The 143665-nt window shown below is 44.1% G+C and overlaps 2 protein-coding genes, 8 non-coding genes and 2 pseudogenes across 10 annotated transcripts; 5 read left to right on the top strand and 7 right to left on the bottom strand.

Moving 5' to 3' along the window:
- The first annotated feature begins 1747 nt into the window (after positions 1-1747).
- LOC124516858 (U1 spliceosomal RNA) lies at positions 1748-1911 on the top strand. The gene has a single exon (XR_006963245.1). It is a non-coding gene; the product is annotated as a U1 spliceosomal RNA (small nuclear RNA).
- Positions 1912-9792: 7881 nt separating this feature from the next.
- On the bottom strand, positions 9793-9865 carry TRNAV-CAC (transfer RNA valine (anticodon CAC)). The gene has a single exon. It is a non-coding gene; the product is annotated as a tRNA-Val (tRNA).
- A 17555-nt stretch (positions 9866-27420) lies between these two features.
- Positions 27421-38250, bottom strand: LOC124514255 (neuroblastoma breakpoint family member 6-like protein). Its single transcript, XM_047082287.1, has 7 exons — positions 38073-38250; positions 36051-36150; positions 34176-34411; positions 30510-30561; positions 29396-29559; positions 27740-27847; positions 27421-27431 (listed from the first exon to the last, which is right to left on the bottom strand). The coding sequence occupies exons 1-7, from the start codon at positions 38248-38250 to the stop codon at positions 27421-27423; spliced, it is 849 nt and encodes a 282-aa protein (XP_046938243.1).
- A 22376-nt stretch (positions 38251-60626) lies between these two features.
- Positions 60627-60699, top strand: TRNAV-CAC (transfer RNA valine (anticodon CAC)). Its single transcript has one exon. It is a non-coding gene; the product is annotated as a tRNA-Val (tRNA).
- Positions 60700-71256: 10557 nt separating this feature from the next.
- Positions 71257-71330, bottom strand: TRNAN-GUU (transfer RNA asparagine (anticodon GUU)). The gene has a single exon. It is a non-coding gene; the product is annotated as a tRNA-Asn (tRNA).
- A 5544-nt stretch (positions 71331-76874) lies between these two features.
- On the bottom strand, positions 76875-76946 carry TRNAH-GUG (transfer RNA histidin (anticodon GUG)). Its single transcript has one exon. It is a non-coding gene; the product is annotated as a tRNA-His (tRNA).
- A 698-nt stretch (positions 76947-77644) lies between these two features.
- TRNAN-GUU (transfer RNA asparagine (anticodon GUU)) lies at positions 77645-77718 on the top strand. Its single transcript has one exon. It is a non-coding gene; the product is annotated as a tRNA-Asn (tRNA).
- Positions 77719-79476: 1758 nt separating this feature from the next.
- LOC124514825 (MARCKS-related protein-like) lies at positions 79477-80074 on the bottom strand (annotated as a pseudogene).
- A 2242-nt stretch (positions 80075-82316) lies between these two features.
- On the bottom strand, positions 82317-82389 carry TRNAV-CAC (transfer RNA valine (anticodon CAC)). The gene has a single exon. It is a non-coding gene; the product is annotated as a tRNA-Val (tRNA).
- Positions 82390-84363: 1974 nt separating this feature from the next.
- LOC124514254 (thymidylate synthase-like) lies at positions 84364-116601 on the top strand (annotated as a pseudogene).
- On the top strand, positions 84591-84662 carry TRNAE-UUC (transfer RNA glutamic acid (anticodon UUC)). Its single transcript has one exon. It is a non-coding gene; the product is annotated as a tRNA-Glu (tRNA).
- A 441-nt stretch (positions 116602-117042) lies between the features above and the next one.
- LOC124516435 (myomegalin-like) lies at positions 117043-137812 on the bottom strand. The gene is made up of 7 exons (XM_047085756.1): positions 137606-137812; positions 126992-127227; positions 125842-125893; positions 124634-124821; positions 119948-120181; positions 118522-118653; positions 117043-117235 (listed from the first exon to the last, which is right to left on the bottom strand). The coding sequence occupies exons 1-7, from the start codon at positions 137722-137724 to the stop codon at positions 117144-117146; spliced, it is 1053 nt and encodes a 350-aa protein (XP_046941712.1). The 5' UTR covers positions 137725-137812; the 3' UTR covers positions 117043-117143.
- Positions 137813-143665: the final 5853 nt, after the last annotated feature.

Genomic DNA, 143665 nt, shown 5'->3' with positions numbered 1-143665 from the left:
AGTTCTCCTTGCCGTCTTTGGGAGTTGCCCTCGGTTTTATATTGAAGTTTGTTTCCCCGACTGCAGTATCTAAAGCCAAATCTCTCCAGGCAATCCCTTACAGGCTGATGCCACGTCTTTCCTCTCAGGCTGTTAGCGAGTCCAAGCTCCTCCTGCTCCCTGTGTGACAGGCAAATGGAGAGGCAAGATGTGGGGACAAAGAAAGCGACTTTATTCAGAAATCCAGCAAACCGAGGAAATGGTGGACTATTCTCCCAAAGAACCATCTCCTCTTGGCATGAAATCCAAGTTTCTTTTATGTTGGCAAAAGGGGGAAGTGGGAGGGGGCTGGAGTCAAAAGGTGGCTGACATCTGCAGACATCTGAGGGAGGCCGTGTAGGTTTTTTGTCCTTGGTCAGTTGATCTCTGTGTACAGGAATCTGGTCATGTCGATCCTGTACATCTTAAACAGAGCATAGTCCTTTCTGTACCTACTTCCTCGTCTCCTCAGGTGAGGTAGATTTCAGGTGCAAAGCAGATTTTGCAAATCTTAGCTGTCACATGCCCAGTGTAGAGCTAAGCAAGCAGATAATTCTAAGCTGTAAGATGCAGCAGCAAGGGAAATAGAAGCAATATGGAGTCGGACATGGTGTTTCTGTTACAAGGCTGGTCAGGTTCTCCGGAAAGTATTTCTTCACTCGCACCTGGACAGCGCGTCTGGCTGCCAGGATTCAGGGAATGGGGTCTGGATCAAACTTGATTCACATTCAGTTGCGACACTGTCACCTAATCCCTGTTGCCATGTCCTTCAGTGGCCTCAGTGGCCACAGAGCCCTTGCTTTACCGTTTCCAGAGGAGAACTTTTCAGTAAATGTTTTGTGATTTGAGCAACAGAATAGAATCTACTTTTAACGTTCACATAGCCTTGAAGCTGGGTTTCCAGCCTGGAACACCAATAGGGGTAAAAACAGAAGGGTTGGTTTGCAGTCACCTGGCTGTTGTGTCTAGTTTCATAAATTCAGTTTCTTTCGATACCGGATAGCTTCAAAAATTTTTTGAAATGCATCGCAGAGGTAACTCACCGAACTTGAAAGGAACCCTTTCCTTTGTAGTCCTAAATGTTGCGCTCTACACATTGAAAGGTAATTTTTTTTTAATGTTTATTTACTTTGAGAGAGAGAGAGCGAGAGAGCGCAAGCGCGCACACATGTGCGCTTGTGAGTAGGGGAGGGGCAGAGAGAGACGAAGCGAGAGAACCCAAACCAAGAATCAGACCCTAAGGGGACTGAGCCACTCAGGCGCTGCAAAAGGCCTTATTTATTTAAGGAAAGGTACACAGGCGCCAGCAGCCTCCCAGACAGGTTCCCCGCCGGCCGGAGGTTCAGAACTCACACCCTCTGCCCCAGCAGGCGGGCACTTGGAGGAAAAGAGGGACAAGCCAATTTCCCCCTCCTGAGGGTTGGCTGGCTATATTGAGGAGGGGGCAAGGGCGAGGCATGGGCTGGAGGGAAGGCGCGTTCCCGTGACGTCACGGATAGGGCGTGTGCTATGTAAATAGGGGAGCGCAGGGGCTGTTGTTTCGGTAACTACCGCTTAAATAGCGTATGATCTCGCGTGCTGTGGGAGCCATTCCAGGACTGTTGGTTGCAAGTGCGTGTGCTGCGTGTGGCAAAGTCTTAGGGAGGCTCGGGGGTGTGCGGACGGAAGTGACCGTGTGTAGAGAGTGTCAGGCGTGAGAGGGTGTAATGGGGCGGAGGAGGCGGAAGTCATACTTACCTGGCAGGGGAGATACCATGATCAAGAAGGTGGTTTTCCCAGGGCGAGGCCTATCCATTGCACTCGGGGTGTGCTGACCCCTGCGATTTCCCCAAATGTGGGAAACTCGACTGCATAATTTGTGGTAGTGGGGGACTGCGTTCGCGCTCTCCCCTGAGTCTTCGTCGTGGTAAAGACAGAAGAGAATGGGCTATTCTGCGTGGTGGTGTCTTGCTTTTTAACCAAGCTGGTTTTGTTCTATCCGGTTCTATGCGTTGCCACGGTGCTTTGAGAACCTCTTAACTTTTTGAGTTTTGCCTTTGTTTCAGTTTGTGGGTTTGCGTATTGGTGTTTCCGGGCATGGAAGTTCTGTAGTCCTGCGTGTATATTCAGGGCAAACGTGGGTTTGTTATGAATATAACACGCGTGAGGGCACCGTAGTGCACGCAGTTCGCATGAACGGGTGTGTTTTTTCGTAGGTGCTTTCTTTAGTGTACAGGCTTAAAGGAACTCTTTGTGGGTGGTTCGTGCTGGGTAGGCCAAGGCCATGGTGCACACACTTCCAAAAGCGAGGGAGAAACTGCCTGTACCGTGGTCCAGATTCGTTTCCGTTCGTAACACGTTTAGGCTACGCGAGCAAGCAGCTCTGAATTTTACACATGTTATATTCCCTGCAAATCAGAACCGCAGTCAGACCTGAATCTTGGCCGGAAGCCTTGTGATCCAACCAGAAACCTACACTAGAGAGTCTTGGGAGTCAAAGGTGACCAGTTTCCCCTCTTGTGAGAGGCTGCAACTAGGCTGCCTTGCCGCGTCCTACTCTTTAAATACCTAACCTTGCCTAAGACTTCATTTTTTAAGCGTTAGTTTCCCTGTTTGGTGTCTGTCTTGCTTTTTACGCCTTAAAGCCGTTACTAGCCAATTCCAAAGACACCACCCACTCATCCTTCCCACCCCAAAGCAGCTTTTTCTATTTCTGGCTTTGGTTTTCCCTTCCTTCCATCTCTTCTCTCAGGCTCTTTCTTGATACCTTTTATAGACACGAAAACACTAGCTCTCTCTCAGCCTCCAGTTTGCACCTGACACTCTTCAGTAGTGTGGCAAATTAGGAAGCTTCCTTAATAAGAGGGCAGCAACAATTGCAAGTAACTTTTTTTTTTTTTTTTTTTTTTTTAGCTCTCAAGTAATTTTAGATGTTCCCTGTCTGAAAATGCAGTTGCGGTGGTATATCCAACTCCGGTTTATAAGAAAACCAACCAGGTCCAGTGTTGACAGTCGTGCACATTTTGCCAATTCCCAGGATGTCTTCTTAACTTGCTCACTTCTGATCCACAGTTGTCCTGGCAAATAGAAACTACTTGACCAAAAGCAAACGGCAGGGCCATGGCGGGAAGAACCATCAAGCCTCCCTGGTGGCTACCTCAGGAACAGCATTCAGAAGCTGCTGAGACCACTGGAGAGACTAGGAGCAGGAGTTGAGTTGGAGGTAGGGAGTAGAGTTGGGGAAGGGGTTGTATACAAACAAGGGCAGGTCCAAAGAAGACTAAAAAAGTACACTGGAATGCGTCTGGAGTATTGAGGACACTGAAAGTAGAAGTCGTAGGTCCTGCAGACTGACCTAGTTTGATGAAGAGCCCTGAATTTCTCTCCACAGTGGGATAAACAAATACAAAATATCTGAACCAAGACTGAAGTCAACTTGCAGTGCCTTACTGATGAGAAAACTTGGGTTTCTAGAGTCTTTAACAGGTTTCCCCCGTCTCCGTTGTCAGCACTGTTATGCTCCCTGACGGAGGAGTTTCTGAGCAGACAGCAATGACCGATACCAGTGCTTGGATACTGGTTGCCAAGCCTATCAAACACCGAGGTTATTACGAAGTTAGGTTCAGTCTGTGGTGAGGAGCACCACCTCTGGGAGGCCTCCCTTCCAGTCCTGGCTCCACCGCTTGCCTTTTGTTTGACATTCAACCAACCCCTTCTATTGCTAGGCCAATTTTGCAAGAATAATATGAAAATAATAATATTAAGCAACTCATAGAGGAATTATTGCATAGATTACGTGAGATAACCTAATAGCACACCTAGCGTAGTGTACGGTTTATAGTAAATACGTCCTAATAGGAAACTACCCAAGATAAGCTTTTTAACCCTTAATTACGAAGCGTAAAGTGTATAGACTTCTGCTTCACACTTTTTGTAACATTTGAGTGAATCTTGTATTTGTGAGTGTAACATCCATTCACGAAATAAATTAGTATTAAAAAATTAAAAATTTTAAATGGAATTTATAGAACACGTGCCCACCAAGGGACTTGTTTATAGCAACTTTGTTTATAGCAGTCCCCCAAACTGGAAACATATCAAATGCCCATCAAGAGCTGAATGGATGGGGGGGGGGTGCCTGGGTGGCTCAGTCAGTTAAGTGTCTGACTTTGGCTCAGGTCATGATCTCGCAGTTCCTAAGTTCAAGCCCCCCACATCCGGCTCTGAGCAGAGCAGATGAGCAGAATGGATGTTCTTCCGAATCGGAACATTCGGCGTCTCCCTCTGTCTCGGCCCCTTCCCTGCTTGCACTCAGTCTCTCTCTAAAAGAAATAAATGTTAAAAGAATTTTTGGAAAAGAAGATGAGTGGCTATAACTGTGGTCTATTCATTCAAAAATATACTACTCTTCAATGGAATGGAACAGATTCCTGATATGTGGCAACAATAAAGATGAACCTCAAAAACAGCATGCTGAGTGATAAAAAGAATACATACTTGTTGCGACCGGCGCAACAAACACCGAGATCAGGGGCCTGAGGGTAGGGGAATGTAAGAAAAAAAGAGAGAAGAGAAGACAGTTTGGGAACAGGAGGGTCCCATGGGCTGATGGCCCAAGTGACGGCTTTATTGTTGCTGTACACAATCTTTTATAATATAAGACTCTTATGGATCAGGTCATTCTAAGAATAAACAGGTTTCACATGACCACTGCCAGCCAAAACATTTAGTTCTGTGTACCTTGTGAACTTTCTGAACGGGTCACAAGACCTTGTTGATAGATTGCTAGCAAAACACAGTTCCCATGTTTGTTTCTATTTGACTCGGGGTAGAAAAAGGGGAGGTAACGTTACTGCCAACACCCGCAGACCACAGGCTTCAGGAATTAACTTTCTCAGCCTTGACAAGGCTTTCGTATGCCCTTGAAAGTGGGGGAATGGGAGGGGGAACCACCGGGTTGGCTGAGTCAACAGGGAACCGTTGCTCGACCCGGTCTCAGCCTGGCACCGGGGCCCGGCCTCCCACACATACTCTGTGGTTCCATCCGTGTCAGTGTCTAGAACAGGCAAAACTAAGCCATAGTGACAAAACTAGATCATTGATTGCCTGGGACAGGAGGTGGTGTGGGGGATTGGCTGCAAACGGGCACAAGAAGACATTTTGGAGTAATAGAAATGTTCTTTGCTCTTGAACAGGGTAGTGGTTGCCTGGGTGCATCCAACTCGTCAAAACTCATCAAACTTGAAATGGATCCATTGTATTATTTACAAATTACACCTTAAGACTTTTGGTTTTAAAAACAAATCATTCCAATTTTAGTGTCTGAAGTGCAATTAATTAGTATTAGCCTTGGAAAGTTCTTTTAGAAAACTATCACTCATGTAGTGAACAATCCCTCCATATTTGTTTTGTATCTTTTTCTTCCGTGAAATTCATGCCCTATTAAACTCAATACTTTCAAATAAAAATAGGCTCTATAAGAGCTCAGTTTTTTATAAAAGAATATTTGTAAATACATCCTCCCTATAGATTTATCAAATATGGCTCCATTAGTAATTACCTAATGCATACAAAATTATTTTTTATTTTAAGCTGTTTCAAAATTTTACATATACGTATTTTGTACATCATTTGCATTTTACCATTTGTGTAATTTTACCATGTATAGCTTTTGCAAAAAATCTAGAACAACTTAAAAATAGATTTGAAGAAAAATATGTAAAGATGTTAGAAGTAGTTAATTCCAGGTGGTGGGATAAGGATGAATGCTTATCTTCTTCTGTTTGTTTGTTTGTTTGTTTGTTTGTTTCATGCCCGAGGTGGGGCTTGATCTCAAGACCCTGAGACCAAGAGTCGCATGCTCTATGGACTAAGCCAGCCAGGCGCCCCTAGTTTTCATAGTTTTAAACTTAAAAAATGAATGTCCTGGAAGTGAAAGAACAGAATAGCTATGAAAGAGGTGTGGGGTAGGTGAGAGGAAAACATAAAGGGGAGGGAAAACCTGGTTCTGGCAGGAAGTGTGTTTAAGTTGGAGAGTTTGAGGGAGCACTTGTGGGCATAAGAAGGGTTTGCGGGAGGCAGTGGGGTCATAAGGATGTTCGGATAGTTTGATGCCTGTTGCATGGTTCCTCCTAGGTGTTTTTTCAAAAGAATTTATATAGACTTAAATTTCCTGTCCAGCATTTTTAGCGGTTTTTAAAAGTAGGAGGAGTTATAAACATTGTGGTTCTCAGCCTATCTTCTGGAGCCAGGATGTCTTCAGTCCAAATTCCTGCTTTCCAATCCCACTCACTGGCTGAGTGACTGGACAGGTTGCTTAATCTTTCCGGATCTCAGTTTTCTTACATGGAAAATGAGGACAGTGATATGAAGTGGGCCTGTTGAAAGGATTCAATGGTTGACTATGCCTGGGACAGGGTATCACCAATATCCCCTCAAGATCCCCACACCTCCTCCTAACCTCTTGCCCATGGCTACGCTATATGATGTCTAAATATGTGCAGCTGTGCAGCAGCATTATATTAAAAGTGTTTTGTTCTTGGGGTGCCTGGGTGGCTCAGTCGGTTAAGTGTCTGTTTTTATTCGGGTCATGATCTTGCAGTTCTGAGTGAGCCCAGCGTCGGGCTCTGTGATGACAGCTCAGAGCCAGGATCCTGCTCCAGATCTGTGTCTCCCTTTCTCTCTGCCCCTCACCTGCAAGCACTGTGTCTGTCTCTCAAAAATGAATAAATATTAAAGGAATTTTATTTTAAAAAAGTGTTTTTTTCTTTTGCTCTTAATTAGAAATGCTCTAGGCTAAAATGATACATTAACTCAATTTAATATCATTGGAAGAACGTAAAGATAACAGTAGGTCTTAAAATTGCAAATTGACTCGACGCATAATGGAGAAATGCACGTGGAATATAAAAATATAAGATACCTAAAAACCTTTACCCCAAAATATTGTAAGAATAATTAAGTCACTATGAGTTCCAGACTTCTAAGACTTACTCTCCATTTACAAATCTTATAGGATCTCTTTAATGTACTGAAACACATAATTTCATATTGTATAAACTCCTTAAATACTATTGGAATTGAAGTGCGCTTATTGGGCCAGTAAAACCAATATAGGAAATTTAGGTGGCTAAGTGTCACCAGGAATTTGAAGAGAAAATAAATCCAAGACCTGTATAAACTAGAATATATCTACCAATATTTTCTATATTATTAGAAAACCTGGAAGACAACATAAAACAGTTTTTAGGCCACAACTATTAAACCAGTCGGATGCACACAAAAAGTCCTCTTTAGAAATATGATATGATATAAACATGTTCTATGCCATTATATGTAAATTATTAAAATCCTTTAAAGTGTTTAAACGTATTCGAGATTCATCCTTACTATCCACTTGATGTTTTCCCCTTGTACCTGAGTGCACGGAGAGCAATTTATCTACATCTAAACAGGGTTTTTTGTTTGTCTGTTTTCCCGGGTTACAGATTCAGCAAGAAAGGAAGTAGGAGGGGTGCCTGGCTGGCTCAATCCGTAGAGCATGGGACGCTTGATCTTTAAAAAAAGAAAGAAAGAAAAGAAAGAGAAGGAAGGAAGGGCGGAGGCAGAGAAAGAAAAGGGTGAGGGGGACAAAACCCCATCAATAGCGTCCTTGCACGCCCCCCTTGGGTCCTGGAAATAGAAGCTCAGTCACTACCCCACTTGGGGAAGGGGCTCAACTGAATACACACCACAAATCAGGTTGCCTGTGTCTGCTTGGACTCAGAGTGGAGCCAGGACAAGCTCAAGGACAGGACGAGATAAGACCAAGCACCATTATCGCAGGGCAGCCACCTACCTGACAGTGCCGAGGCAGACAATCCTGGAAAGCTCTTGAAAACTTCCCCTTCCCCTTGAAGATTTTCCCACCCGCTCCCCCTCATCCTCCCACCACGGGGAAAGGATTCTTCACCTTCTGTTGGGCCAGGACCCTTGAAGATCCCTGCAGGGCAGGAGAGCCTGGAGGGCAGGAGGATCCAGGGGGCAGCAGCTGCACTTCCCTGAAGGGTCTCTCCCCGGGTGGCGGGTTCTAGAGCTCAGGCTCACCCTAGATCCACTGCCCACCAAAGCCACCAGGAGGAGTCCGGAGGGCAGCCGGTGCTGGGGGCACGACAACCTGGACGTGTTCCTACAAGCACAGGGCACGCCTGGCCTGCCCTCTCCAGGAGAGCCGAAGAACCGCCTGCCTGCCTGAAGCTTCTCTACAGCCTGAAGGGAACAGGTGTCTGCTTCCTGAAGGAACAGGAGGGCTCTCCTCCAGGGGACAAAGCCCTCCCCTGGCCCTGGAGGAAAGGTCCTGCAGAAGCTGGTTCTGCGGGACACTGCCCAAGGCAAAGGAGCAACCGCGGACCAAACAATCATCTGGAGATGACTGCACAAGTCCTGTCTGTACATGTGGAGCGAGAATGAGAAAGCAAATGTGGGGAAATGTTAACTGGTGCACCTGGGTGAGGGATATAGGATGTGACCATTCTGGCAACTGTTTTGGTATGTTTCAAAGTTTGTTTGTTTGTTTGTTTGTTTGAAAGGAGTGACAAAGTCAAGTCCCAGGTTCTCTTTAGAGGAAAACGCTTGAAGTGAGACCTTGGGTTTCTGAGGTGAATGGAAGGGAGCCGCTGGCCTGGCTTCTCATCCCAGCTCTCCTCTCCCAGCCTGGCCATTACAAGGACCCGGACTCCTGACCTCCCGTATTTTAGGGGCTCAGTGCACAGCCACTTCTGCAAGCGTCCCTGGGTGCACACCAGACTTTGGGGGATGAAAAGGCAAATCCTAAGTATGGAGACAGCGCCACAAAGTCTCCTGGATTGGAATCGAACCTGAGCAGTAGCGGTGAAAAATCCAAATCCCATCCCACCGATCCGATCCCGGGGGAATCCACCCACACAGGATCCCTGCTTCGGCCCCTGCAGATGAAAACCCTGAAAGTCAAGGTGACACTTCCCAGGCGGACAGAGCACAAGCGGAGGCGATTCCCAGCGGCGCAGGGCTGAATGCAGCCGCACAAGGCTCCCAGCCCTTGCCCTGCTGCTCACCACCTCTTCCAGCCTCAGCGACCCCTTGGGCCCTGACCACAAGGTGACTGGCCTGTGCCACACTCTAGTCCAGCTGGAGCCGTGTGTGTTGCAGAGCCAAGGCCGTGCTCTCTTTCTGAGCCTCGTTTGCTGATGGGTAAGGTGCGGACTCGGCTCTCAGCGGGGGGGGGGGGGGGGGGGGGGGGCGGAGTCCCTCTACTTGGCGACTTCCGAAGTAGCTCCAGAGCTGTCCTGATGACGGCACGGGGACGGGCTCCTTTGGTGTCCCCATGGGCTCATTAGGTGGAGCCTGAAACGCCTCACCTTCGCGTCTTTGGCTCGGGTCCCAGGTGCAGCTGGTTTGTGTTCTTTGCGTTCTGTCAGGCAAATAAATACACCTGTTGCGCAAGTGTGCCGCCCAGGGAAGAACGTGCTGCTTTTCAGAGCCACGGTCGCTGTGAGCCCGTGGGGCAGACGGAGGCGCCAGATGAGCAGGCCAGCGGATGCGTGGAAGTAGAGGTAACCTGAAGTGGGCCTCGTCCTGCGTGCCCTTGTTGGAGTGACTAAGTGGGTGTGGCCCGCTCTCCAAGGTGACTGGGAGCAGACACACAGCGGCCAGGCCTGGTGGTCGAGTGCTGAGAAGGCTTTCAGGTGGCGGTGGGACTCCGGCCCCCGTTCTTTCTGCGGTTTAAAGGACAATAGATGGGGGGGTTGGGGGGGGGAGTAGTGGTAAAAAGAAGCAAGCTGTTTCCGCCCGGTTTCGAACCGGGGACCTTTCGCGTGTGAGGCGAACGTGATAACCACTACACTACGGAAACGAGCCAGGCGGCCTGGTCTCCGGCTCTAACCCCCAAAAGCGGCATTTTGGCCCCAACTATCGCGCTCGCCGACTTCGCTTGAACCGCCCAAGGCCCTGGAAACAACCGCGCCCCTGCGAGCGAGGAGCCCGCGCCCCCGAAGCGGCCCTGGCAAAGGACCCCCGTGCCTCCCCACTCCCTCCTCCCCCCCAGGACGGGACCCTGGCGCCCTCAGCAGCCTGGCCTTGGGAACCGCAACGAACGCAGTGTCCGCCTGCAGTAAGAGGGGCCCCAGGGCAGACGTCGGGTGTGCGCTCTTCCTCAGCCAACACTTTGGCTCTGCGACGCGCCGCGACCCTCCTGGCAGTGGGGTCCTTCCGATTCCTGCCGCTGTCGCTTATTCTACCCGGCTCATTTAGTTCAATATTTTAATCACACTTTCGTCTTTTAGCAGGTTCGGTAACATAGGTTGACATCTTAGGGCATTTGTCTGTTTGAAAATGTCAAATATCCAATATAGACCAAATCATGTTTTCTGGCCTGTAGTAAATACACTTAGGCGACCAGGCCAAATATAAACCACAAGAGTTTCAGGATTTGCCAGAAGGTGGAGGACCCAGGGACGCTCCGTGCATATTTTGTGATCACAGGATTTCTCCTCATAGGTCTTAGATTCTTTTTTAGGGGCAGTTTTATTTCAACTTTTGCAACACCCCAACCTTTTTTTTTTTTTTCGTCTTTAGTTTCCGTACTGACCAGGTCTTACAGTGTGAATTTCAGCAGAGGCAGGGATAGTTTTCAGAGAAAAGTAATGTCTGAAACGTTTTCAGGTTTGCCTCTGTTAAAGAACAAAAATTCGACTGAGTAATTTGATCTAATGGCTTTATTAGACACCCCACCGAGGTGGTTGGCCTTTTTCAATTTTGGCCCAAACTGGAGACCAGAACAGGAATGGACCATATCATTCTCATCAGTGACTGGATGGCCAGCTCCTAGAGGAGGCAGACTTTATGGTAGCTTTAGATCAGGAAATTTAATGCCATTATTCCCTTTCCCTCCTTGATCTATCTTCCTCTTTCTCCGCCCAGTTAGAGAAGATTCATCATTTTTCTGTTTTGTGGGATTTGGAGGCCCCATCAAGACAGAAGAGAGGGAGCGGGTGCCATTTCTTCTACAGGAGTGTGAATGGCTGCAGTCAGTGAGGAAACCACAAGCTCACTCCATGCACACTCGCACCTCTCCGGGTCCTTCCAAACTCCGCCAAGGAACCTGTCGCTTCCCTGCAGGTTGAACAGGAACGTGTGGGGCTCCTGACTCTGCTACAGGAGAGGAGGTGCACACAGGACACAGGCCAGTAAGAGGGTGAAGTTGGGGGCAGAGCCAAAGACAAGCCACCCCTGATGAGGGAGCAAAAGGCAAACTGACAGGCTGAAAACATCTCCCCCCCTCCCCCCCATGTAGGACATGTGTGATACTCCTGGGCACTCCTGGCTGCCCAAGAACAAAGGAAAGGGGGAAATCCAATGGTTAACTGATAGAGATCATAGTCCTGCAGGACCTAAGTCTCCATCACCCCTGCATAGAGATGGGGGGAAACAAAGGCAGAAGGAAATGGCAGATAGAACTGTTTCCTTAAACCCTGCACCCCATTGACAAATACTTGAGGCCAACAGAGTAAGTTTCTCTAGGAACCCCCTGCTGTCTTAATGCTAATGCTTTGCTAGAGGGAAAACAACCCTAGCTTGACAATAGCCAGGCCTCCACTATCCTGTGAGTCTTTAGCATATGAAAATCTCACTGGAAACTTCCCTTGGACTTTACCTCCCCCAACCCCATAGTATATAACCAGTCTCTCCTCATGGCCTCATGGTCCCTGGGCAGCTCTTTCTGCCCATGGCTGTTGTCCCCGTGCTTCAATAAATTCACCTTGTTGCATCAAAGACGGCTTCAAGAATTCTTTCTTGGCCATCGGCTCCGGACCCCACGAACCCCACTATCACCCAAAACCTCATCACCTCCACCGATGAGATAACAAAAGGCAAGCTGAGGGGAAAGGCAAAGTGACACCCTACATACCCCACCCCCATTCCTCAAGCACTAATATCTGCCCAGGAACAAAGAAAAGACAATGGTCAACCCCTAAAGATCAAAAGATCACAGTCATGCAGGATATGAAACTCCATCAGTGTGTCACTGTCTTTGTTACAGAGCCAGGAGATCTTGGAGGATTGGAGATTTATTTACATCAGTGGGCTCAGGGGAGACGGTCTCTCCAAAGATCTGAGCCCCGAGCATAAGCATGGGGGCAATCTATAGCCTGCTACTTCCGCGTTGGTGGCAATTTGGCATGCGGCAAGTGGGGCAGGAAGAAGATCCCGGAAGGAGAGTCTTCGGGGCAGGGGCTGGAATTCCCTATCAGTCCTGTCGGTGTTGTAGGTCGCGATCGCTTATGAACTCTGGACAGCAAAAACAGGATCAAAACAAGTTTATTGCGGCCGGGCCAGACAGGGAAATACAACAGGTCCCAAAAGTCTGGCCCCGAACAAGCTTTGGGAATGTCTTATAAAGGCTGTATTGACCAGTCGGGTTGCAAAGGGTGGCAGTTTGAAAGGGCGGGCACCAATCACACAATGTTGTAGGTCTTTAAAATATAAGGCGGGCACCAATCACACAGTCCTGAAGAATTTTAAAATATTATTGCATCCACACGACTCCTGAAACAGAATGCTACGGGCACCAGTGACAGTCACAACAAAGTTTATTACAATGAGAGGCAAGGCCGACCGATCGGGACCAATACTCTTGATAAGAGTGCGGCCCCGAACAGCCGGGGTACAGAGTTTTTATAACCGATCACATCGTTTTATCATCACCTGGGAACAGAACAAAGAAACAGGTTCCAGATGAGTTAGAAACAGTTGCCTAATGAGGTGTTTACTTTAGACTTTCTGCCTCTAAGTTGCAACCAGTGGATCTCCTTGACCCTGCCTCTGATGCTCTTTTCTTTGAACTTTTGTTTCCTTAACTGGTGAAGCCTAATTTACAAGGGTATGAGGCGTAGTTTACCAGAGCAAAGCAAGGCTGTTATCTCTTAACCTTCAGTGTCAACACAAAGCTGTTATTTTTCAAGCTAAGCATTAGCCCTACACTACAATTTAACCCTTACAATATAACTTGTTGACTCTAGCTAGTTGAATGCTGAATCATATTGTTTATAATATTAGTTTTCTATCTAGTTCGAACAGAATGCGGTGCCCGAGAATGGGGAAGGGTGGTTACGCCAAGCAGGTTTACAGAAGCTCAAACAAGCAGTTAAGAGGGAGTTTTATCTCCCAGTAACTTAGCAAATGTGGTTTTAAGCAGAACTAATATTTAGGGAACAGGAGCAGCACTTCTATGAAAGCCCAAAACAAACACTGGTTCAGCATCTCATACGCTGGGGTCCTTCTAAGCTTACATAGGTCAGAGTTTACTCTTGGGGTACAGGAGGCTAGCTATGTTTGCCCTTTACAGTTGGCCGTCTTATAACATAATTTTTCCCTGTCAAGGTCAGGGTTTTTTTTTTCCCCATCATCTTAATGGTTTACAAGAAAAGCACAACGTTAATAATCGCCAGACCTCCAGGAACCTTATACACTCAATTTCCTGGAGCTCTAATGTCACCTTCATCTCCATAGGATAGAAAACTCTATATAATCAGTCACTCCTCACAATCTCAATGCAGCTCTTTCTGCCCATAGGTCCTGTCCCCATGTTTTAATAAAACCACCTTTTTGCACTGAAAATGTCTGAAGAATTCTTTCTTGACTGTTCGCTCTCGACCCAAGCATCAGATCACATCACCCAACCATCCTCAGACTGTCTGGAACCTAAGACCTTGAGTGAGCCAAGGATCGCTTGTTTAAATCGATCTCCCCACTTTTATCAAGAGCATTGTTTGACCTATTCAGAAATCAAGAAAGAGGAGGAACGTGTAGATCAACATCCATACTTGATGAATTAATTCCTGACTAATTAATTAGATGTGGAAAACACAAATTCCTGACTAACTAGATGTGGGGGTTGAGCACTACATTGGAGTCAAAAAGAACTCTCTTAAGGTTTTTTGCTCTGAGCATTGGAAGCCTGGAAACAAAGGATTCCAACTGAGATGGAAACAATGTAAGTCTCAAAATGTTTTGGGGGGAGGGGGGCGACAATCCGAGTTCTGATCAGGGCCTTGCTTAAAAGAGATCTCTGACAAGGGAGCCTCAGGCAGGCTGAGGGCAAAATACAAGCTAGCACGCTAGCACATCCCATGGGATGTGTGTGACATTCCTCAGGCACTCCTGGCTGCCCCAGGACAAAGGAAAGGAAAGAAAACAAATGGCCAGCTGATAGAGATCACAGTCATACAGGACTTGGGTCTCCATCCGTTTACAAATATCTCAGTAAATTACAAGAAAAAGGCGGTCTTATCAATAGCCTAATGTCTAGAAACCTGGAGACTCGGTTTCCTGGATCCCCAACATCGCCTCTCCACAGTGATATGGAGAACAAAGGCAGAAGGAAATGGCAGGAAACTAAGTCTCCTTATAACCTGCAGCCCATTGACTGATACTTGAGGCCAGCAGAGTAAAATGTTTCCCAGGAACTCCCCACTGTCTTAATGCTAATGCTTTGCTAGAGGGAAAAACCACCTTAGCTGGACAATAGCAAGGCCTCAGGTATCAGGTATCTCCGGAGTCCTCTTTATCACAGCAAAGTCCCCCTGGAGGCCTCCCTTTTGTCTTTACCTCCCCAACTTCGTAGTTGTATATATACCAGCCTTTGTCCACAACCCAGACTTTTCCAGACTGCCCCGTGAGGACAGAAGGTCTCCGCGATGAGGCAGGAGGGGAGGCGCCCCAGCGTGAGCCCCAGCGGTCCCCAACATCGCCCAAAGGACTTGCAGCGACAGAGGCGAGCCCCAGCGGTCCCCAACATCGCCCAAAGGACTTGCAGCGACAGAGGCGATGACGGCTTTCAAGGAAGCCTCGGCTGCCCTGAACTGGATTCTGTGTCCTTCCCCTACAGCCTGCCGCCCCTGCCAGCTCTCCCAACTTAATTGATGCCAACATCTTCCCGTGTGCCCCGGCCAAACTCTGAGTTCGTTCTGACACCAGCTTTCCTCAGACTCCATGTCCATTAAGTTGGTAATTAGTGTTATCTTGTAGATAAAGTGGGGACATTGATCTACACCAGGGGTTCTCAACATTGCACCACTGATACGGTAATTCTTCCTTGTGGAGGGGTTTCCCATGAATTCTATGCCATTTTGGTGCACTGCAGGCTGGGGCTTCCCTGTGTACTCAATGCCAGTAGAAGCCAAACACATCCTCAAGTCGTGATAATCCAAAGTTTCTAGACATTGCCAAATGTCCTAGTGGGAAAAGGGGCGGGGCTGGGCAAGATGACCCTCTATTAAGAACCACTGATAAACTCCTGCCCCTTGTCTGAATTGGGGTTAATAACCTTCTTCATAAATGCGGGAAACTGATTCAAGTCTTGGCCCTGAGCTCATTCAGAGATTAAGATTTGAGACTTTAGTCTCAGCATCTTCCGGCTATGCTACCTTTGCTCCTTTTCTTTGCTTTTATCCTAAAATCAGCCTCATTCAAGCCTGGCCTTCCAGGCCAGGCTGGAGTTTGAGTCAACTCAGCAAGGTTCTTAATGACCCTTTTGGAACCTCACACTTCTTTCAGTTTAGCCTGCAGAGAAGATACAGAGATAGCACTTTGTTCTTTACCTGAAACCCAGGGAGCAAGTGAATGATCAGCAACCTCGCTGATTGTAGTCTCTGTGGCTTGCGCTGCTCTCCAGAGCCTTTCGGTCCCACAGGCAGGGAGTTATGTCGTGGGTCACTTCTGGTCATTCAAAACAACCAGATTGGGAGACACACATAGGAGAAGCCAGCTGCTACCTCGGACATGTCCACAAGGGGCCCCAAAAGAGTCCTGGCCAGAAAGAAAGGCAGCCATTCCCTCCTGTTAGGAAGGGAAGAAAGCCTGTGAGATTTCAGGACCTAAAGTTACCATAAATCAACCTCATCTGGATCCCTGTCTTCCCATGTCTGGTGAAAGTGAGTTGAGTCTCCTTGCCAAAGTAAACAGACAGACAACCTTGGTCAGGCTACCAGTGAGTAGGCAATCCCCAATCTTGCCTTGAACTTCCTTAGCCAGGATTTCTATGGATTCCAAGGGTGCAACTGAATACTTTTTTCATTTGCCCTTACTTAAAGAAGAAAGGAGGCCCCTGGATGGCTCAGTTGAAGGAACATGTGATTCTTGATCTCCAGGTCAAGTTCGAGCCCCGGGGTGAGTGTAGCAATTACTTAAACTTTTGAAGGGAGGAAGAGAGGGAGGAAGGAAGGGAAGATCAGGTGTGAAGGAAGTAGGAAAACTGCTACATTAAGGAAAGCTATCATTCTTGATACCCTCACAACCCCCTCCTTAATTTTAATTGCACTTTCCCAGGTACATCCCCAGGTGGGACCCATTTTACTCTCAATGTACAGTAGATAGGGCCATGTATGAGGTTAGGAGGTTCACAGATGAATATTTGAAGTATAATAGTCATTTTTTAAAAATATACATTCCAGGGGCACCTGACTAACAGTCAGTAGGGCCTGGCACTCTCGATCTCAAGGTCATGAGTTCAAGTCCCATGTTGGGTGTACAGCTTACTTAAAAAATAATAAACAGGGGCGCCTGGGTGGCGCAGTCGGTTGAGCGTCCGACTTCAGCCAGGTCACGATCTTGCGGTCCGTGGGTTCGTGCCCCGCGTCGGGCTCTGGGCTGATGGCTCAGAGCCTGGAGCCTGTTTCCCATTCTGTGTCTCCCTCTCTCTCTCTGCCCCTCCCCTGTTCATGCTGTGTCTCTCTGTCCCAAAAATAAATAAACGTTGAAAAAAAAATAAAAAAAAAATGGAAAAAAAAATAAACATATACATTCCAGAAAAACATATAACACACTAAGCTCAACAGTATCACATTTACAAAGATGGAAAAGAAGAATTATATATTAGCAAATGAACGCTGTCATAAAAGGGACCCTAATTATCTGTTGTTTCCACTAAGGAAAAGATCTCTTTTTCCTAGATCTTTTTTTCTTTCCTAGTCTATTCTCTCACTTTCTCAAAATCTGACATTCAGTGCCAAATCCTAACGTTAGTGTTTTGATTCCAGACTATTCTTTCCACTCAGCATGTTTGCCTCTCTTTCATCCTCTTATATTTAGAAAAAAGTTCTCTTTTTTTTTTTAATTTTTTAATGCATCTTTATATTTGAGAGAGAGAGAGAGCACAAGAGGTGGAGGGGCAGAGAGAAAGGGAGACACAGAATCTGAAGCAGGCTCCAGGCTCTGAGCTGTCAGCACCTACGAACCATGAGATCATGACCTGAGCCGAAGTTGGACGCTTAGTCAACTGAGACACCCAGGCGCCCCAAAAGTCAAGTCTTTTCTTAAATCTCCAATTTGCAACATCAGATCTCACACTCAGGTTAGCCAATTAGAGATCTTCCGTAGGCCCCTATGTTCCTAGAAAGAAAAAGTGTAAATAACACAAGGCTTTATTTCATAGTAAACGGTTCCTAAAATCAAAGGCCAGAAAAGTGATCTAAATTTTTTTTGTTCAGGAAAAATCCAGACTCTGCTGAGTGTTGTAGACAGCCTCTTCCTCAGACTGCAGACAACAGATTTATTCTTCCCAGAGGGTCCGAGAATCTTTGACCACGAGAGTCAACCAGTGCATAGGAGGGCATGTGTCCTACACTGAAATGAGAGGAATGAAATGCCAGCACATCTTAACCTGTGTGACTGTTACATAGAGTTTTACATTTTTTCAGAGTTGAGCTGTTGAAAAAGAAGAGCAGAACTAGAGGACTTGTGCTACCTGATTTAGGACTTACGAGAAGTTATGGTAGGCGAGGCAATGTGCTAGTGGCAGCAGGGTACACAAATAGGCTGAACTGAGAGCCCTGAAATTGACATCTACTTGGTCTACTGGTTTTCATAAAAAATAGTTAATGAGGGAAGGAAATAGTTTCAATAAATGGTGTTAGAACTAGTACCTATATAGGGTGCCTGGGTAGCTCAGTCAGTTAAGCGTCCGACTTCAGCTCAGGTCATGATCTCACAGTTCGTGAGTTTGAGCCCCACGATGAGCTCTGTGCTGACAGCTTGGAGCTTGCCTCAGATTCTGTGTCTCCCTTTCTCTCTGCCCCTTGCCTGCCTGTGCTCTCTCTCTCTCAAAAATAGATATCAAAAAAAAACCCAAAACAAAACAGTGTCCATATTGATGGGGAATGGAGACATAGAGACCTATGGCAAGGAGTTTGGATTTTAATTAAAACACGCGAAGCTCATCCTCATTTCTCCTAAAAAGCCCCCATAATTTTAAATATCTCAACCAGAAAAACAGCTACAACAGCACCATTTCATCAACGGAAATGACAGACAAGACTCCCTGAGAGGAAGCATTTTGTAGTAGCTTCTGCACATGCGCAGACGTGGAGCACAGCCAGGTTTCCCATACACCTGGCTCTAGGAGTGTTTACTGTGGGTGGGTTTTCCTTCCCTTCTGACCACGAGTCAGTGGTAAATCCCTGGTGGCAAAACAGGGTCACAGCCAGTGCTGGGGATTGAAAGCGAACTGAAAGATGAGTCAGTTGCTGTTCAGACAGACACCAGACGCTACGTTTTGGATCGGAGCCGAGGTTACTGCTGCCACAACACAGAGTGCTCACCCTGCTGGCAGATGCATTTCCTTTCATATTTCCTCTGTAAGAGTATTCACATTTTGTTGCTTTGTTCTTAGTTTACTTCTGGACAGGATGCTATAGAAAACACAAATATTTAATGTGTTGTTCTTTTCAGAAATGTTGTTTGATCAGAAGGTAGGATATTGAACAAGATAACTAGGCTGTCCTCTTCAAAAATGGAATGCCATCAGAAACAACAAAAACATGGGAATGCAAGCTGGTGCAGCCATTCTGGAAAACAGTATGGAGGTTCTTCAAAAAACTAAAAATAGAACTACCCTACGACCCAGCAATTGCACTACTAGGTATTTATCCATGGGATATGGGTGTGCTGTTTCAAAGGGACACATGTACCCCCATGTTTATAGCAGCCAAAATATGTAAAGAGCCCAAATGTCCATTGATGGATGAATGGATAAAGAAGAAGTGGTATATATATACAATGGAGTATTACTTGGCAATCAAAAAGAATGAAATCTTGCCATTTGCTACTATGTGGATGGAACTGGAGGGTATTATGCTAAGTGAAATTAGAGAAAGACAAAAATCATATGACTTTACTCATATGAGGACTTTAAGAGACAAAACAGATGAACACATAAGGGAAGGGAAACAAAAATACAAAAACAGGGAGGGGGACAAAACAGAAGACTCATAAATATGGAGAAGATACTGAGGGTTACTGGAGGGGTTGTAGGAGGGGGGATGGGCTAAATGGGGAAGGGGCACTAAGGAATCTACTCCTGAAATCATTGTTGCACTATATGCTAACTAATTTGGATGTAAATTTAAAAAAATAAAAAATAAAATTAAAAAAAAAAACAAAAAAACAAAAACAAAGACATCGGGGGACAGTTCCAGGTAGTAGGGATGGAAGTGCAATTTAGGAACTTTAATTAGATCCTGGGGAAATATCAGTACCACAATACACACTCTTAATCCTTAATCTCTCTCTCATATTTACATGATATAGACACAGATGTTAAATGCATCTGTATGTATACACAAACATGTTTATATAGATAGAACATTTTTTAAACAAAGGGAAAATTATATCTGCAGCATATATTAGGTAACATTACTGGATTAATATTGTACTTAGATTTGATAATTGAATTGTATTATTGTTGTGTAGGATAATGCCCTTAATATCAGGAAATACATGCTGAAGTATTTAGGCGCGAAGTGGGCTTACATTTACTAAAGCAATAGGAATGCAAGTATGGGTGCATGTACACAGAAAAAGCAAATGAATGTTAATTGTTGAATTCAGATGAACAGAATACAGGTGTTAGTTGTATTCTTCCAACTTTTCTGTAGGTTTGAAATGTTTCAATGTGAATAATTTTGAAGGAAATGGACTGTAAAACATGGGAGACTGAACGGCTGAGTCCTGGACTCCCCCTTACAGAAGGGTGTGACAGTCCTCAATACTACCTACTGGTACAAGAAAATGTAAGTCACTAGTCTGCTGTACACACCTATCTAAAGGATCCTTTCCTGCCACATGGGAAGGAAGTTCAAGAATTCCTTACACCTAGATAAATGGGTTAAAAAGGCTTAGGGTGGAAAGCCGCCTCCACAGGCCAAAGCACCCAAGGTTAGCTAGCGAGATATTATAATGGGATCACGAGTAACTTGCTATCCTTAAAGCTGCATGCTCCATCAATCTTAAAGAAGACGGCTAATTAGTTATATCCCCTACAGGAAACTACTTTCCATCTGGCACTAGTATCTTATTGTGCTTTGATCACAACTTCAAACGCCACTTGCCCCCCAGACCCTTTGCTTCTTACATGTAACACAGGTTAATGGTTACTATGTGATGGTTTCCTTCTGCACATTCACCACATGTAAAATCTTGAGAGCTCAATACAGAGAGGAAATCCCCGTTTGGGGCTCTTGTCTCCTCCCAGACATTTGCCTCTCTCGTTTTCATTTCTGCATTTGTTCCCTTGCCGGATAAGAGAGAACGTAGAATTCCTGATCTGTGACACTGCCACCCAGGGTTTGTCCTTCTTACACAAATCAGCCTTCTAGCCTGGAAATCTAGTAAGTTTAAGGCTACTTTATGTGTTTCAGAGCTTCAGAATAAGATGTCCTGCTTTTATAGCTGCTTGCAAAAGACAAGTCAATGGGTACTTATTTTCAAATATAAGGAATTTTTCAGGAAAAACAAACAAAAGCCCAAATGAGAGCGGAGTTACCTGAAACCTACCAGTTCCATGTAGATACTCTGTTTCTCCCTGTGTATTCTAAACAGAGACCTCTAGGATGGAACTTCTGCTAGACCTGTACGGGAAATATAAGGGTGAACAGCAAACTCTCAGGATCCTTCTCTGGAGAGATTATACCATCGTTTCTTTGGGTCCCCAACAATTAGGCATGTGAGACTGCTGCTCTACTTACAGACTTTACAGATGCCTGTGAAGGCAGAATTTTTGCCTGAGTTATCTCAGTTCCCAGAGTGTGAAACACGATGTAGTTTTTTTACCTAACACCAGGTACTCAATAACCTTTAAATTGTTAATATTTTAAGTAACCTCTACACACCCAACAGGGTGCTCGAACTCAGGACCCCAAAATCAAGAATCGTACACTCTTTGGACTGAGCCAGCCAGGCGCCCCTCAATAACATTTAATTTTGGAATGAAGTGACGCACCTGGACTTTGTTGATATCACCCTGGGATGTAAATATAGTGGACATACTGAGTTTCCTTTTAGCTGGAGACAGTTTTGTGATTTTGATTTGTTAAAAAAAAAAATGACAGGCAACAGAATGTATATAAAATAACTTCTATTCTCTGAGATTTCTGAATCTTCATCTTTCAAGGAAAATGGCCATGTGCAGAAGAGCTGATGAATAGTCTGCAACGTCATTCTGACTTACTCTTGACCCAAATCCTTGACATTTTCTTCCAGCTGCTGCTGACTCCAGTTGTCCACAGAATGGGGGTGGGGAGAGGAGAGGGTTAGGGCATCTCGAGATTATCTGTGAATCTAGGTATTGGTGTCTCTTACGTAGTTATCAAATTTGCAGGCTGAAGGGCTGTGATTTCTGGAAACTATCCGTTGGGAGTAAAAACCCAAAGTGGCTGAGAAATCTGATTCTTAGAGGTGGAGCCCTCTCGCTTTCAGATTTGGGGCTTTCACTGTTTTGTTGTTTTAGTTTTTCTCATCAATGGGGGAATGATGTTCATGACTGAGCTTTGTTGAAATAAGAACTTTTCATATTTCCACTCCTAGTTCTTACCTGAAACAGAAGGGGGGAAAAAAGCTAAGTTAAAATGAGAATCTTCTATTGGTTCTGCTGACACCAGAGGCTGAAGTGACAGCTAAGGAAGAAAAGAGGCCATGTGCAACCTGAATGCAGTTGGTGGAGAAGCCATGGTCGGAAACTACAGTCTGGAAAGAGTTGTACTAGCAGACTAGTGTTCTAGGACAAACTAGGACAAGTATTCCGATATAAACCACTGCCCTGTGACGTGGAACACAAGGCCCCACCGCCTCATAGTGCTGAGAGCCCCACTCAATGCTGCTGCCAGTGGGTTAGCCAGATCCATACCACCTCCCCCCTCAGGATCAGTTTACTCTCCATTCTACTCTTCTGGAGAAAAATGAAGACCTTTCACACCTTCCAAAAGATGTGCCTTGCTTCAAATATGTACCATCAGAAGCAGTCAGTTCTACAAATGAGAGGTTATTTTGCATGGAAATCTTGCTCCTAAATACATGTCTTTTTTTTTTTTTTTTTTAAATAGGAGGGCGGTGCCAAAGGAAGAGTCCCAGAATGTGCAGGGTCCTCAGACACCATCTGTAATACTGTGGTTTATAATAAGAAATGTAAATTTGGTCTTTGTCTCAGTTTCTGGCAGAACTCCTAAACCGCTTGGAATTAGTCTTTTGATATATTAATACGGCGACATTTAGAAAGTGCCAGAAGGATGGAGGTTGATTACCAAGGGAACTGACCATGTGACAGGAGGGTTGTCTCATCCCCCCTGACCTCTGGGGATGAGAGAGGGGCTAAAGATGGAGTTCAACCATCAACAGCCAAGGATTTAATCAATCATGCCTATGTTACGAAGCTTCCATTAAAAACCCAAAAGGATGGGGATTTAGAGAGCTTGTAGGCTGGTGAACACATAGGGGTGCTAGGAGAGTGAAGCTCCCAGAGATAGCATGGAAGGTCTGCACCCTTTCCCCAAGCCCTGCCACGTGCTTCCTGAGTTATATCTGATGTGGGAAACAAAGGTAGAAAGAAGTATAAATAAAATTAAATCTCCTTATAACCTGCAGCCCACTGATAAATACTTGAGGCTGGCAGAGTGTGACACTCCTCCAGGAACTCCCTACTGTCTTAATGTTAATGCTTTGCTAGAGGGAAAATAACCTTAGCTTGACAACAGCTAGGGCTCCAAGTTCCTGTGAGTCTTCTTTAGCACATGAAAATCCTTTCTGGGGTGCCTGGGTGGCTCAGTCAGTTCAGCGTCAGACTTCAGCTCTGGTCATGATCTCACAGTTCATGAGTTCAAGTCCTACATCAGGCTCTGCTCAGAGCCTGGAGCCTGCTTTGGATTCTGTGTCTCCCCCTGTCTGCCCCTGCCCCACTCGTGTTCTGTCTCTCTCTCAAAAATAAATAAACATTAAAAAATAAAAAAAATTAAAAAAAAATATGAAAGTCCTTTTGGAAACTTTCCTTGTTTTTACCTTCCCCAACTCCCAAGTAATAACCAGTTGCTCTTCACAGTCCCAGTGCAGCTCCTCTGGTCCTGTCCTCGTGCTTTAATAAAATCACCTTTTTGCACTGGAGAGGTCTCAAGAATTCTTTGTTGGCCATTGGCTCTGAATCCCAATACTCCAAACCCCAATACTCAAAAAGTATTGAACCCCAGTACTTTTAAACCAGTAATCAGAGCGCCTGGTTGGCTCAGTCCGTAGAGCACGTAACTCTTGATCTCGGGGTCATGAGTTTGAGCCCCACACTGAGCACAGAGATTACTTAAATAATTTGAAAAACATAAAATAAACCAGTAATCTAGTAGGTAAAATATTTCTCTAAGTCCTGTGAGCCACTGTAGCAAATTAAACCCTAGGAGGGGGTTCTCAGTCAACTCTGATTTCTAGTCAGTCAGATGTACAGGTGACAACCTGGATTTGCTACTGGCATCTGGAGTGGGGGTCAGAGGAGTGCAGTCGCACAGGACTAAACCCCTAACCTGTGGAATCTGGTGCTATCTCCTAGTAGGTAACTTCTACCTCTGGCCATTGAGGAAATAGCTAACTACTTTAGCTATTAGTATTAGCTAAAGCCACAGGACCTATACATGAAAGACCTAAGGCTAAAATCCATGCCTCAAGCCTTTTCACTAAATCTCTAAATTTAAGAAAAGGGCGAAGAAAGGCTCCAATCTGGAAAAAGGTAACAGGCTCTACAGTCTATTGAGTACCATGTTTAGGACAGGAATAAGGCTTTATAGAAAGTTTCATGTAAGTATTCTTGTAAAGAGATTAGAGAGAAAGAAAGAAATCAGAAAGAGAAAAGGGAAAATTAGCAAATAAAGAGCAAAGTTAAACCTTGGACTGATCCATTTATACTCCGTATTTTCTTTTTTTCTAATTTTTTAAAAATGGTTATTTATTTTTGAGAGAGACAGACAGAATCCAAAGCAGGCTCCAGGCTTCAAGCTGTCAGCACAGAGCCAGACGTGGGGCTCAAACTCACGAATTGTGAGATCATGACCTGAGCTAAAGTTGGACGCCCAACTGACTGAGCCACCCAGGTACGCCCCTACACTCTGTATTCTGTATTCAGAGCTCCACATCAGGCTCTCTGCTGTCATTGCAAAGCCCACTTCAGGTCCTTTGTCTCCCTCTTTCTCTGCCCCTCCCCTGCTTGCGCACACGTGCATGCGCCCTCTCTCTCTCAAAAAAAAAGAAAACAAACAAACAAAAAACCACTAAAAAAACCCCTCAAATCTTATCTGAATTTCCTTTATCTGACTAGAGCAGAACATACCAAAAATACAGGTGCCACATGAAACCCTACTTCCAAGGGAGTTTCCTGGGAATTCAGCGGCCATGGAGACTGTCCATTACCAAGAGAATCAAAAAGTTCAAAAGAGTTTTCCATACCTTTCCAGTGAAGCCCTTTGTTAAATTGGTACATAAATTTTTACCTCTGGGTGTTCTGGGAATTATTAATTACTAAGCAATTACCACATGCATGTTTAACTGAACCTTGTCTTTTCTCATGTTTATCTATTGTTAGTTAATTCAAGGTCCCTGGACCATTCAAACCTAAGTAGGTAGAGGAAAAATTCCCCCCCAGTACTCTCTTTTAGGATTTTGCTTAATGAAAAGACTAATCAAAAGCAAAATTTTTCAAATTGCAACTGGTAACCATTAGTAGGTTGTCAAGTCAACACTGTAGACTTTACTACAGACTTTACTTAAAGAATCAGGAAGGAAAATACTAGATAAGACCCATTACATACAGTAAGGGCTTTTTTTTAACATGACACTGGATCACAAAGAATTGTTTTTTATTGTGTCTTGTGATCAGAAAAATCCGAGAAACTGCTCTAGATAGACTGGTTACAGGTCTAATCTATATATCTACCTCTTCTTTTCTCTTTTTTCCATGCTATACAAACAAGCCTGTTGAGAGAGGAATGCAAATCCCATCAATGACTAGTGTTCGGCTTTCCTAAGAAACTGTACATCTGGGATACTTCTGTATTGGGTGACCGTGGTAGACTGACGGTCCTTCCCTTTGGTAGCCACATATTTGAATCACCTAGGAGCTTTTGAAAACTAATATCCCAAACACACATGAAACCATTTTAATCAGAATCTCTAGTATGGTAGCTAGGCATTTGTGTTAGGCAAAACCAGGTTCTTATAACAACAACGTGATTTAAAGCTACTTAGGAGACCTGCCCTATTTCCCATGGTTCTCTTTGTTTCTCTCTAGCTGTCCTACCATGGCTTCTTTCCCATTGGACCTAAAGATTTTAATCTTCCTTCTTATGGTCTCAGGTGAATCTCTCTCTTTCTCAATTGGATTTCCAAGGGAAAAGTTTCCTTCTGTTTATCTACCTGGGCCTTTACAAACCTCGCCTCTGCATTTCCTTTTTCCAAAGCTAATTCACCACAAAGGCCCCCTCATGTCAAGTAGCTAGGCTTTCCTATGCCTGGACCTGTCAATCATGGGTAAATGATTTACAGGCAGGGTCAATGGGTGCTGTGGAATTGACAGAAACTCCCAGGTCCTTCCAGTTCTCTGAGTCATCAGCCAAGTGGTTCTAGTAATCCGAGGACAATCCTATTCAGAAGAGTCCTTGGAAAAAAGCAGCACAGGCATGAAAAGGTAAAAGGAATCTTAGGTGACCTAAACTGGCCCCTAATAGATTTGGCAGGGATATCTACTGAGGTGGGCATTGCACACAGCAAAAACTCAAAAAATACTGAGCCTGGTGTATAGGGGATAGGCTGAAGGTATTTTGCAGGTTTGTAAATATTTTTGTCAATCTGAAGGTAATTTGGTTTGGTTTTGCTTTTCTCCTCAACGGTAAGAGTTGGAAACCATAAGGTGACTGGAATATTATTGTTTGAGTGCAATAGATAGTTTGTATTTTGTACCAATATTTTATTTTCTTTATACAAAATACAAGTTTGTCTTTTATTACCAATATAAGCTATACTTATTTCGATTTTTTAGTACTTTTATTTTCATCAGTTTGAAAATTGGGGTTTTGCTCTTTTAGGCTTATGGCACCTTTCTGGTCCTCATACTTCCTCAAAGACTACTGACTTAGAATCTAAATTCTGGTTCCTTGCTCTTTCAGCATTCTAAGACAGAGTTTATCTAATTTTGGCAAATTTTACTCAATCAAAATAAGTATTCTCTTATGTCTTCTCACCTCTGAGGACTGTTCTTTTCTTCTAAGCCTTGCATTAGTGAGGTGTGGTTTGTACCTGAAAGGTGAATTTCCCAGAGCTATTCATTCCTGGAGCCTAGAGTCTGGGGACCTGTAGAGGGAGCACCTAGGAGGTAGCCCTCACTATATTGAGAAAAACTATGAGAATTATGAGTCAAGAGGCTTTGGGTAGCTGTGGCCTCCCCATCATCTTTTGTTTCTATAGCTGGGTAAGGCACGAGAAAAGAAAGCTCTGAGAGTGACCTCCTCTTGTGGTTTTTGACCACTTACCTCTGGAAATACGATTCAGGTGAGCCAGAAGGCTCAGACTTTCTTTCCTGATATCTCTGTTTTCATTGTACAGCTGGGCAAGGGAGTCCAAGCTCTCCCTGTAGAAGTCAGAAGTATATCCTATTGCAGGAAATAATTAGCAGTTTAGGCAAGTTCCACACATTTGCTTAAGATAATGCTTTCTGCAATTCCTTTTCCCCTTCTGTCTCAGCCCAGGAGAAACCTCTGGGGACTCAAAGGTTGGAACTTCAGCATTATGGGGCAGATGCTTAATTTTCACCAGGCCCTGAACAAATGCCAGCTCATTCATTTGTATTATCACACCCAACGGCTGAAATTATGAAGGAGACTTTTCTCATTAAATAGTTGCTCCTTTGATATGGAAAGAGGCCCAGTCACTGTTCTGGCCCAGCCTGAGACTGGGAAATGATGGCCTCTGCGTGAGTGCAATGTAAGAGGAAGATGTGTGGAGAAGAACAACCTTGAGAACAATGAAGAGTAACCAAGACATTAGGGAGGGGGGTAAGGATGACAGCAGCAGAGACCCTCACTCTGCTGAATGAGGTGCTCAGCAACCTGGGTTCTACTGAATGACTGCATAAGAGGAGAAGAGCAGCAGAAAGTGTACAGCTTAGGAGTCACAAGAAGGCTTTTGGAGGTCAGATAACTCTTAAGATGGAGGGACAGCTCAGTCTTGGGGCAAACCTCTATCTGAGCCTATTTACTCATCTAAAAAGTAGGAATGTTAATACCTGCCCTATTCTCCCTAGTTGGGCCATTTGTAAGAATAAGTGAAGTATAAAGCATGTCAAGTTCTTGAAACCTGTGAAGCCCTACAACACATTACAAGTCCTTAGAAAGATACATATTGCCAGAAGCAGACAGACTTGGGCCTCCCCTACCGTTTCCTTGGTCAGAAATGCTGAGATGATGTTCCAGCTTTTCTTGAAGGCAGGCATTGATGAAAAGAATTTCCCTCAGGTGCTGGTACAGGTTCTGGATCTCATCTTCTGCAGCCATTCCACCAGGACAGGGAATGAGGTAGAAGATGGAGAATCCTTATCACTAATGGGGTGGCCAAGGGCCTCTCAGCAAGATCCCTGCCTTGCACCATTCTTCTGCCAACTTCCGCTTTCATCAGGAAATACCTGGGAACCTCCTGTAGGAGCCTGCAGGCCTTCAAACAAAGTATGACCCAGTGCTAAGCAAACTTCACAGGGCCACCTCCCATACAAGGATATGGGAAGTATAAAGGAGGTTGATATAAGGTGGTAAAATATGGAATCAACCTTCAGAGTAGGGCTTATCTAGTACTGGGAAAGGTGTGGCCCCTCTTATATAAGACTTTTGGGTACTAAGGAATGTCTCTACTAAATATCTCTCCCACATGATTTGTGTCTGAACGTCATTTATAGAGGACAACCTCCCACTACATCTCAAAGTGAAATGGGAATGAGGAAGCCTTTGTAAGGGGATTGCCTGAGTAAGAAAAGACACCCACCACTGGCAAAAAGACAAAGCCTGACATGGCTTATATCACTATTAAAAAACTCAGTTAACAGTGAGTGAATTAATATAGTCTCTTTCTCATGCCTACAAGAAGACATAAGACATATAGTTCTCTAATAATCCAAACTTTTATCCCCAAAGGAAAGTCAAATAGTCAAAAAAAAAAGGGGGGGGGGAGGAAATGAAGGTTGAGGCTTTAATCTACACACACCCATGAGGCCGCTATCCCGAGGGGCTCTTACATGCCTGGAGGAGCTACACTGGCTAGGTGGGGCTTTTTTAGGAAAGGGGCATGCTTGTGGCATGGCTGCTAGACCCAGCCTTTTCTTCAGTAGATAGGCTGGCTGTTGGTTTTAGATTAGATTACAGTACTGAGACTAAACCCACAGACATTATTTAAAAATGGTGCTACACATAGGACGGGAACCCTGGTCACTTACCCAAGGGTTGCCAAGAGCTGAGCCTTGTCTTTAGGGAAACCACTTGACGCTCTGGTACTAAGATGGAACCTTATGAGGAAGCAAGCCATCTGAGGGGAGATGGGGACTGCAATCATGATAACCGCACCTCCAAAAATATGGGCAGCACTGCCAGTATTTCTCAGCTAGAAAAGCTTAAGGGACACTCTTCAGGAACTATAATCAGCAAGAACATTCCCAGAAAGGTAAGTTGCTTCGTCTTAGAGGAGGTCTGTTAGATTCTGTGCACATGCTGAAATAGTGGCACACAGTCCACCATCATCTCTCCATTCTCCAATCTGGCTTGCCTAGACTCCATTAGCTTGCAGATGCCAGTGGGGGACAGAGTGACTGAGATGAGGTGTGGACCACGAACAATGCAACAAATTACCTGACCCACCAAGGACCTGTATTTGAAACTTGGTCCGAGCTGCACGTCCAGCCTGATAGCTTTTTCAAGGTTAATCTTTAGGGCCTGCCTACTAGATGGTCTCACTCAGCCTAAACCAAGGTGGTAAGCATGTAGAAACTATTGGAGCTTTATTCTCCAGTCTTGTGTTCCTTTATTCTCTTTATAATGGAAGTACTCACTGGTGACTTCCACAGCAGAGCTGGCTTCCTGCATGTCAAGCAGGAAGGAACTGCTGCGGGGAAGCTGGTGAGAGTCATGGCGACTGGAATGAGTCAAATACTGTTCATCTAGTGAGGCTTCCAGGGCTTCATTCACTTCTTCCTCCTGGAGCCCCCTGCTGAGCCTGGGGAGGATGGCAGGGAGGTAAGACAGGAGATTAAACTGCGGCAACCTGGAACCACAGCTTCGCAGCTGGTCCCGTCTGAAGCTCCTGGAAGCCACACCAGAAAGCAAAGAGGCCATCTGGATGAGAGAGAAAGCATAGCAATCCACTTTGATGGGTTCATGAACCTAGAACTGGGATAGAAGGGGGCAGCAGGTGCTCAGTGTACTGACCTCATAACATGTGGATGAGGAAGTAGACTCAACTATTCTAAAAGGCACTTGTGACACACAGAGACCTAGAATATTGGTTTTAAAATCCTGCGGACAAATTTTGTTTACTATCTATCGTAGGAAGTTGTCCACTGAATGCTGGCTCCTGAGACAATGTCTCACTTTGATTTTTTTTTTTTTTTTTTTTTTTTTACCATACACATTTTTAGAACACAGACACCAGGGATCTCTGGCTAGTTTATCTTTATGTCAGACTGACTTTAGCTAACTAAACTTGATGAATTACTAAGAAATGGTAACCAATACAAGAACTTACCATGAACAGACAACATTGTTTAAAAGGGCACATCATTGGGGCACCTGAGTGGCTCAGTTGGTTAAGCGTCTGATTTCAGCTCAGGTCATGATCTCACGGTGTGTCAGCCCGAGCCTCATGTCTGGCTCTGTGCTGACAGCTCAGAGTCTGGAGCCTGCTTTGGATTCTGTGTCTCCCTCTCTCTCTGCCCCTCCCCTGCTTGCACTCTCTCTCTCTCTCTCTCTCAAAAATAAATAAACATTAAAAATAAATTAAAAAAAATAAAAGGACACATCACTATATGATTAATGAATGAAATAGGTACAATTAGTGGGTTCGGTTTTTTTCCCCCAGATCTGGGACTTTGGCCTCTTGGTCACTTGCTTCTGGAATCTTCCCTATACTTCACCATTCCATTATCAGCCCTTTTGTCCTTCAGTTACCTGGGTGCCAGTGGCTCCTGTCTATCTTCATCCTTCTTATCATTGTGATTTTCTGAGAACCAAAAAACAGAAACAGCTAGTCAGAAATTGAGCAGATCCCATTTCACACATTACAAATATTAGGGCCTATATGATCAGGGATGTAATACTTTACATGTTTGTTTAGAATGCTCTGGCAGAGAAGGCTTAGGACTGTATCTTCAGAGAAGTAGCCTGGCAGGCTTTCTTGAGCAAACTGGACAGTAAGCCTTTGTAAGGGGATTTTGTAGAATGCTCTGGCAGAGAAGGCTGAGGACTGTATCCTGGTGTGGTGAATAATCACCATGGCATCTGCTACCAAGTCAAGGCAAAAAGTTTAAAATGTCTGCTGTTCACCAGTGCTTGGAATACTTGTTCAGTTGCCTTCTGGACTTCTCCAGTTGTAACCTTCATTTTTGCCCCATAGCAGATGGCTAAACTGCGGTTGTGTGTCCTATTAGGCTTTCATAAAGAACTCACTGCAGTCTCTAAGGAGCAAAAACTTCTGGAGAAACCACCTAACCCTTCCAACCCAATGACTGGACAAAGGCACCTGTGCATGTCAGTGAGTGGAGAACATGAAGAGAAACTTCTCTTTTTTTCTTTTTCTTCTTTCCTGACCCGGCTTGGAGACCAGCCCAGTTGCAGAACTGCCTAAACCTTAAATCACAAAAGAGAATCTAGCTCTCTGATCAAAAGAACTAGGAAAACGGGATCTCTTGCCTGAAAAGTGTGAAAAGTGCCCCCTTTTATTTTCTATTTCTCAATTTTCTTGCCTCCTTGCTCTTAAAGTAGCCCCAGTCATTCAGAACTGCAATACAGTGAGGGGGCACCTGGGTGGCTCAGTTAAAGCATCTCTCTGACTCTTGACTTTGGCTCAGGGCATGATCTCATGGTTTGTGGGTTCCAGACCACCCTCCCACCCTCCCTACCCCTGTCCCCCAGAGTCAGGCTCCATGCTGACAGTGCAGAGCCTGCTTGGGATTCTCTCTCTCTCTTTCTCTCTCTCTCTGCCCCTCCCCGGCCCTTGTGCACTCTCTCTCAGAATAAATAAACTTAAAAAAAAAAAAAAGAAAGAAAAGAAAGAAAGAAAAGCAAAACAGTGTGAGAAGAGAAATCTCTGAGAGAACTCACTCTTTCTGAACAGAGGAACTGGGAAAAGGGACCCTGGGAAACTGGAAAGTATGGAAGAAATACCAGAGAGAAGAGAGTCTGGAAAACTGTCTATGAGCTGATAAAAGTCCCAGGGCTCATCCCCAGAATATGTGTGGAATAGACCCAAGGAATCATGGCAAAGGATGAGAAAACTGAATTACCACACAAACCAGCAACTAGTCCAGAAGAAACCTAAGGAATGTATTTGCTAGACTGACCGAAACAGCATATCAAAGGCAATGAACACTGATTTGACATTGGATACTACCTGTAGAAGGTGAGGCAGAATTTGGTCTGAACCTAATGGGGTTGATTGCCTGCTAAAAAAACAATTCCAGAAGATTTTAACAGGACCCAGGGTCTTACAATACAATATTCAAAACATCCAGAGGACCCTATAAAAGTACTCAACATAATAAAAACATTATCATTTCACTAATGAATAAAAATCATTTGACAGAATTAAACATCTACTCAGAAAATAAGGAATAAAAAGGAACTTCCTCAAATAAGTTGGAAACATTTCTTGGCTGGACCATGCCTACTCATGTTTGCATTAAGAGACATAATTTTTTTCCTCTGTTGTCAGCAGTTACTATCATAAAATAAAAAACAAAAGATTCGTTTGTTCATTCAAATATGAATAAAAGAAACAAAAACAGAAATGGAACTTCCTCAACCTGATAAGGTACTATGATCATTAGAAAACTCAATATTAATAAGAATATCAATTCTTCTCAAACTTTTCATAGATTGAAAGCAATGTGACTCAAAATCCCAGAAGGAGTTTGTTGTTGTTTACAGATAATGGCAAGCTGATTGTAAAATTTATATGGAAAAGCAAAGAACCTTATTTTTAGGTAGAGTGTTCTTAGATATAACTTCAAAAGCATGATCCATAAGTTGTACTTCATAAAATTAAGAAATTCTGCTTTCTGAAAGATACGTTAGGAGAATGAAAAGATAAGCCACAAACTGGGAGAAAATATTTGCAAGTTAAACATCTCATAAAGTACTTGTATCCAGAAATGCAAAGAACCCTCAAGACTTGATAATAATAAAACAAACAAATCAATTTTAAATGACAAAATATGAACACTTGGTTCACCAAAGATACAAGGAGAGTCAACAGGCATATGAAAAGAACCTCAAAATTATTAGTCATCAGGGAAATGCATATTAAAACCACAATGCATGGGTGCCTGGGTGGCTCGGTCCGTTAAGTATCTGACTTTGGCTCAGATCATGATCTCACGGTTCATGAGTTCGAGCCCCGCATCAGGCTCTGTGCTGACAACTCAGAGCCTAGAGCCTGCTTCAGATTCTGTGTCTCCCTCTCTCTCTGCCCCACTCCCACTTGTGCTATCTCTTAAGAAAAATGAATAAACATTAAAAGAAAAATCTGTTTTAAATCACAATGCTATGCCCTCCCCACACTTATTACAATTGCTAAAAAGACAAAAAGCAAAAGAACAACAACCTGAAAATATCAAAAGTTAATACTGGGGAACAGCTGTAACTTTTACACATTGCCAATGGGATCTGAAATGGTATAGCCACATTGGAAACCAGTGTAGCAGTTTCTTCTAGGTTAAACGTGCATTTACCACATGACCCAGCAATCCTACTCCTATTTACCCAAGTGAAGTGAGTGAAAACATATTTTCAGGGGCTCCTGGGTGGCTCAGTTGGTTAAGCGTCCAACTCTTGGTTTCTGCTCAGGTTATGATCTCACAGTCGTGGAATCGAGCCCCAAGTGAGGCTCCACACTCAGTGCTTGGGATTCTCTCTCTCTCTCTCTGTCCCTACCTCTCCCTCTGCCCCTCTCCCCCACTCATTCTCTCTCAAAATAAAGAAACAAACATTTAAAAAACCCCACATATTTTCACACCAAAACCTGCAGGTGAATCTTTAGAGCTATTATTCATAATAGCCCCAGACTGGAAATAATCCAAATGTTCTTCAGTGGATGAATGGATAAATAAAAGTGGTACGTCTGTATAACGGCACAGTACTTAACAGTAAAAAAGGAAACCAACTACTGATACATTCTGGAGATGGAAAATCTGTAGGGACAGAAAACAGATCCAGTGATTGCCAGTAACTGGGGTTGGGCACAATGGCTGACTACACAGAGGCACAAAGGAACTGTGAGTGGTGATGGGACTGCTCTACATCTTGATCGTGGCAGTGCTTACAGCACTGTATGGATTTCTCAAAGCTCACAGAACTGACACTACAGTGGGCCAATTCAGTGTAAATCAATTATCCTTAAAAGAAAGAAATGTCTGTGGGGGCTCACCTTGGGCCCAGGTGAGTGCCCCTAGGTAGTTCTACCTAATAGCATCACTATCAATAGGCTGAGAAGGGCACAAAACAGCTGGACAACTGGCTAAAATGTCACTCTTAGAGTCATGTGGAAGCATGGAGACTTATGTGAGGCTAGGACCTTGGGAGGAGCTAAGGGTCTCCAGAACCCGTAAGCCAACTTACCAGTGATGAGTTTGCTGGCAAGGCTCTCTGCCAGCTGGCTTCCTTGGGCCAGCTGCTCACAGAATCTCTGTCCCTGGTAGTAGGGAATGTCAGCACTCCTGAGGAGGCCCTCAAAAGACTTCACTATGCTCTTCGTATGCTGAATGAAAAGATAACAGACACCTTTCCCTTCTCGTATCTTCTGTCGTAAGTGGGTCAGTTCTCGGGCATGAGCCTGAATTAGGGTATCATGTTTCCTAAGGTAGGAAAGAAAAGTAAAATATAACAGTGCATGTAGTGAACGATAGGTTGTGGGAGTTTCAACAGAGACATCTCTTAGAATGCCCCTAAGGAATTCCCCAACTTGAATTCTTATACAAGTCATGTGACTTGGCCTGCCTGTGGCAGAGGGAATGAGGAAACAGCATTGGGTTTGTTTGTTGTTTTATTAGCTTTGCTTTGAAAAGATGCCCCTTTAGTTCCTCAATTCAGCCCACATCCATTTCCATGGAATATATACTACCTAGCATTATACAGAAAGTTGCACGCACACACGCACAAACCAGATACGGAAGTGTTGGATGGGTACGTGTGGTGTTAATTCAAAGGATGAAAAGGAAAATCAATGTAAAGGTCAAGAAGGATAACATTCTTTTGAGTGACGTGAAAAGGAGTAATAATCAGTAAGGAGGCACTTAAGAGTAAATAAAGTTCTGAGTAACAATTACATCACTCTAAGTGGGTTTTCACCATTTTCTAATATACAAATATTATGCACAGATTCCAATCTAAAAGTGTGAGCTCTGCGAGGCTAGAGACAGTGCCATGTAGTACCCAACTTACAGTACCCAACAGAGTGTACACACACAAGTAGGCATTCGGTTAATACTTAGAACCACATAATCCTAAAGCTGGACGAGATATTTAGGTCTACCTCATCTGATGCCTGAATCTCCTCCCTGCTGTCTACTAAATTATATTCTACAGATTGTCTTTCAAATTCTATTCCATAGAGCTCTTAAAAAGTGTCAGAGTTGGTGAAGGCATAGACTAGGGAGCAACAGAGGCTCCAGACCTATGCCTTCTTCAATCAAGTATCTCTGCTTTAGGAAGTTTTATACATTTGAGCTTCTCAGATTCCCTTTCAACAAAGGGTTAAAAGACATCTGGAATCCCACAATCTCCCCTATATTTGAAACAATCTGAGGATGGACAAGGCTAGTCCTCAGCACATTAATAATCCATTTTCCCAGACTGCTTGATTATCTATCTGCCCAACAGCCCTACCAGTTAGTACTCCACATAGTATGGTACTTAGAAAAAAAATCAAAGTTGAGAAGGAGAAACATTTTTATCATGAAAAAGGCACTTTGGAAAACTTGGGAAAATCTCTCTCATGGTAGAAAATGTTAGTCCATTAATGACAACTACCACTCCTGTAAAAAATAAAAGCAACTATAATGATTACAGAAAATATTTGTTGAGAGCTTCATACGCATAGGAGATGGTTTTAACCTGTAATCATGTGTCTCATCTTCATAACCCTCTGAGGTAGATACCGTTGGTATTTTTATTTTGCAGGTGAGGTAGCTGAGGTAACTGAAATGCAAGAAAGCTGAGTGAATTTGCACAAGGCCACCCAGCTGGAAGCCACATTGCTAGTATTCCATCCCAGGCATCTGTCTCCATTTTATTCTTATGCTATTTAAGAGAGAACCCCAGAGACCAGACTGTTCGCCCACCCATTCTCACAACCCCGCTGGTTGTCTTTGTCTGGTTCTGTGCCTGCCAGGTACTCTCCTGCCCTTCTCCTTGCACATGCGCTCTCTATACTAGCAGCCCGCAAGGTCCACTTAAGACCGTAATTCACACCCTCCCTCACAGGCACCTCCTTACCCCAGCCTTGCAGCTGGGCTCCTCTTCTCTGCCAGCTCTCCCTCAAACCGCGCTCCCTCCTCTAGCACAGATTCAATGAGGGCTTTGTGCTCTTCACTCTCTGAAAAAAACAGACACACCTGCCTCAGTGGAAAGCTGGACACGCTGCTCTGGTCACTGCCTTCACACGAGGAGGCAGGGTCCACCCCAAGGACAAATGTAACCCCATTACCAGGCTCTCTGCTGGGATTTCCACATTTCATTCCTCAATCTCCCAGGCTACATGGCATATGATTGCTCCCCATCTTAGATATGGGGAAAGAGAAGCTCATGGGCAGGTAACTTGCTCAACTGGATTCAACTGGAATGAGACAATCCCTGAGGAATTCACATCCCCTGAGGTCTGACTCCAAATCTTGGGCCATTTTACCAAGCTTGGTAGCCTCGGAAATAAACCATTAACCTGAAATAAACCATAAAGCATGAAGTAGTGATTTCCTGTGTTTAGGATGTCTCCGAAGATTGTCGGACTGATGGTTCTCCCACGTTGAGAGTTTCAATAATTCCCTCAATAGTTCAAAAATTTAAAAGTTTATCTGGATACAAGGGTGTAAAATGTATATGGAGGGGAAAAAATCTGAAAGACGTATGTTCAAATGCAAACAGGTGTTGTGTTAGGTTAGAGGGAGAGAATACCCGGTGCTTGCCATTGCACTGTCCTAGGTTTTTGAGAATTATCATGTAATCATCACAACTAACTGCAAAGGCAAATATTCTTATTACCATCACAGGTGAGAAAACTGAGGCACAAAAAGGATAACTTGGATTTGGACCCAGAAGTCTGGCCCCAGGGTACATGCTCATAATCACTGTACTGTATTATCTTTACACTAAGATCTAGGGCAAGATCTCTTTACTAGCTCCAAAATATTTGTCCTACAATTGTGATTTTATAATAAGTGATGTAGAAAAAAAGCCCTTTATTCTTCCACACCCCAAAGCTCATCTTTTTCTTCTTTAATAAGTAGGCATTTTTTAAATTTTTTTCTCCATGTAAGTTGGATAAGCAAATTTCATCCTCTACTGATTTACTGAAAAATTGTAGGAATTTGAAAGCAAACTCAACTTCAATGTCAGCAAGCATCCTCCTCTACTGTTCCTGTCTCTCATGTGTCCTCACTTCCATCATGTTTCCTTCAGTCACTACAGCTTCCCACTGCTACCCCCCCAACCCCATGACAAACACGTGTGAGACTGTCCAAGGATTTCCAAATGTGAAAGCTGAGCATGGAGAGGGAAGGGCCAGCTCCTATACAGACCTGGTCTGCTGGACTGGAGGCCTCACCCACTTAGCCTCATTCTCATTTTGGCCCTGCATCTCAAAGCCCAGATCCTGGACCAGCTTGTTGTCTTCAAAGTTCATATTCAAGGGAGAGATCAAAAAGGTGTTAAAGAGTCTCTGATTTTCCTGGAAATACGTTCAATCTCACAGAGTGTAAGGGGCGGCTTCCTGGAACTTATGTGGGAAAAGAATCTGGCTCCAGGCATCAGGACTTCCCTCGGTGTTTGCTATTGATGCTCTCATCTCCAGGTATCTGGTTGAGTGGGAAACAGCTTTAAGCTCCCATAAGACAGGGAGGGTATGCTATTACACTATTACGCTAGTATGGCTAGCACAGTGCTTTGCAAACGGGTACTTAGAAAAAGTTGGAACTGAATCCTGAGATATTTAAGCCAACAGTGTTACTATATGTTTATAGAGTCTGATACATGTTCCTGAGAGAGAAAAGACAGTTTAATGCCTGAACCCACAGTTTAGCCTCTATGCCTTCCTACCCTCTCACTATAAACTTCATTCCTTTGTGCCTCAGTATTTCCATCTTCTGCAAATTGAGAGTAACATATCCACTTCTACTTTTCCAGGAGTATAGTCAGGATGAGATTTATTTTGATGGAGAGAGAAGAATAAAGTTTGGGGAGTGTTTAGTTTCTCAGAGGGAAGATGGGCAGTCACTCTGGTGACTGTGACCACACTGGGCTTACTGTATTTCTGCAGCTGATTGGCCAGGGAGTAAGCAGTAGCCTTGGATGTGAGGAATTTCTCTGTGAGGTCTCGGAAGCTCTGTTTGGTTTTTGCCAGCTGGGAGCGCAAGTACTGGTTGGTTTCCAGGATGCTCATTTCTGTCCTCGGATCAGAGAAAGTGGTGAGAGATTCTGCCATGCTGCAGCTGTGGCAGAAGTAGAGCCAGAACCTAGGAAGCAGAAGCCCAAACAAATAATCATAAACAAGTGAATAGGTTATGGTGACAGTTGCACTGCTGGTAAATTACTACATGCGGACCTGGGTGGCTCAGTTGGTTAAACATCCAACTCTTAGTTTTAGCTCTGGTCATGATCTCACAGTTTGTTGAGTTCAAGCCCTGCAGTGCAGAGCCTGCTTGAGATTCTCTCTCTCCTTCTCTCTCTGCCCCTTCTTCTCAAAATAAATAAACTTTAAAAATTTTCTTAGAAATCATTGTACTGTACAACTCTAATAGGTGAGTTTTATAGTATGTAAATTATACCTCAAAGTTTCATTAAGGGGAAAAAATGGACTTAAACACGCTAAAGTATGCAGATGTAATTCATACTTACTTTGGGGCTAAACTCTGTCAGCATTCCACAACTCTAAGAATTCTCAACCACAAAAATAAGGCATAAGATAGTAGAGCTCAGAGCCAAGGCTACCATGCGCAGCTTAGGCTCTGATAAGAGTGCCAGAGGAAGCATCCAGCCTGCCGGGCAACTGTCTGGAGTCACAATAACAGAACTGGAAAGTAGGGAGTGTCATGGAATCTTAGGAGCCCCAGTCTTCCAATTGCTAAGGCCATACTGATATATAAGATCACCTGGTCTGTTCTGAAGGTCACCACCAGTGGGGACCACCCCATCCCCCAGCAGCCATTTTCAGTATTTGTGTGGCCATGTACTGATACCACAGACTTAGCTCTTTCTAAAATTTAAGGATATTTTTCATTGTTTATTCTTGTAAGTGCACAGAAAATATGAAGGAATCAATATTTTCCCAAAATCTTTCATTATCTTAAGGACTGTCCTGAAGTCACTTCACTTTTCCTTCATGAAAAATTTAAAACTTTTAGATAGTCTTGGTGTTCTTTTTGCTTCTCTAGTTTTATTCCATACCGGTTTAATATTATAGGAAAAATTTCTGAGTATAACTCAATGTGTGAATAATTATAAGGATTTCTATCCTGTATCTCAATTTTCTTCTTGCCACAGGCTTATGTTTGCTTCTTTTCCCTCACTGAGGAAGCTTATTGGCTTTGCATTAAACTTGAAGTCAAGTTTGACATCCTTCTTCCTAGCTCCACCCTCTTCCTGTATGTATGGATTGCTTTGTGTCATAATCTTTATATACCTATTTTGTTGGGTTTTTAAAAATTATTTATTTATTTTTGAAAGAGAGAGAAATAGGGAGCAAGCAGGGGAGGGGCAGAAAAATAGGGAGACAGAATCCCAAGCAGTCACCGTGCTGTCAGCACAGAGCCCCTTGAGGGGTTGAACTCACAAACCATAAGATCATGACCTGAGCCGAAACCAAGAGTCAGACAACTGAGCCACCCAGGAACCACTCTATATACATATTTTGGGATTGTCACTTATGAATTTCATTCTAGCTCCACAGGGTATCTTTCCCACTTGTCAAAGTCACTGAAAGAGTTTTTGTATATGTCTTTGAATGCATGTTGTGGCCACCTTGGGCTGACTTATAAACTGATGTTATTCTTCATGTCCAGAGCCGTTTTTGTAGAACACTGACTGATAGTTTGTGTTGACCCATATCTGTTGACTTGCGGTTGTATTCTCAGAGCATGGTAAAAATCAAGGTGATAGGTCAATGGTGGTTACTGGTGGTCCACATCATTCCTGTACAATGAGATTTAGTGACACAGAGGCTAAGGTTTTATTTATATTTATTTATTAACATTTATTTATTTTTGAGACAGAGAGAGAACATGAACGGGGAAGGGTCAGAGAGAGAGGGAGACACAAAATCCAAAACAGACTCCAGGCTCTGAGCTGTCAGCACAGAGCCCGACACGGGGCTCGAACTCACAGACTGAGAGATCATGACCTGAGCCAAAGTCCTATGCTCAACCTACTGAGCCACCTAGGCGCCCTGAGGCTAAGGTTTTAAAGAGCCACACAGGTAAGAAAGAAAGTGATCCTTTGACACCTCCTTATTTCCTACAGATCATTTTCTTCCTGGTTTTGTGAGCCTGACACTAGAGAAACTTCTCTGGAGTATCTGTCTCTTCCCTTTAGCTACTTTGCTTTTCCAGGCTAGTGGCCCACACATGCGTGACCATGGCCACCTCCATCTGTGTCACTGAACACTCATGACCAAGTGAAAGAAGACCAGACAGACTACCCATCCCACTTGCCCACTTGCAACTAGGCTATGTGATAGTATTGGTTTGTGAGATGTCTCAAATTAAGTGACTTCAGTCCTTTTAAATGTATTGAGGCTTCTCTTATGACTTAGTGCATGTCGATCCTGGAGACTGTTCAAAGTGCAGTTGAGAGAAATTGTATTATTCTGTGCTTATTGGGTAGAGTGTTGTATAGATGGCGGTTAGGTCATGTTATTTAAATCTTCTATTTCCTTGTTGGTCTTCTGCCTGGATCTTCTACCCATTATTGAAAGTGTGGTATTGAGGTCTCCAACTATTACTGTTCAATTGCCTATTTCTCCCTTGATTCTGTCAGTTTTTGCTTCCTGTACTTTGGGACTCTGTTAGATGCAAATGTTTTTATTAGTAGTATAACTTCCTGATGGATTAGGCTCTATATCATTATAAAACGTCACTCTTTATCTCTCCTAGCATTTTTTGTTTTAAAGTCTCCTGTCTTTTTTGTCTGGTACTAGTTTAGTCATTCCAACTTTCTTATGATTGCTATTTGCATAATTATGCTATGTTATATGGCAAAAGAGATTTTGCAGATGTAATTAAGTTGTCCTTAATTGGGGGTTCTTATCCAGGTGGACTGACATAATTACATGAACTCTTTAAATCTGTGTCTAGAGGTCAGAGAGATTCAAAGCTTGTCAGGGATTCAACGAGGGAGAAACTCTTCATTGCTGCCTTTGAAGATGGAAGGGGCCACAGGCACAGAAACCAAATCCTCAGTCCTACAGCTTCATAATTAATGCTACCTACAAACATAAGCTGATGATTTAAAAAAAATTGTTTTTAATGCTTATTTATTTTTGAGAGAGAGAGAGAGAGACAGAATGCAAGCAGAGGAGGGGCAGAGAGAGAGACACACACAGAATCTGAAGCAGGCTCCAGGCTCTGAGCTGTGAGCACAGAGCCCGATGCGGGGCTGGAACCCATGAACTGCCAGATCATGACCCGAGCCAAAGTCGGATGCTCAACCGACTAAGCCACCCAGGTGCCCCACCCCAAGTTGATAATTTTTTAAAATACATTTATAGTATGTGATATACAGAGTCAGACAGACTCTCACTGTCTCCGTGCATCCTTCTTTTCTGCTTTGTACTTGCACATTACTATATCTGTCTAGATTTAGGAATAACTGCCAGTGCTTCATTCAGCCTTTTCTCCTTTTTTGCATGTGCTATGGCTCTCTGGAGCCAAATGGCACCACTGAGGGGGCTGAGCACAGGGCAGCTGGCTTTATTGGAAGCCACAGGCTCCTGATTTAGACTTAATTTCACCTGCCTACAAGGCCCAAGCACACTCCTGACAGCTTCCTGTCAGCAATATATGAATTACTGCCTAAAAGCCTTGCCTTTCCCTGGACCTGTAACGTCTTTAGTATTATTGGGGTATCTGGCCCACCCCAGAGCTACTCTCCTTCCTGGAGGTTCAGTTACTGCATCCCTACTGCATAGTGAGAAGCTACTAGGTGGCCAGCCGGAGGTCCAGCATGCAAATCAAAGTTAAATGATGATACTTTCTCTAGATCACTTGGAGTTGTAGGCAAATGTGGCAAGGATATTATTTCTAAATGTTTTACACTACAGAAACACACTAGAACTTAACCTCCCATCTTGGAAGATACAACCTGGAGGAGTGGTTGTTATACTTCAGGCCAAGCTCTAATCCTTCCAGAATCACAGTTTGGCCCCCAAAGCTGTCAACCTATGGTTTAGACAAACTCTTGAATATCTTTTATTCCAAAATAATTGCCAGGTTCCCTTTTTGTTGTTGTTTGACAGCTTCTAGATGCTAGATCTCTGCATAGACTAGATTTACAAATCTAGTAAACAGTCCTGTTTAGTAAAATAAACAGTCCAGCAGAGGTAGTAAAAAGGATTACTGTTCTAATCTTGCATGCACAAGAGAGTCCCACAGATGCTCTGCAAGGGCAGCAAATGAACTGTGTTAGGGTCAACAGCAAACACACACATTGGCCAGGAATCAAACCTGGGTACATGAAGCCACAACTACTGCCACTGGACTATCAATGGTCTGAATTCAAGGTTGCTTGCATAGTTCATAACATTCCCAATAGTTCAGGTTCAAGATTCAGTGACCCCATAGCTCCCAACCACACTGAGAGCCCTTCTGTTTTTGGAGGTTGGTCTGGAAAGAACCAATTGGAAGAGAACTACACTGAAAGAGGCTAGAAATTCCCAGCTGACGTCTGCAATCCAAAATTGCCCCTGAACAAAGGTCTCCATGCTCCAATGGCACCTTGGAGACATGACTACTAAGAATTCCTCTAAGACCAAGTTCTAGGACATTTCCTCCAGGAACTTCCTCAGAGGAATCTTTAGTGGTCTTTATTCCAGCTGCTACAGAACAGATTTGAATTAATTCAGAAGCCAGAAGGTCAGGCACACCAGAGTTGTTACTTCCTAATTTCTGAGCACAGGCAGAGGCTGCTTGGTTCTTTCATTATGAATCCATGTTTCAAAGCTAACACAAGTATAGTGCCCACTGCCTCAACTGAACCCTGTCCCTGGAGGTTGGGCCCTGCAAATCTTCTCCCATCACCTCTCAGGGTCAGTATGGTCCTAATGGCCAAGGGAGAGAGGACTGCTCTTGATTGATTAACTCCTTTGATCAGTGTGGTCCAGATGCCTTCAGGACCTTGATGATTGGGAACCAACATGTTAGGGTGGTGCAAACTTTCGGGAATTTATCTTCAAGGAGTAAGACTCAGACAAAGCACAAACTTGGTCTTCAGCCACCATATGTGTTGCTGTATATTTTTCTATACTTGGGAAGTAAACTAGTGTCACCATTTGGAACACATGTAAGTGTTCTCCAGCCATCCTACCCTTGTGTGTATACCATAGAGAAAGTGTTGCCTGATTCCATGATGAGACATGGATGGGAAAGATCTTTTTAGCTGGTAGTGTCCAGCAGGTGGGAACAAACTAGATGTCTGTAAATGTGGGAATAGATAATAAACATGGTAGAGACATGCCACAGTATTCTATGCGGCAGATGGATATGATGAACTAAATATTGAAAACAGTGCTAATAGGAAGAATTAGGAAATAGAAAAAATATTTATGGAATAATCTTATTGAATCAGAGCTCAGTTTAGGAAATATGTTATCAGAAAACTATTGATTTCACCTTGGAAGGGCTGGCAAAGTAGAACACAGGTGGAAGCACTGGTACATGAAATTCAATGCCTTTCCTACCTGCTGCCTAGGAGTCAGGAAGTTTTGACTGCTGCCAATACCACTGCCTCACACACACTCTAAATTGGTGACTAGCCATGAGAATAAGGCTGCCAGCCACGAGTATCTCTAAAGAGTCATGGTTCCATAACCTTGCTTGCCATCAGCAACAGCAATAGGAAGATTGCCTCTCCTCACTTTTGCCAAAAACACATGAGTGCATCTAATCGGTAGAACATAATTTCTACCCAGAACCCAACCTGCAAATAAATCTGAGAAGTATGATTCTTAGTTTTCTAAACTCTTCAACTAGAAGGAAGGTGAAATGGATTTTGAATGAGCCAATCCACATTTAAAGTGGTTCTAAGCCAATCCCCCCTAAAGAGAGGACCACATATTTTTTTAAAGACACACACATTTAAATATGCAAAGAGAAGTTAGAATTAAAGGACATATACTAAACTCCTTAGAGTATGTGCTCCCAGGGGTGGGGGGGGGGGTCGGGGGGGGGGATGGGAGTGGGATGAACCAAGAAAATAATGAAAGACAACAAGGAGGAAAGGGCATTCATTGCTCAGGGCACCCACCATCAAGTGTCCTGAATTAAGGAACAAAGTTAGCTTTATCCTCTGTACCTGGGATCTATGAAATCCATGAACTAATCAGTGACATGAAATTTCAAAAAATGCAATAGGAAAACAAAATTCTTTTGAAACAGACCAGTTAAAATAGGCAAGGAGAAATTATTAAGGACAGAAATCACACAGAGGTAGTGGAAGTGAAAACAACTCTCAGCAATCTCCAACCAACACTAAATACAACCAATTATAATGGATCCAAATCCCCTCAAAGTGGATGTAAAAGTAAATTTCAGCTACAGCAGTGTGTTAGACAGAAAAAGACTACATATTAAGAACAGTACAATCTGTACCAGGCTAATTGTAAGCAAAAAAGTGAAAATATGACTCTTAAAGACAGAGGGGAGGGGAAAGTTTTTAAACTGGTTGAAGAAACAATATTTTAGCATCTACAGGAAACATCAAATTGTTTTTCCCTGGCCACCTTCTCTGGCCAAGATGGTGTCATGAAGGAAAGAAATCTTGGAATTTTCACTTTTATTCATCCTGTATAGGTCTCTGCAAAACTTCACAGCTTAAAAGCAGGGCTATTTGATCCTTGGTCTTCTCTGGACACTCAAAAGAAGCTTCAGAGGTGAGGAACTCAGTTACCACCCAGATTTTCCTCAGTAACTCAGCACATACCCAAAGATCCAGCCTCCTGAACCTTCACTGGGTGAAGAACTGGTGAAAAAATGGGAGGAAAGGGTTTGGGAGGCACTCAGCAATGAGAAGGCAAAGAGATAGCTTTAGCCAGGGAGGGAATTAACTTTCCCTAGGTCTACACTAGCTTAAGGACCAGACACAAGAGCTGATTTTTTTTTTTAAGATTTTATTTTTAAGTAATCTCTACACCAACATGGAGCTCAAACTCACAATCCCAAGACCAAGAATCACATGCTCCACCAACTGAGCCAACCAGGTGACCTATTTTCTGATGCTTTTCTAGAAGTCTATTAATCTACTTGGAAAGAGATTTCCTCCCCACCCCCAGAATTAGGCTCTTTCAAATCAGATATTTTGATTTGAGTGCCATTACTTTACAGTGCTGCCTTACAGAAATCCCCCAGGACAGCCTTTGCTACAGGTATTTTCTATATGCTACCTCTGTTTTCCAGAGAGAACTGATGTGTAAAGCTATTTTAGAATTGCTTTTTCAAAGTCCTTCCAGACACTCTTTCTGATTAGACCTACTCCAGCAATTGTGAAACAAGCATCAGTGGTTCACTAGTAGAATTCTGGCCTTCTATGCAGGAGGTCTGGGTTCCATTCCCAGTCAAAGGAGGGTTTTCCTTGCACTTTTATGTGTCCAGTGTTCTCTCTGCTGGATTATCTATTGCACTAGCAGCACAAGTTATTACAGGGTTGAGGGTCTCAGGAGGCAATGCTAAAAAGAAAAAAGGGCAACTATACCCCCTTAGGTTAATTCCAGAGCAAAACACACTGAAGTCTAAACAAGGGATTTTTTAGAGCTCTGTCTTTGAAAGGACAGGTTAGTATGGTGGGTCCTTTTGAATACTTGAAACCAAAGCCATTGTTACTTTTTTTCTGCTGGCAAATATCTGGAATATAGTGTCATCCGGTCACTGATTAGCATGCTGGATCTTGGGCTGGGCTGACCACTGAGCAGTGTCTCCCTATAGAGTGACTATCAAGAAATGGGAAGTCCAGGAAGGAGAGAGGCTGTGGGGCCCAGCAGACACCCTCGTGGCTGGGGAGACATTAGCAGCCCAAGAGGAATTGGCATGGACATGAGGGAAGCTACAGAGAGGGGCCTCAGACTTTTCTGTGCGGGTAGGCCCTAGACTTCGGTGGTCCTGGCAAAATTAAGGACAAGAATGAGCCCCAAGTGGAGAGCAGCCTGTACAAGAAAATCATGTTTATTTTACACTCCCCCAAGCAAGACCTTTTTTTCCGATGTTTATTTACTATTTTAAAGAAAGCGCGCACAAATGCAAGGGACGAACAAAGAGAAAGAGAATCCCAAGCCGGCTCCGCACGGCCAGCACAGAGACCACCAGGGGAACTCGCTCCGGTGAACCCTGAGATTAGGACCCAAGTCACAATCAAGACTCCCACGCTGAACCGGCTGAGCCACCCAGGTGCCCCATCTAAGTAAGACTTTTGGTACGTGGCTCATTTTTAATGCTTACATATTAGCAGCACTTGGGGGAAGGCCATGACTATCACTAGCTCTGGAGCTTTGGAGGAGACTCTGGAAAAGGAAGGCTCTTGGAGTCACCTGGTTTGTTTAAGCCAGTTTTCATCGACTCTTTTCCTCAGCAAAGAGTGGACGAGGTTGCCTAGGGGAGGCGCCTGGCCTTAGACCCTGGGGTTCCTAACATCCCCCAAATGATTCCGAAAGACAAGGGACGCAGCAACGGAAGTGGCGCGGACTGAGACGGCTTTCGAGGCAGGCTCCGTGCCCCTAGACTGGACTCGGGTCCCTCCCAGCCCGCCGCCCCTGCACTTTCCACCTACCTCGGCTGCTGCTCTGCACGCTCAGGGCCCACACAGAGTGCTCTTCGACGCCGGCCTTCCCCTCACGCCACACGCCCGCTTTGTCCGAAAATCCTGCTGCTGCTTTTGTTAATTGCCGTCTCGGAGCCACACAACCGGCTTGCTGATTCGGGCAAACGACTCTCCCGACACAGGCGGGAAGAATGACGCCATTCGCGACCCCCGCTCCACTAGGACTTCGGGGTTTGGGGCCTTTACCCTCGGGACCCGGGGCTGGGCCGCCGTTGAGGCTTTCTGGGCTCTGCCCGTCAAACTAGCCTCTTCCGGGCCTGGCCTCCAGGGTCAGGGGCAAGGCCGGGCCCCCTCGGCGCGCTGCGCCCTCTCTCTCCCTCTGCCGCGCCCCGCACCCTTGTGTGCGGCCTGCGGATGAGCCCCCCGGCGGCGGCGTCGATTCAGTGTGTCCCGCGCGGGCGACGCGCAGCTGCGCGATGCACGCGGATGCACGCGGCGAGCTTGCGACCCCGCCCCCGCTGCCCTCGGGGCCCCGCGGGCGTCACCCGCGGGCCGTAATGTCCCGGCCCGACTAAGCTGCCCCGACGCCCCGGAGGGAGGGACGCGGAGGAGAAGGGCAGCCTCCCCTTTCAGCCCTGTCCAGTGTTAGGCTCCTGAACCGTCGTGGAGGAGACAGAAACGGAGAGGTGGAAACAGAGCCCAGGGGAGGGAGGAACTCCACGCGACTTTCCTCCTCTGCAAACAGGCCGAAGATGAAATCGGCGTCCTGTAGCTGGTGAAGGTGAGTTCCGTCGGGGGGGGGGGGGGGGGGGGGGGAGGGAGCCAAAGCCTTGGCCTGGCTCCCAGTGAGTTCCTTTTGGCCCTTGAACGTCTGTCCCTGGGTTTCTTGTGGATTCCAAGGATGCACCTGGCAGGTTTATTTTTAAAGCACGTACTTTAAGATTACTTTAAAATCTTTTGGCGAACGAAGCAGTGTCTGATCAGTTTTGGATGAGGACTTTCAGGTGTGGGGAAAACTAGCAAAAGCAATTGTTAGAGGCCGCTTTTAGACAACAGGCGTGAGCAGTGGAATGTAGAAAGGGCCCACAGCGACTCTCTGGCTGAATACAGTCGGGCCCACCAGGCAACCCATCTCAAAATACCCATAGGCCCTAACTAACCAATAGGCTACTTAAAACCAGGCACAGTTCCCAAAAAAGGGAAAATGCCATACGTTCGCAAATTCCTCACCTTCCCTCTTTAAACACAGCTCCCACCCACTGCCTCGTTGCAGACAGTCTGCTTTGCTGATCTATCTGTAGCTCCCTTGCGGTGTATTCAATAAACTTCTATTTTCTTTGTTTTGCCTCACGTGAATGCTTTCACTGCCAACAACACTGACCCCCTCCCCCCCCTACATTGGGTCGCCCCACGTTTAAGGGCCTCCATCCCATTAGGAGAGGCCACAGCAACTACAGTTGAGAATGTCACACACCTAGAGGCACTTCAGCCAGGTAGGTTTGACTCCTACTTGGGCCTATCTTACTTTCAATGAATTGAGGAACTTATTTAAATATGCATTCGAAAAATATCTGTGCATCTGGGTGGCTCAGTTGGTTAAGTGTAAGACCTTTGGTTTCCATGCAGGTCATGATCTCATGGTTCTGGGGGTCTGAGCCCTGCATCAGTGCAGACCTGCTTGGGATTCTCTCTCCATCTCTCTCTCAAAATAAACATTCAAAGATCTAGAGATATGTATAGATCTAGTACATTGAGTACACCTTTTGCTATTTTTACACAGATGGCAAAGAAGAATCAATGATAAAGCATCAAAGCCTTTAAATTCTGATGTTTCTCTATTAAAGTTTTTCCTGTCTTATTCATAACCTCTTTTTATCCCAAATCTGATATCCACGGCCAAACCCTAAAATCAGTTTACTGGTTTCAGCCTATTCTTCCCCATATTGTATCTCCCATACAGTGTCTAAGCCTCTCCCCTATCTTCTTTCATATGCCAAAAAGAAAAAAAAAAAAAAGCTATCCTGGAGTTGCCAATTTGCTCATGTTTGACAGTCGGCCTAGCAAATGGGACTCCCCATAAGATTCTTTCTCTTCAAGCGCACCTGGGTGGCTCACTTGGGGGGCGGACTGGGCTGATGAGTGTTAGATGCTTGGTTTGGACTCAGGTCCTAATCCCAGGGGTTGTGGGATCAGCTTCTGCACTAAGGATGGAGCCTGCTTGAGTTTCTCTCTCCCACTGCCCCTGTCCCCAGGTCACAGGAGTGCGCTCTCTCAAATAAGAAAATAAAAACAGACTGTCCCTAGAATGAAGCAGAAAACTTAAACAACACATTATTTTTCATGATCAGAAATGATATAAGTTTTTATTTATTGTGAGAGAGAGTGCGCACGAGAGAGAGCAGGAGCAGGGCAGGGGCAAAGAAAGAGGGAAAGAGAATTCCAAGCAGACTCTGCACGGTCCCCACAGAACCCAACTTGGAGCTCAAACTCACAAACCATGAGATTGTGACCTGAGCCGAAACCAAGAGCCAGACACTCAATGACTTAGCCACCCAGGCCCCCATGATCAGAAGTAATTTAAAGGCCTTGAAAATGAACTAACTTTTATTTCAAGAAACAATCTAGAGGAAATGCTAAATTTTGTAGACATTGGGTCTCTCCATTATCTTTGCAGACGACTGAAGATTTATTCTCTTCAGAGAATACAAAAGAGTATCTTTAGCCATATGATCAACCAGTACATGTAAAGACACAGATACAATATTGAAGTGAGAGGAGCAGAGTAAAGCATTCTTTGATCTGTGTGATGATTTTATATATATACATATATATATATACACACACACACACACACACATATATGTACATATATAAATAAAATTTGAAATATCATATATGTACATATAGATGTGTGTATATATATGCATATTTCAAATTTTATTGAGCTGTGTAAAAAAAAAAAGTACAAAACTGGCAAACTTACACTACCTGACTTTAAGACTTACCATAAACTCTTCATAGCAAACTTTTTTTTCTTCAAATTTTTAACGTTTATTTATTTTTGAGAGACAGAAAAAGAGCAGGGGAGGGGCAGACAGGGAGGGAGACAGAATCAAAGCAGGCTCCAGGCTCTGAACTGTCAGCACAGAGCCCGATGCAAGGCCTGAACTCCCAAACCATGAGATCATCACCTGAGCCAAAGTCAGACACTTAACTGACTGAGCCACCCAGGTGCCCCTAAACTAAGAAAATGGAAATTAAAACCACATTGAGATTTTATTACACTCAGTAGAATAAACAAAATGAAAAATCATACATGACTTGTGTTAAAGAACAGTAAGGCAGGCTTTATTAAGGAGGACTACTAAATGGGGTTTTGTAGTAGGAGAGACCAAGCTCAGCTCTGAATACAACAAGAGAGAGTGGGAACGTATAGCCCAGAGGAGGACCAGAGAGAGGGTTAATGAGTGAACATTTACTAAGAGGAAACCTCAGGGGTAAGGGGGGGGGGAGATTCTGGCTAAACCAGCCCAAGGGGCTCTTGCTGAAGGCCTGCCAAAGTCATCAGGCCTCCCAGGACGGAGGACAAGGAACCTGACTAGATGTCATGGAGGGGGTTCTGGTTAAAATGACTTAGCAGGATTCTTGCTAAAATTGGACAATGCAAAGACAAACTCCGAAGGCTGAAGGTCAGGGCCCGCTTGAGAAGAGAGTTTAGAGGATCCTGACAGTTCTGTCAAGGAATTTTTGTCAACAACCAGAACTCTCATACATTGTTGGCATGACTATAATGGTGCGACCACTTTGGGAAACATTTTGTCAGTTTCTTATGAAATTAAACATACACCTCTCCCTCTTTGGTTCCATCAAATCCTCCCTTAGGTATTTATCCAAAAGAAATGGGGTGGAAAAGTGTCTACAAAAACACTTGGGGGTGCCTGGGTGGCTCAGTTGGTTAAGCGACCGACTTTGGCTCAGGTCATGATCTCACTGTTGGTGAGTTTGAGCCCTGAGTTGGGCTCTGTGCTGACCCCTCAGAGCCTGGAGCCTGCTTCAGATTATGTGTCTCCCTCTCTCTCTGTCCTTCCCCTGCTCATACTGTCTCTCTCTCTCTCTCTCTCTCTCTCAAAAAGTGAATAAATTTAAAAAAAAAGAAAAAAACCCACTTGTAATGAGAATGTTCATAGCAGCTTTATTCGTAACAGCTCAAATTGGAAACAACCCAAATATCCATCATCAGGAGAATGGTAAAGAAATTGTGAAATATTTATGCAATTATGCTGAGAATCCTTCTCAGCAATAAAAAGGAATGAAAAGCTGATCTACTCAATGAAATGGATAAAATTCAAAGACATTACATAGAGAGAAGCAAGTAGACATAAGCATACATACCCTGTGATCCCATTTACAGTAATTTCTAGAAGGAGCAAAACATATTTGTGAAATAAATAAGGATAATGGCTTTCAAAAGATTAGGAGGATAATGACAGTAATATTCATGATTCTGCTTTTTTTTTTAATTTTTTTTTTCAACGTTTATTTATTTTTGGGACAGAGAGAGACAGAGCATGAACAGGGGAGGGGCAGAGAGAGAGGGAGACACAGAATCGGAAGTAGGCTCCAGGCTCTGAGCCATCAGCCCAGAGCCCGACGCGGGGCTCGAACTCACGGACCGCGAGATCGTGACCTGGCTGAAGTCGGACGCTTAACCGACTGTGCCACCCAGGCGCCCCTCATGATTCTGCTTTTAACATGACTGATCCAATAGTAACTAAGTCAAAACACATCTGATAATAGAATGAAGTAAAATGCTCTTAATTAGTCCCATTTTATAGAACAAAGAAGGGAGACACTTGAAGTGTGTTTAGCCAAAGCCACACAAGGGCAGAACCATTGTTTCTTTTTTTTTTTAATTGAAATATATATTAATTAGTCTTATATTAGTTTCACGTGTACAGTATAATGATTCAACATTTCTATACATTACTCAGTGCTCATCATGACAGGAGTGTTCTTAATCCCTTTTATCTATGTCACCCACCCCCCACCCTCCAGGGCAAACCATCTTTACAACATAGAGCTTGCCCTCTTGAGCATACATTAGTTGGGTCTTCTTAAATTTCCCTACATCAGGATTCCTCAGCTGTTGGGATGGGAAGAAAAGGGAGAAGGAGAGGGCAAGTGAGGGAGGGATGTAAGTATAAATTCTTTCATCCCCTCCCCATCTCTTCCTCCCTCTGGGTCTCTCTCCGCCACCCCCTCCTCCCTCCTTTCTCTCCCACCCCAGCTCAGACCCTCCTTCCCTATTCTGTTATATAACAAAAACAATTCCCACCTCTCTGGATCCGGCTTCTGTCCCGACACAAGACCTCCTAGGAGGTCTCACTGCCCTTTTCCAAACACCCCCTTCCCCCCTCCCCACCCCCCCACTGATTTGCCCCACCCTCAGGGGTCCACACCACCTACCACAATGCGGACACAACTCTTCTAAAGGGGGCAGGGGCCTCCTGGGCAGAGGCCTTTCCTGTTGCCTGCTGCTGGGGAGGCTGAGGAGTCAACCTGGATAAAAGCTTTTTACAAAGAACTTTGGGCTTTGAAAAACTTTTCATTTCCATTCTCAGGGTTCTTCATGGGGCTAAAAGCTACAGACAACAATGTATTCAACAAGTCTTAACAGAACTTCCTGGTATCAGACTCTGGTGAGTGTCAGACTCTGTTCTCAGGGAGGGGCAAGAAGACGGACCTTCAGAACGACCCCTGCCCCTGGAGCTCCCGTGCTACACATAGGAACCAAAGCAACACATCTACACAGAGGCCTCTTGGAAGGGTGGGCAAACTCTCTCACTGGGTGAGGGCAGAGTGACAGAAAGAGCCATCATGGGAGCCCACCAGGCCTTGAGCTTCCTAAGGACCCTATGTGGCTCAGGTCCAGGGTATCAGAGCCCGAGATCTCTCTGAAGGCACTGGCAATGAACAGGTAAGGGGCAATTTGTGGCAAAGCCGTTCTGTGCTTTTAGTTTCATAATCACCCGACATACCAGTTTCTTTTTTTTTTTTTTTTAATTTATTTTTGGGACAGAGAGAGACAGAGCATGAACGGGGGAGGGGCAGAGAGAGAGGGAGACACAGAATCGGAAACAGGCTGCAGGCTCTGAGCCGTCAGCCCAGAGCCTGATGCGGGGCTCGAACTCACGGACCGTGAGATCGTGACCTGGCTGAAGTCGGACGCTCAACCGACTGCGCCACCCAGGCGCCCCCCGACATACCAGTTTCAAATGGGATAAACAACACCATTTATCTCTCTAATCTATTTTTTGAAGCTTTGAAATTTGCAGTTTTCCTACAGGACTGGCAACCGTACATCCTGGGTGGAAGTGCCAACACAATGAAATCAAAAAAGCCACCCAGTAAAGTCTCAGTGGTGCAATTGGTTAGTGTGTTCAGCTGTTAACTGAAAGGTTGGTGGTTTGAGCCCACCCAGGGACAGGCTGCTTCACGTTTACCTCAATTCCCCTGTTACCTGCGGTTTTGCACCTGCACATTTCCTCACATAAAGTACACAACATTACTGGATTCTGGGTCCTAGCCACCTCACAGCACCTAACTGTTCAGAGCGACCCCACCTCCCCAACCTCATTCTCTGACGGTATCTGCTGGCCTATGAGCTTTATACCTCTACAGCGCCAACTTCTCAAACAGATAGAAGAACCCGGGTTCTACCTAGTGTGGTAAAACTCTGTAGTCCGCCCTGAAAGATTGGACGAGGAAGTGAAACTTTTTGTGACTTCCATCTTTTTTCTTTTTTTAATTTCTAAACATGATTGCCTTCATTGTTCAAGCTGCTTGCCTTGGGAAAATTGGTCCGGGGGCTGACATTTTTTTTGAAAAAAAAAAAATGCTAATTGTTCATTTTTTAGAGCATTTTAGGTTCACAGCAAAGCTGAGGGGAAGGGACAGAGATTGCCCACACCCTTCCTGCCCTCCCCACCACACACACACACAAATAGCCTGCCTGGTTGTCAACACCCCCCACTGCAGTGCCTTTGTGCCTTTGTGACAACTCACAAATCTATCCAAAGTCCATAGTTTACATTAGGGTTCACTCTTGCAGGGTGGGTTTGGACAAACGTACCCGGAAATGTGTCCACCGTTATAAGTATCACACAAAGTAGTTTCACTAGCCCAAACATCCTCTGCACCCCCTTTCTGGCAACCACGAATCCTTTTCCTGTTTCCATAGTTTTGCCTTTTCCAGAAGGTCGTGTAGTTGGAATCACACAGTATGTAGCCTTTTCAGATCGGCTTGTTTCACTTACTAATATGCACTTAAGATTCCTCGATGTCTTTTGGTGGATTGGCAGCTCATTTCCTTTTAGTGCTGAAATACTACTTCATATTGTGTGTGTGTGTGTGTGTGTGTGTGTCAGTGTGTGTCACAGTTCCTTTATCCCTCCACCTGTAAGGGACATCTTGGTTGCTTCTAAGTTTTGGCAATTGTGAGTACAGCTGCCGTAGGCATCCGTGTGCGGGTTTCTGTGTGGGCATAACTTTTCAACTTGTCTGGCTAACAGGGAGCCCGAACACTGGCTGCTATATTAAGAACATTTTTAGTTTTGTGAGAAATTGCCAGACTGCCTTCCACGGTGGCTGTACCACTTTGCGTTCTCACCAAGCAGTAAGTGAGAGTTCCTGTTGTTCCCCCATCTTCGCCAGCCTTTGGTGTTGATGTGCCTCGGTTCTTTTTCATGGGGAGTAGGAGGCCAACCATGGTGTCCCGTCCCCAGGGAGTGCCTGGATTTGGGCATTGCTCTATCAATAATGTTGTGATCAGTGGATCCTCATCATCATTGTCCTCTGCATTTGTTTGACAGAGGCATTTCTTCCACAGTATGTGTGATACTTATTTAACCTCTTCCATATTGCTTTTGAAATTGAGTTGGTTTTATGGTTTTATGATTACGAATTCCTGTACACATATTTTTGGCCACTTGTGCAGGTATTTCTACAGCGTACAGAACTGGAAGTGCAATGACTGTAGTATAGTGTTCATATGCTGCTAATTTGGGGAAGTCCTGCAAACTTGCCTTCCACGGGAGCAGTACCAAATCACAGTCCAGTTTATTTCCCAACCTATCAATGTGCCGTTCTTCATTACCTTGCCCACACCGCAATCTTCCTGAACCCCTTACACATAAGACTTTTTTCTTTCAAGGCCCTGAAATCTCGCTCAGCATTAGATTCATTTTAGTCCACCTCGTCCGTCCCTAGCACCAGCAGCTCCTGTGTGTGTACTGATGTCTCTGCTTCCCCTGAGCTGTGATCATCGAGAGGAGGACATCGAGAGAGGGTTTTCCCTTGGCTGGTAACGAAGAACCATTCCACGTCCTGGTTGGCCAGGGTTTTCATGCACTGATCACCCAGCCCCAGCGTGGCTCTGGGCTCCTCTGAAGGCTGCCTGTGCCCATGCCTCAAGGGAAGGCTTGTGGAGGGAGGCTCCTGGGCTCCGCTCATTACCTCCCTCATTGACTGTCACAACACTACTATCTCCTTTTACGTTCTAGTTACATCCTGCCTGTGGCTATTCCTAGTGGTGTTTCCGTTATGACGCTGATATACAATTGAGTTTAAAAAGAAATTTACTAAGTAGAAGCTGTAAATCAAAGTATGGAAACTCTTCGGTAATCGGTGATAAAGGTACATGGCTGTGGCCAGCTATGAAAGTGCTGTGTTCCTTAATGAGCTTTGAGAAGCATGATTTTTGTCTCATTTTTATGCGATCTCCTCTGTCCCCCTTGTCACTGCAGGCGCACTCCCTCCTGCCCTGAGGCATTAAGTAGGTGGGAGGGCCTCAGCTGTCTGCTCCACACTTTGAACATAAAAGGCACACTTGACGGGATTTGTTTTCTTTTGTTTTTGTTTTTGTTTGTTTTGGGGAGCCTCTCTAGGGAACTTCCTTGTTCAGACCATTAAAAAGAATCAAGATTTAGTAAACACTTCCGTTGGGAGATGTGACTGCATCATCCCAGGAGCCATGGAGTCTGTTTCTGGGGAGGACTAAATCGTTTTGTTCTTTCTCTTCTTCATTCCGTCCATTAGTTGCCAGTGTTAAAAGTAGGCCTTACTTTTAACCTTCTCTTTCTTTTCAACATCAGGGAGGCTGAGCCAGGAGGGGACGGCAAATCTTGGTGAAGGCTTCTCAGTGCGCGCTGGCAGGCTGGCCAAACACGAGGGCTCTGGAGGCAAACTGCCTGGCCCTGAGTGCTGGCCCTCCCCGTCACAGGGCTGGGCCCCTTGGAAAGTCAGACCAGCCTTTCAGTGCCTGAGTGTCCTCACCTGCAAGCAGGGGTGCTGATAACCTACACCGTCTCGGGGTTGTTATGGGGACTAGATAGGTTATGCTCGGTACAGCACCGAGGAACTGCGTGCTGCTCACACGGTGACGCTTGCTCGCTCGGAGAAAACTGCCAGTATCATTGTAACTAAGACTTCCGTTTTCACTTCTAACTGCACCACTGCTGACTTTCAGCATTCCCCAGAATAAATGAGGAGTGTTAAATGGTTCCCATGGGCTCTCCGCCTCTGTATCAGTGACCAGCACCTGGAAAACTGGTCGCTTGATAATTTCCATGGTGAGTTAACTGACGGGACAGTGCAGCAGGGAACTGGATCCAACTTGATCAAATTCTCGGACCTTGGACAGGCGTGATGAGTGTTCAGCTCCAGGTAGACAGTCTTTTGCCCGTGCTTCTAGCAAGAGCTTTTGATATCCAGTCAGACTTACCCGGGGGGTATTAAAAGAAAACTTCAGCTATGCACCAGTGACCCCCCCCACCTTATTTTAAGAAAAAAAGGAGGAAGAAAATGTGATTTATCTGGAAATTGTAGATTTCACCTTTCAGTGATGATGGAGTATTTGTAGCAGAACAGCAATCGCCCTGAAAAGAAATGAATGAAGTTTGAATGGAAGGAATTCTGCTTGAAGATTTGGAGAACTATCAATGCAGATAGGACCCACCAGTCCTTCAGCTCAAGGGGAGAGATGAGAGAGAAGAGAAACTCAATGGAATGAGACTAATTTTCTGCGTTATCCCCTCAGGGCATTTGCCAGTTCTTGGCAGGAACAGGAGACTGAGAAACTGGAGAGAGGGAAGCTACTAAGAGTCAGAGAAAACAACATGTTAAGTGATCTCATAGGTCTGGACAGAGAAGTTGGGGGGCCGGGGGGTGGGGGGGGGAGAGGAAGGACTTATGGAACTGTCCAAGGATTCAGACTTGAGCAGCCAAGATCCTGGAATGGGTTAAGTGAGCTGGGTGCTTGGTACAGAAGTTCCCCACAATACATTTGCAAATTAAGCTATGTGCATCAAAGGGGCTTGGAAGGCCAGCAGAGTGTGGCTGAAAGAGAGTGGAATTTGCAGCACTACCGTGGTAGCTTAGGGGATAAAAACTGAAGCTCAGGATTCATGGAAGAGGAGGGGCCCAAGGAAACATACCAAGGTCGCAGGTGGGAGCCCCGGACGTCTGCAGCACAGCAGTGTGAGCAAACTAGCTGTAGATTGAGGCTTTCCCTGAGGGCGAACCAGCTGCAAATCAGCTTCGTCAAGGATTAGAGGTGATGCGCCCCTCTGCTGCCTGCTGGGGGAGAAGGTGAAAGATCTTCAGAGAAACAACATCTCCAACCTGGCTGTCCTTCACACCACGGGTTCATCATTCAATCACAATATTCTAGGATTGTAAAGGAAGAGAAGCAAGAGAAAGAAGGCAAACCGTAGAAATTGCCTCTTGAGATCTTGAGTTCTCAGATAAGAACTCAAAGCGGTAGGTTTTAGGGGAGCCTGGCTGGCTCAGTGGGTAGAGCACGTGACTCTTGATCTCTCTGGGTTGTGAGTTTGAGCCCCACGTTGGGTGTACAGGTCACTTGAATAAAATTTCTTTAAATTACTTAAAAATCAGGGGCACTTGCGTAGCTGGATCGGTTAAGCATCTGCCTTGATTTTGGCTCAGGCTCAGGTCATGATCTTAAGGTTGGTGAGATCTATGGGGCAGAACCTGCTTGGGATTCTCTCCCTCTTCCTCTTCCTCTGCCCCGAGCTTGTTCTGTCTCGCTCTCTCTCTCTCAAAATAAATAAATTGAAACTTGAAAAAATATATTACTTAAAAGTTAGAAAAAAAAAAAGATAAAGTGGTATGATTCAGCTGTTCAGAAAATAGATGACAAGATAAAATATTTCATCAGAGAAATAGAATCTAGTTTTAAAATCACATGAAAATTAAATATATGTAATAGTTGGCATTTTAAAAAAGTCAGCAGGTCAGTTTAACTGCAGCTTGGACTCAATGGTAGAGAGAGTATTAACCTCAAAATTTGTAAGTAGAAAGAAACTCTCCAGACTGAAGCATACAGAGCCAAAAGGAAGAAATATTAAGAGCGTAACAAAGATAATGAGCCATGTCATGAAGTCCAAAGTCTCAGGGGTTGGAGGACCAGAAAGTGGGGCAGAAACTATATCATGGAGAATCAAAGAAAAATCATGATGGTCTCTCCAACCACATGTGCAAGAAGTTCGGTGCACTGCAAGCCAGGTAAGGACAAGAAGGTCACACCCCTAAACTGCTGAACAACCAAAGGCAGCTGAAAACAATCACAGCAGCACCCAGATTGGGGTGTGGGGAGGAGGGGACACTCCTATGACATCGTCCAAAGATTGGGAGCTGAAATCTCAGCAAAAACATGAAAAAGAAGAGCTCAATGAAGGGCCAGAGCAGTATGATTTCCAGCCACCACGTGCTGTCCCCGACCCAGTATCTTTCAAGGGTGAGTGAAGTGAAGACCTTTCCACATAAGCTAACGAAAAAGAAATGCAAAGTGCAAAAGGTAACTCTTCAGGCAGAAGTAACTGCACAGGTCACAGGGGAACTGTGCAGAAGGAAGGAAGGAAGGAAGGAAGGAAGGAAGGAAGGAAGGGCAATGAATAGGTAAAATATGTGGCCAAGTCAAATAAATATGACTCTCTGAGCAATGGTAATAATGCCTATGTTTTTAAAATGTATGTTGAGGGGCGCCTGGGTGGCGCAGTCGGTTAAGCCTCCGACTTCAGCCAGGTCACGATCTCGCGGTCCGGGAGTTCGAGCCCCGCGTCAGGCTCTGGGCTGATGGCTCAGAGCCTGGAGCCTGTTTCCGATTCTGTGTCTCCCTCTCTCTCTGCCCCTCCCCCGTTCATGCTCTGTCTCTCTCTGTCCCAAAAATAAAAATAAAACGTTGAAAAAAAAATTTAAAAAAAAAATAAAATGTATGTTGAGGGGCGCCTGGGTGGCTCAGTTGGTCAAGCGTCCCACTTTGGCTCTGGTCATGATGTCATAGTTCACGAGTTTGAGCCCCGCGTTGGGCTCTGTGCTGACACCTCAGAGCCTGGAGCCTGCCTCGGATTCTGTGTTTCCATCTCTCTGCCCCTCCCCTGCTCACGCACTGTCACTGTCTCTGTCAAAAATAAATAAAATAGATAAGATGTATTTTGAAATAAAATTAATGCCAATAACTCAAAAATGAGGGTAAGTGGAGTTAAGATATTCCAAGTATACAGTGCAATAATGTGATAAACGTGTAAATGCTTGTACTAACAGCCAGACTAATATATGCAACATATCCATCAACCCGGGAAGTTTCCTGGCAAATTATTTCAAAGAGGGAACCACTCTTCTCTGCTAATACTTCCTGGAAATGGAATCACCCAGGAGTATCAGATAGGTACATATAACTATGCGAGGGGCTTATCCGTATTACCGCCTAAACCATAGTTTGGATGTTTTTACTACAGAGTACTTAATCCATTCTAAACGTATACAAGGGTTTGTGTATCACCTCTGTTGACGGGCATTTGGGTTGTATCCGGTTTTGCCTAGTATGAATGATGTTGCACGAACGTTGGTGTAGAAGCCTCTTTGGATGTTGGCATTCATTTTTCTGGGGGAGTGAATAGCAATATTCCTAGGTAACGGGGCAGGTCAGGTTTTTCACTGTATGAGAAACTGCCAAATATTAGGAAAGTCGTTGTGCTAAATTACAGTGCAGTCAAGATCACGCAGTAATACCGTACACACTCCGATGCGGGAGGGAGAGAGGAAACCGCTTTAAAAATACCTATTTTTCTAGGCTTTTCGTCTTCACTTTGTTCCCAGTGCTGAAGGCCCCCCTGAAAGTGGCTGTGGTCACACCGAGTCTCACCACCAGCCTATTCGGGAGACTCCAAGGCAGCCCACCCAAGAATCACTCAAAACGCCAGGTAGGAAGAGACCTTCCCTCCCCAGTCGTGGCTCTGCCACTCTTCCGCTCGGTGCCACTCAACTCGGTTTCTGGCTCTTCCTTTTCATCCCTCTGGTCCGTGACCGAGATTTCACTGGAGCGTGTTGGCCGCGGACCTCCTGTCAGTGGCTTTAAAGCAGCGCAGGCAGGAGCCCGAGGGACCCCCTTCGCCCAGAGGACACCAAAGAGACTCCGCTCTGCCGGGAGGGCCGCGGGGCGGCGCAGAGCCAACGGGCTGGCGGAGGAAGAGCGCGCACCCGACGTCTGCCCCGGGGCCCCTCGTCCTAGAGGCGGACACCCTGCGTTCGGTGCGATTCCCGAGGCCAGGCCGCTGAGGGCGCTAGGGTCCCGTCCTCGGGGGGCGGGGGGCGGGGCGGCGCGGGGTCCTTTGCCGGGGCCGCTTGGGGGGCGCGGGCTCCTCGCTCGCAGGGGCGCGGCTGTTTCCAGGGCCTTGGGCGGTTCGAGCGAAGTCGGCGGGCCCGATAGTTGTGGCCGAAATGCCGCTTTTGGGGGTTAGAGCCGGAGACCAGGCCGCCTGGCTCGTTTCCGTAGTGTAGTGGTTATCACGTTCGCCTCACACGCGAAAGGTCCCCGGTTCGAAACCGGGCGGAAACAGCTTGCTTCTTTTTACCACTACTCCCCCCCCCAACCCCCCCCCATCTATTGTCCTTTAAACCGCAAAAAGAACGGGGGCCGGAGTCCCACCGCCACCTGAAAGCCTTCTCAGCACTCGACCACCAGGCCTGGCCGCTGTGTGTCTGCTCCCAGTCACCTTGGAGAGCGGGCCACACCCACTTAGTCACTCCAACAAGGGCACGCAGGACGAGGCCCACTTCAGGTTACCTCTACTTCCACGCATCCGCTGGCCTGCTCATCTGGCGCCTCCGTCTGCCCCACGGGCTCACAGCGACCGTGGCTCTGAAAAGCAGCACGTTCTTCCCTGGGCGGCACACTTGCGCAACAGGTGTATTTATTTGCCTGACAGAACGCAAAGAACACAAACCAGCTGCACCTGGGACCCGAGCCAAAGACGCGTAGGTGAGGCGTTTCAGGCTCCACCTAATGAGCCCATGGGGACACCAAAGGAGCCCGTCCCCGTGCCGTCATCAGGACAGCTCTGGAGCTACTTCGGAAGTCGCCAAGTAGAGGGACTCCGCCCCTCCCCTCCCGCTGAGAGCCGAGTGCGCACCTTACCCATCAGCAAACGAGGCTCAGAAAGAGAGCACGGCCTTGGCTCTGCAACACACACGGCTCCAGCTGGACTAGAGTGTGGCACAGGCCAGTCACCTTGTGGTCAGGGCCCAAGGGGTCGCTGAGGCTGGAAGAGGTGGTGAGCAGCAGGGCAAGGGCTGGGAGCCTTGTGCGGCTGCATTCAGCCCTGCGCCGCTGGGAATCGCCTCCGCTTGTGCTCTGTCCGCCTGGGAAATGTCACCTTGACTTTCAGGGTTTTCATCTGCAGGGGCCGAAGCAGGGATCCTGTGTGGGTGGATTCCCCCGGGATCGGATCGGTGGGATGGGATTTGGATTTTTCACCGCTACTGCTCAGGTTCGATTCCAATCCAGGAGACTTTGTGGCGCTGTCTCCATACTTAGGATTTGCCTTTTCATCCCCCAAAGTCTGGTGTGCACCCAGGGACGCTTGCAGAAGTGGCTGTGCACTGAGCCCCTAAAATCCGGGAGGTCAGGATTCAGTGTCCTTGTAATGGCCAGGCTGGGAGAGGAGAGCTGGGATGAGAAGCCAGGCCAGCGGCTCCCCTCTATTCACCTCAGAAACCCAAGGTCTCACTTCAAGCGTTTTCCTTTAAAGAGAACCTGGGACTTGACTTCGTCCAGCCTTTCAACCAAACAGACTCAAGCTTAACAGCAGTGGCAGGACCGACGGTTTTCAGGGTTAGAGCAGGAAGCCAGGCTGACTGGTTTCCATAGTGAAGTGGTTATCAAGTTCATCTCACACGCGAAAATTTCGTGGTTCGAAACAAGGTGGAAACAGCTTCCTTTTCTTCAATGTTAATCCTCCTAACAGAAGGAAAAAAGGCAAGGGATTGGGAAATTGGGAAGGACTAGCTGTACCTGTGATTCTCAGGAACCATGAGAAAAAGTACAATTACTACTCACCACTATCTATGAGCCAGTACTCATTTGTCTTCTCATAAGCAGGTTGAAGAGGAGGCCAGGGTGTTACCACGTTCCCCCCACCCCCGGAAACACAGCAATACCCAATTCAGGTTGGACTTTATATCAGGAAATGCCTTAAAATTCCCTTTGTTTATCTTCTAACGCCTGAATCTTCTCCATAGGCTCACACTGGATAAAAAGATTGTGTATCTGAAGTATTGCCTAAGGGTACAGCTCAATTTCCCTTGACTCCATAGCAAAATCGCAGAAGTTTATTTCCTTGACAAAGCCAAGGTAAAGATATCTAAATCTGTACCTGGATCTCAAGCCAAGGATTTCCAGAGTCAATATTTCCATATGCATACCAATTAAAAGTATATATTTTTGTATGTTACCGAACTAAAGAACCCAACACTCACTCAAGGATACTATATGTGTTTTTCAACAACACAATCTTATTTACATATGCAAAGAGAAAGTGTGATGAAAAGACTTTCAGTAAATCCCTGAGAGTGTAAGCCACCAGAGGTGGACAAGGGAAAGGGTGTGGGGAAGCAGAAACTAACTGAAAGACAAGTATGAAAGAACCTTGCTTAGAGCGCCCGTGTTAATTTTTTCCTGAACTAAGGCACAGAATGCCTGGTCTTATGTACCCAGGACCCAGAAATATATTGGGAAATATATCAGGAAAATGGAGTTTTCTTAAATGCTATAGGAAAACAGAAAATTGTATCTATGTAAACCAGTCTAGTGAAAAACATAAGGAAAAAAAAATTTTTTAATACATGATATAGAAATGAAACCAACTGGGTCAGGAATCCCCAACACAAGACTACACACTGCTAATATAATGGCTTCAAGTCTTCTCAGGTTGTTATAAAAGTAAATTTCAGTTACAATAGGATATTAGAAAAGGGCTAAATATTAAGAGCAGTACAAACCTGTACCAAGCTGAGCACGAAAGAACTAAATATGATTCTTAGACAAAGGCAGAGGGCAAAAAAGTATTACATTGAGTAGAGTTGTGTTAAAAAACAAAATTTGAAGGTCTAATTGAAGGAATCACAGGGAGAGCTAAACTATGCCTTTGGAGTAGAAATCCAATATAAAATGATGTAACTTCCAACTAGGTCCCTTTGATTATTGGATTTGACAAAGAAGTTCCACTGGCTCTCATGTTCAGTATGTGAACCATGCCTAATGGTTTCAACAGGGGTTGGATGGGGGATAAAGAAGAGGCTGATAACTATGGAATGATACTTTAGGGGAGCAGAGATGAAATTTTATTTCTACTCTTTCCCTCTCTTGTCTGTATATTTCCCACCTATTATCTCTTATTCTTAGCCCTAAAGAGCCATTCAGGACTGTTTTTATCTTATTTCCAAGCAAAATTTTATTTATGCTGATTTTATTCTCTATCCTTCCTAACTGTTCTGCTAGGATCTCTCTACTTTGTAGACTGCTTCTCCTGTCTGTCCTGCTAAATTCCTTTTCCTGTGTGTCTCAGAGAAAGAGACAGAGAATTATTCTCTTATTCATTTATCCATTCTTTAAAGCTAGGTCTTGAGGATATATTAGGTACTTACACACACACTTGGCTTTCTAGGAACTTCCAATATTTTGGAAAATAAGGACAAGTAGACAGTTATTTCATTAGGGAATTCTTAATGTCAAAATGTAAATAAATACATCAGAGCATCTAAGTCAGTTTAGAGGGTCAGAAAAATCTTTCAAAGGAAATGACTTCTGGAATGAGATTTCAAAAATGAGAATGAATCAGAACAATGAAGAGGAGGCGGGGAGAGACGGTTCCCCATAGAGGGAAGCACGTGCCTAGAAGTGTGAGAGTGACCAACACGTGGAGATATGAGAACTGGCAAGAGAGTAAGATGATGAGCATGTCAGGATATAGATCATAAGGTATCAGCCATTTTAGAGAAGGAATACAGGGACACTAAATGGAGTTGGGCTGCAGGTATGTAGATTTAGGGTGTAGAAGGGTCACTCAGAATGCAATGTGGCAAAATATTGGAGTCAACTAGACTGGCTGGAGGTAGGCCAACTTTATACTGGTTGTATCAAGGGAGGTTAAAGTGCAGGATACCAGGTGTTGGCCAAACATACAGGTACTTTCCTAACCACCAGATAGAATGTCTGATATGAGCGAATGAGCTCTCCTCACAAGACATTTGAGCAGAAACTACATGATGTGTCAATAGTCGAAAAGACTCTTGCAGGGGCCCTGGGCGGCTCAGTCGGTTAAGTGTCTAACTTCTGCTCAGGTCATGATCTTGCGGTTTATGAGTTCAAGCCCCGTGTCTAGCTCTGTGCTGACAGCCTGCTTGGGATTCTGTGTCTCCCTCTATTTGCCCCTCCCACACTCACACTGTGTCTCTGTCTCTCTCAAAATAAATAATCATTAAAAAATATATATATGTATATATAAAGATTCTTGCACCAGTTGCCTCTTTCAATCGTTTCAACTCTAAGATCCTTTTTTCCTGTGCTTGACAATTTCTTCACCAAATAGATTTGTTAGTTTAAGAGGATTTTACACTCACCTTAACCTGAATTATCATAAGATCTTATCAAGTGTCCTGAATTACTGAGGAAAAATGATTAGTTAACTGTGCCTTGAGGAAATCTGGAGGGCACACCAGGCCAAGACATGTGCTTGTATAGAGGGTACCTGGTCCAGGATTGGGGTCAGGAAGGGGCCAGCCTGACTCTAGGGAAGGATTTGTATAAGAGAGTTCTGGGAATTAATATTGGATAAGAAAGAGAAGTCACAAGTTAGAAGAACTACAAAGGCAGGGCGAGGAGTTTCGAGTTTGTATAGCAGATGGTGGAGAGTAAGTTTTCATAAACAGAGTGGGGATATGATGAAAATAGAACTTTTGGGTAATAAGATAAGACATTTGATAGTGTGGAGATGCTAGAATCAGAGAAAGTAATTAGGAGAGTGCAGACATGAATGATGAGACTGATATAAGGGACTATCTGGATGACTAAGTGTAAAAGATGCATGAAAGACATTTTATTTTATTTTTTATTTTTTTAATTTACATCCAAGTTAGCTAGCATATAGAGCAACAATGATTTCTTTTTTTCTTAATTTTTTTTAATGTTTTATTTATTTTTTGAGAGAGAGAGAGAGTGTGAGTGGGGGAGGGGCAGAGAGAGAGAGAGAGGGAGACACAGAATCTGAAGCAGGCTCCAGGCTCTGAGCTGTCAGCACAGAGCCTGAGGTGGGGCTCGAACCCACAAGCTGTGAGATCATGACCTGAGCCGAAGTCAGATGCTTAACTGACTGAGCCACCAAGGCGCTTCAACAATGATTTCAAGAGTAGATTCCTTAGTACCTCTTACCCATTTAGCCCATCCCCCCTCCCACAACCCCTCCAGCAACCCTGTTTGTTTTCCATATTTAAGAATCTCTTATGTTCCCCTCCCTGTTTTTATATTATTTTTGTTTCCCTTCCCTTACGTTCATCTGTTTTGTCTCTTAAAGTCGTCATATAAGTGAAGTCATATGATTTTTGCCTTTCTCTGACTAATTTCATTTAACATCATACCCTCTAGTTCCATCCTTGTAGTTGCACATGGCAAGATTTCATTCTTTTTGATTGCCAAGTAATACTCCACTGTATATGTATATACCACATCTTCTTTATCCATTCATCCATCGATGGACATTTGGGCTCTTTCCGTACTTTGGCTGCTATAAACATGGGGGTGCGTGTGTCCCTTTGAAACAGCACACCTGTATCCCTTGGATAAATGCCTAGTAGTGCAATTGCTGGGTTGTAGGGTAGTTCTATTTTTAGTTTTTTGAGGAACCTCCATACTGTTTTCCAGAGTGGGTGCACCAGCTTGCAGTCCCAGGATGAAAGACATTTTGAAGAAAAACTTAAACATTGGTGAGAATGAGGATGCATAGAGGGGAGGAGAGAGAGGAGCCCCATGTTTACCTCCTGAGCTGACGAGGCTATTTGAAGACTTCAGTTGGCCACTGTGTGAGAATATACATTCATTTCACAGTAAGAATATAAATATGTTTGATTATGGGTACTGCCCCAGACCCCACTGGAGGGGTATATGATGTAAGGACTATGTGCTGTATTACTCCTTAAAGAACCACAGAATTCTGATTCTGAACACTTCTGACCCCTACTTTGCTGATAAAGGAATTGGACCTCTACTACATTACTTAGTGCTATTAGTATCCACGATATGGAAATTGATGTATGTTTATGTCGGTGAATGTGTGAAGGGTGGCCAAAAATTACACACAACAAGAAGTTTGAAAGGTTTCAGAACTCTGACAAATTCACACAATTAGGTGTTTGGTCTACAGTTGTCCAACCCCCTAGCTCATGGTATCTAGAGCCTTGAGGCCCTGCTTCCTCCTCCCCTTTCATTTTATTCCTATGGGGAAAGATCAACAACTCTCTCTCCCAACCCCTCCTATCTTTGTAGAACCTTCTCTTTAGGTTAGAGTACTAGAGATAATAGTAGCTGAATAATAGGTGTAATTTTGTCTGTCAATCTAAAGTGCCCTAGATTCAAGTGGGTGATTTTCATCACAGGAAAACTCTGTTTTACCAATTCACCGCTAACGGAGTGCTTTGTAGAGATTTTAAAGAAATCTCATACTTAAACTGAATTTTTTTGTTGGCAATTATATTGTGGACCAATTCTGAAACTCTTTTGAATTTACTATAAGACAACAAATGAGCAAATATGCTGATACTGTGGGAATCAGTGTTCTCACTGTGAGAGAAGCAAAAATATGTCATGGGAAAGGAAGAAAGAACTGTGTGGTAATGGTTTGGAATCAGAGATATCTGTAGGGTCTCTTGTCTTTATTGCTGAGAGGCATTGACACCACAGTATCAGTGAGAACAGCTGCCATTCAGATCTTGGGTTCTAAAAATCATTGGGGCGCCTGGGTGCCTCAATCGGTTGAACGTCTGACTTCGGCCCAGGTCATGATCCTGCGCTTTGTGGGTTCATGCCCCACGTCGGGTTCTGTGCTGACAGCTGGGAGCCTGGAGCCTGCTTCGGAGTCTGTGTCTCCCTCTCTCTCTGTCCCTCCCCTGCTTGCCCTCTGTCTCTCTGTCTCCCAAAAATAAATAAACATTTAAAAAAATTAAAAAATAAATAAATAAAATAAAAAATAAAAATAAAAATCATTACCCCCAGTAATGACCCAGGGATTTTGAGAAATGGCTGATTTTAGGTCTGGCTGCAGAAAGAATGAAATCCTAGAAAATATAGTTGTGTTATAAATCAGTAAAATACCCAAGACTAATGTGGATATGTCAATGGCACATAGATAGGTAACTGCCTTGGGGGAAGTCATATTGGCCACATTTGTCATCTGTCACCTAGCAGAGATGGATCTCTGTCAAGTAACAAACACGTTTATCATAAGAAGTTCATTTCACGATATGAAAACCCAAACCATGGGCACCTGGCTGACTCAGTTTGTAAAGCAAGTGACTCTTAATCTCAGGGTTGTGAGTTCAAGCCCCACACTGGGCATGGAGCCTACTTAAAACAAAAAACAAAAAACAAAAAAACAAAAAAACAAAATAAAAAACCCAAACCATCCACACTGATGTTACTGATGGAAGGGAACATCAACAATGTACAAATAAGATAGTTAGGTAGACAGATAAATAGACATTAAATCCAAGGACCTGACTGAGTGTGTAAAAGCCAAAGCTTTCATTTTTACTGATGAGATTCAACAGAAGGACCAATGGAATATGGGCTGAAAGATCCTTGTCTACACAGATGCATTGTCAGGTACCAAATTCTATTGGCTCTGATGAGTTGTATAAATGGGATAATTTTTGCAGAAACAACCAAACACTGGCAAGGAAAAATGTGAAGTTAGTCGCCCACATGCTAATTCACCCTTCTACAGGAGGGGAAACAGTTATTAGGTTGTTTGCATCCAAATAAAGGCAAAAATACAATTTATAAAGAAAGGGGAGGAGGATCATATGTCTGGGAACAGTCAGTTTTTTGTCCTACTGGATAAACTGCTTGGCAGGAAATTATCAGAGAGATTACTCTAGTCACTCTTCTCTGCATGCAGTTTATTGAAAGACTTTCTAAATATCTTGGAAGTTTAGCTGCATAACATATGCAACAGTGTATCTCTGGATAATGTCCACATGTCTTTCTGTTGTACCTCTCTTAGTTAAGTCAGGAAGGCACCACTCCCCTACTATACAATCAGATGTATAGAAAGTTTGTTGTGCAGGCAAAAGTATGAAGAAAAAGGCCCTCTCACTGAGTTTGAAAAATATATCGGAACATAAATCGGTGCAACTCTTACTAAAGTCAAACTAAGAAAATATAGAGAAGCCTTTGGCTTCTAGCAGAGGGGAAGTAACAGAAACCAGATTTAGCCTCATTTGAAAATAAAACAAACACAAGAACAGATAATATACATGAAATTATGGTTTTCAAGATCCTGGAAATCAGGCAACAAAGGATAGCAACCCCCAAGAGATGGGAAAGAAAGAGGTGAGACCTATGGTTGTCCCAGCTTACACTGTCAGGTGCAAAATCGTTCCAGATGTGGTACAGGAAGGGATCGGAGGCAGTCAAAAAGACTGTATTGAGGAGATGAAGCTGAGGTCTGAGGAGAAACAGCCAGAGTTCATGGGACACAATACCAGTGAGGAGACAGCTGGGCAGAGAGGGAAGTCAGGAATTCCATCTCCAGGACTCTGTGGATCATGAGCTCAGTCCCTGATCAGTGAGCTCATGCTTGTGAAGAAACTATCTGAGGTCACGGGAAGAAACATATGAAAAGATTATGGAACAGGGCCTGGCATTCCCATAGGGCAGGAAAGAGTGCCTGTTCCCACTAGGTAGACTGGAACTATGCATAATTTGTTCTGCTTCAGTAGTAAGAAATAATCAGTCCTAGAATGAACACTGTTCCTGAACCACCTAAAAAATCCTAAAAGCAAGATCCAACAGGATCAGTTTATAAGTCACTTAACTATACCCCAGAATAACAATCAAGAATATGTATAGAAATACCAAAATAGCCAGTACCCAAGAAGCTAAACTTTGACAATGTCTGCAATCCAATCAAACAATGCCAGGCATGTAAAAACGTGACCCATAAAGAGAATAATCAGTCAATTGAAACTGAACCAGAATTTACACGATGTTAAAATGATCAGAGATGACTTTAGGACAGTTATTATCACTTGTATATGTCCAAAGAGTTAAGTAGAAATGTGGAACATATACAAATGGCCAGAATGAAACCTTAGAGATAGAAACTAAATAAATCTACACCTGAAACAATAAATTCACCAAATGGAATTATCAGACTAGACACTGCAGAAAAAAAGATTAGGAACATAAAGATATGAACATTTGAAGATATGCAAAATGAAACTCAGAGTAAAAACAATTTTTTTTTAAATGAACATAGCATCAGTGAATAGTAGGGCAACTTTAAAAGTCCTAAAACATGAATAATGGGAGTTCCTGAAAAGATCCAGGGAGTCAAATGAACCCTGAGCACAAGAAACATGAAGAAAACCACATAAAACCATATCATAATTAAATTGCTCAAATCCACTGAAAAAGATTAAATCTCCAAAGCAGCCAGAGGAAAAAGACATGGTCCATACAGAAACAAAAATAAAGGTCAGAGCTCTTATCAGAACCAGCGTGAGTGAGAATATAGAAAACATCTTTAAGGTTTATATTTTTGAGTCAGAGAACGAGTGGAGAGGGGGCAGAGAAAGGGCGACACAGAATCCAAAGCAGGCTCCAGGCTCCGAGCTGTCAGCACAGAGCTCTTGGGGCTCAAATCCAAGAGCAGTGAGATCATAACCTGAGCCCAAGTCAGATGCTTAATGGACTAAGCCACCCAGGTGCCCCCAGAAAACATCTTTAAAGGACTAGGGTTTCCCCCTAATGGAATGTGGAATTCTATGCCTGCCCGCCATCAAGTTCTTTCAAAAATGAAGGTGAATAATGACATTTACAGACATAAAAATGCTAAAAGACTACATCACCAGGAGGACTCCTCCAGGAAGAAGGACATTGATACCACATGGAAATCCGGAGTACCGAAGGGATGAAGGACAACAGAAATTACATCTGTATGGGAAATTTTATAAGATTTGTTATTATTTAAATCTATTTAAAAACATGACAGTTTAAGGGACCTCTGGGTGGCTCAGTCAGTTAAGGGCTTGACTTCAGCTCAGGACATGATCTCACTGCTTGTGAATTTGAGACCTGCCTCTGACAGCTCAGAGCCTGGTGCCTGCTTCAGATTCTTTGTCTCCCTCTCTCTCTGCCCCTCCCCTGCTCACACTCTCTTTCTCTCTCTCTCAAAAATAAACATTAAAAGAATTAAAAAAAAAACATGACAGTTTCGGCAAAAGTATAACAATGGATTGTGGATTTTATAACATATGTAAAGTAAAAAGCATGGCAACAATAGCATAAAGGTGGGCAGGGGAGAAATGGGAAGAGGCGTGGGATCAACTGGAGGGAGACTGGTAAGTTACACATGTATATGCTATGAAGCCCAAAGCAGTCGCCAAAATAACAAAAAAAGATTTATAACAAGACCACAAAGGAGAGAAAATGGAATCATGTAAAAACTGTGGTAGAGTAATTGCTTTTCCAGGACTCTATGGAAATACCTGTACAAGCGGTCAAAGATATGTCGACAGGAATGAAGACTACAGCATTATTTGTAATGTTAAAAATATAGAACCAAATTAATTTCAAAAGCACACAGAGTGTTAAACACTAGTACAAACGATAGAAGAAACTTCCATGGAAAGTGAGGCCAAGGACAGCTCTGCTTGTTCTTGCTTTTTCATACATATGCTTTAAATAGCTCTTCCCAGGATCTGGGATGACCTTCGCATAAAGGATCCCGAGGTGCACAGGACCCCGAAGTGCTCCAGACGTAGAATGGTAATATAAGTGAGGTCTTCTCCTTCTTAAAGGGAAGGAGATCACAGGACAAAGGCTTTTCAAGCCCAAACATTACGTCCCTGGGTGGGCTCGAACCACCAACCTTTCGGTTAACAGCCGAACGCGCTAACCGATTGCGCCACAGAGACCCGCTCAAGTCTGGCTTTTCATCCCAATAAAGAATGAGCATGCCCTCCACGCGGGGAGAGCCACCCACCTCGGCAGGACCATTGTGCAGGTTCCAAAGCCTCGAAAACCCGGGAGGACGAGTCGACGCGGCTAGTTCCTCGCGTTTGAAATCCTTGCCTTGGGCGATTCCGAAGGCCGAAGGGCAGCCAGCCGGACTGTTCGTTGCTGTGGCGGGAACCAGAAAATTAAAGGGAAGGTTATGGGGGGCGGGACCAGGAGGAGGTGGGAAGGAGATCAGGGGAAAACACGAAACGTGGAAAGGAGAAGTATGGACGAGACGGAGAGACCTGCCCGTACGGGAGATGGGAAAATTGTTTTGTGGAACAGAATGGGGAGGGAGAAACGGAGAAGAGCGTGAAAGAGGACAGCACGAACATCTGTAGGTGTCCAAGAATAAAAGGGCAAAGGAAGTGTGAATATGCTTATGTAAGAACAAACTGTAGGTATCTGGCAGTGGCGGCCCGCAGGCCTGTGGCGCATGGTCACTGTGCAGTGGTTAGGGCGTTTGTGGCTGCAAGTTAAAACCGGTAACGGCAGAGTAGCGTCTGACCCATCTTTTTGGGTTGCTCGTCATCCCAGCGCCAGAGTTAGCAGCAGTTGGAGCACAGCATACTTGGGTGCAGAGTACACGGCTGACCCCACAGAGCCACGCGGCCACAAGAGGAGTAAATGCCACGGTGCACGAACTGGCAGGCCGCCAGCAAAAGCGAAACTTTGGGCGTTTCCTCGTCTCACTACCCAGCAGAAAACATCCCAAAGGTGAAATACCGCCTTCAGGGAGGCTTGCCTGTAGCCTCCACTAACGAAATAGTGCGGTCATAGCCTTTTTTTCTGGTAAAGATATTTAAAATATCTGTGTGTGTGTGGCGGAGGGGGTGGGGAGGGGCTTACACTAAACGAGAACGAGTTTTCTAGTTTAATAAAATGCCAACAAGCGGTCCTAGTCTACCTCAGCTTGTCTTCATCTGCCATTCATTACTAGTTTTTATGGGAATAGTAAATTACTGAACTATAGTTCACATAGAGTAAAAATCACAAATCTTTAGTGTACACTTTGTTGAATGTGGGCAAATGAAATCATCACCCAAATCAAGTTACAAAAAATTGCCATGATCCCAAAAGTGTACACTGATCCCCTTTCCAGGCAATTCAGACCCTATCTCACTTAGTTAATTATCACTTGGAGGTCTATTTCCTATAGGTTACAATTGCTTGTTCTTGAAATCCAAACAAATAAATGCGTATTTTTTTGCATTTGTCTTTTTTTCATGCAACATTATGTTCATTAAATATGTCCATACCGTTATGTACATCACTTCTTGATTTGGGTATTATTGGAGTAACTTTGGTGTTATTTAGTATTAATTAGTGCTATTGATGAATATTCTTAGTGTTTTGATGCATAGTCTGTGCCGGAGTTTCTGTGTACTTATACATTCATAGAAGTACTGCAGTTGCTGGGTCATGGAGTTTAACTTTATTAGAAATCACTGGGGCTCCTGGGCGGCTCAGTCAGTTAAGCCTCTGATTTTGGCTCAGGTCATGATCTCATGGTTTGCAAGTTCCAGCCTTACGTCAGGCTCTGTGCTGAGAGAGCTCAGACTGCCTCAGATTCTGTGTCTCTCTCTGCCCCTGCCCCACTCATACTCTGTATCTCTCTCTCTCTCTCCAAAATAAAAAAATTAAAAAAAAAAAAGAGATTGCCAATAGTCCTCTAGAATGATTTTGAACCAGCAACTACAGTTGCAATTGCTCTACATTCTTATCAGCATTTGGTGTATTAATTATTTTAAATACAGCCATGCTGGAGGGTGTAGAATGTTATATCTCCTTATATTTTAATTGTATTTCCCAAAGGAGTAAAAATATCTGGAATATTTCTGATAACTTTTGGTCATTAAGATATCTTACTTTCTGAGGAAAGACTATTCAAATATTTTACTATTTTTATTTGGTTTAGTTTTTTACCACTGATTTATAAAAATAATTGAGACACTTTATTTATTTATTTATTTATCTATCTATCTATCTATCTATTTATTTATTTATTTATAGGGACAGAAGGGGAGGGGCAGAGAGGGAAAGAATCCCAAGCAGGCTCTGAGCTGAGAGTCCTATGTGGGATTTGATCTCATGAAGCATGAGATCGCCACCCAAGCTGAAATCTAGAATTTGAAAGGCTTAACAGACTGAGCCACCCAGGCACCCCTGAGACATTTTAAAGTAATAATGTGACTAATATATTTTCTCAATTTGTGATTTGACTTTCATATGGTGATTTCTCATGAGTATAAGTGTTTAATTTGGGTGAAAATTTTTTAGCTTTATTTTTTTGTTTATATTTATGCCTTTTTATGTTCTATAAGAAATCTTTGTACCAAATATTGTGAATATATTCTCCCAAATTCTCTATGAGCTCTAGAATTTTAGTCACAATTTAAAAATCTGTGATATGTTCTTCTCAAAATCAAAATAGTCTTAGGAGCTATCAATGACAAGGAATAGAAAATACTTCTAAAATGCTCTTAAGAGAATCTATTAGGGACTTGGGATGATGGTGTTAGCAATATTCCATGTTCACAGGAAGATTCAGAAATTATCCTTCAAACCTGTCAAGTGCTGAGTGAAAATGACTCTTTTGGAAATCTCTACAACGCAGTTTGCCCCTGGTTGCAAGGGCTGTTTACTGGATCTAGTGAAAGTCTGCATAGATAACCTGCACAGGTATTTTCTGAATTACAGTCTTCCCAAGGCTTCACATCTCCAGTGAGTGATTCTCCCATAATATTTGGCTTCCTTTAGATGGCATTCTATTCTATTTTTTTATTAAATAATTTTTTTTTTTGAGAGAGAGACAGGGTGCCAGCAGGGGAGAGGCAGAGAGAGTGGGAATTCCAAGCAGGTTCCAGGCTCTGAGCTGTCAGCGCAGAGCCCTACCCTGGGTTTGAACTCCGGAACTGTGAGATCATTACCTGAGCAGAAGTCAGACGCCCAACCGATTGAGCCACCCAAGCACCCTGATTTTATATTTTTTAGATGGCATTTAAAAAAGCCCTGAGAGCCTATCATGCGCGCGCACGCACACACACACACACACACACACACACTTACACTTGTCATATTTGAACACTTACCTCCTTCACACATTCCCCTTCCTCACTCCTCCTGGGCAGGGACCTGACCCACAATCTATCCAGCACCAATTCCAGAAGGTCCCGGGGTGGATCCAACATCCCCCGGGATTGACAACTCTACCAATTCCGTATCTCTCCTACTCCAGACCTTAACGACAAGCATTTGCAGTTACCGCACGCCCACGTCATAAGGTGCCTTTGCGCGCCAGGTTCACGGCTCTAAGCCCCAGGAGCCCAAGGCCTCTTTGATGCTGGTGTCTGTGCGGGAACACCGAGGCTGGGTGGGTCAGGCGCGATTCTCCCTCCTGGCGTCGCTTTCAGCCCTGCTTGGGAAATCGGGTCTGCACCTTCGTCTTCCTGGATCTCCTCTTTCGCGACGGAAGTGCATGCTTGTAACTGCTTCTTGCACCACACCCCCTGTCTGTCCAAAAGGTGCCAGAGCTACACCTGCTCTTTCCCTGCAGCCCGCCCTGTCTGCGGGAGCTCCGGCGCCAGGATCTGGCCCAGCGAGCTCAGCACCAGGCTGGGAGCTCCTCGCAGGCCAGCAGGACAAAGGCCACACGGCGTCCGCTGGTGGGAAAGCACGCGGGGCGTCACCGGAGGGCCTCCGCTCCAGCGCCACATTCCCTTTGGAACCAAGTCGGAAGGAGGCACCCCTTCCAGGAGCAAGGAGGCCAGAAACCTGTCTTCGCACGGAGGCTCCCGGGGCCAGCGCGCCCTTTGTCTTCCTGCCCCGGCTGGCCATGGTTCCTCGTCTCTCACCCGGCTTCTCCTTCCCGCTGCTTCTCTCCCACTCCCGCTGTGTCCTTGGGGACAGGAAGCCGCCCTCTCCGTCCTCCCCGTCCTCTCCCGCCGCCCCCCCCATCCCCACCCCTACCCGCATCCCCCGCGGAAAGGACCCGTCGCCTCTCCCATGCTTGCGGAGCAACCTTTTGTAACAACGGGAGGAGAGAGGAACTGCGGTCGGAGGCAACCGGTTCCCGCGCTGGTTCTCACGGCCCAGCCCGTCGAGGGGCCCGGCTCGAGCCCGGAATCCTTGCTTCTGCTTGAGCTGCCAGAGCCTGCGGCGCCCGGAAGCTGGCCAAGTCAGCGTCTCTCCCACCGCACCCCAGGGAAGAGCTGGAATATCCTGTGGGGGTCGCTCTTACCCAGAAGAGACACCTGGCAAGCGGTCCAACCGAAGCCCGGACTCTGCGCCCCGGGCCACTTCTCGGCGTCGCTTCCGTCGGCGCGTGCAGCCCTCGCGGGGCCTTGGAGAGCGGAGGAATGATGGAGAAGGACGCACTCTCCAGTGGCAATAAAAAATCCCACTTTCCCCCAACTTGCCTCACCGTCCTCCCCACTCCTCCATTCTAACACCTCCAGGAAAGAAGAATGGTGGTCTTGTTTTTCTTGCAGATTTGTTTTTGTCCATGACTCCCTTTCTTTTAACGGACATGTATTCACATATCCACAAATTACTAGTAGAATGACATTTTTACCAGTCTTTCCCCAAGTACGGTATATTGAAATTACTTAAGTATCTGTCATTGGTCTTTAGTTTTACGCTGGTATACTTATCATTACACCATTATCATTAACACCAGAATGAAAGTGTGACAAATGCAATAACACATACAAAAAACATGATGTGGCTTGATAATGGTTAGTTAGAAAAAGTGTATATTCATTCATGTGAATTTGAAGAAAGGACAAGCCTAATCTATGGGGGTAGACATCCCTAAAATAGCAAGGATGGATGGGCATTGCCTGGAAAGTGTATCAAAGGGCCATGCTTGGATAAGAGAAAATTTGTCTCGATCCTGGTGTGATTAAACATTTCAATATTTAAATAGCTGTCCATTAATGATTTGGGCATTTTGTTCCGTGAATACACATTACTAATTTCCTTTTTAGGATAAAATTGACTATCCAACGTTAGAGACTACAACGTAGACCACGACCAGTTTGGAGTGTATTGCAAACTCTTTAAAATCTGTTCTTTTTGTGTACAGCAGTCTCACTAATGTTTGAAATAGTTCCACCAAAAACAAAACAAACCAAAAAAAAAAAAAAAAAAAAGAAGAAAGAAAAGAAAAGAAAAAACAACTCTCCATAAGACTAGACCATTTCCTTAGTGGAAGCTACATACAGGGATCATTGAGAGCTTCCACTTCATCTTTAGATATTTTCTGTTAAATTGGGAGATGTGGAGCGCGTCCAGGGTTTCTCTGGGACAGCGCTGCATAGAGCTTAGTGCACTATTGTTTGTTTTTTCCTTCCTCCTGACCGTATTGCACTTGGTGGTGGCCTGCGAAAAGTGTGGCTCTTTGCGTGCAGGTAAGGAGAGCGGCCCGTGTGGTTTCAAACACAAAGTAAAATGGAAAGCCTTGCCGTGACTCGGATTCGAACCGAGGTTGCTGCGGCCACAACGCAGAGTACTAACCACTATACGATCACGGCGCGCCACTCTGCCGGCGGTGAACTCAGTTCTTGCTCTGACAAATGGGATGGAATTCATTCCAGTTACTGTGCTGCTTTGTTGTTGGATAACTGCAGGTACTCGTGCTGTTCCCTCGTGTCTTGCCTTCGTTTTCCCCCTCCCCATTTGAATTCATTTATCATCTCCCCTGCATCCAGCCCAGCCTGTGCGTCTGCACAGGCCTCTGCGAGGTATCTTTGCGGTGTCCATGCCTCCCCCGCTTCTTTCCCTCCTCCATACGTTTCTCCTTTTGATGCCCCCACCTCTCACTCCGGCTCCCACCCCACCGACCACGGCTGAGCTGAGCATCATCAGCACAGATGGGCGGTGAAGACGGCACAACCCGAGGAGCCATCACGAGAACCCACCAGGCGTTCAGCTTCTCTTGGGCACCTCTTGCATCAGGCTCGGGGAGTCGCAGCCCTGGGCGTCTCTGGGGGGCTCTGGTATCTGACGCGAGCGTGGAACAAGTTGTGGGGGAGGCTGTTCAGCTGGCTGCCCTTCTGCCTTTGGAATCAACCAACGCACGGGTTTCAAACGAGACAAACACTGCATCGCAACTCTTCTCTGATTTTCCGAGGCTTTGGAGCCTGTAGTGCTGTCCGGAAAAGGCGGTTGGCTCCCCCTAGCGTTGCGTGAGTGCTTGCTCTCTGTTCTATGAAAACGTGTGCTTCCACGGGTCTCTGTGGCGCAATCGGTTAGCGCGTTCGGCTGTTAACCGAAAGGTTGGTGGTTCGAGCCCACCCAGGGACGCACCCATTTTTTTTTTTTTTTTTTTTAGATCGTGAAAGTCGTTTCTTTCTATCTTGTCCATCCCCTCCCCTAAAGGTAGAGAAACTCCTCTGCAGAGAAACTCCTCTATTACCCTCCTGTCCTTACTCGTCTTGTGCACAACAGAAGGACCTAAGTCCAAGATCATCACGGATCCTCAAAGACGTCGGGAGGAAAAGAGGTCACCAGGAATCCTCAAGAGTAAACATCGTTACCCTGAGTTCGTTTCAACAACGAGGCTTCTTTGCTTGTACTAATATTTATTTAAGCCTTTCCATATAGTTACCAAATTTTAATTTCCATACAGTTACCAAAATTAATTTGGTTTTATGCTTTTACTATTATAAATAATACTGCTGTCATATCCAGTCAATACTTGTATACACATCTACATGGTAGAATGCAATTGTTCTATCATAGTCTTTAGTCTTTACATGGTTTCTATAGGATTCCACTTTTTCTCCTTTGATGGTTTATTAGCTATAACTCTCTCTTTTGTTACTTTAGCTACTGCTTTGGGCTTCATAGCATATACATCTGTAACTTACCACAGTTGCCTTTAAGTGATCTCATATCTCTTCACATTTCTCCTCTGCCAGCCTTTATGCTAGTTTTGTCATGCATTTTACTTTGTGTATGTTATAAACCTCACAATCCATTGTCATTACCTTTGTTTAATCTGTCTCTTGGTATTAGGGATTTAAGTAATAAGAAAAAAATCCTATATTTTCCCATGGAAATATCCTTTCTGTTGTTCTTTATCTCCTTGGGTACATACAGATTCCCATCTAGTATCAGTGTCCTTCCCAGAGGACTTTTTAAACATTTCTTGCAATGTGAATCTGTTGGTGATGAAGTCTTTCAGCATTTGTATGTCTGTAAATGTCATTATTCACTTTCATTTTTGAAAGACTTTGAGGGGGGAGGCAAAGAATTCCACCGTTGAATTCTTCCCCCATCCTTTAAAGATGTTGCTCAACTGTCTTTTTTTTTTTTTCTCCTAAAGGGACATTTATTCCTTTTCCAAATGTTACAGTAAAACCAGGTGGAAGAGAATGTTTTTAACAGAAAAAAAAAAAGTACAAATCTAGGGTTTGGCCATTAAAAGTTATTTACAACAATGGGAGGGGGAAAAAAGACAACAAGAAGTTGTTTTACATTACAGACCTCCCCCTCCCCCCAAAGCCTAATACTTGCTTACCAAGTCAAAAAAGAGACACAGTCGATTCACAAGCTGGAGGTTTGAATTTGAGTAAGACATTTATAAAAACCTAGACAGGGGCAGTGTCCTCCCCAGCCCAGGTGCCACTAGGCACAGAACAAGAGACTAAAAACTCAACAGGGGTGGGGGGGGGAGGGGGAGGCTGGACACTCAGGGTTTGAGGGTGTAGGCACCCCACATCTGGCTCAGGGATTTGGGGAATAGGGAAAATGTCTTTTCTACTTGGAAAAGAATTGGGGAAGAAAACCAGTAATTGCCTTCTGCAGGGGTGGGGACAGGACAGGTAAGGCCAGGCTAACTTGGGAAACTGCAACCTTCAACTGGCCTTAAGAGGAAGGCCAAATGGATGATGGGAGAATCCACAGGAGGGAAAAGGAGAGGGAATGTGGCTGGGAGGGAGCAACAGCCCCTTCCTTTCTGGGCACAGGAAGGCAGTCAGGGGACCTGGTCCAGGCAGTGACCTTACAAGGACAGCACAGTTTTTGCAGCTTAGAGATCACCCACCTGCCCCCACCCAGCTACTCATTCTGCTCGCTGGAGGGTGTAGGGCCACTCTCCCGCCCAGAGGGAGTGGATGGCCCTGCAGCCTGGGCCCCTGCCTCTTCTTTGGTGTCTCCTCCCTTGGAGGCAGCACTAGCCTCTGCCCCCTTGGCCTGGGGCTCCTGGCCCTCCGGGGCGGCAACAGCCTTCCCTTCCTGGGCTGTACCTTCCTCGCCGCAGGCACCGATCTCCCCCTGCTCCTGCTCTTCCTCTGTGGGTGAGGAGGCAGAAGAATCACCCCTACCCTCCTTGCGATTTCTCTTGAAGGACAGACCACTCAATTTGAAAGCCTTCTTGAAAGAAAATTTCTTCTTCTTCTCGGGGGTCTCCTTGGCGGGGACATCCGCCTTGACCTCACCGCCCTGGCTAGGGGATGCTGGCTCGATGGCATCGCCAGTGGCCCCGGCTGCCTCCTCTGTTCCGTTCATGGGGGGCGATTCCCCTTCACCCTTGGGGAGAAGTCTCCATTGCTTTTCACGTGGTCATTCTCCATCTGTTGGCCTTAGCAGGGGAAGCGCCTGCTGCCTCCTAGGCGGTCACGTCGCCCAGGGGAGCCTTGGAACTCTGGCTGTCCATGATGGGGGGAGGTCTGCTGGGGGGTTCCCGGAGCCGCCCCGGGCTCGCGCTGCAGGGGATAGATAGTTCTGCCAGGTCGGCCTGGCCGGCGGAGGGGTGGGGCTCGCGCCTGAGGGGGAGGGGAACCGAGCTGCACCCCCTCTCCGCGCCAGACCCGCTAGCTGTGCCCGCCGCCGCCCAACTCCGCGCCAGAATGCCCTCAACTGTCTTATCATTTGTGCTGGTTCTGATGAGAAGTCTGACATCATCTTTATTTTTTTCTGTATGTACCTTAACCTTAAAACAAAATTGCCAGTTGTTTTACCAGCAAAAGATCAGTTTGTTCAAGAATAGCAGAGAATTACAATCCCAGACAAGCAAGATAAAGCAAACCCATAGACAAGTGCACAGAACAAAAGAGAGGTATGCTCTTTTATACAGGAAAGCGGGAAGTTGGGAAGACTATTATAAATAACTACTTTGGCTCAAACTAGGAGTTTTAAGTATAGGGGCTTCCCATTGGCTGAGTTGTGGCTGTTTCATTGGCTGGGCTGTTGCCAATGAATGAGAAAATGAGAAAAGATGAGAAAAGCCTCTCATCATTTCTGCAGGGTAGCAAAAGTAGTGTCCTCCTGCAAGGTCCACCTTTTACAGTTGGATTTGGAACTGAGAGCAAATGGTAAGGCATGAGAGCCCCCCCCCCCCCCCCCCCCGTTGAACCTCCCCACTACATTTCAGTGAGGTTTCCCTTAACGAATTTTCATAGTACCATGTCTTTTTTCCTCTGGCTGCTTTAAAGGTACCCCCACCCCCACCCCCCCATGGATTTGAGCAATTTAGTTATGATGTAACTTGGTGTGAGTTTTTAAATAGTCCTTGTGTTCTTTCATTGTATCCATTTGGCTCTTTGGGTGGGTGAGCTTATAATTTTCATTATGACTGAGGGGCGCCTACATGGCTCAGTTAAGCCTCTGACTTGGGCTCGGGTCATAATCTCGCCCTCCGTGGGTTCCAGCCCCGCATCAGGCTCTGTGCTGACAGCTCAGAGCCTGGAGCCTGCTTCGGATTCTGTGTCTCCCTCTGTCTCTGCCGCTCCCCCACTCACACTCTTTCTCTCTCTCTCTCTCAAAAAGAAATAAAGCATAAAGAATATTAAATTAAAAAAATAATTTTCATTATGATTGGAAATTTTTCTCATTGCTTCTTCAAACATTTTTACTTCAAAAAATTTTCTCCTGCAGTCTTTTCCAATCACTCATATATTAGGGATTCCAATCACTCATATATTAGGCCTTTTATTAGGCCTATATTAGGCCTTTTAAAGTTGCCCTACTATTCACTGATGCTATGTTAAGTTAAAAGCTTTCTGGGAGCGCCTGGGTGGCTCAGTCGGTTGAACGTCCGACTTGGGCTCTAAGTCATGATCTCGCGGTTTGTGAGGTCCAGCCCCGCGTCTGGCTCTGTGCTGACAGCTGAGCCTGGAGCCTGCTTCGGATCCTGTGTCTCCTCCTCTCTCTGCCCCTCCCATGCTCATGCTCTGTCTCTGTCTCTCAATAATAAACAAACGTTAAGGAAAAAAAAAAAAGTTTTTTTTTTCTTTGCGTTTCACTTTGGATATTTCCATTGTTCATGGCTTTATGTTCCCTAATATTTTTTTACACAATGTCTAATCTGCTCTTAATTCCATCTGGTGAATTTATTAACTCAGATGTTATAGTTTCCTCCTTTAACTTTGATCCTGGTCATTTGTGTATGTTCCACATTTCCAACTTAACTCTTTGGGCATATGTAACACATAGTATCTATTTTAAAGTCTTCTCTGCTAGTTTTAACATCTTGTCAGCTCTCGTTCAGTTTCAATTGCTTATTCTCCTCCTTTGGGTTTTGTTTTTCTGCCTCTTGCATGCCTGGCAGACATTGTCACAGTGTACCTTCTTGGATACTGGCTACTTTGGTATTCCTATAAATTTTTTTGAGTTTTGTCCTGGGGCACAGTCAAGGGTGTGGCCTGCTCTCCAAGGTGACTGGGAGCAGACACACAGCGACCAGGCCTGGTAGTCGAGTGCTGAGAAGGCTTTCAGGTGGCGGTGGGACTCCGGCCTTGCTTGTGTTGTTTTTTTGTGTGTTAGTTTTCTAAATGGAAACGCAACAGCGCCCGCCTTGGCTCAAGCCATCGTTCTTTCTGCGTTTTAAAGGACAATAGATGTATGTGTGGGGGGCGGGGCGGGGGGGAGTGTGGAGGAGGGGGGTCGTAAAAGGAAGTTGTTTCCGCCCGGTTTCGAACCGGGGACCTTTCGCGTGTGAGGCGAACGTGATAACCACTACACTACGGAAACGAGGCAGGCGGCTGGGTCTCCGGCTCTAACCCCCAAAAGCGGCGTTTCGGCCACACCCGTTGGGCCCGCCGACTTCGCTTGAACTGCCCAAGGCCCTGAAAGCAGCCACGCCCCTGCGGGCGAGGAGCCCGCGCCCCCGGAGCGGTCCCGGCAAAGGACCCCGCGCCTCCCCTGAGGACGGGACCCTGGCGCCCTCAGCAGCCTGGCCTCGGGAACCGCACCGAACGCAGGGTGTCCGCCTCCAGGACGAGGGGCCCCAGGGCAGACGTCGGGTGCACGCTCTTCCTCTGCCAGCCCTTTGGCTCTGCGCCGCTCCGCGGCCCTCCTGGCAGAGGGGTCCTTCCGATTCCTGCCGCCATCGCTTCTTCTACTCGGCTCCTTTAGTCCAATATTTTAATCACGCCTGTGTGTTTTAGTCAGTACCGTAGCAAAGGCCACATCTTAGGACATTTGGCTGTTTTAAAATATCGAACACGAATACAGGCCAATCCACGATTCCCGGCCTGGAATGAATTCGTTCCAAGACCACATAGAGTAAGTATAAATCTATTCAGGAGCCAGGGACAGTGCACGCAGATTTCATGATTATTCGATTTCCTCCTCATCCCTCTTGAGATTCGTTTTGAAGAACAGTTTTGTTTTACCTTTCACAATACCTGACACTTCTTTTATTTGCCTTTTATAATTTTCCCGTTCAACAGGTCAAGGAATGCGATTTTTAACCTAGGACAGGTCAAGAGGTAAAGGCGGTTTTCACAGAAAGCATGTGCCTGGAGGGGTTTTCAAGCTCACCTCACAGCAAAATGCTAGCCGACCAATGCTGGCAAAGACTAATGTTCTTTCTTTCTTTGCTTTTCTTTCTTGTCCCTCTCCCCTTTTCTCTTTTTCCTTTAGAAGTACAGCTTAAGAAGTTTGGCGAAGAATATGCCATTTTCTCCAGCGGTTGATGTTAGTGCAATGGTTACTGCGTGGCCTTCTCGCTCAAAGTTCAAGTGCTCCAACCCGAAGGAAGTGCGGGCAGCATACTCACTGGACACCAGCCCACAGTGCTCTGCTTTGTTCTGCTTTGGCTCAAAATGCAGTTAGGGATGCACCATCGTCACCAGAAACCGGAGGACCTGCTTCCAAAAGATGTGGCCTTCAAAGTAGCTTTCCATCATTGAATTTCTTTAGGTCACCCTCCCCCCTTTCCTTCCCTCCAAATTCTATTTTTCTCCTACCACCCCCAGCCCGGGGAGAGGATTCACTGTCTTTCTGTCGTGTCCGGACCCTCTGTGGTTGTACGTGGACAGGAGGAAGGAGTATTTGAACCTTCCCCTCCAGGAGCAAGACGTGCAGTCAGGGCTGGAGAACCACAAACTAATACACTTGGATCAGCTGGGTTCCCGCAAACCCAGTCGAGCGGTCCTTGGAGCCTCTCTGTTGGCTGAAACGGAAGGCACGTGGGATTCCACACCCCGCAAGAGGAGCTTCGCTGAGGGGCCCCGGCCCTAACCCCTTGCCCTCGAGGACAGGCCTGAAGAGGGACAGAGCCGCCCCCTCACTCCCCCCCCCCCGCAACACCACTCCCCCCGAAAAAGAACAATGGCGGCTCAAACCCACGATCCCTAGACTTAGGGATGAGGGAGCCAAGGTGCCAGCGTTAAACTGATCTCCCGCCTGTGTCGGGAGAGTCGTTTGCCCGAATCAGCAAGCCGGTTGTGTGGCTCCGAGACGGCAATTAACAAAAGCAGCAGCAGGATTTTCGGACAAAGCAGGCGTGCGGCGTGTGGCTGGGGGGCCGGGGGCGGGGGGGGGGGGGGCGGGACCCGAGTCCAGTCCAGGGCTGCAGAGCCTGCCTCGAAAGCCGTCTCGGTCCGCGCCGCCTCTGTCGCTGCGTCCCAAACTTTGGGGGGATGTTGGGGACTGCGGGGTCTCACTCCGGGCGCCTCCCCTCCCCGCCTCTTCGCGGCGACCTTGTGTCCACTCGCAGCCATGGGTGCGGCCTGGACGGGGCGACTTGTGGACCTGGCGGGGCCCCGGGGTGCAACCGCTGTCCCGCACAGTGTAAGGTCTTTGTTGTGGGGCATTTTTTATAGAGGGAACGGCTTTAGGGGACAATTACTGAGAGGGGTGCGCGTCACCCAGAGCAAACAGACGGGAAATAGCCACCGCTTAACGCGGAGAGTACTCATGCTTCTTAAAAAGGAGCGACTGGCAGCTCCCTGGTGGTCTAGTGGCTAGGATTCGGCGCTTTCACCGCCGCGGCCCGGGTTCGATTCCCGGTCAGGGAAGGCCTTTTTTTAATGGTTCTACATGCACGAATCTGGATCTTCATCCCCACGTGGGGGGCGGGCAGGGGCAGGCCTCCGGGTCCAGGCTGTCTCCAGGCTCTGCTGGCAGTTCAGAGCCTGGAGCCTGCTTCGGACTCTGTGTTTCCCTCTCTCTGTTCCTCCCCCGCTTGCACGCTGCCTCGCTCTATCTCTCTCAAAAATAAACATTGAAAGATTTGGTCAAATAGAATTTTAAAAAATGACAGAAAGCAAAGGGCCCTCTATTTCTGAAAGAAAGGCAAGAGAGGAGCCTTGCAGCTTGAGAGGAATGAAAGGGAAAGACAAGGGGGAGGTGGGGAGTCCCACTGCTCTTGGCTTGCAAGGAGCTCTCTCATGCCTCACAGCTGTGCAAGTCCCCCAGTTTCTGCAGCTTCCAGAAGCTCCAAGGTCCAAGGGATAAAAACTTTCAATTTGTGCTTTGGTCAAAATCAGGAGTCCCGCCTGAGATGTGGGATTCTGAATCCAGGCCCTTACTTCCAGGGGAGAGGCAATAAAGCCCCAAAGCAGGGGCCTCTGGAGAGCTGAGCTCTCATTTGTCTGAAGCTGTCTCAGTTCTTTCTGAAGACTTTGCTCCTGGTATATTATGCATATGAATTTTGCGTATCACATGCCCTAAATTTGACACAGCAGAAAGCTCTGTATTCAGGAAGGGGTGAGGAGCCACTACAGTGGAGAAGTTGCCTTACATGTGAAAAATGAAACTAATAATAACACTGTTAGTTATATTTGAATGGAAAAAAAAATATCCTTTCAGAAACTGAGTAAAAACTATTTTCTTTGAAAAACTTTATTCTTTTCTGAAGGACCTTGCTTGAAAATGCAAGAAATATAAGAGACCTCATTTGCATCCTTGGACTCCAAAGAACCCTGGAAATAGATTCAAGCTGGCTGAAGGGGGCAAGAAGAATTGAAAACCGGGTTTGAGCATACCAAGCCTGCCTTCTAAGAAAGCATACACAGTTACAAAGAGCCAAATTCTGGCAATCCAAGAAAACAACTTTGCAGACAAATTCTATCTTTATTTCTAGAGCTCCACATGAAAATATTTCAGTTAAGTCCACCAATACTCCACTCATTAGAGCTTTTTGTTATCTGATTTAAATGATAAAAGCAACGAGAATGAGATCACTGATCAAATGATAGCAAAACCCAACAGTGTAAGGAATCTACCTGAAAAACTCAAAAGGAAGCCTTTGATTCTAAGTGGGTTTATGCCACCAAGCACTGAGTTTATAGTCCAAGGGACAGGTGACCCTGAAGTCTTTGTGCCATACTCTGGAGCATAGAACTAGCTATGGTTGGTGTTTCTTGCTACAACTAGCTGTTGGTGTTTCATCCTATGCCCGTCCAGGGTCCTCTAACTCTGTAAGTCTGGGGAGGCTTTGGACCTTGGAGACGTGACTAGGGAAGTCATATCATGGAACACATTTGGGGGCCTGTGAGAATCCCTGTTAGTTAAGTGATTTCAGGGCTAGCCTGGCAGGCCAACTGTCCTCCCCTAACTTGTTCCTTACCTCCCTCAGAATGAAAGATTCTGCAAATCCCATCTGCAAACTGAGAAGACACCAGAACCCAGTTAAATTTTACTTCCCCTTGCTTGAAGTGAGGTGTCTTGTGGACGCAGAAGCTTCCTTCCAACCAATTTTTACTGCTGTTTCTCCTTAGCCCCATGGTGAATGCAAGAGCTTCAGTTTTTAGCATACTTCCCACAGCTAACTTCACAGACATCAGCAGTGTCACTTCAAGTTTTTTCTTTGGAGGAAAAGCAAATATTCAAGCATTACTTTTCTAAGCATTTTTTTTTTCTACAAAAAAGCCCTGGGATTGACAATGAATGCTATCCTTTGAGTTGATTTCTAGCCAGGGAATAAATGTAAACAATATCCCACAAGCTTAAGGGCCACAAGCTTGAAGGACCTACTCCAGGGGCAGGAATAACCGAGAATCTGATGAGAGGAAAGTAGAAGGATGGTGAAGCAAGTAAGACAGGACACTGAGGCCTACCAGGTGGTTCAAATCTTGTCTTATTTTGTTGAGTAACTTATCAGTGTAAATGCCTGATCCAACAAATGGTCAGGAGGGAGTAAGTTGTGTGTGTGTATGTGCGTGTGTGTATGTGTGTAGGCGTGAGAAAGTCACATGGTAGCAGAGATGCAGTTTGCTGAAGTTCCCAGTCTTATTTCTTTGTGAGGTGCCATTGTTCTATTGTGTTGAACATTGTTGTAGTGACATCCTCGGTTAGAACTGAGTTACAATAAGTGAAGTGATCCTGGAAGAATATGAGCTTAGGTATGGGTTCTGAGAATGTGTTCTGGATTATCTGCTATGGGGTCTTAGACCTGTTTAGATTTGAAGGTATTAAGGACCCTGATGTCAGGGAATACTGTCAGTTCATGGCATGCAGTAGCAAAGCATTTACACAAGAGGCTTTCACTGTTCACTTGCTTGGTTGACCGAAAACTTGCACCAAAAGTGGCCTATTGTAAATGAAGTTTAAACGCCAGAACTTCTTTGGTATATTACAGAGGAAAGTATCCAAAAGCTTAGGGAGATCAGGATACTAGAGAGGATTTATCATGTAAGACAAGCTCACTCACCCCTATCTATATTCTCTGGAAAGGTCGAGAAGAACACACTACTTTCAACAAGGTTGTGAGAAATATATTCAAGAGGGCTGTCTCTGCATCTTCCAAGGACTCTGTAGTGGCTATTTCTTGAAGGACAGTGGGACCTGCTGCCATTGAACTGTGATTCCTGAAATTAGTGGGGATAATGGAAAGATGGCGTTGAGAGGGTCACATGACAATGATAAATCTCTAAAGAAAAAGTGGTCACAGCTAATACAACGGGTAGCAGACCTGAAGCACTAATCAGAATGGCTTACCACTCTTTATCATGAACTCATCAGTGTCCCCAGATCTGAAATAGATGGGTAACCTATTAGAATTTTACTTGATCTGTATAAACAGAAATATTTTAGGTCTAGTGAACATAGGTCTGACTTGAGTCACAATAACCACAAATCCTTAACAAATTCACAATCATAGAGCCCTTTGAATGAAGGAAAGATAGGTTCCCTCAAGGAAAGATGCTATTTATACAGCCAAAAATTAACACTCTCAGACCTTTAGCCATATACCATGATCATGCCAGAGTCATCTGAGTAGAATGCTCTAATAGTAAAAGATGAGTTTATAAGAGAATATTTGAAAATTGTGCCATAATAAATATTACTTTACAGTAGCTATTATTGGTTATGTTTAATTGCCAAAAAAATTATATAAGGATTATCATTATGGTTGATTATCATTATCATTAAGGATTATCATTATCATTATCATTATGGTTGATCAGTGAAAATCAGAATGAAGCAAGTTTAGAGTTTGAACATCTGACTGTCATGAGATTTACCTTTACTAGGAAGCACAGAGTAGCTAACTACATATTTAAGCAGCATTTAACAATTTTATAGGAGCATATAATGAAATTCTTTATAGCAGTATTTGGTATTTTTAACTTTAGCCATTTCAGATACGTGGAATGATATCTCATTGCAGTTTTAATTTGCATTTGCCTAATGGCTAGTGATGTAATGGCTTGTCACGTGCTTATTTGCAGTCTTTGTATCCTTTCAGGGTAAATATCAGTTTATATCTTTGTTAATTTTCTAATTGGGTTGTTACTTTACTGTTGAGTTTTTTTTTTTTAATGTTTATTTATTTCTGAGACCAAAGAGACAGAGCATGAGTGGGGGAGGGGCAGAGAGAGAGACACAATCAGAAGCAGGCTCCAGGCTCTGAGCTGTCAGCACAGAGCCTGATGTGGGGCTCAAACTCATGATCTGTGAGATCATGACCACCTGAGCTGGAGTTGGATGCTTAACCGACTGAGCCATCCAGGCGCCCCAAAATTCTTTTTATATTCTAGATACTAGTCTTTCGTGGATATATGGTATGCAAATATTTTCTCCTTGTCTTTTCATTCTCTTAACAAAGTCTTGTAGAGCAACGGTTTTTAATTTTGATGTGGTCCAATCTATCAATCTTTCCTTTAATGGATCATGCTTTTGGTGCCAATATTTGGTGCCGTAACTCTTTGCCTAGTCCTAAATCCCGAACAGTTTTAAGTTGAAGCTCATTTTTTTTTTTTTTGCCTATCAATGTCCAGTTGCTCCAGTATCACTTGCTGAAAAAGGCTATCCTTCCTCCATGGGATTGCTTTTGCACCTTTATAAAAAAAATCTGTTGACGATATGCGTGTGGGTCTATTTTGTGGGTTCTCTATTCTGTTCCATTGATATATCTATGCTTTCACCAACACCACACTGTATTGCTTACTATATATAATAACCCTTAATTTCAGGTAGAGTGATTCCTCTCACTTTATTCTTCTTTTTCAAGATTATATTAGCTGTTTGAGAGTCTGTTACTTCCTTATAAGTTTTATAACAAGCTTATCTATGTCTCCAAAAATTTTTGCTGGGATTTTAATAGGAATTGCACTAAACCTATAGGTTAGTTTGGGGAGAGTTGACATCTTTAATATCTTGAGATGTCCAAACATGGACAGAGTATATCTCTCCATTTATTTAGGTCTTTTTTATTTCTTTCATCAGTATCTTGTCATTTTAAGCACACAAATCCTTTATTTGCTTTGTTAGATTTATACCTTAGTAATTCATTTTCTTTGGAGCAATTGTAAATTATATTGTTTTTAAACTTCAATTAAATTCAATCAAATAATTCCCAAGTACTCATTGTTAGTGTATAGAAATTCAGTTGATTTTTGTATGTTGATCTTGTATCCTGCAATCTTGCTGAACTCATTTATTAGTTCTGGGTTTCTTTTTTTTCCTTGGAATAGTCTACATAGACAGTAATGTCATCTGCAAATAGGGTTAGTTTTATTTCTTCCTTACTAATCTGTATGCCTTTTATTTCTTTATTCTTGCCTTACTGCAGTGGCCAGAACTTGCAGTATGATATTGATTAAAGTCATGAGAATAGACATCATTTTCTTGTTCCTAATCTTTGGGGAAAAGCATTCAGTCTTTCACCACCAAGTATAATGTTAGCTGTAGGTTTTTTGTAAATAGTTTTTATTAAATTGAGGAACTGCCTCTCTTGTCCTATTTATCTGAGAGTTTTATTCATGAATGGGTATTGGATTCTGTTGCATACTCTTTCTGCATCAGTTGGTGTAATAGTATGTTGTGTCTTCTTTAGCCCGTTGATATAGTGAAATATGTAGAGGCCGCTTTTAGACAACAGGTGTGCGTGAGCAATGGAATGTAGAAAGAGCCCTCAGTGACTCTCTGGCTGAATACAGACAGGCCCACCATGGGGCAACTCATCTCAACATATCCATAGGCCCTGACTAACCAATGGGCTACTTACAACCAGGCACAGTTCAAAAAAAAAAAAAGAGGAAATGCCTTACTTACTCATACTCCTCACCTTCCACATTTAAACACAGCCCCCACCCACTGCCTCATTGCAGACACTCTGCTCTGCTGACCTGTCTGTAGCCCCCTTATGGTGTATTCAATAAACTTCTCTCCTTCGCTCTGCCTTGGGTGAATCTTTTCACCGCTCAAGCCACCAGCTTCCACTGTAGCAGGATTTTCACACAGAGATGGGACATGGAGGCTCTTCTTTTCAGGAAGCAGTTTTATTCATGCCACCACAGGCTCAGTGGGCTAAGACCCCAAAAAAGCAGAGCCTCAAGTGCAGTGGGGCTTTTATGCAATTTCGACTTCTTTGTCTCCTGTATATGGTGACACATAGAGTCTGATTGGACACAGTCCAAGTTGCAGAGTCTGTTAGAGTTATGCATATGTGTATAGGAGTTCACTGGGCCAAGTTGCATGTTGCCTTCCTTTGTTTTGAGAAGGCCTCCACCACATTCCTTAGGGAGGGGCTCTACCACACCACCTGATGGTCACCCCACACTTGGGGGCCCCCATCCGATTGAAAGACAGACACCATAAACTATATCAATTAATTTTTTAGTGTTAAGCCAACCTTGCACACTTGGAATAAATCCCACTTTGTCATGGTGTATACTTTTTTTTATACATTGCCGGATTCAATCTGCTAATATTTTGCTGATAATTTTTGCATTTAAGTTCATGAGGGCTATTGGTTTATAGTATTCTTTTGTACTATCTTTGCCTGGTTTAGGTATCAGGGTAATGGTAGACTCATAAAATGAGTTGGAAAGTGTTCCTTCCTCTTGTATATTTCAGATTAGATGGTGTAAAATTGATGAAGTTTTGGGGTGATGGGGGGTTCGTGGGATTCAGAGCTGACGGCCAAGAAATAATTCTTTTTTTTTTTAATTTTTTTTTCAACGTTTATTTATTTTTGGGACAGAGAGAGACAGAGCATGAACGGGCGAGGGGCAGAGAGAGAGGGAGACACAGAATCGGAAACAGGCTCCAGGCTCTGAGCCATCAGCCCAGAGCCCGACGCGGGGCTCGAACTCACGGACCGCGAGATCGTGACCTGGCTGAAGTCGGACGCTTAACCGACTGCGCCACCCAGGCGCCCCCCAAGAAATAATTCTTGAAGACACCTTTGGTGCAAAAAGATGATTTATTAAAGCATGGGGACATCACCCTTGGGCAGGCAGAGCTGCGCTATAAGTATGGGGGCGACCCTTTTATGGAGTGTGGGGAGATGAAGTCAAGAGGGGGTTTCAAGAGATACTTTCACATGCTAAAGACTTATTGGAGGCCTTGCTGTTGTCAAGCTAAGGTTGTTTTTCCCTCTAGCAAAGCATTAACATTAAGACTGTAGGGAGTTCCTGGACTTTAGGCTATTGATGGGATTGCCTTTTTCTGGTAAACTGGTGGAGACTCTTACCAGTTTTTTTGTCATTTCCTGTTTTTGGATAGCCAGGAGAGTCCAAGGAATATCATACCTGTCCCACCTAGTGTGTGGCGGGGGACGGGGAGTGTGCGTGGGGGGTGTTAGCTTCTGTTTTGTCCTCGGTTTGCTTCACGCCCCCTCATCAAAATTCATGTTACTTCTTCTTTAAATGTTTCATAGACTTTTCTGGTGAAACCATCTGGGCTGGGAGACTTGCTTATGGGGAGTTATTTAATTACAAATTCAATTCTTCAGGGATGCCTGGGTGGCTCATTTGGTTAAGCATCCAGTTCTTGATTTTGGCTCTGGCCTTGATCTCAGCATCACGTCATGAGTTCAAGCCTCATGTTGGGCTCTGTGCTGGGTGTGGAGCCTACTTAAAAAAAGAAAACAAACAAACAAATTCAATTCTTCAATCTTTATAGGATTTTCAGATTGTCTATTTCATCTTGGTTCAGTTTTGCTAGCTTGTGTTTTTTGAAGAATTAGCTCAATACTTCTAAGTTTTCCAAGGTGTTTTTTTGTTATTCACAACAAGCCTCTTCAACCACACCTGAATTTATGTTAATGGAGGGACTTTTGGAAAGCCCCTAAGGATGAGGACTGGTTGCCAGTGGAACTAACTGTGATTAGAAGGTTGGAACTTTCAGTCCTACCCTCCTACCCTTAGGGAGGGGAGAGGGCCTGGAAATTGCCTCAATCACCAATAACCCATAATTTACTCAATCATGCCTACGTAATGAAGCCTCCATCAAGAATCCCAGAACCATAGGGCTCTAAGAGCTTCCAGGCTGGCGAACACAGGGAGGTGTTAGGAGAGTGGCAACCCCAGAGAGTGTGTGGAAGCTCTGCGCCCCTTTTCATACACCTTGCTCCATGCATCTCTTCCATCTGGTTGTTCCTGAGTTATATTTTGAAATAATAAACAAGTAACCTAGTAAGTAAACTGTTTTCCTAAGTTCTGTTAGACACTCTAGCAAACTAACTTAACCCAAGGAAGGGATTCTGGGAACCTCTGGGTTGTAGCTGGTGGGTCAGAGGCGTGGTTAATAACCTGGACTGGTGATTGGTATCTGAAATGGGAAAGAGACAATCTGAAGGGACTGAACTCTTGTGGGATCGGGCACTAACTCCATTAGTCAGTGTCCGAATTGAGTTAAATTGTAAGACACCCAACTGGTGTTGCAGAATTACTGACGTGTGGAAAACTCACATATCTGGTGTCAGAAATAAATTAGTGTTGTAATACTGAGGCTAGAGGAGACACACCAGGGATGTTTTTCCTTTACAACAAGTTCACTTTGGGTAAGTTACTCTCCTAGTTCTCACTGCTTCACTTAGGATGTTCTTTGAGGAGTCCGATGATGCTACAGGCATTCCTTAGGGTTCCCTGATTTTTTTGAACCCAGCCTGAAGACCATCTTTATTCTTGTCATGTTGGCTACCACATGCTCTGCCATTATCTTGGCTTTCTTCAGATACTTTTCATCCTCCAAATTTGCTGACTTTCTTCCATTTTCTCTCTCAGCTCTGGACTCTCAGGGCACTGGTTCAGCTCAGGCTATTAGAGGAAACACACACCGTAGGGCCCAGGTCAGGTCCCAGCAGCAGTTCCCAGGGCATGTTTAATACACATTACAGTTCCCCACGGACTCAGAGAAAACTGAGCGGGAGAAGACCTCAAAGAGCTAGAACAATAACCTTGTTTTACTGACGAGGAAACAGGCCCAGAGACTAAGAGATCTTCCCAAACTCCCCCACCACTAAATGGCATCAGAATCACCACACAAACCTTGGCCTCAAGCTTCTCTGTCCAAACGATATAACACACCCCCCAGGAACCCACATCTAAATTTCAGGGGACCTTGGAACAAACATAGGTATTTCCACTGTTAAAGAGCCTTTCCTGGGACATATTTTAAAATGTTTATTTTTGAGAGAGACAGAGACACAGTGTGAATGGGGAAGGGGCGGAGAGAAAGGGAGACAGAATCCAGAGCAGGCTCCAGGCTCTGAGCTGTCAGCACAGAGCCTGACACAGGGCTCGAACTCACACACCGCAAGATCACGACCTGAGCCAAAGTTGGACACTTAACCAACTGAGCCACCCAGGGGCCCCTCCTGGGGGCATTTTTAAAATCACACTTCTATAGTCCTATTATTTATACTCAGTCAATTTTCAGTTGTGGCTGACACAATGGGATGAAGGAACACAAGTATTAAGTAAAACTTATCACAGTCATAATTAAAATGTATTGATGTGATTATCTATAAAATACTGGGCTCCTGTGCCAGGAAACCATCTTCCTGAGAGCAGGCACTCTGTCTGCCTTGTTCATCCAATCTCCCCAGTGCCTCCACAAGAAACTGCCAGATAAAACATTGTTGTAAATAGTTGTTGAATGTATAAGTAACAGTTACTAGGAATAACTAACTCTTATGGATATTGTCCACAAATCCCATCCTGGGTCTGTGCTGAAGAAATAAAAGCACAGCCTTGGGAAAAGCAGTCTAAGATGTGAATACCAGCTTCATCACATATCGCATATGCTTTTGTAAGGGTTAAATTGTAAGGCTAACGCTTAGCTTGAAAAATAACAACTTTGTTCTGACACTGAAGGCCAAAAGATAACAGCCTTGCTTTTACTCTTGTAAATCATACTTCATACTCTTGTGAATCAGGCTTTACCAATGAAGGAAACAAAGCTCAAAAAAAGAGCATCAGAGACAAGGTCAAGGAGATCCACTGGTTACAACTTAGCGGCAGAAAGTCTAAAATAATCACCTCATTCAATAACTGTTTCTGACTCATCTGGCAACTGTTTCTAACTCATCTGGGAACTGTTTCTCTGTTCTGTTCCCAGATAATGATAAAACGATGTGATCGGCTTTAAAAACTCTGTACCCCGGCTGTTCGGAGCCACACTCTTATCAAGAGTGTTGGTCCCGATCAGTCGGCCTTGCCTCTTGTTGTAATAAACTTTGTTGTGACTGTCACTGGTGCCCGTAGCATTCTGTTTCAGGAGTCGTGTGGATGCAACACTTTAGTGGATGATTTCACTATCCTCTTTTTTTAAAATGGTTTTATTATTTTTGAGAGAGAAAGAGAGAGAGAAACAGAGTGTGAGCAGGGGAAGGGAAGAGAGAGACACACACAGAATCTGAGGCAGGCTCCAGGCTCTGAGCTATCTGCACAGAGTCCGACGCAGGGCTCAAACTCATGAACCTAAGCTGAGCTGAGACCATGACCTGAGCTGAAGTCGGATATTAAACCGACTGAGCCACCCAGGTGCCCCTTCACTATCCTCTTTGAGCTTATTCTGCTTACATAGAGCAGGAAGGAATAGAGAAAGAATAGAGAAGGAAAAATAAATAAATAAATTTAATTAAATAAAAATAAAATAGAAGGAAGCATTAACCAGGAGAGTTTCTGGATGTTCAAATTAATGTCAGTAGAGAAAGCCTCCAATCCCAGCATCATAGTCATTGGTGTGCTTATTAAAAATATCTGGGGGAATATGTGAAAAACTCACAGCTAATATTATATTCATTGGTGAAAACTGAGAGCTTTTCCTCTAAGATCAGGAACAAGACAAGGATGTCCAGTCTTATCACCTTTTTTTTTTTTTTTTTTTTTAAGAGAGGGAGAGAGAGAGAGAGAGAGAGAGAGAGAATCTTAAGCAGGCCCCACACTCAGCATGCAGCCCAATGTGGGGCTTGATCCTATGACCCTGGGATCACGACCTGAGCTGAAATCAAGAGTCAGATGTTCAATCGAGTGAGCCACCCAGGCGCCCCTATTACCGCTTTTACTCGACACAGTCCTGGAAGTCATAGCCACAGCAATCAGACAAGAAAAAGACATAAAACCCATCCAAATTGGTCAGGAAGGAGTAAAATTTTCACTATTTGCAGATTACATGATACTATATATAGAAATCCCTAAAGATTCCACCAAAAACCCATCAGAATTCATAAATGAATTCAGTAAAGTTATAGGATACAAAATTAATATACAGCAATCTGTTGCATTTCTATACACTAATAGTGAAGCAGCAGAAAGAGAAATTAAGAAAACAATTCCTCTTACACTGTTGGTGGGAATACAACTTGGGCAACGACACTGGAAAATAGTGTGGAAGCTTCCTCAGAAAGTTAAAGATAGAGCTGCCCTATGACCCAGCAACTGCACTACTAGGTATTTATCCAAAGGAAACAAAAATACTGATTCTAAGGGGCACATGTACTCCAGTGTTTATAGCAGCACTATCAACAATAGCCAAATTATGGAAAGAGCCCAAATTTCCATCAACTGATGAATGTATAAGAAGATGTGGTATATATATATATATATATATATATATATATATATACACACACACACACACATACATTCAGTCATCAAAAAGAATGAAATCTTGACATTTGCAATGATGTGGATGAAACTAGAGTGTATGCTAAGCGAAATAAGTCAATCAGCCATAATTCCACATATGACTTCACTCATATGTGGCATTTAAGAAACAAAACAGGATGAACATAGGGGAAGGGAAGGAAAAATAAAATAAGATAAAAACAGAGAGGGAGGCAAACCCAAAGAGACTCTTCACTATAGAGAACAAATGGAGGGTTGCTGGAGGGGCGATGGGTGATGGGATGGGCTAATTCGGTGACAGGCATTAAGGAGGGCACTTGTTGGGATGAGCACTGGATGTGATGTGTAAGTGATGAATCACTAGACGCTACTCCTGAAACCAATACTACGCTATATGTTAACTAACTTGAATTTAAATAAAATCTTGGAAGAAAAAAAATTCCATTTACAGTTGCGCCAAAAAGAATAAAAATACCTAGGAATAAACTTAACCAAGGAGGTAAAAGACCTGTACTCCAAAAACTATAAAATGTTGATGGAAGAAGTTGAAGATGACACAAATAAATGGGAAAAAATTCCATGCTCATGGATTGGAAGAACAAATATTGTTAAAATGTCTCTAGTACTCAGAGAAATCTACAGATTTAATGTAATCCTTATCAAAACACCAACAACATTTTTCACAGAACTAGAACGAATAATCCTAAAATTTTTATGGAACCCAAAAGACCCCAAATACCCAAAGCAATTTTGAAAAAGAATAAAATTGGAGGTATTGCAATCCCAGATTTCAAGATATACTACAAAGCTATAGTAACCAAAATAGTATGGTACTGGAATAAAAATAGACACATAGAGCAATATAACAGGATAGAGAGTCTAGAAATAAACTTATGCTTTACTTATGGTCAAGTAATCTACAACAAAGAAGGCAAGAATATACAAGGGAAAAAAACAGTCTCTTCAATAAATGGTGTTGGGAAAATTGGACAGTTACATGCAAAAGAATGAAACTGGATCACTTTCTTATACCATGTACAAAAATAAACTCAAAATGGATTAAAGGCCTAAGTGTGAGACTTGAAAACATAAAATTCCTAGAAGAAAACACAGGCAGTGACCGCTTTGACATCAGATGTAGAAATATTTTTCTAGATATGTCTCCTTTAGCAAGGGAAACAAAAGCAAAATTAAACTATTGGGACTACACCAAAATAAAAAGCTTTTACACAGTGAAGGAAATCATCAACAAAACAAAATGACAATCTACTGAATGGGAGAAAATATTTTGCAAATTATGTATCCAATAAGGAGCTTAATATTGATAATATATAAAGAACTTATACAACTCAACACCAAAAAGCCAAATAATCAAATTAAAAAAGGCAGAGGATATGAATAGTCATTTTTCCAAAGATGGCCAACAGACACATGAAAAGATACTCAACATCATTCACTATCAGGGAAATGCAAATCAAAATCAAAATGAGATATCACCTCACACTCGTCAGAATGGCTAAAATGAAAAACACAAGAACTAACAAGGGTTGGCGAGGGAGGATGTGGAGAAAAAGGAACCCTAGTGTGTGGTTGATGGAAATGTAAGCTGGTACAGCTACTGTGGAAAACAGCACGGAAATTCCTCAAAATTTAAAAATAGAACTACCAATATGATCTAATAATTCCACTACTGGGTATTTACTCAAAGAAAACAAAAGCACTGATTTGAAAAGATATGCACCCCTATGTTTATTGCAGTACTATTTATAATAGCCAAATTATGGAAGCAGCCCAAGTGTCCATCCACAGAGGAATGGAGAAAGAAGATGTGGTACAGGGGTGCCTGGGTGGTTCATCAGTTGAACATTTGACTCTTGCTTTCGGCTCAGGTCATAATCTCAGGGTCATGGGATTGAGCCCTATGTGTGGCTCTGTGCTGAGCACTGAATGTGGAGCCTGCTTAAGATTCTCTGCCTCTACCCCTCTCCCTGACTCTTGCGCTTTCTCTCTCTCTCTCTCTCTCTCTCTCTCTCTCTCTGTCTCTCAAAAAAAAAAAAAAAAGATATGGTATATATATATACAATGGAATATTACTCAGCCTTAAAAAGAACAAAATCTTGCCATTTGCAAAAACATGGGATGGAGCTACAGGATATAATGCTAAGTGCAATAAATCAGAGGAAGACAAATACCATATGATTTCACTCATCTGTGGAATTTAGGAAACAAAACAAACAGAAAAAGGAAGACTCTTTTTTTAAAAAAATTCTTTAATTTTTTATTTATTTTTTAGAGAGATAGATCACAAGCACGGAGGGGCAGAGAGAGCGGGAGACATAGAATCTGAAGCAAGCTCCAGGCTCTGAGCTGTTAGCACAGAGCCCGACGCAGGGCTTGAACTCACAGACTGTGAGATCATGACCTGAGCTAAAGTCAGATGCTTAACTGACTGAACCACCCAGGCGCCCCCCCAAAACCCAGATTCTTAACTATAGAGAACAAACTGGCAATTGCTAGAGGGATGGTGGGTGGGGGGATGGGTCAAGTAGGTAAAGGGGATTGACAGTACACTTATTGGTGATGAGCACTGAGAAATGTATAGAATTGTTGAATCATTATATCGTACACCTGAAATTAACATAATACTGTACTTTAATTATACTTGAATTAAAAAAAATAGCTGGGTATAGAGCCTGAGAAACCACATTTGAGACAAATTCCCCAGATTTTCATGCAAAGGAAAAACCCCACCATTAAGCAAACAACTTGAGGTGATGACCCCCAAAGCCCTAACTGCAGTAAGAGTGACTCAGCTGAAGCAGGCAAGTCCTTTGTTCATGGTGGTCTTTCAATGGTAGTGTCCCTGTTTTTTTTTTTTTTTTCAATGTTTATTTATTTTTGGGACAGAGAGAGACAGAGCATGAACGGGGGAGGGGCAGGGAGAGAGGGAGACACAGAATCGGAAACAGGCTACAGGCTCTGAGCCATCAGCCCAGAGCCTGATGCGGGGCTCGAACCCATGGACCGCGAGATCGTGACCTGGCTGAAGTCGGACGCTTAACCGACTGCGCCACCCAGGCGCCCCGGTAGTGTCCCTGTTTGTAGGAAAGAGCATTCCACCTGATTTGGGAAACAAAGGAAAACACTGCTTCCCTAGTATGGGTCTTTGGCTCCTTCCGTTCCATTTTTTTTCCTTCTGCTCTGTTAGGTGATCTCAGCTCTCATATGGATCATTTCTTCATGAAGTCTTCTGTTATTGTCTTCTCTTGGTGAAAGAGAGAACAGAGATTAGTCTGGATCTCCATAGTTCTAGGCTTTTTGCTAAGCCACCTCGGTGGGCTGAAAGAAATCATGATTGATAAAAGTCAGGTCAAAAAAGAGGATCCCAGAGGAACATGAGATCGTTAGAGCAACCCCTCATGGGAGATAGAACAATGGCATGGTTAATGTCAGATCTATTCAGATGGGGAGGACTTATCAACTAACTATGCAGAGGATGCTGTGAGAGGAGGATGAGGACCATCCAGAGGAGTGTGAGACCAAAGACAAAATGGATTAAATGAAGATAAAAACAAATGGGTTTTTAATTGGGTGGGGAGGAGGATATTTACTGTTGAGATAGAGCCTCTGGAGAATCCTATCTGTAGTCAGAAGCTTCATTAGCACCCAGGACAATTAAGAGGGCTTGCTTACGGAGCAGGAGCCTCAACAGCCAGAGCTTAGAGCCTGAGGCACTGCTTGCAGTCCAAGCTCCAACAAAATTGCCAGTTAATTGGCGTTACAAGCATAGAAGTAGAATATAAGGAGAGCTTCCTATCCAGGGAGGTTCTTTCCTTTGGCTGTCTAGCCAAGCCAACACCCAATGCAACGGCTCTAAAAGTGTACACTCTGGGCTTTGCTTATTTTAATAGCCATCTGCAGTTTTCTGGTACCTTTCTGCCCAAACTGCCAACCAACCACCTTAAAAAATCTACAATACTACTGCTTGTTCAATCCTCTATATACAAGTACAATATCTTTCACCTCCTCCCCTCCATTTTCGAGGACTGATATAAAGTCATCCCTCATTCTCTCTTAACCAAAACAGATTTTATGGCTTTTTCCTCCGATAAAAAATTAGTTTTAGATATTTCTTCTTCTTTGAGTCCTCTCCAGTTTTTAAATTTTCACACTCTTCAAAAAAATACTAAAACATAAATGTAATATTCTACTTAATGATGACTAATCCAGTAAAAGGTTTTATCCCCCTGACTTTTGATATTCTTCTTGATATACTCCAATACCATTGTCCTTTTCCTCACAGTGGGCTATATTGATGTTTCATTTAAATTGAGGTCAGTTTTGACCTGCTAATGTCTCACTTCCCACTACCACTTCAGCCTGTGGGATGCTTTTGTGTTTGCTTTGTTTTTTTGTTTGCATGGATGTTATTCTTATACTTGTTGGTTTTACATTTCATTTTGGTCACTTTACAATTAATCTCCTTTAAGATAGTGGCGGTCACCCATTTTGATGACGACCTGCACATCTGATGACATTCTTTTATTCTTTTATTCAGGTCACCAATACACTGAACGTGACAGGGCTCAGGAGGAATCTTGACTGATTTGCTGGAGGGAGGTTGCCACAAAGCCCCTGGATGTGGTCCAAGAATGTGACCTTTCTATAGAGCATGGTAAAATCTGGCCCTTGGGTATTTGGGGCGTAACCCATGATCTGCATGTGAGTGGTGTTTAGTGATGTTGCCACTGAGCTTGTCAAGGGATGCTCAAGTGTGGCAGGGGAAGGACTTATCTGACCCACCTTATCTCTCCGTTCTAACTGAGGTTGAAGCCTGAGACTGAGGAGGATGTCCTGGAGTAACCATCTGTCTCTGTGGCTCTGCTGCTAGACTGTTGGTACCACATGTTTGATCCTGAGTGCCTCCACACGTGCAGCAAAATGATTTTTAAAAAGCCAAGGCAGAAAGACGAGGGAAAATCACTTTTGAAAGTTGTGCCTTACTCTACCCTGCTCCACATCTAGCTATGCCATGCTATTGCATTGTGAAATGTCTCAAACACATTTCTGAACTCTCTTCTCCAGTAACAATGGGACCTGCCATTGTGTTGGAAAAAGACATTTTTTTTTAATGTTCATTCATTTTTGAGAGAGAGAGAGTATGAGCAGGGGAGGGGCAGAGAGAGAGAGAGAGGGATAGAGGATCTGAAATATAGAGGATCTGAGCTGATAGTAGCAAGCCTGGTGGGGGGCTTGAACTTGTGAACAATGAGATCATGACCCGAGCCAAAGTCAGATGCTCAACCGACTGAGCCACCCAGGTGCCCCTAAACATTAACTCATTTAAACCTCCTACTAACTTTGAGGAAGTGTTATTATTGCATCTAGTTTATCAGAAAAGAAGCTGAAGATTACGGAGGCCAAATAACGTATTTGCTCAGGTGCTCAGGTTTTGAGGGTGCCACAGGAAATTGCACCCAGACTACTTACCTCTAAATACTAAGGAACATCCCCTGCCCAGAAGATAATGTCTTCCTTTAATGATGACTGCCAATTTTTTAAGTACTCTTTGTATACATGCTATTGAATTCTATCAACTGAAAGTAGATTCGGATTTTTAAAATATTCTTTATATTTAATGTGATAGAATATTAATACCGGAATTACACCAAAACCATCTTCACAAACTCTCCCATTTTAAGATGAAAGAATATAGGTCTGATTTTTTTTTCCCGTGGCAAATAATGGGTTTTTTTTGGATAATATATTAGAAATTCTTGATTATAAAAGTAGCATAGTAGATGATCAGCAATCACATACGGTCGTTTAACATTTGTATTTAATGTTCGATTACAAATAGTATTGCCAGCTCTAAGCTCAGCTGATCCCCCTGATGATGAGGTGACTTTATGAGTCAGTTTGCTTAAGGCTCAGAGCCAGTGGGTGGTGGTCGCATTACGAGGGTATTTAGACAGAGAGACTCAGAGCCCGGCTTCCTGATACTTTGTCTCTTCGTCACTTATGCTGGAGTTACTCCTATTCTAGCAACAACAGCCATTAGTGACCAGGCCACATCCCAAATGGCTGTATTTTAGAATCGGCATCTGTTCATCCTTTGAGTCCCTCTCTCACTCAAGATTGTCACTGAAACCAGAGGAAAAGGAACAGAGAGACCTATTCACAAGGGCAGAAGTAGGCCTAGTTAGGGTAACAAACTTCAGTGAGGAGGACTTAAAACAAAGCTTTTCAAACATAAGAAGTGATGTTCATGCAGGAATGTAGGGGAGGACCAGATGCTAGCTATGGATCTTGAGAAGAGAAAAGACTTCTGGGAAGAAAGGAGAGAGCCTGTGTTGAGGATGTGAGATGTGTTGGTTTTGAAGCTACTGTCTGTTGGGGCGCCTGGGTGGCTGTTGGCTCATCTGACTTCAGCTCAGGTCATGATCTCAGGATTCATAAGTTTGAGCCCCGTGTCAGGCTCTGTGCTGACAACTCGGAGACCGGAGCCTGCTTCAGATTCTGTGTCTCCCTCTCTCTGCCCCTCCCCTGCTCACATACTCTCTTTCTCTCTCTCTCTCTCTCTCAAAAGTAAATAAACATACAATGACTTTGAAGCTACTGTATGTCAGCTTCAAACACTGATTTCCTGAGTACCTACAAACCAGCTCTCTCCCATTTGAGTCTGCTAATGGGAGCACTAGAAGGCAGGAAAATGAGAAGGATTTGCTTCTTCCTGTTTGCTCACTGTTCCTTTTCTACATCACTTCAGCAATAGTGCTTCATCTTGGCAGTTGTTTCCAGTAGTTACAGTTGGCCCCAGATTCTAGTGTTTTCCTCCTATTCCCAGAAGGATTTTCAGTGTGCCCCTTCAGAGATATCCGCGTCAGCAGCCCTGTGCCTCCTGTTCTGAGTCCTGGCGGCAAACGGGTGCCTCTTCAGAGCTCTTGCAGCAGTGTGGCGATGTCCCCTCTGGATCTCAGCGCTGCAAGGGTCTTGTTTAGACTCTGGAGGTTCTACCAAAGGTGGGCTTCCCCTTCTCAGCTGCGAGCTTTGCAGGGTCCCTCCTTCGAATTCCTGAGGAGCCAGCATCAGCCAGGTACTGAGCCTCCTCCCAAAGGTTTGGGTCCTGATTCTGGGGGCTTTGTCCCCTCTGATTGCCTGAGGTAACAGCAATGGCTAGACGGCAGCTTCACCTCACAGCTCCAGGTTCCAGCTTCACGGGGCCTCTCTTCCAAGCGTCCAGACTTTACAATCCCCTTATATATATTCTTTCTGGTTTTCCGGCCCTAGGTATGGGAGCTATTTCCTGCTCTTTCTAGCTATGTTAATTTGGTGTTGGCTTTTTGAATGTTGAGCCTCCAATATCTGTTGAATTCATTCCACGTGGTTTCTGTTTCCCCGAGAGCTGCTCATCTCAGTAGTCAATGCCTGGGCCAAAGCTGTGCGACTCGAAGAATGATCACCTGAGCTCCTCCCATCAGATCGTTTAGCTATCTCCTACTTTCTTATGTAGGAAAAGGAGCATCCTCAGGAAACCTCATCCACCACATGGTTTTCCAAGATAGCTATCACTGGGGGAGAACAAAACCACGCTATTTCTGCAGGAGAACAGACAATGACAATCCACGTTCTATTTTTGACAGTCCAGAGTGCTACATGTGTGGTCAGTCTCGAAGTGACTATTATACAGCACTGGGCGAGTGGGGATGCCTGTGTGCCCTCCCTGGGTCTGGGTGCTTCTGTGAGTGCTCCAGGATCACTGTCCTTGACTTGAGCTCTCAGGGCTGGGCATTGACTCTAAGCTGGAAAGGTAAGCCAGCAGGCCCTCTTTGGTGATGGGTGAGAGCGTGTCCATCTAGGCTGCCAAATTCTGAGATTCGACAAGGGCTTGCTCTTAATGTTACATCTGCTGGCCCATAAATGCTCACACCCCAGCTTTGGGGCAGTGGTTGGTCAGACTCCCACTCCCTCCCAGCCCCCATCCTTTAACATAGGAACTTCTGCGGAGAAATAGCTCTCTTGTGATGGCACTCAGGTCCCCTTGGAGTTCCACTTCCCGACCAACCCATCAAGGATTCTAAGGATTCCATCTTTCTTTTGGCATTTCATTGAAGAGACAAGGAGAAAAAAAGAAAAAAAAAAAAAGGGAGAGAGAGAGAGAGAGAGAGAGAGACAAGGAGAACTAGCCATTTTCATGTCCAGTGTGCAAATGCTCCTAAAACTGTAGCTGCAAAGGGTAAAAAAGGGAAAAGGTGGGCAGAAGAGAGCAAAGAACAGGAGTGTGAGAGCAGAAGATGAGTTAGAGAAGGAAACAGAGGAAAGGAGTTGGAGCAGGGGTTGGGATGCTTTTAAATACAGTGTTGCCTCTTTTCAGATCCAAATGGCATTTTCTGCTGTCAAGGTCCATATGAAACCATCAGAAGAGCAGTATGGCTTCCCCATCCAGAAGGCCCAGGACCTGGGTCTGGTGCTTTCTTGCTTGTGTCTGTTGTGTGCAGCCTCCTGCGAACTACTGTGGTTTGGCTCTGTTCTGCCATCCTCTGTCTTTGCCTGCAGCTGTGTCTAGAAGCTAAGTGCAGAGGAGCAAAGTGCCTCCCTTCAGGATGGTTTCCAGGCAACTTCTAAACATGCATCTCTTTTGCTGTCCAACTCTACTTTCTTCCTTTCCCCACTTGTGCTCCCCCAGGCTACAGGGACAACAGGGAAGACAGAGCCTCCCTGGTTTGCCTACACGGTCTCACTGTCCTGCAGCCCGATTCCAGGACTGGCCTTCTCGCTGTACCCATGGAGCTGCCTGTTGGGGACTGTGAGCTGTCACCCCTCTCAGCTGGGTTCAGAAGGCCTCAATTTATTCTCAGCCCTGCCACCATTTTCTTTGTAGTCTCAACTTCCTCTGCTGTTAAGTGGGTCCATACGTGACTCCTTTATTTCCCACCACCAAGTGCTCAAAGTGTCCCTGACTTCATCTTGGATTTCCAAGAACAAACTAAAGGAACTATTTTATGACCAGCCCTGCCCCCTTTACCATGTCCACTGTTGGGACCCAGGCCTGCCATGGACCAATGATCTCTCTCTAGCACTCCTCCTCTGGGAAGTCCCTGTGCTCCAGGTGTCGTCAGGACTCAGGTAGAGCAGCCCAAGGTTTTCCTTGTTTCCTCCTCTGACCTGTCCTCCTTCATCTTCAAGGTTGGTTGTAGTCATTCAAAGGCATAACCTTCAGCACTCTGCTCCAGATGACAAGCGTGGTTCATCCATTCGTCATTGCTCTATAGGACCCACTGCTGGAATATGCCATGATGTATTTCTCCTTTGTCCTATTGATGGGCCCTCATGTAGCTTCTAATTTTTGACCTTAACCCACTGTGCCACTATGACTATTCTACTAAATGTCATCTGATGAAATAGTATGATTTTCCATTGGAGGCCCCTTCTAGGTCTTCTGTGGTATTTTTTTTTAATGTTTATTTATTTTTGACAGAGAGAGAGAGAGAGAGAGAGAGAGAGAGAGAGCATGAGTGGGGGAGGGGCAGAGAGAGAGGGAGACAGAATCTGAAGCAGGCTCCAGGCTCTGCACTGTCAGCACAGAGCCTGACATGGGGCTCGAACCCACAGACCACGAGATCATGACCTGAGCTGAAGTCGGACGCTCACCCAACTGAGCCACCCAGGCGCCCCTTCTGTGGTATTTTGATATGTCTCTTACATTCTTTGAAGTCTTCCTTGGCTACGATGGTCTAGACAAAGCCCATCTTGACAATGATCTAAATGAGCGGCCCCAGGGTCAGGTGAAGGCTAAAAGCAGTGTTCACTGACCCTGTGCCAGTTTTCCCACCATCTAGCCAGCATTCCAACACCACACAATAGTGTTCTCATACTAGTACTGGAGGGGATCCAGACAGCAATGCAGTGGGCCCATTTAGGGGCTGCCTGATTTGTCATAGGGGCAGGGTTTTCTTTACCTTGAGTTGATTATTTGAGCACAGGAGCTGAAGTAAAAAGCTTGTGCTACAGCCAGTGCAAGTTTACCTAAGCCTCATTAAAAAGCAGGATCACAAATTATGTATGCAGACTAAGTGCATTTTGCTTAGCATTGGCTAATGATAATCCAGAAGTGGAAATGGCTTCCTAACTTTCCACAGACCCCAACAGGACATAACTGACTTTTTCTGGGCTGCCCTGTAGGTTTGCAGAGACAGGGCCCAGATTCTGCTCATGAGACAGGTAGCCCTCAGAGTTGAGAGACTAACCAGGCTGCTACTTCCTGAAGCTTTCGAGGGTAAGATTGTGTTTGTTTGTTGCCTGGCTTCCAGAAGTCTCAGTTCACAGGACTAGAGTATCTGGCAGCATCCACTGAGGTTTGATCTGCAGACAGAAAATGGAAGAAACCTCAGTGAGAGTCTTTTAGTCTTTATCCTACTGATGGCTGGAGTGAGAGCCATGCAGTCCTAAAGACCAAGACCAAGAACACAGTGAGAGGCTGTAGAAGACAGGCTGAGTGGTGAGCAGCAGCCTGGAAGGGGAAAGCATTACCGGTGAATTCGAGGATAAGTTCCCTCCTGTGATGCAGGACTCCATGTTCACTGCCAGGAGTTGGTGATATCCTGCTCACAGCTTCTGCAGACTGGGTAGCCAAATCCCTACCACTCTTTCCTCAGCTGCCAGTTTGCTCTCCAGACCCTTTTTTTATTTATATTTTTTAACTTTAGAGAGTGGGGGAGGAGTAGAGGGGCAGAAGGAGACAGAGAATCCTAAGCAGGCTCCACATTCAGCACCGAACCCAATGTGGGGCTCGATCCCACAACCCTGAGATCATGACCTGAGCCGAAATCAAGAGTCAGACGCTTAACCGACTGAGCCACCCAGGTTCCCCTCCAGATCCTTCTTTTCTAAAGAAAGTGATGGCCTTCTCCCTTTTGCAGGAGGAAGAGAGGTGCTTAATCTTGAATATGCACATTTACAAACAGCCTGTTACATTTTACAGAGAACACACCTCTTCATTAGATTTTCCTTTCTATTTAAAGAGAAGGGAAAGCGTCAAAAAAGAGCCCAAGAATGTAAACGCTTAGTTGGCCTTTAGAGATCAAATAAGTCCAGTTCCATCATCCACAGATTAGGGGACAGTGGTTGGAGGAGGCTGAGGGAGTAGCTAAGGACACACAACCATTTGGTGAGAAACGAGAGTTTGGTAGAAGAGACATGAAAGGCTCCAGTCTGGAACGAGCCAACAGTCATGAGAGGCACTGGGTCACCTTTGTGGGGACAAGGAGTAAGCCTTCACAGAAGTCTTGTGTCCTTTTGGAGAGGTTCAGGAGAGAAAGGAATCATCAGAGAAAGCAAAAAAGAATTGGCAAAAGGATTAGCCTAAACCATGTCTACCAAATTTTTACCCAGAGATCAATATTCTCCAATGGGACTTTATATCTCATTACACTATAGGAACATTCTAAGAATAGCATAAAAAACTTCAGCTGTTGCATTTTAAGCCATCTCTCTCTCCTGTCATCCTCTGGATTATTCATCAGACAGTGGTTTCTTCTTAAGTTTCTTATGGCATGATAAAGGACAGCATAGAGATAAAAATGCTTTCATATGTTTCAATTCCTATTTAGAGAATTGTTGAGGCAAGTAAGTCCTCATAGTTCTCTTTTAAAATATGCCTAAAGAAAACTCTTTCTTTCTTTCTCTTTCTTTCTTTCTTTCTTTCTTTCTTTCTTTCTTTCTTTTCTTTTAAGAAAACATTTTAAATCCATGTTTTTCAAGCTATGTTCTCAATTCATGGGTGGATTAGGAAATCAACTTAGTACAAAATTATGAAAGTTCATTGCACATGGTAAGGGTAAGTATAATTTTGCAAAATTTTAACTATTTACATGTATGAACTGAATCACAGTGTAATATGTGTTTCTTATTGTGAGTTGTGGTCAAGCAAATGTAAGGAGCATGCTTCTAGAAGAAGGATATCTGTACAGGAAACACTATTGACATGGTTCATCTGTTGCTTTTCCACTGATCCTTGTTCCAGGCTCTCTCACCATCACCCCTGAGAGGCGAATGCAAACTGCATAAAGGGCCTGATTTTCAGTCTCTGCTGTGAATGAGATGCACACTGTGGGGTGGTTTGTAGCTGGCTTATCTGCAATGCTAGGCAAGTCTTATTCCTGGCTGTTTGTTAAAAGCATCTGTGGAGAATTTAGAACTCTATGCCAAGCCCCATCCCAGATCAAATAAATCTGAATTTCTAATGATAAGTTTTGATATCCATTTTTAAAACCCCTCAGGTGAATATAAGTTGCAGCCAAGATTGAGAACATAAATTCCTTAACCTCACCCTTTCCTTGGCTTTGCCTTCTGTCTTTCCCGCGATAGCACGAAGATAATGCTCTGCCTCTGACAACAAATTATTCTCTCCCTTAGGGCCATGGCTGTCTTAACAATTCTTGTTTCACCTTCCTGCATCTCTGTGCATGTTTATAAAACTGGCCCATGGACTTCCTTTATCCAAAGCTAAATCGTACCTAAGTCCTCTTTCACGCCTTCAAGATTCAAGTGAGTTGCATTTTGCTGTATTGAAAACTTGACATAACAAAGGCAAAGTACAAGAGAATGACAGTAGGAGGGTACACAGAGCAAGCAGTAAGGAGACAAAGAGGGGGACAGGTGGGGGTAGAGATGGACAGTGGAAGGACACAAACCGGAGTATGAGCAAATTGTGGGATGTTCATATAATGGAACAGTACTCAACCATAAAAAAGGAACTACTAACTGATAGTTCAACAACATGGATGGATTTCAAAAGTGTTATGACGAGCTAAAGAAGCAGGTTGCAAAGCAATAAATACTTTATGGTTCCCTGGATATGTAGCGGGTGGGGAGTAGGCTGATGTGATGATGGTGGACTGGTCTCAATCCTTGACTTCTTCAAAATAGCATGTGACCTGGTCATTGTAATAGTACGACTAAGCAGAATTGCAGTTTGGTCCCAAATTTGATATGGAATGTGTTTTCCAAAGCAATTCTCATTCATTCATTCTTCTGTTGTTTCTTGTTTCCTCCATTGCTCTCCTCTCCCTGAACCCACAATTACCCATCTTAACAGGCGGTTCAGGCACACCTGAGATAGTTTTCTCCCTGTCATTGCCTCCTCTGACCTCAAAAGTTGCTGAACCTATAGGAGCCCAGGTGGAGTGTTGGAAGCCCACCTCTTCCCTTTTCCATTTTCTTGGCACTGGGTGGTTGAGAATGAACCTCTTGAGGCTCTCCTCTTGAATATTGGTCTTCAGTTTCCCATCGTTCTTGGAGGGAACTCTCCTGTGTGTATAATTCTCCCTGAAGCCCCAGAGTTAAAGCCCTCATTGGCTCTCCCTGGGAAAGAGGGACAGACTATCAGAGGTAAGGACACTTAAGACATCTGATGCTCCAGGTCTTGAAACCCTGCCCTCTCCATCTATTTCTGGACTGACTTCCCTCCAGTACACACTCTCAAGTCCTCCAGGTAACAACAGCTTCCAATGAGGCCATCAGATGCAGCTATGGAGCACGTGGAAGACCTACGACAGCACAGGTCTAGAACCTAATGCTAAGGAGAAACCTAACTCCAGGTCAGGATTGCCATGAACTCTGACCAACAGTTCCTCTTTAGGCCTAGATATGGGGGCTCTTACTTTCAGTTAGAGCACTTGTGAATCAGATGAACATGTCAGGAATTGGGGGTGTCTGAGGGCAGGTTTAGTAAAAGCAGACCCTGAGGTGAGGATTTACATGCACGTGATTTATTAAGACAGTCCTCCCTGAGCATCTGGAATAGAGTGAGGGAAGCAGGAAAGCAAAGGGAGGAAACCAAGAAAGATTTCAGGCAGAGTCTCATTGACAGTAGGTTGGTGTGATACTCAGGAGAACTCTGGAGTTTGTTGTGCCTCAGAGTTGTCCCAGTCCCAGGTGACTGTCTCACTTCTTCCCACCCTGCACCTTTAAGCTTTCCATTGCACAGAGTTCTCAAGCGCAAAGTCCTTATAGTTTGCAATGGCTCCCCCTTTTCCCATCAACACATTTCACCTCATGCTTCAACCATGCCGAATAAACTGTGGCGCTAATATGGAACGAGTCAAGAGAACCCTGCAGCTTTCAAACTTAGCCCCTTTCTGAAATATTTCCTATTTTCCTAAGAAATGACCCCATCTGCCTTTGTACCCTCACTGTACCCTAGACAATTTTTGTCACTATGCTTACAGTGCTTCCTTGGTTTTTGAAGTCATGTTACCACTGGTGTGAGGACTTCCTGAAGGCAGAGGCTCTCCTTTACTCATCCATGACACTTCAGTGGCTCTCCCCATCCAGCATTCAGAGCCTGATTTCACTCAATCACTAAGATTGATTAGAGCAGTGGCAACTGCTAGCCTTATCCCCACTCAGTCTGGAAACCAAATGGCTGCCAAACCTGTAAACCTTCCCATTTGTGTGACTCATAAGGATGGAAATACCTTCACTTTGTTCTGATTTGCTGGTTTTGTTCTCTCTCTGAATGTCCTGTGCTCACGGGTGTATGCCTGGTGACTATAAGCTAATAAAGGGTGATCAACACAGCATCTTATGTGTTTATGGGTGTAATAAATGTGCTACTAATAACAGACTCTCCTGTGGCTCTGAGGCAGGGTGAGGAGAGAGAAGTAACAGTACAGTTACATCTGAAACAAAACAGAGCTCAAAGTGCACACAGCACACAGAGATGGAAGAGGCTGACAGGATGCCAGCTCTGCCTATTCTAGATTCTCCAGGAAGCAAATGCTGACTAGGATTAAATGTGCAAGGGCTTTATTAGGGAAAACACCCGTGTGAAAGAAAATAGGAACATACTCAGGGAGGATGGCAAGGCCTTCAGGCCACAAAGCAAATCTGAATACAAGAGAAAAGGAGAGAAGGCTGGGGGGAGGGGCCCAAGACTCAGCCACGATTTATAAATTCATCACGGAGTCAATGAGCCAAAGTCAGCCAACAAAGAGTCCTGTGTTGCCCAAGGAATGGGGCTGTCTTAGCATCCCCACTGCGCCCAGCTATTGGCAGGGAGCAGTGCATGGGAGGTGTGGCCTCAGAGACCATTTTAAAGCCTAGCAACGGGGGCCCTTGGTCAATTAAGCTCCATGTATTAAGAAGGTCTGCAAGGCAAATTCTCATGGCCAAACCCTGAAGTAAGACCTCACAAAAGCATTAGTGATTGACAAATATGTGGGATAGAAAAAAGAATAATGGTAAAACTGTTGTGTCTCCTTCCAACCGGGAGGTTTCATTAATATGAAAGCTACTGTCACTCCAATTTCTTTTGCTCAACCTCCACTTTGAGCTCCATGTGGCAATAAGGAAGAAGTGGACCCAAGAGCCACAGATGTGATCACCTCTGTGCCCTGGGCTGACCTCGTGAGAAAAGCCATCTTGTCAACAGCATCTTGATTAAAATGATCCTTTTTCTGATAAGTATGGCTTGGTTTCTTGCTCACGCCTTGATGGTAGGTGAGTGTGCCCAATAGTAACTAAGACAAAGGGTTGGCTCACACTGCAGTAGAGAAAGAGAGAAGACTGGAGAGGGGAAGACCTAACCAAACATCCCTCCATTTAAAACAAAACAGAAGCTAACCACATAAGGAGATTGGGTTGCTGAGGGCAATGTCCACATCCTTGTGAAGACAGGGGAGATTGGATTGAGAAGGAATGCTGAGAGGATAAGGTCTGAGAAATCCCTCCCGAGAAAGTAAAGATTTAGTCCACAGTGATTGGAGAAGGCAAAAAACTGATGCATATCAAGTGGAACAGTAATGCATGTAAAAGCATTTTGCAATTTTAAAACACTGCCAAACACAAGAGATCTCAAGTATGAGATGCATTGCCATTATTAATTTGGTGATTTTTCTGTAGACTATCACAATGCTTTCAACCACCAGATGAGACAGATTTTATTATTAGGGTGTTAGGAGATGAAGAATTTGAGACTGGCTTAAATACCTGAGAGCCCACATTGTTTGTCTCAAGCAAAACACAAAATAATAGTGGCAATCCAGACCCTACCACAGATGGTGGAGACAATCAGCTATAAGTAATACAGTGAAGACCCATGAAATCTGATTTGAATCTTTGGGGCCAGATGTTTTTAAGATGTCAGGATTTGTTATTTTTTTAAGGAAAGTAATACAGAGTACAGTCTTTATATTCTATAACCCCTCCAGTGAGGACTGGGATTGTATCCTATGATCAGGTATACTGGAGTCTCTAAATGTAGGTACCATTTGTCTTGCCCTAGTCACTTGCAGCTCATGAAATGAGGGCCACTTTATTTGGAGACTTTATCTGAAAGGACAATCTTCCTGGAAATGCAAGCTCTTCTGTCGCTTCTCTTTCCGGTTCTATAAAAACTACTGTCACTCCTTTTGTTCTACCTTCAGTCTGAGCTTTTGAAGCTGGGATTGAGAGGATCTGAGAGCCTTCTCAGGATTCCTCGGAGTGCTCTGATGAGCCCAGATTGGGAAGGGGATAAAGAAGAGGAGAATTTGGCTTCTTAGCACTTGGGAGCTGTCAGCAAGAAGGTGAGCCCAGTCACCGCCCACACTGACATTAAGATCTAAGGCAAAGCTGGGGGCACCTGGGTGGCTATTTATTAAGTGTCGGACCCATCTGCTCAGGGCATGGTCTCGTGGTTCGTGGGTTCAAGCTCTGTGTGGGGCTTTGCACTGACAGAATGGAGCCTGCTTGGGATTCTTTCTCTCCCTCTCTCTTTGCCCCTCCCCTACTCGCTCTTGCTCTCTCAAAATAAATAAACTTAAAAAAAAAGATCTAAGGAAAAGGTGGAGGGAGGATCACTATTGGTATCTGAGGTGGAGCTGCTCACTAGGGACATATAATGGCCCCTAGTCACCCTGCACTTATCTGGGTTCAGTGAAATAAGAGTGAAAGCTGAGTTCTAGGAAACTGAATTTAGTATGCAGGCATCAGGGGATGTGCCAGGTACGTTTGTAGGAGATTGGTGAGGTTGCAGGGAGCTGCTGAAGTAGTGCGGGTGCCCTTGTGATAAACTCCTGATAAAGGTAGTATCCTTGGGGTGCCTGGCTGGCTCAGTCGGTTAAGCCTCTGACTCTTGATTTTGGCTCAGGTCATGTGAATAATCAAATGTTAAATTTAGTTCATGAGATCGAGCCCCATATCAGGCTCTGCACTGACAGTGCGGAGCCTGCTTGGGATCCTCTCTCTTCCTCTCTCTGCACCCCATCCTATGCTCTCTCTCTCTCAAAAATAAACAAGCATTAAAAAATAATAAAATCAAGTTAGGCCATGACCATTGTAGAGCACATGGGCCTAATTTTTCTCCCTGGCTCAGCTCTCTGAGGCCAATTCTTCTGACTTGCTAATTTAGTCACGTGGCTTACCTTGGTGAACCCATTTGTGTTATCAGTGACCATCTTTTCTATGTGCTCACATACCATCGAGTTAATATCATTTTGTTCCTGGTTTGCAAAAGATCAAAACAAAACTCACTCTTCTATAGATATTAAAATATATTATTTCCATCATTCTGAAAATTTGACAATTGCTATTCTCCAGGCTTGAGGCAACTCTTGTGATCTTCATGACTTTGAATGACTCCATCGTTCTCCTGGGTCTGGCAAATGGTCTCCATTAACACTTTCAAATTTTATCCTACTACCTTTTGATGCGTGATAGTTTTTCTGTTCTTTCTAAGCACGTGATGGGGTCAAGGAGTCCCACAGTCCCACTCTCAATAGCTCTAACACTCCCTGAGCCTTTGTAGTCTAGTTGTCTGAAACAGAAATAGCTAAGAGAGGTCACGGCAGACACAGTGGGAAAAGAGGTGTGGAAGGGCCCGCACTACCTTGCTCACCGCCCCCCGCTGGGGTCCCATCCGGGCCCTGCAGCTGTGCCAGCACCACACTGGCCCCCAGCTCCCACCTGCAGCGCTCAAGGTCTCAGCCCGCCTGTGTGGAAGTGGGGCAGGATCTCTGGCCACCACCAAACAGGGTGCTGCTGTACTTGGGGCAGACAGAGCACATCCTGCACTGTGGGCTCCAGAAGGATGACCACACAGGTACCAGCATGCTGCTGGTGTTGGGTATGCAGGTGCACTCCAGGCCATGGGATGAATTTCCTCTGCTGACAATCAAACCTGTATCCTAGAAGGGTGTTTTGGAGGAGTTGCTGTGGTTTATCAAGGGATCCACAAACGCTTGGGAACTGTCTTCCAAGGGAGTGAAAATCTGGGACTCAAATGGGTCCTGAGACCTCTTGGACAGCCGGTATTCTGCAACAGAGAAGAAGGGGACTTAGGCCCAGTTTATAACTTTCAGTGGAAAATACAAAGATAAGAATTCAGATTATTCTGGTCAAGGAGTAGACCAACTGCAAAAGGTGATTGACACAATCAAAACCAACTATGATGACAGAAGAATCATCCTGTGTGGGTGGAATCCAAAAGATCTTCCTTTAATGGCTCTTCTCTGCCATTCCCTTTGCCGGTTCTACCTGGAAAATGGTGAGCTGTCCTGTCAGCTGTACCAGAGCTCAGGAGACATGGGCCTGGTTGTGCCCTCCAGTGTCACCAGCTATGCCCTGCTCACCTACAGGATGGTACACATCACAGGCCTGAAGCCCAATGACTTCATACATACTTTGGGAGATGCACATATTTACCTGAGTCATGTTGAGCTGCTGAAAATGCAGCTTCAGTGAGAACCAAGGCCTTTCCCGAAGCTTAAGATCCTTTGAAAAGTTGAGACAATTGATGACTTCAAGGTTAAAGACTTTCAGATTGAGGGGTAGAATCCTCACCTTACTATAAAAATGGAAATGGCTATAGCACAAAAACAGACACTCAGATCAATGGAACAAAATAGAGAACCCAGAAATGGACCCACAAACGGCCAATTAATCTTTGACAAAGCAGGAAAGAATATCCAATGGAATAAAGACAGTCTCTTCAGCAAGCGGTGCTGGGAAAATTGGACAGCGACATGCAGAAGAATGAACCTGGACCCCTTTTTTATACCATACACAAAAATAAACTCAAGATGGATGAAAGACCTAAACATAAGACAGGAAGCCATCAAAATCCTAGAGGAGAAAGCAGGCAAACACCTCTTTGACCTTGGCTGCAGCAACTTCTTACTCAACACACCTCCAGAGGCAAGGGAAACAAAAGCAAAAATGAACTAGTGGGACCTCATCAAAATAAAAATCTTCTGCACAGCAATGTAAACAATCAGCAAAACTAAAAGGCAACTGACAGAATGGGAGAAGATATCTGCAAATGACATACCAGATAAAGGATTTACTGTCCAAAGAACTATCAGATGCAACACCCAAAAACCAAATAACCCAGTGAAGAAACGGGCAAAAGACATGAATAGACACGTCTCCAAAGAAGACATCCAGATGGCCAACCAACACATGAAAAAATGCTCAACATCACTCATCATCAGGGAAATACAAATCAAAACCATAATGAGATACCACCTCACACCTATCAGCATGGCTAACATTAACAACTCAGGCAACAACAGATGTTGGTGAGGATGCAGAGAAAGAGGATCTCTTTCGCACTGCTGGTGGGAATGCAAACTGGTGCAGCCACTCTGGAAAACAGTATGGAGGTTCCTCAAAAAGCTAAAAATAGAATTACCCTACAACCCAGCAATTGCACTACTAGGCATTTATCCAAGGGATACAGGTGTTGTTTCAGAGGGGCACATGCACATGCACATGCACCCCAATGTTCATAGCAGCACTATTGACAATAGCCAAAGTATGGAAAGAGCCCAAATGTCCATCGATGGATGAATGGACAAAAAAGATGTGGTACATATACACAATGGAGTATTACTACTTGGCAATCAAAAAGAATGAAATTTTGCCATTTGCAACTATGTGGATGGAGCTAGAGGGTATTATGCTAAGTGAAATTAGTCAGAGAAAGACAAATATGACTTCACTCATATGAGGACTTTAAGAGACAAAACAGATGAACATAAGGGAAGGGAAGCAAAAATAATATAGAAACAGGGAGGGAGACAAAACATAAAAGACTCTTAAATATAGAGAACAAACAGAGGGTTACTGGAGGGGTTGTGGGAGGGGGGAGAGGCTAAATGGGTAAGGGGCACTAAGGAATCTACTCCTGAAATCATTGTTGCACTATATGCTAACTTGGATGTAAACTTAAAAAATAAAGTAAAAAAAAAAAAAAAAGAAAAAGAAATGGCTAAAGTGCTTTAATTTTTTTTTTTTATTTTTTAAAATGTTTATTTTTGAGAGAGAGAATGTGAGCATGGGAGAGGCGTTGGGGGGGGGGGGTGCGGACAGAAGATCCGAAGTGATGTGGGGCTTGAACTCACCAACCCATGAGATCATGACCTGAGCTGAAGTCAGACGCTCAACCAACTGAGCCACCCATGTGCCCCTACAGTGCTTTTCAGGGAGATGTTTGAAGGATATTCAGTCTTTGGGGGTTGGACTGAATGCCCAGGTAAAAGCTCGTTTGCCCTAAAGAAAGAAGGAACGAGGTAAAAAATCTATTGGTGATCAGTGATTATTATTAACTTTTAAGGATGTTGCCATTGGCAAACATAACCTTGCCAGTTCTCTTAGGAACAAAAGGCCTTGAGTTTGGTTAACTCCCCAAAGATGTATGAAAATGCTGAGACTGGGAATAAAGTCAGGAGAGTGAAATTTATATACATGAAAAATGTATACATGCATTTCAATCCCACATTTTTATGAAGGTCAGTGAATTTCAAGAATTACATATAAGCTATTCCCCTAAATTTGAGCAAGCTGAACAATACTAGCAGTCCTAGTAATGTACAGTTGTAGTTATAAACATTTAAAGTTATATTTGTTTTATATATTGTCATAATAAAGAAGTGCTCTGCAAAAAAATTAAGTAACTAATAGCGAAATCTCATTTTTTCTTTAACCTTTTCTATGAACTTCTGGCCATTATGGGTTTTATTCTTTCCTCACAAATTTTACTCTTTATAGGAATTCAATAAATATATGTAAACAATAATTTTTAAATAAGAATTTATTAATTTGATCCATTCATTTAAAGGTGATGTCGATGCCTCGAAGTTCACACCCGAGAATGCTGTTGATAGGGCTGGGAAAGTTCTGGAGAACGTTCTTCCGGACCCTCCAGACATCATGTCACAAGGTGTCCTGAGCAGAGCAGCAAGAGTGACTCTGAGCGCATGTGTGAGGGGTGGCCGGGGAGACCTCTGGAGCTGACTGGGCACTGCCTACGGAAGGAGAGACAGAGCTGCAATGACATCAGGAAGGGCTCAGGGAACTCTCTACACTGACTGCTCCAAACAGAAACTGACATCCCTTTCCTTCCTTATTCACACTCAGCTGGAAGTGGAAAGGGAGGGAGGGAGACACCAAGCTGGTATCCAGTTCGCAGCCAGTGACTCCCTGGTTATTGCACAGAGCAAGGGACAAATACATGAAATGTGAATTTCCCAGAGCTAGTGACTACTAGAGTTTAGAGTCCAGGAATGTGTAGACAGGCCCTTATAAGAAGCAGCCTTATCCAAATTGAAAATAACTTACAATTTTGGCCCGTGTGGGGCTGGGCAATTTTTTTACTCTCCAGCCTCTTCTGCTTGCTTCTGCAACTGGGTACTGCTGTGGAAAGGTGGAACATGAAAGTGACCAAGTTTGGGGTTTGCCCTCTGTCAGCCTGAAGGCTCCAGTTTGCTTTCCCAAAGGCCCTTTTCTAGTTGCAGAGCTGAGGCACAGACTCTGGGTTCTACCCATGGAAGCCAGAGGTGGATACTGTCACAGGGAGTAAAAAAGCAAAAAACAACAAAAAAGTCATACATCTGGGAAACAGATGCTCTCAAAGATGTACTTTCCTGTATACACCAAAGTTTCAGGCTCAGCCATGCAGAAAACCTGGGGGCTGCCTGAACTGGGAAACGGTTGTGATGTGGCTGAGTCACACCACGCTGGACCAAACACTCATGCACAGTGGCTGCAGTTGCGGGACGGACTTGCCCACCACTCAGCTGCCGCTGTGAGGTTGTAGGGGCCCTGGTTGCCATTCTTCTGAGCTTGGCAAGGGAGAAGGGATGTGGAAGTACCAGTCTCCAAGTGAGAGCATCATGTGGAAAGCACAGGAACATGGGCCATTTGCATATAGGAAGTGGCAGGTGGTACCCAGAGCCTGTGGTGGTGGCGTGAAGGTGGGATGTGGTCCACCCTCGGCTGACGTGGGCATCATGGCAAGTCTTGGTTCCACCACTTGCCAGTCAGGCCAGAAGCCAGGTGTGGCACCAGGATGTACAGGGAGTCACAAGAATGGGCATCATGTCAGACAGTGCTGGGCGTGAGACACAGCCCTGCCTCGGGCAAGACAGTGTCTTCATTTATAGAGTAGGGACAATGGTGCCTGCCCTGCTTCCCTCTCTGGTGGACTGTGAGGAAGACTAGGGTACAGCACACTGATGTGCTTTTTAACTGCAAACCTAAATGCCCTTGTGAGACTCTAGATGTGGACGGAACCAGTTTTGGCCTTTCCTACTTTTTCCTCGGTCGGCACTGCTGAGCACGTGTCCCAGCCTCTGCTGCAGGCGGTCGTTGATGTAGACGGACTCCTCCAGGCGCTGGCGCAGGTTCTGGATCTCAACAAGGTTCTCTTCCAGTAGGTCAGCCCCTGTTGCATCCCACCAAGACATGGGAGAGGTAGGAGGTGAGGAAGGCCACTTGCTCACAGGCAGCTATGGAGCCTGCCCAGGACTTCTCTGCAAGATCCCTGCCCATCCCTGTACTCCTGTCAACTTCCTTCTCTCACCTGGGCACCAGGAAGCACCAGGCAGCTTTGTTCAAAGAGCTCCTGGGCTTTCAAACACAAGATGGCCCTCTGGAAGGAAACTCCACAGGGCCTCCTCCCAGATGAAGGCTGAGTACATCTGAGGGAGATGGATCCTGGGCTGGAAAACAAGGGTGGAAACTGCTACAGGTCTCCAGGCAGGACTGGCCAGTTGGTCTACCTCCTTTGGTCACAGTCCAGAGGCCTCCTCTCTACCTCATACCTATCCTACCTGATGATCCCTGACTGAAAACCTTTACCACCCATCCACTAATAGAAAGGCTAGAGTAAATGCATATGAAATTAAATCAGGCAGTGAATAATAAGGGATGCTGAGTATTTTCCTTTAACCACTTCTGGTGAAGAGTGACAAGGAAGGGCCTGGGGAGGTATCAGGACCTGAAGGAGGAATAGGAGAGAAAGGAGCCCCTCTGAAGAAGTCAGAGGATGCACAAAGGGAAGGGGAAAGAGGCCAAGAATAGGCTTCATCCACTAGGACATTTTGCTTAGGGTCAGGTTTTTCTGAGAATTTCAAATGTCTTATTGTTACACTGTCTCAGTCCCAGGAACTGAGCTCCTTCAAGCCATTCTTCTCCATGGGTGCACCCTGGGTCACTGGTGCCAGGATGCCTGGCTCTAAACTACTAGCAAAATTTGAGAGGCAAGACTGACTCAGTAATTGCATACAAAGGGCATGTGTGTATAACTGTAGAAATAGTCTCCCATCCTACAATAAATAGCTCTTGACCGAAGGAAGATCTTCCCCAGGGTAGCTTGAGCTGGGAACTCCAAGAACAGTCTACATGTAGGCCGCAGAAGATTGTAGCACAGGGCAAAAGGAGCATATGAATATGAAGCAACTCATCCTGTCTGTAGAGCACCTCAGAATGCCCCTGACTTCCTGGATTCTCCTGCTCAGCGTGAATCTCTGGGTAAGGGGAATGGGAGACGCACTTAGAAAGGACCAGCACTGGGCTGGAATCTTGTTCTCTGGCTGAGCCACAGGATACTGTCCCTTCATCTCACCCACTTCTGTGAGCCAGGATCTAACAGGGGAATAAGAATCCTTGGGCCCAGGAAGAATGTGTTCGCCCCCATCCATAGGCTCCATTGTCACCATCTACTCTTTTGTGTTTACCAGAAGGCTTGGAGTTGGGCCGGTACAATGAGGAGAAGGAGGAGAGGCACCCAGACGCGTTCATTTTCTGAGGCCTCGTCTCATCCCATGGGCCACTGCTGCCATGGTACCCAGGTTCTGGTGTCCCACTCAGTTGTGTGGTGCCACTCAGAGGATAGGAGGGCTGGGTGGATCTGGCATCTGAATGGTCGCTGAGCAATGATGCTGAATCAGCAGGAGTGGCTGCGCTGACATCTGTCCAGAAAGGAATGTGAGGAAGAAATGGATGGGAAGTCAGAAATAAAGCGTTTTAAAAATAATTATACTGGGTTGAATAGTGTCCTCCAAAGTCATGTCCATACCTGGAACCACAGAATGTGACTGTATCTGAAAATGGGGTTGCCGCAGATGAAATGATTTAGGACAAGATGATATTGGATTAGCATGGACCTACATTCAATATGACTGATGTCCTTACAAGGACAGGAGAGGAGACACGGATAGAGTCACACAGGGGGAGAAAACCACACGACAAGGGAGTCAGGAAGCAGACACCAGAGAGATGTTTCTACAAGCCAAGGGAAGCTCCCAGCAACCACCAGAAACTAGGAAGAAGTAAGGAAAATGGAGCATGGCCCTGCTGACACCTTGATTTCAGACTTCTAGCCTTTAGAACGTGCGCAAAACAAATGTCTGTTGTTTTAAAACACGCAGTTTGTGATACTTTGTTATAGCAGCCTTAGAAAACTAATACAGTAATCCATGGAATTCAGACCAGAGCAGATGTGAGAGACACCCCAAGCACAGGCAGTCATTTCTCTAACATCAGCCATAGCAACATTTTTCATGATAAGGAAGGGAAACAAAAGCAAGATTAAACTATTGGGACTACCCCAAAATTTAAAGCTTTTGTGTAGTGAAGGAAACCATCAACAAAACAAAAAGACAACATACTGAATGAGAATGTTTTGCAAGTGATGTATCCAATAAGAGGTTATTAATATCCAAAATATATAAAAAACTTATATAACTCAACCCCCAAACCCCCCAAGCAATCCAATAAAAAATGGACAGACAACATGAATAGACATTTTCCCAAAGACATACAGATGGCCAATAGACCCATGAAAAGATGCTCAACATCATTCATTATCAGGGAAATGCAAATCAAAACCACAATGAGGTACCACCTCACACTCATCAGAATGGTTAAAACAAAAAACATAAGAAATAAGTGTTGGCGAGTGAGGATGTGGAGAAAAAGGAACTCTTGTGCACTGTTCATGGGAATGCAAACTGGTGTAACCACTGTGGAAAACAGTATGGAGGTTCCTCAAAAAATTAAAAGTAGAACTACTAATATGATCCCATAATTTCACTACCTGGTATTTATACTACGAAAACAAAAACACTAACTTGAAAAGATACATGCACCCCTATGTTTACTGCTGCATTATTTACAACAGCCAAATTATGGAAGCAGCCCAAGTATCCACCCATGAGCGGGGGAAGGGGTAGAGAGAGAAAGAGAGACACAGAATCTGAAGCAGGCTCCAGGCTCTGAGCTGTTAGCACAGAGCCTGATGCAGGGCTCAAACCCACGAACCCTGAGATCTTGACCTGAGCTGAAGTCAGACAGTTAACCAACTGAGCTACCCAGGTGCCTTGAAGATGTGGTATTTATATATAATGGGATATTACTCAGCCTTTTGTTGCAAAGTCTTGCCATTTGCAACAACATGGATGGAGTTACAGGATGTAATGCTAAGTGAAAGAAGTCAGTCAGAGCAGACAAATATCATATAATTTCACTCATATGTGAAATTTAAGAAACAAAACAAATGAACAAAAAAAGAGAAATAAACAAAAAGCAGACTCTTAAATATAGAGAGGAGGTGGGTGAAGGATGGTGGCATAGATGAGATTAAGAGTACATTACCATGATTGGCACTGAGAAATGTATTGAATTCTTGAATCACTATATTGTACACTTGAAACTCATATAACGCTGTATGCTAACTATACTTGAATTTAAAAAAAGGAAAAACAAAGAAGTCGTGGTTAGATGTACTATCTGAGGGTCACAATATATGCACAGGAAAAGTACAGGGGCCACTCTCCTGCCTCTCTCTATGGAGGCACTTCAGAAATGTCTCCTGTAGCAGAAATCACTGCAGATCTTACAAATCACAAGGTTAAGGAGATGAGCATTTTGCTAGTCTGTGAACAGGTAATATATTCACTGGACAGTCTATGCCCTTGCCAGTGACACAGTGGCTAATCCTTTCTGAGACTGTTCTCGATTGGGGGTTGTTGGAGGAGGAAGAGAAAGGGAAAATGGCCTCCGGTTATTGCCGTTGTGCAGAGAACTGAGACAGGGTGACGCTCCTGGTGGCTCCCACTCCTCCTGCCTCCTACTCTGGATGCCTACTGAGGCTGAGGGGGTCTCTGAGGAAGGCAAGTGGTGATGTGGATCTCACCCAGAATGGCTCACAAGACTGTAAAAATAATTCTTAAATATAGCTTAAATTGTCTGGCAAGTTTCTCCTCTAAGCAGATAGGAGTGAAGTCCTTGTTTTCCAACCAAGTCAAGTTCCTCTAAGGAACTATGCACTTGAATCAATATCCAGTAGGTCTTCTCCTTCCATTATGTATGGTCTTACATAAAACCAGTTATAATTAGCATCACTGTGAAAAAAAAAGCGTAAGGTAGCCTACCATTAAGTCTTTAACACAATGCCCAACAATGTAGGAACTCAATCAAAAGGTGATTCCCAACCTCTTTCTTCTCTTTGTTTAATGTAAACTAAATTTATTGTTTCTTTTTTCTTTTTCTTTTCCCACCCCCTTTCAAACCTCCTTTATCCCCTCCCTAGAAAACCAGCTGACACTCAACCACGGCCACAGGAGTCCCAGGTCCATCGGTGACAGTGATCAGCATTTCACGTCCCAGTCTCCCCTCGCCACATGCACAGAAAACATGCCCTATGCTGTACGCAGAAAGCAACAGGGAGCAGCCTCTAGTGAGAAGGGTTTCACCTCACCGGGAAGCTGCCCCACCAGTCACACTGCTTGTTAACTGTTCTACAAAGTTTGGTCCAAAAAACAGAGGAGGAGCAGTGATAAGCCAATGCCCCTCTGAGAGGATAATGACTTCAGATGGAACAAAGAAGGGTTTCAATCTCCCTCAGAGAAGAAGAAGGTGGCAGAAAATAGGGGTGATGCAATGCGATGAGGCCACTTGAGATGTGGCCTTCCCTACCAGTTGTGGCGGGAATTGTCGGTGAGGGGGAAGGTGTGTTTGCCCTTCTGCTGTCTCCCAGGGTGGCCCTGAGTTTGGGTCAAGTGACTCTGGGCAACTGAATTCAAGGATGTAGGTAAAACTCCCCTGGGCCCCTTGGAAGATGTCACATACACATCAAGGACAGCTCATTCATTCATAAATCCGTGGACGAAAGTGCAATGTCCATAGGGACTTGTCTCATCTGCAGAGGCTACACCATTGTCAGAAAGAGTGGAGTGGGGAAAACACCGGCTCCAGAAACCCAGCAAAAGATATGTGCGAAGATGTGACGCCCTCCCTGCTTGGTCCCTGACTGCTCAGGCTGCTGTGCGGTGGACGGTCTGAGCTGTTGAGTCAGGCTCACAGTGAATGCCATCCCAAGCTGGCCACTCTTCAGTAAGTGTCCTGACTTCACTGAGCCTCAGTGTCCTCAGCCTTGTAAAACTGGGACACCACCAACTACTTGAGGGGATGGTTATGCTGATTAAATTAAAGGCAAGATGCGTAGTTAGTAATGTGAGCATACCAGATGTTCAATAAATGTGAATTTCCTTTCTTTCCTTGGTTGCTATAATCCCGGGGGAAACATTATGCTGCTCTGATCCTCAGGGTAAAATGAGAAACAGGAATAGTATCAGGTCAAATCCCAATATGGCTCATTCATTGCTTAAAACAGTCAATTCAGGAAAAAAAAATCAGACTAAGGTTGGTTTCTCAGTATTATTTACACCAGAATTTGATTGATACAGTTCCCTAAAAACAGAAATGCTTTTCTCAGGAGAAAAATTAAAGAGAAAGCTGAGCAGGAGAAAATGAAGGTTTGATTTTAAATGTATGCTGCTCCTCCTCCGCACCGAGGCTACCCAAGTGCCCTCCTTGGGGAATTCTGGGGAGAGGCAAGTTGGCGATGGGTTCAGCCTGAACCTGAGACACGTCCCAGATACTGAGGGTTCAGAGGACATTACAGCTGAATTATTAGAATGACGGATGGGATCTATAAATCCACAAATGATAAAGAATGTTTAGTAATAAACAGAAAATAAGAACTGTGACTGTTTACCCCAGAGATTCCAAGATCAGAGACCCAATATTAGTGATGTTCATGCCCATGGCCTGAAACATGATATGATGGGATTGCAGTGATAAGGGAGCATTTGCCCCTTTCCCTTCCCAACTCATGACCCCTCCCCTCAAGTCCAAGACCGTGTATGTGTCAGAGGGGTCTAGTGGCTGATGACGTGTGGAGTTAGGAATGGAGAAGAGCTGCCTGAAACCCTTGGGGCCTGTGCTTGGCACCGAGTCCCAGACCTGTGCCCCACCAGGTACATCACAGGGGATCTGTAGGGCCTGGCTGCAAAGATACCTACTCTTGGTGTAGACAAAGGAGCAAGCACCTAGCAACAGGATGCTGTCTGGGTACTCACTGGCCACAGCCACTGCAGGGTGTACTTCTTGCTCTTCATGAAGCAGGGAGGTGCTGCTGGAGGAGTGATGGGCAGCAGACTGGGCATGGCTGCTGGACTGGATCTGGGGCAGAGTCTGGGGCTGGGCCTGCTGTTTGGTCTTTAGAGCTTCTGGCACTTTACCCTTTGTATGCATCTCCCTTAAGATACTGGCGGGGTAAGAAAAACAGAGGGAAAATAAAGGTCACCTGAATGACATAGCTATAGCAATCTGGCAGCCCATGGGAGAAGCCCCAGAAGTCAAGGAGACTGTTCCTTCAGAGGAGAAGGCAAACCATTTGTTTGGGGGTGGAGAGTGGGGGACAGGGGAGGACAACAGTTGCCCAGTGCCTTGGCCACAAACATCCTGAGGAAGAGAGAAGACCCATTAGGCCCCTTAAATAATATTCATGGTTCCTTCATAAGACAACCAGAGGTTCACACTCTGTGAACACGATGTGCTCAGTAGTATTTGCAGTGGCCTGTTTAAAACTGCTTCCCAAGGCAATGCGGCTTCCTAGGTGTCTTGTACTTTCTAGACTTCCTTCCCTAAGTATGGTCATGGAGTATAAATCTCTTTTTTTGCAAGAAAAATTTGTAGCTATTTATCATGTGCCAGTACCTCTTGGGTCATCCTTAAAGAAACCAGATATAATCTCACTCTGGTCTTTACTTTTTTTTTTTTTTTAATATCTTTTTTTTTTCTCTTAACGTTTATTTATTTTTGAGACAAGGAGAGACAGAGCATGAACGGGGGAGGGTCAGAGAGAGAGGGAGACACAGAATCTGAAACAGGCTCCAGGCTCTGAGCTGTCAGCACAGAGCCCGACGTGGGGCTCGAACTCACGGACCGCGAGATCATGACCTGAGCCGAAGTCGGATGCTCAACCGACTGAGCCACCCAGGCGCCCCTCACTCTGGTCTTTAAAGATCTGAGAGAAATCAAAGCTGATCCCCGGGGGTACAGGAGACTCCTAAGGTTAGAGCAGCTCTGTATTGCTAAATTGGTGATTGAATATGAGAATGGGACCAAAATAACAATAAATTAAAAAAAAAAAGAAACGAGACCACTTCATCACCAAGGAGACATAATGATAATCAGCCATCTGTTTTTTTATGGGATGTGAGAGCTCCTGCTTATAAATCCTTCACCAGATTATGTTTCACAGCCCCTGAGAATCTAGAGTTACCTGAGGGTCCGCAGCATGTGTCCTGTTTGATTCTTCTCACTTATGCAGTCATCTGAAAACCAGATTCAAAAAGGACCAGTCATAATTTAAGCAGGTCTTATTTCCCAGATTACAGACAAACTCTGAATTTTCTCTGGGATGAGACGTGACTATTTGATGCTCCAGTCCAAGATACTCTGAATCTTCTCAGGAGACATTGGCTCAAGACTTTGGAGAACTTGTCTGGTGGGCTTTCCTGAGCCCACCACAAAGGCCATTATTTTTACTTGCTCTGCCCTGGATCAGAGTCAAAAGCTAAATGTCTCTTTTCCTACAGGTCTTGAGCTACTTGTCTGGTGGCTCTGGACCACTCCAACCAGAGTCTCCCAGTTCTGCCACAGAGCTGGTTCCCAGTCCTGCCTCTGTGTGCTCGGCCACAGTTTTCACGCAGAACCTACTCCTATCTCTGTAGAGGTGACAGACATCCCTGTCCCACCTCTGCACCTGCCACCAGGAGCCCACACAGTGGCCTCAAGCCTATGCGTCCTTGGTGCTCCAGGGACTATTCTATGAAAAAGGCACCTGAACTAATGTTGCCACAACCAGGTACCAGTCTATACAGTGTCTAAACTATGCCCAAATCAGCATGGTTGTTTGATCATGTTTTTGAAGTGCACTGATTAATATTGCTGATCTGATCCCTGGGACAATCATGCTGGCATTATTTGACCTAACTTTTTTTGTGAGGAAACAGAAATCAAGAGAAATATGAACGTGTCCGGAGCTGGCAATGAACACATACAGGCTAGAGCCAGGGTCTTCAGATCCTGGTTTGGGGCTCTGTTCACAGCACCCAGCTGCCCCTGTTCTACCTCCCTTTCTGCCAGTTAGTTTCAGATAAATGCTATCACCTGCCAGAGATGCCTTTTGCCCGAGTGGCCATATCCCATGAGACATGGCAGGGCTGTGGCCCTCATCTGGGCATCCTCAATCCGGTGTGCTTCTCCTCAGTGCTCCTCACCAGCCAGTCCTGACTCCACCATGCTTCCAAGGTGGTGACTACAGAGCGGGACATCAGATTGAAAAGTCACTTGTCGATGGATATGGGCTGGTCTGAGCCTTGGTCCTTGGGAGGGACTGAAAGTCTTCCTGAGCCCTGGGGCTGGCTTACCTGTGCTGAATTTGCTGGCAAGGCTCTCTGCCAGCTGGCTCCCCTTGGCCAGCTGCTCACGGAAGCACTGCTCCATGCAGTGGTCAATTTTATTGCTGCTGAGGAGCTCCTCAAAGGTTTTCACTGTGTTCCTGACATGCTGAATGAGAAGGGAAGAGAAAGTTCTCCCCACTCTCATCTTCTGCCGCAGGTGGGTCAACTCTCGAGCCTGATCCTGGATCAAGGAATGGCATTTCCTAAAGAGGGGAAGAAACAGTAAGTGAGGAAAGAGGTGGCTGACAGGTTGTGGTACTTCAGCAGAAGACACTTAGAGAATTTCACCCCCAAAACCCCTACACTGAATTAGCACGTGTTTAGGGACCTGAATGTGGCAAAGGGAATGAAGAAAGGAAAACAAAGCCTTCTTCTGTTTGAAAGCCTCCTTCTAAAAGTGTCTTTCCCCAGGCCTGTACTTCTGAAAATGGAATCAGCTTTTCTTCCCTAGTTCTGCTTTAAAATCTGTTCCCAATCCATCTCTTCAGTTTAATAAACCATTTCAGTACAGTAAAAAAAAGTCAGGCTTTAATTGGAAAGTCGAAAGGAAAACCATCATGTGAGAAGAGACCACTTGTTCTCTCACCAGGATGGACCTATCTATGTTTTTCCTATAAATAGCTAAGGCTCCATTGCTAGGACATCTTCAAGCTCCTTTAGTCTACCCACTGTATTCTACCATGTCTGTATGCTCCGGTGTAACTAATTAGTGCAGTGTTTTCCTTGTAGGGTTCAAAAGAGTGATCTGAAAAATGATCTCCAAGAAATGATCTGAACCAATTTAGTATCCCATAATATCCTGCCCAACACGACTACTATTTGTCATAGAGGAGAGTAGAAGAGGAGGTTTTAGTTCATCTTGTTCCTGAGGGAGGCAACACAGCTGGACGGATGAAGCAGGAAGCAGCAGGCCTAGACTGTAGCCCCAGTATGCTCTATGCTCCCACTGCAAACTTGGAAAGTCACTTTACTACTTTGTGCCTCAGTTTCATCATCTGCAAATGAGGGCAAAAGGACTATTTCGCCTTTTTAGAAATATGGTCAGGATTGACTTTAAGTTAATTTTTATTTATTTTGAGAGAGATAGCAAGCAGGGAAGGACAGAGAGAAAGGGAGACAGAATCCCAAGCAGGCTCCACACCATCAGCGCAGAGCCCACTGTGAGGCTCAAACTAACAGTGAGATCATGATCCGAGCTGAAATCAAGAGTTGGATGTTTAACTGACTGAGTCACCAAGGCGCCCCAAACTTTATTTTAAATGTTGGGATGAGGACAGCAATCCCAGTAAAGCATTTAACTTATCAAAGACATATTATCATTACTTTGGTAATGGTGAGTTTATCAGACCAACCTGACGTCCCCTCGGTTTCCGCAGGTGTGCCAGAGCAGAATCAATGGCTTCTGATTTCACCAGTTTCTCTTGGAGACCTTGGCAGTGTAATCTGTATTGTGCTAACAGGGAGCATGGGTGCTAGTTATTTCCTGAGGAGGTGAAATTTTCCTGAAGCCCAGAGTCACTGGTTTAGTACATTAATCCAGGCACTGGAAAAAGCCAGGATGGCGATCAGGACAGGTCACCCCAGGAAGCATCAAACTCTATTTGAATCTTCTAAATGATGCTATACTTTATTCACATTTCTGACCAACATTTCTCACATCATTAGGCAGATGCTGGTTCCTAGACTAAGAGCTCTTTCAGAGCCTGGAGTATTTTGGTCATCTTATGGACACAGCCGAACACAAAGGAGGCTCTCAGTAAACATTTTTCCAATTCTGGAAAAGAGAAGTTCTTACAAACCTCCACTCATCTCTCACTGTGTTCCTGTCCTAAATGTCCTCTCAGGGATCGTATGCATTTTCCACTGATGCAAAAAACCCTTGCCCCTAAGAAAGATCCTGTCCTCACTTGGGGAGCTCTGTGAAATATAAATGCCCTCAGACTTGCAGAATATTGTCAGTCCTGGGTCCCTAACCTTTCCTAGTTAGCTTCTCTACTCTATGAACTAAGATTAATGCTCAAGAACCTCTTCCTTGGAAAACAAACGTGAGGAAGCCTTTACTGAAATTAAATGGGCATTACCGAATCTTCCTTCATTGGGACTTCCTCACTATACTAAACCTTTTACGTTGTTTGTTCAAGAATGTAACAATCAGTTTTGGCAGCCCTTACTCAAGAAATGAAGGAAAAAATAGACCTATAGCCTATTATAGCTTATAATTGCATCCAAAGGCCAGGGCATACCCAAATTGTTTAAAGGGCGTAGATGCATCTGCTAAAATTATGGAATTCTCCTTGAAACTTGTTCAGGAAATGAAATAAATCTATAGGTTCCTCATGCTGTAGAAAGTTTGCCAAACACTGAGCATACATACCATTTCTCAGCTAGTAGACAACATCTTGTGAGATCCTCCTCCTGTCTCCTGAGTGTTCTTTCCTGCGTCTCCTCAAATCTTGCTACCTTCCTACCCTTATCAAACAAAGGAGAGACTCATAACTGTTGAATTGGTCTCCTCAAATCAAACTCCTAGATTAGATTTACAAGAAACCCTATTGGCCTGTCTGGATTTAGTACTCTATGCCAAAAACTCTGAAGGAAAATATCAAGACAAATATGCTGTCACTACGCAACATGAATTACTAGAAAGAGGAGCCCTTCCTTTATTTAATTCAGCCCTACCTGCAGAGTTGTTTGGCTCTCACTGGAGCCTGTGAATTGACAAAAGAAAAAACTGCAAATATTTACACGAATAGCAGGTATATCTTCAGAGTAGTTCATCACTGTGGTATGCTCTGGAAACAAAAACTTTTTTTTCCTCCCAAGTAGTCTCACACCCAGTGTGGGGCTCACACTCACAACCCTGAGATCAAGAGTCACGTGTTCCACCGACTGAGCCAGACAGGTGCCCCCCAAAACAAATGGCTGACTTTCATGCTAAGGTTCCTACTCAAGAGATTCCTAAGGTACCAGAACTTTAAATAAACGCCATAAAATGGCCAAGGGACAGATACTAAACCTTTTGGTAAAGCCATTCTCCTGAATTTCCATAACCTATACTCCACTGTAGATCCACATCAGATTACTTAAGACAACTGTGTAATAGACAAAAAATGGTATCTGATGCTGAAAACCAAAAGTGGCACCAAGAAGGATACAGATTTATCATAAAAAGAGGATTTGGGGAGGGTACACATGACTGGCTGGTGCCTCCTGAATCCCTCCATCACCACTCTTGCAAGTGCTTCATGTGACTACCCACCATGGAATTGACCAAATGTCTTGAATTCTGAAAAAATATTAGTGGGTGATTGTTCTAAATTCGCACGATGGGTTTATATTCAATGATTAACCTGTCAATCATATAACCTGGGAGAAACCATTTAACCTAATTCCAGGGGCTGCTCCCCCACTGTCTGGACCATTTGAACAATTTCATTTGATACTTTTTCAAAATTCTCCTTCTGTGGGCTATCACTATGTACTTGTAATGGTATATCTATTTTCTAGATGGGTAGAAGGATTCCCATGTTGGCAAGCTGATGATCACCACAGTCGCAAGGAAATTATTAGAAAATCCTTTTCCACTGTGGGGAATCTCAGATGAAATTTCAAGTGATAAAGGACTCAGTTTACCTGGATAGGTTATAAAACAACTAAACAAGGTTATTCAAACGTTATGACACTATCATTGTCTCTATCACCCTCAGTCTTTAGGGAAGGTTCAATGTACCAATGATATCCTAAGAGTAAAACTGGCAAAATTGACTGAAACCACAGGAACACCTTAGCCTAAAGTGTTACCCTTAGGCCTTATGACAGTGAGATCAACACCTTTTGGGAAACATAAATTAACACCTTATGAATCCATGCCTTTAATGATAAAGCCCCATGCACATCCTGCCCTTGTAAATTCTAATATGACTTTAAAGTACTGATACAATATTCAAAAACTTATATTCAACAGGTCAAGGAGGTTTTTAGAGACCTTCTGTGCCTGGTGAAAACTTTATACTTCATACACTGGAACCTGGAGACTGGGTATTCTGAAACAGATATAAATGAAAAACAACACTTGAACCTCTATGAAAAGGGCTCTACCAGGTTCTGTTTTTTCATACACTAGTTAAATTACTGGGTATTAAACCTTGGGTCCATGTCTCTCAATCCAAGAGAAACCCCCTCCCCCTCAACTCTTGGACTTGTCAACCTACGGCTAACTTAACATTAAGGATTTCCAGGAAAAAAAAATTTCCCTTGGAGCAGACAAGGCAAAGAACACAGAACAAGATTCTGTTAGATCCCCTATCTTTTTCTAGGACTCATTTTTGTAACAATTACTGTGATATTACTGCTTTACAAATTAATACAGAACATTCACACCCATGTTCCTTTTTCTGTTAGGGATTTTCTCTACCCACTAAGGCCTACCATTCAATGCATACCTTCCTTTACTAATCAAGATGATTGTTGGTTATGTAGACACTTAAATGCTCAGGAAGACTCTCAGTGTTAGAACCAGCTCCTATACATGCTTGGATGACCGGAAAATGGCTTTACAAAAAGGTTTGGTATCTATGCCTTGGCCATTCAATTAATACTTATTCAATTAATATTAACCAGCCAGTTAATCTGGTACTGGGAGGAACTTTGGAAGCCAAAGGATGGCCCATAATCATTGCAAACTTCATTGTTGGCAATCTGTCTATGCACAGCAAGCCTTCATGGTACTGGACGTAATTTAGGGCATGTTCTAGACTCACTCTATAATCACACACTTTGGTTTGACTCAGACAATGGAGATTAGACTTCCATATACAACAGTACAGATTTTAAAATAGATAATGACCGTGATATTTTTGTCATGCTATTAGGAAAATTACTGAATCCAAACCTAGCTTATTCTGCAAAACAAGCGAAAATTACCTTGGGCCACTTCTTGCACATGCCTCTGAAAATCACAGATGAAATTCAAGCTGTTCCCCCAAATTGGCATGAGGTGGTCACTTTTAACCAATCCTCAATCATTAGGAAAACTCTAATGATGTAACCAATCATTGGAAATAATAAATAACCTATGCATTCTCACTATATAAGGTGTCTTATAACAATATACCTTTGAGCCTCATTCCACTGTTGGCTTGAGAGCTCCCAGTGGCAAACTACTTTTATGTGCACAATAAACTCTAACTAATATTTTAGTGATCTAGTGGTTTCAATCTTGCTATTTCTAGATTTTTGACATTCAACTCCCTCTAACTTTCTCATTTATACCAACTTTGGCTACCCAGGTCCCCTCATCACCTCTCATTACTCTCTTTTTCTAACCAAGAAGATGCTCCTCCCATCTGTTCTTTCAGCTCTGAGACCTCAGGATATAATATTGACATAGTGTTCTCTTGCAAAAAACACACACATGGGGAGGCCTGGGTGGCTCAGTTGGTTAAGCATCTGACTCTTGGTTTTGGCTCAGGTCATGATCTCACAGCTCATGAGTTCAAGCCCGCATCAGGCTCGGCGCTGACAGCATGGAGCTTGCTTGGGATTCTCTCTCTCCCTCTCTTTATGCCCCTCCTCTCTCTCTTTCTCAAAATAAATAAATAAGCTTAAAAAAAACCCACACACACACATGTGCACACACACATACACAGATACATACGTGCACAAGGGGCTAAGACTTGGTCCTGATTGCAATTACTAAGTTAATAAACCCTTTAACATCCCAGTTCAAGATGTGGACAATACTAGTGCAGGAAAAGGCCTCATCTTATTTTATAGATGAAGACATCGAGACTCACAAAGTGTAAGAAATGTATCTGATATATGTTGATAATATCTCAGTAAAGTTGGAGTGGGGAGAAATACACCTGAGCTTCCATCATTAGTTGGTGGAAGGATCATTATTACAAATTTTGGTTCCAAACTCTCACTCTAGTGTTCTTTATCAGTACCATGCATCCTCTTGCTCTGAGTTTTAGGGGTCTCTGAGATAAACAAGGCTATTCCACTTTTAAGGCAAGGCCTTTTTTCTGGAATACACTTATTATTCTGGATTCTATAGGTTTATTATTTATTCCCATCCAGTTTTTCAATAATAAATAATACTTATTACAATGACAAAATTTATTTAGGTAATTTTTAAAAAATATGGTTATTCGAAAAGATCAGTAAACTCAATGAGCCTCTAGGCAGGCTAGAGAAAAGGAAAAAGAGAGAGAAGATCACAAATTACTAATACCAGAAATAAAAGAGAGGATCACTCTAGAGCTGATGCGCACCGAAAGGATAATTAAGAAATGCTATGAACAACTCTATGGCCACAAATTTGATAACCTAGATGAAATGGTCCAATTCCTTAAAAAGCACAATCTGCCAAAGTTCACACAAGAATAAATAAACAATATGAATAGACCTATGTATATTAGACACATTGAATCAATAATTAATAACCTTCCAAAACAGAAAGCACTGGGCCCAGATGAGCTCACAGTGAATTCTACCAAACATGTAAGGAAACAATTATACCAATTCTCTACAGGCTTTCTATAGGAGATAGAACCAGAGGAGATATTTTCTAACTCATTGTATGAGGTTAACATTACCCTATTATCAAAACCAGACAATGACATTATAAGAAAAAAAAAACACCTTACAGAACAACATCTCTCATGAACACCGGTACAAAAATCTCCAGCAAAACATTAGTAAATTGAATACAACAATGTATTTGATGAATTATGTAACACACCAAGTGAGATGTATTCCAGATGGAGAGCTGACTTCAACATCTGAAAATCAATTGCTGTAATTCAGGCTAATGAAGAAAAATCATATGATCATATTAATAGATGCAGAAAAAACATTTGACAAAATACAACACCCATTCATGATGAAATGAGAAAAAAATATTTTGGCAAACTAAGAATAGAAGGAACAATTTCCTCAGCTTGATAAAGAATATTTACAAAAAACAAACAGCCAGCATCATACTTAGTGGTAAGAAAGTAGAAGCTTTTCCACTCGGATCAGAAATAAGGTTAGGGGTCCCCTCTCACCACTCCTTTTAAACATCATATTGGAAGTCCTAGATAATGCAATGAAACAAACAAACAAAAGCAAATAAAAGGTTTACAGATTGGAAAGGAAGAAATAAAACTGTCTTTGTTTGCAAGTGACACAATTGTCGATGTAGAAAATCTGAAAGGATTGACAAAAAAAAACTCTTGGAACTAGAAAGTGATTAAAGTCAGGTTGCAGAATACAAGGTTAATATGCAAAAATCAGTTGCTTTCCTATATACCAGCAATTAACAAGTGGAGTTTGAAATTGAAAACAATACCATTTACCTTAGCACCCCCAAATGACATACTTTTGTAAAACTCTAACAGAATATGTACAAGATCTATCTATATAAGGAAAATAACAAAGCTCTGATAAAAGGAAATCAAACAAGCACTAAATGAATGGAAAGATATTCCATGTTTATGGATAGGAAGACTCAACATTGTCAAGATGTCAGTTCTTCCCAACTTCATCCAAACATTCAAATCAAAATCCCAGCAAGTTATTCTGTGGCTATTGACAAACCAATTCTAAGATTTACATGGAGAGGCAAAAGAAGCAGAACAGCCAACATAATATTGAAGAACAAAGTCAGAGGACTGACACCACGACTGCAAGACTTATGATCAAGGTACAAGTAATCCAGAAAGTGTGACATTGGTGAAAGAATAAACAAATCAGTGGAACAAAACAGCCCAGAAACAGACCCACAAAAATACAGTTGACTGATCTTTGACAAAGGAACAAAGGCAGAACAATGAAGAAAAGATAATCCTTCAACAAACGGTGCTAGACAATTGGATACCTACATGCAAAAAATTGAACCTAGACAGGACTTTACATTCTTTACAAAAATTAGCTCAAAATACATATAGGTCTAAATGTAAAACACAAAATATAAACCTCCTAGAAGATAACAAAGCAGAAAGTCTAACTGATCTTGAGTTTGGTGATGACTCTTTAAACACAAATATCGGGGCGCCTGGGTGGCGCAGTCCGTTAAGCGTCCGACTTCAGCCAGGTCACGATCTCGCGGTCCGTGAGTTCGAGCCCCGCGTCAGGCTCTGGGCTGATGGCTCAGAGCCTGGAGCCTGTTTCCGATTCTGTGTCTCCCTCTCTCTGCCCCTCCCCCGTTCATGCTCTGTCTCTCTCTGTCCCAAAAATAAACGTTGGAAAAAAAAAATAAACACAAATATCAAAAGGCACAATCCATAAAATAAATAATTAATAATCTGGACTTGATTATAATTTAAAACTTTCACTCTGCAAAATGCATGGTCAAGAGAATAAGAAGACAAATCACAGACATGGATAAAATATTTGCAAACGACCTATCTGATAAAGGACTGTTGTCAAAATTATACAAAGAACTCCCCAAACTCAACAACAAGAAAATGAACAATCCAATCAAATAATGGACAAAAGACCCGAACAGACATCAAAGAAGATATGCAGATGGCAAATAAGTAAAAGAAAAATCCTCAGCATCTTATGTCATTATGGAATTGCAAATTAAAATAACAATGAGACACTACTACATGTTAGAATGGTAAAAATCTCGAGCATTGGTAACACCAAATACTAGTGAGGATGTGGAGCAGCAGATCCTCTCACTCACTGGTGACTGAGTACACTACAGCCACTTTGGAAGATGGTTTTGTGGTTTCTTACAAACCATATATGATCCAGAAACTGTATCCTCACTATTTACTCAAATGAGTTGAAAACTTATGTCCACATAAAAATCTGCACACAATGCTTATAGCAGCTTTATTCATAATTGCCAAAACTTGGAAGCAACCAAGATATTTATCTTTTAGTAGGTGAATTTATAAATAAACTGGCACATCCAGAAAAAAATGTAGTATTATTAACACTAATGAGAAAGGAGCAACCAAACTATGAAAAGACATGAAGGAACCAAAATTTGTATATTATTAAATGAAAGAAGCCAATCTGAAAAAGCTACGTAGTGTATGCTTGCAACTCTATGACATTCTGGAAAAGGCAAAACTATGGAAACAGTAAAAAGATCAGTGGCTGCCAGGGATTAGGAAGGAGGAAGGAATGAATAGGCAGAGCACAGAGTATTTTTAGGGCAATGAACAGTCATTCTATATGTTTCTATAATGGTGAATACATATCATTATACTTTTGTCAAAACCCGAAGAATGTACACCACCAAGAATGAACCCTAATGTAAACTACTACGACTCTCAGTGATAATGATGTGTCGATGTAGGTTCATGGATTGTAACAAATATACTACTTTGGTGCAGGATGTTGATAGTGGGGGTGGAGGCTATGCATGTGCAGGGACCAGGTATATATGGAAATTCTTTGTACTTTCCACTCAGTTTTGCTCTGAACTTAAAACTGCTCTAAAAATAAAGACTTTATGAAAATAATCATGAGAATATGATTTTTTAAATGTATTTCACAAAGTAGGTATAGGCTTTGTGAATTAAGAGTCCAAGATTTTAATATTATTTCTGCAAAAAAGGCTATTGTGCAACTTTGATCAAGCAACCATATCTTTGGGCCTGAATGTTCTCAGGTCTGAAATGAGGAAATGAGACTAAGTGACTCTAAGGTTATTTTAGCTCTAACATTCTTCTCTGGGTCAGGGAAATTTAAGTGGTACATATTGACAGTACCCAATGGAGCATGAAGCTGAATTTTATCACCTTTAAATCTGTGCTCCAACCACTAAGCAAGTTAGTTATGAAGTAGTATGTCAGTAACTGGTGTTCACAGGTAAATGTATAATGCATTAACTCCATATCATTTTAATGCCTTTGAAAAGCTATAAACATACAGCCATTAAAAACGCTGACAAGTCAAGCCAACCAGCCATTATTTGACAATTTTGTAAGCTTATTTTAAGAATTGAACTTATCGGGGCGCCTGGGTGGCTTAGTCGGTTAAGCGGCCCACTTCGGCTCAGGTCATGATCTCATGGTCAGTGAATTCAAACCCCGCGTCGGGCTCTGTGCTGACAGCTCGGAGCCTGGAGCCTGTTTCAAATTCTGTGTCTCCCTCTCGCTGACCCTCCCCTGTTCATGCTCTGTCTCTCTCTGTCTCAAAAATAAATAAAACGTTAAAAAAAATTAAAAAAAAAAAAAGAATTGAACTTATCAAAATTGCCAGACCAGAAACCAGGGACAATCTGATTGTCCTGAAATCTCCTGACAGAACAGGAGATTCTTAGGTGTCCCTGTCAATGCAGAAAAGAGACGCTACTCACATGACTGGAAGAATTCCATGAAATCCCAAACATCCTTGAAGGTGATATATTTGGTGAATACATGCATTGTTATTTAGAATAAAACCAAATTTCTCTGAATAACATAAAGTAATTGATACTAAAAGCCATATAGGCTTTTCTGTAAAGACTTTTCAGGAAGGTCTTAAGAGACAGCCCTATAATTAAGCTACAGAGTCTGGATGCAGACCTGAAAGCTGCCGTGAGGGCAATGATTTAATTCTGACGGTGGAGTGTCTAAACAAAGAGTCTCTTACCTGCTGTGGGACACAGCGGAGGACCCTGTCTCCTCTGGCTGAGTCTGCTGCTCACCCACTCTCCTCTCAGCAGGTCCCTTCTCTAGGGGCTGCTGTATTCCAGCTTTCAGTTGCAGCATTTTCTCATGAAGAATCCTCTTACTGCCTCCTTTAAAAGGAAAGATGGAAGAGAAATGTGTCTGGGTCTCCACAATGGCCAGGCTTTCTTCCAAAGCTGCCTAGAGTAATCAAAACAAAATGATAGTTTATAGAGCTGGATCATTAAAGAGGATCCCATATGAGCACAGAGAAAGGGAGTGGGGAACCTGCCAGGAGGTAAATAATGAAACCTATGATGTGCTCCTGTGAAGAGTTCCCCCTCAGCCATGAGGACCTTGGTGACCATGGGTTGGAGGAAAGATACAGCAAGTAGGGGGAGATGGTGCCATGAGGGAGAAGAGCAGGACCCAGAGGTATTTTAGAAAAGCAAACAAACCTGGGGCACCTGGGTGGCTCAGTTGTTTGAGCATCTGACTTCAGCTCAGGTCATGATCTCATAGCCCCTGAGTTCGAGCCCCACGTCAGGCTCTGTGCTGGCACCTCGGAGCCCGGAGCTGCTTCAGATTCTGTGTGTGTCTCTCTCTCTGCCCCTAACCCACTCGCATTCTGTCTCTCTCCAAAATAAATAAACATTAAAAAAAAATTTTATTATTATTATTATTTTTTTTAAATTTTTTTTTCAACGTTTATTTATTTTTGGGACAGAGAGAGACAGAGCATGAACAGGGGAGGGGCAGAGAGAGAGGGAGACACAGAATCGGAAACAGGCTCCAGGCTCTGAGCCATCAGCCCAGAGCCCGACGCGGGGCTCGAACTCACAGACCGTGAGATCGTGACCTGGCTGAAGTCGGACGCTCAACCGACTGCGCCACCCAGGCGCCCCAAAAAATTTTTTTTTAAAAAGCAAACAAACCAACCAACAAGCAAATAATGAAACAAACAAATGAAATCAAATGGGCTTTTTAAAAAAAAAATTTTTTTTTTTTTACATTTTATTTATTTTTGAGAAACAGAGTGAGACAAAGCGTGAGCAGGGGAGGGGCAGAGAGGGAAGGAGACACAGAATCTGAAGCAGGCTCCAGGCTTTGAGCAAGCAGTCAGCACAGAGCCCAACGCGGGGCTTGAACCCACAAACTGTGAGATCATGACCTGAGCCGAAGTCGGACGTTCAACCAACTGAGCCACCCAGGCGCCCGAAATGGGCTTTAAACTGGAGTAAGAGTTGAGTATTTTTGATTCTTACAGTTGAGATAAAGTTTCCTGGGAGTGTTCCTTTAGAAATCAGAAGGCCTTTTTGTCACCCACAAATTTTGAGAGTTATGAAGGCAGAAACAAAGTTTGAAATGCCAGAGCTCAAATCCGGTCATTGGGACATCAACATGGGAAGGACTCTCGGTTCCCGGTCTCAAATTGTAATCAGAGAATTAGAATGTGTTGGTAGCCACAGAACCTGAGAAAGCCCTGTCTTCTAAAGGCCTGCCATACTCAACACAAAACTGCTTGTTTCTCCCTGGATGTCTCTATCAATGGAGACCACCTCTCTCACCAACCAGTTTTAACATCTGGGTACTCTTTTACTGATACTACCAATTTTTTTAAAGTAATGTCTACACCCAACATGGAGCTCAAACTCACAACCCCAAGATCAAGGGTAGCACGCTCCACCAACTGGGCCAGTCAGGCACCCCAGCCAGTCAATTTATAAAGAAAAATCTAAGCATGTTATCTTTGTTCAATCTTGCTTTTGCACAGAAAACCTCAAACAACAATCTTTTTTTCAACACCCTTATTTTCTTTTAAAAAAAAAAAATTTTTTTTTTAATGTTTATTTATTTTTGAGATAGAGAGAGACAGAGTATGAATGGGGGAGGGTCAGAGAGAGAGGGAGACACAGAATCGGAAGCAGGCTCAGGCTCTGAGCTGTCAGCACAGAGCCCGACTCGGGGCTGGAACTCACAGACCGTGAGATCATGATCTGAGCCGAAGTCGGACGCTCAATCGACTGAGCCACCCAGGCGCCCCAACACCCTTATTTTCTTGAAGATAGTTTCAATAAAAACAATTCTGTGGCTCTTCATGCATGAATTTTTAAAAGCCTCTAGTGATTTTTACTGTTCCTCTTTGGGAACTGTCGAAATTTTACCCCCTAGATCCTTTCAAGGGAATAGTTACCAAAAACTAAGTATAACTAATAAATTTAAATAATGATGTCTTACTTTTTAACCCCATAAAAATTAATATATCTTAGTGCAATGTTAAATTTCTTTCACTTGCAGTAGGAGAACATGTGGGCGTTTTATTTAACAGGAAGTAATTAAAAAAGATTTTTTTAATGTTTATTTATTTTTGAGACAGAGAGAGAGAGACAGAGTGTAAGTAGGGGAGAGACAGAGAAAGGGAGACACAGAATCTGAAGCAGACTCTAGGCCCTGAGCTGTCAGCATGGAGCCGGATGTGGGGCTCAAACTTAGGAACTGTGAGATCATGACCTGAGCCAAAGTTGGACGCTTAACCAACTGAGCCACCCAGGCACACCTAACAGGAAGTAATTTTAAACTTCCAAACTCCCAACTTCACTTAACTTATAGATGACTGTTTTTGCATTGCTTTAAAAAAATCTCTATTAACATTATACTCTGCTATGTCTGTTTTTCATTCTGGCTCTATAAGTTACTTTCCACTTCGTCAAAGTCCTCAAAACACTTTATCTCCTTGAATATGGATACTTAATGTGGTGTTCACTTATAAATCTAATAGATTTATTTATTCTTTCACTCATCTTTGACAGTTGCCTGGGATGCCAAAAAGCCATTGAAAATGGTCTGTGGCAGAGCCCAGTAAAATCTAGCTGATGGAATGGAAGGAATGGGTGGCAAGTGCAAGCGACAGTTTGGTCACCGCAGCTGAGACTGTCAAGAGAATCACAAATATAAAAGGTCACCTGACCTTGTTTTCCACTTCCTTCCGAGGCCTCCATTATTCTCTTTCTTTTCTTTTCTTTACTTTTCTTTTCTTTTCTTTTTTTCCTTTTTCTTTCTTTCTTTCTTTCCTTCTTTCCTTCCTTCTTTCTTTCTTTCTTTCTTTCTTTCTTTCTTTCTTTCTTTCTTTCTTTCTTTCTTTCTCTAGGCCTCCGTTTCAATGGTGTGCTGGTAAGTGTTTAATGACAAGTACTCCAAGGGATAAAATCCTGATTTGTAGCATTTGGCTATGTCTGTGGAGTAAATACTATCACCATGGCCAATTTTAAGCTACCAATAAAACATCACTGAATATAGAGTTGGGATATGATATAGTATTTATATATGATATAATCTTTCCACCATATAAATATGATAGATATACCACTTCATATCATAACTATTAGGATAGTTACTATTTTTTTTTTTTTAAATTTTTTTTTTTCAACGTTTATTTATTTTTGGGACAGAGAGAGACAGAGCATGAATGGGGGAGGGTCAGAGAGAGAGGGAGACACAGAATCGGAAACAGGCTCCAGGCTCCGAGCCATCAGCCCAGAGCCCGACGCGGGGCTCGAACTCACGGACCGCGAGATCGTGACCTGGCTGAAGTCGGACGCTTAACCGACTGCGCCACCCAGGCGCCCCATGGATAGTTACTATTTTTAAAAAACCCAGAATAACAAAATAACAAGTGTTGTCAAGAATGTGGAGAAATTAGAACACTTGTGCACTTTGGGGAATGGAAAAAGGTGCAGCCCCTCTGGAAAACTGTATGGCAGTTCCTCAAAAAAATTAAAAATAAAATTACCATATAATTCAGAAATTCTACTTCTGGGTGTATACCCAAAAGAACTGAAAGGAGATATTTGTATGCCCAAGTTCATAGCAACATTATTTACTGAAACCAAAAGGTGGAAACAACCCAAGTGTCTATCAACAGAGGACTGGATAAACAAAATGTGGTATATACATACAATGGAATATCATTCAGCCTTAAAAAGGAAGAAAATTCTAACACATGTTACAACATGGAGGAACCCTGAAGACAATATGCTAAGTGATATAAGCCAGTCATGAAAGGATAAATGCCATATGATCCCACTTACATGGGAACATAGAATATTCAAATTCATAGAGACAGAATTTATTTTTATTTTTTGAAATTAAAATTTTTTATTTATTGAAATTAAAAATAGAACTACCCAGCAATACAACTATGACCCAGCAATTGCACTACTAGGTATTTATCCAAGGGATACAAGTGTGATGTTTCAAAGGGACACATGCACCCCCATGTTTATAGCAGCACTATCAACAATAGCCAAAGTATGGAAAGAGCCCAAATGTCCATCGATGGATGAGTGGATAAAGATGTGGTATATATATACAATGGAGTATTACTCGGCAATCAAAAAGAATGAAATCTTGCCATTGGCAACTATGTGGATGGAACTAGAGGGGATTAAGCAAAATTAGTCAGAGAAATACAAATATATGACTTCACTTGTATGAGGACTCTAAGAGACAAAACAGATGAACATAAGGGAAGGAAAGCAAAAATAATATAGACACAGGGAGGGGGACAAAACATAAGAGACTCTTAAATATGGAGAACAAACAGAGGGTTACTGGAGGGGGTATGGGAGGGGGGATGGGCTAAATGGGTAAGGGGCATTAAGGAATCTACTCTTGAAATCATTGTTGCACTATATTCTAACTAACTTGGATGTAAACTTAAAAATTAAATTAAATTTAAAAAAAGAATGTTGTTTATTCGGCTGGGCAGGGGGAAATGGGGAGTCATTGTTTACTAGTGACAGAATTTAGGTTTGCTAAAAGAGGAAAAAAGTTCTATGGATGGATGGTGGTGATGGTAGCATAATAATGTGAACACACTTAATGCCACTGAACTGTACACTTAAAAATGATGAAGATGGTTAAGTTTTTTTAAGATGGCAAATCTTATGTTAAATTTAAAAAATTAATTTAATTAAAAAATATAATACACATAAAGAACCCCAAGAGCATAGATAATAGTAAAATGTTGTGAAATAATTAGAAAGTGATGTGTTCTGGATATTTATTACTTTGTTTTTGTTATAATTTATTTAATTGTAAGTTAAAACAATTATTATTTTTTTTTATTTTTTTTAATGTTTATTTATTTTTGAGACAGAGAGAGACAGAGCATGAATGGGGGAGGGGCAGAGAGAGAGGGAGACACAGAATCGGAAGCAGGCTCTAGGCTCTGAGCCATCAGCCCAGAGCCCCACGCGGGGCTCAAACTCACGAACGTGAGATCGTGACCTGAGCTGAAGTCGGACGCTCAACCGACTGAGCCACCCAGGCGCCCCTATTTTTTTTAATGTTTATTTATATTTGAGAGAGAGACAGAGTGCAAGCGGGGGAGAGGCAGAGAGAGGGAGACACAGAATCTGAAGCAAGCTCCAGGCTCTGAGCTGTCAGCACAGAGCCTGATGTGGGGCTCAAAACTACAAACTGCAAGACCATGACCTGAGCTGAAGTTGGACACTTAACCAACTGAGCCACCCAGGTGTCCCTATACTTTAATTTTTAATGATGACAAAATCCTGTGAATTTAACAGCTACCTTGAGAGCTGGTGCTTGTTGGCTGCACCATACTACTGACAGATTCCCATTGAGGGTTTAAGAGCCTAATACTTGGGTTGCCTTGGTTACTGTTTCTATGGCTCTGCTGTCAGGCTTAGATAGGCTGGTAGTAAAACCTGTTGGTGTGACCATGGCCATCTCTACACATCCTTCAAAGGATTTGGAAGAATATGAAGAAAGGTCGTCTGGAAAGACTAATTTTGAAAGTTGTTATTGTTGCCCAATCCTCCCCCAACTCCTTGTAGACTGTGTAATGATACTGCTGTATGGTGTTAGTTGGACTGTAAACTAGCACAACCACTTTGGAAAGCTTTTGGGGAGTTCATAAAGTTAAACATACACTTAACCCTATGATCCAGCAATAATAATAGTACTCCTATTTATTTCCCAAGAGAAATGAATGTATGCATCCAAAAAGATTCCAGAAAAT

The sequence above is a fragment of the Lynx rufus genome, unplaced genomic scaffold (genome assembly GCF_022079265.1).
Source record: "Lynx rufus isolate CCGP_SWC_20201006 ecotype Redwood Valley unplaced genomic scaffold, mLynRuf1.p SCAF_2, whole genome shotgun sequence".
NCBI classification, from domain to species: Eukaryota; Metazoa; Chordata; class Mammalia; order Carnivora; family Felidae; genus Lynx; species Lynx rufus.
The sequence above is the reverse complement of the archived record's forward strand: the minus strand, read 5'-3'. Positions and strand labels throughout refer to the sequence as shown.

Bases quoted from the DNA above. Each gene is read 5' to 3' on its own strand.
- LOC124514255 (XM_047082287.1), bottom strand. From the start codon at position 38,250: ATGGCAGAATCTCTCACCACTTTCTCTGATCCGAGGACAGAAATGAGC. The intron at 29,560-30,509 runs GTAACTGAAGGA...CATCCTCCCCAG, and splicing joins CAGGAGCCACTGGCACCCAG to GCTCAGCAGGGGGCTCCAGG. The intron at 27,848-29,395 runs GTGAGTACTTCC...GAATGGCTGCAG, and splicing joins CTCTGCTGTGGAAGTCACCA to AAGATGAGATCCAGAACCTG.
- LOC124516435 (XM_047085756.1), bottom strand. From the start codon at position 137,724: ATGCTGCAACTGAAAGCTGGAATACAGCAGCCCCTAGAGAAGGGACCT. The intron at 127,228-137,605 runs GTAAGAGACTCT...TCCCCTCTTTAG, and splicing joins TCCGCTGTGTCCCACAGCAG to GAAATGCCATTCCTTGATCC. The intron at 124,822-125,841 runs GTAACTCTAGAT...TTACCCCGCCAG, and splicing joins CACATGCTGCGGACCCTCAG to TATCTTAAGGGAGATGCATA.